General features: G+C 44.4%; 1 protein-coding gene across 2 annotated transcripts; it reads left to right on the top strand.

Moving 5' to 3' along the window:
- Positions 1-43,970: 43,970 nt before the first annotated feature.
- Positions 43,971-122,182, top strand: FHL1 (four and a half LIM domains 1). Of its 2 annotated transcripts, none has more exons than XM_073641293.1 (6): positions 43,971-44,119; positions 112,256-112,437; positions 117,166-117,340; positions 118,214-118,383; positions 119,665-119,851; positions 121,381-122,182. In XM_073641293.1, exons 1-6 carry the CDS (start codon positions 43,999-44,001, stop codon positions 121,533-121,535), a joined length of 990 nt encoding a protein of 329 aa, XP_073497394.1. In that variant the 5' UTR covers positions 43,971-43,998; the 3' UTR covers positions 121,536-122,182. The 2 variants fall into 2 exon arrangements, with proteins under 2 accessions (XP_073497394.1, XP_073497395.1); XM_073641294.1 differs by lacking the exon at positions 43,971-44,119 and adding an exon at positions 100,365-100,522.
- The last annotated feature ends 862 nt before the right edge of the window (positions 122,183-123,044 follow it).

Raw genomic sequence — 123,044 nt, 5'->3', positions numbered from 1 at the left:
GTGATGTATGTCGCAAATGTGGGCGTGGTTATGGCCGCAATGGTAGTGTCAATGGCAGATTGTGATGGAATAGGAGGATGCGGGGTATGGATTTGTAGTATTAGCATGCGCTGTCTACTACAGTGGACCAGCACTTATAGGCATTGGATATTTCCTCGCGGGCCAAGTGTAATTGCACTGCGGGACAGATTTGGCCCAAGGACCTGAGTTTGACATGTATGCTATAAACTATGTACATACAGAGCTGGGCAGGGGCGGGTGAAGCTTTCTCAGCTCTGCTGCATTTCTAAATCTAAGAACTCTGTGTCAGAACCGCTGCACCCAGTAAACTGATACATGGAATCAGGGTCTCTTTGCCTACATCATGCTCCTCTCCGATGAGGTAGCAAAAACCTGCTGACAGATTCCCTTTAAATTATTAAAACCCAGGTGTAGCTTAGCTGGGAAGGATGGGGTTATATCCCAGCTCTGCAGGGTCTTGATTAGATGCACCTGTAGGGTTTTGCTAAGGACCAGGAAGTGGCTTCATGGAGTGGCCGTCTCCTGAGGGAGTGTCAGTCTGCTGGATGCAGCAGAGTTGAGTGTGCTGCGGGTGATGAATGGAGTGACTGGGGAGTCAGTCTGCTGGGTGTAACAGAGGCAAGAATCCATCTCTGAGAAGAGTCTGCACAGGCCGTGTGCTGAGAACCGCGAATATCAGTGGCTGCGATGGACAATAGCTGTTTTGTGTGACCGAGCTGGGGCTAGCTCAGCCGTATAGGAGTAGCTATGGTTTGTTCAGTTTAGTTAGAGCCTGGACAAGGCTAGGGATTCATGTTTAGGAGTTTGTTTTGGTGCTGTGTAACCTGTGGAAAGCAATAAAACTGCATGTGTTTGGACCAAAACTGCATTTCCTGTGTGAACACTAACTAAGACCTAATGCCTATCTGAGTGAATGAATCCATACAATGGTTATACTGAATCTCTTCTCACAAAACTAGATATCAATCACCTCCGCTCCCCCCCCTCTGACATCATGCCTGCAGATTGGACGGCATTTTCCTGGTGACAGGTTCCTTTTAATCCAAATGTGAATCTTTGTGTACTATTTTTATGGAAACTCTAAAGAAAAAGAAATTGCATAAGTTTTGTAATTTGCAGGCTGTAAGCCTTCAAGAGGACCTGTCCGCTCTCATGACATGTGGATTTAGCAAAAACTTGATGAAATGATGACTCTGGAGCCTTCTTTTTTTAACTCTGTGTTTAGGCTGCAGTGGTGACGTCATATCCACAGCTCACATCACCACTGCAGCCAATCCCTGAACTCAGCGGCTCTGCCGATGTAGACAGTACGAGTCGCCAAGCTCAGCGATTGGCTGCAGTGGTGATGTGAGCCATCGACATCATAGGCGGATTATAATGAGGGCAATATGGGCTACCGCCCGGGGCCCTGAGGCTCCAGGGGGCCCATGAATTGCTCCCATTATAATGCGCATTTTTTTCGGTCACCGCTGCGCTGGCCGAAGGTTTAGATGATCACCGCTGCGGGACCGCAGCTGTAGGCGGTTTGAATCATACTGTGTCGCCACAGGGGCGGGCAGTTTGAATGATGCTGGGACCGCCCTGCCACATGACGTCAGGCAGGGCCCAGCATACACAGGGGCGCGGCAGACAGTGGCGGGAGGGCCCCCGGACCGCTCCCCCAGCAGCGGCGCACGGCTGCTACTTCTTCGGCTGGGCCAGCACTGCAGCAGTTAACTTCCCTGTGCTGGCCCGGCCGCGTCATAGCTAGGAGACACGGCCCTGCTGCAGCCTGCATCGGAGAGGAGCAGGAGGACTGGAGCGGAGAGGATCAGGAGGACTGGAGCCGAGCCGGGGGATGGTGAGTGTGTGTGTGTGAGCAGGCAGACATAATTGTGTAATGTCTGTTTATATGTATTTTTGTGTTTCAAATGTGTTCATGCGTGTATGTATATGTCTGTATATGTTTGTGTGTGTGCGTGACTGCGTGCAGCCTCCTGCTGAGTATAGATGGCGCTGTGCGGCCTCCTGCTGTCTCTGGGGGGGGGCGCTGTGCGGCCTCCCGCTGTGTATAGATGGCGCCGTGCTGCCTCCCGCTGTGTATAGATGGCGCCGTGCGTCCTCCCGCTGTGTTTAGATGGCGCCGTGCGGCCTCCTGCTGTGTATAGATGGCTACGTGTTCTCCATATTGAGTCATACAATTAATGTAAGGCTATGTGCCCACGATGCAGAAATGCTCCGGATTTTTTTTGAGTGTTTCTGCATCTCCCTGGCAGAAAAAACGCATGCGGATTGTACATGCTTTTTTCCTGCCAGGGACAAGCGGAAGTGAAGCGTTCTTCACATGCATTTCCGCATGCGGGTTGTCAAGCACTTTCCAAGCGATTTTAGCATCACTTTGAAAGTGCTTGATCACACTATATAAATCCATGCAAACAGCATGGATTTATATAGTGTGACCGTAAAAGAATGGTAAAAAATATATACTTACCTTCTGATGGCCTGCCGACGTCAGCGGTCGTGCGACCCGTCACATGACTAAATGACGTCACGGCAGGTCCTTTTTAGACCATCGCGAGCTGCTGGCAAGCCAGGACGCATTGGATAAAGGCATCGGGGGCCATCAGAAGGTAAGTATAATATTTATTTTTTATTTTATTCTGTTTTTACAGGTTCTATGGTACCCGGGTCCGGAGGAGAGTCTCCTGTCCTCCAGACCCGGGTACCATCCGCACATTGAAACGCATGTATTCCGCATGTACAGATCCAGTGATGCGGATGACATGCGTTCCAATGCACGTCAATGGCGGCGAAAATGGCGAGCTTCCGCAAAATAATTGGTAGTGCTGCAGATTTTTCCGCAATGATAATCCGCAGCGGAAATGTGCACAGCACATGCGGATTATCATTGGGGAATATTGCAGACCTTCTACCAAGCGTTTTTTAAGTGTTTCTGCTGCAGAATTGCTTAAAAAACGCATAGTGGGCACACAGCCTAAAAAAAATTATTATAATTAATATTGTGCCAAATTAATTTCACGTGAACTATCACATGATCTATCACAGGGGATCATGTGACATGTGATACATCAGGTGTGTGTGTGTGTGGGGGGGGGGCGCGCCTTCTAAACTGCCCGGGGCCCTTGCTACTCTAAATCCACCCCTGATCGACATGTTACTTATATTAGTATTTTGGGGTCCACTTTTCTTAAGTGGAAAACCCCCTTTTAAATGGCAAAACCTTTAGGGTACATCCATCCGGATTTTCTGCTGCTTATATCACAGTACCGGAGTTGTGGACTAATGTTTACGACGTTTCATTCACGGTCTGTGGGGAAAATTGGCAACGTTTTTATGTTTCCCTGTGGGATACAAAATAACAATTAAAGATACATAAATGGATAGAAAGTCTGGTATTTAGTGATGCAACACGGCCAAGGAAAATATTATTTGTACTAAGATATTTGTTGTTTAGTGTCAAGAATGTGTTATTCTACTTGTTAAATTATTCCAATGTCTGTGTCACAATCTGGAGCTCTCTCGTAATTCCAGGCCTTTTCCCCAATATATGGTGCGGGTATGGTTCTGGTTTTGGAGAATGTACATACATTAAGTAGCCACTGATGAATGGCCATCAACCGATAATGAACTACGGTGCTCAAAAAATTAAGGGAACACTTGTACTTCACAGTGTAATCTCGATTCAATTAAACTTTTGGGATCTCAGTCTGTCCAGTTAGGAAGCAGAATCGATTGTGAATCAATTTCTCCTGCTTTGGTGTCTAAGGAATAAGGTTTCTCCCTATGGAGAATGACATGCCAGGCCTGGCATGCCAGTAGGAGGAGGCTTAAACGCCTTGCATGCTCCTCTGGGAAATTAAATATGCAAATTGTCTCTTCAGAGAGGAAGAGGATGAAAGAGACAGCAGGTGCACTGGAGAGGAACAGCAAGACAAACCCCATAAGGCAATGGTTTTGTAGGTGGTGGCCACAGACAATTACCCTCCCCTTACCTTTTCTGACTGATTCTTCTCCAGTTTTTCTAGGGTCCTTACAGGCAGCATGGAGGTGGTACCTGCTGACTATCCAGGCAACGCAAGTAGTCCAGCTCCACCAAGATGGCACATCCAGGCGTACCTTTACATGAAAGTTTGCTTTGTTTCCCAGCACAGTCTCGAGAGCATGGAGCTGATACCAGGACATGGATTGCTAGACAAGGAGATCCACAACGTGCCATAGAACGGCATCAACCCAGCAACAGGACTAGTATCTGCACCGTTTTGCAAGGAAGAACATTAGGAGCACTCCCAGAACCCTACAAAATGACCTCCAGCGAGCTTCTGATGTGTACGTTTTTGACCAATCTGTCAGAAACATGTTCCATGAGGCTGACATGAGGGCCTGACCTCCTATGGTGGGACCTGTGGTCACAGACCAGCACCATGCAGTTCTATCGACATTGGTAGGTCCTCAATTGGCGTCTAGTTCTTCTCACAGGTTCACACTGAGCACATGATAAATGTGAATGAGCCTTGATATGACATGGTGAACACAGCAGCATCCTCCAACATGATCAGTTTGGCGCTGGGTCATTGATGGTTTTAGGAAACATATCTTTGGAGATTCGCACAAACCTCCGTGCAATACCCAACTATACACTGACTTTTATTAGGTAAAGGGATGAAATCTCAGGGACATTGTTACACCTCGCAGCTGGTGCTCTTGGCCCTGGGTTCCTACTGGTACATGATAATACCAGGCCTCGTGCTGAAGTGTATAAGCAGTTCATGGATGACGACATTGATGCCTTTGTCTGGCCCTCACCTTACCCAGTTGTGGATCCAATGGAAAACTTTTGGGACATTATGCATCATTACATCTGAAGCCACCAGTCACGAGATCACTGATGCCAGGTCTGGGAGAAGGTCTACCAGGACTCCATTTGGCATCTCATCAGGAGCATGCCAGATGTTGTGGATGCCATTCACACTGCCATGGTTGCTGTGATAAAATTCATGAAATTTGATCGCCCTATGATTTCATTTTTTTTCAATTTCAGCCCAGCCCTTAGTGTGTTGATGATTTTGATTCACATTGACCATTAATCCATCATAATGTTCTTAAGGAATTGCACAATTAAAGATTTTCATCTTGAATGATTCTTTCCTCCAGATCTGATGTGTGATTCACACATTGCCTTACATTTTTTGAGCATATGTGTAGGACAGGGTTGGAGTAACAGAGGTGGGACCACCCAATGATCTTGCGATTCTTCCAGCTGGTGCCAATAGAGATGTAAGAATGTAGAGCTCAGTTTGTCTTAGCCCGTTTTACTAATTTTAACAATTAATCAACTGTTACAATTTGCCCTTGGGATATAATTATAACAGGAGGTATGCGTCATCAAGCAGCAGAACTAGGTCTTATGTGAAAAGATAGATTTATGTGATTTTCAGTCTTTGGGTTGAGTCGTAGACAATAAAACACAACTGTACATTGTACAGCTTCTAATCCCATACAAGGCATCCTATCCAGTTCACTTTACCCTTCATGTAAAACGGATCTTTAACCAGATTTCATAAGACCTCCTGTTTACAAGATTAAATTGATTTTTAAGACCTCATGAGGCTGGTATACTTACTCTGAAAATCTATATCAAAATGTTTGTGAAATTGTGACACTGCGATGAGCATTTTATGATTGAGAAGTCCACGTATTCAGTCTCCACTCATTCAGCCTGACTGACGGCTACAGCTTGTAATGAGCAGTGTAAGCTCGCAGCAGGGAGGAAGGACACTGAGGAGCTGTCAGGCTAGGTGGGTGCAGATTGAGTTTACGATTTTAAAAAGGATTGAATTTGTTTTCTGATATTTGTTTTCACAGTAAGTACAGTGGCCTCTTCAGGTGTAAGATATCCATATAATAATGAATGCAGTTTGTAATGGGAAATCTACTGAAATAACGTTAAACTTCCTTTTTCCATTGTTTGTGAACACACGTGTGGTCAACATATTGGTTGCAGTTGGAGTCCTGTAGAAAAGAGTAGGATCAGCCACATACCTGAGAAAACTAAGACTGTCCAAACAGAACTTTTTGTCTCTACCTCCTCCACTTTTTACAATACCTCAGGAGCAGACGTTTTTTTTTCCATTTTATTACACTGAAATGCTGGATCCCAGTTTTGGACTGTTACTTCTCTCCTGGCAAGACCACAGATGCATTTTTTGGCCAGAGCTGTCTGTAAAATATTTTGTCCATTTTTATTCAAATGAGGTAACTGTAAACCAGTGGGAATGCTAATAAGAACGGTCTGTGAGTAATGGTATTATGCCTCCTGTGCATTGTGCTGATGCGTACTTATAGGTAAAGCTTATGTATCCTACACCCACTCCATATATCTCTGCAAATATAATGGCACCATTACTCTGTAGTAACTAAATAGCAAAAAAGTAGAAAAAAATGAAAAAAATCATATGCAAAAGTATTGAAAACTTTCCAAATTATTTGATTTTGTCAGGAAAAACAGCCATTTTTTATATACTGTATATATAATATGCTCGGTAGAAACAATAATGACCAGTTGGCTGAACCAGTATTCTACCATTGCCAAAAAAAGCAAGCACTGTGCGTAGCAAGCCCTATAAAAGTTGAATCCGTGTGCATTTAGAATACAAGGCGACCACCTCCTCCATAGATGGTCGATGTGTGTGAGTGGTCATTCATTAGTATTTTGCTCCTGTGCTACCTCCGCCTTTATCATGGGGTCTGCTGCATCCTTCAGTGCATTAGTATTGTGACCAGGTATTGGTAAGTGTGGCTGTTTTTTTTTTTAGTGATTTTTTGGGGGGGATTTATGTTCTTTTTTCAGTGATTTGCATCTAACAATCTAACGTGTATTTGGACTTTTAGCCCCATAAAGACAACCCAGTGATCAACTAAGACTAAGTCTGGCTTCACACATCTGTGAAACATGGACTGTGTTTGGACCAGGAGCACAAAACAACCACCAGGTTTCCAGACCTGAGCTATAGAGACGTTGTCACGGGTGTATCAAGTGTGACAGACAGTCATTCTGGATCCGGCTGTAGAAGGTCACTGCGTTTCACATTGCAGACGCCTTCTTGATCCTCTCATCTCTGTAGTGTAGTGATATCCTTCTCCCTTTAGGGCCCAGGAGTGACCTCCACCTTCTGCTGCTAATTGACATACCCTTGCTTGGTAGCTAAAAACTCTGTCTCCAGAGAGTCGCCAAACGAATGAGCGTTACTGCACACGTGTGTCCACTGCTGACAGATGGGGAAGGTGGACACCGATTCTCGAGGCAATAGAAATGATAAGGGTGCACTAACACTGATGCCAGTGAGGGGGATCTTTGCGCATAGTATAATCAGAAAATTACCTATTATTTAAATCATTATTAAAAAACAAAACAAAATTAGTAATCTTGCAATTGTCACACTGGCCACTCTGGGGCTATGTTAGACTCATACTTCCTGTCCTTTCCGGAAGAGTTTTCAGCAGGCTCGTTATTATCAGAGGTGGGATTACAATAACAGGTAACACAATCACAATAGGCAATGTCATAGCTGACCCTGCTACTGCCCTTCACAATGACCTTTGCAGACGCTTATTAGATACTCTTAACAGAAAAGATAGTGTCTCAGTCAGTCTATTGCTACTAATGACCAAGAGGACTTCCCAAAACATCCGGAAGTTAAAGGGAATCTATCAGATGATACATGCTGCCCAAACCAGGGGCAGCATGAATCAGGCATTGGCTGTGCGATCACAGACATATATATTTGTCTCTGAAACGCATAACTTTAATAGTTGCCGAGGACCGAGCCACACGGGTGACTTGTACAGGTGGGTCCTCGGTGGTTTCTCCCCGCCCGCTGACCGTGACTGGCAAGCCTCTTTCTATGTGCGTGTATAGCCAGAGACCTGTCAGTCAACGGGCGGCGGGGAGAAGCCGACAGGGACCTGCCTGTACCACTAGTCAATAGCGCAGCTCGGTATATATGATAGTCCAGGTAGACGGGGTAGGGATAACTTGCAATTGTGAGAATACCTCTTTTACATGAATATTTTTTCTGGGACAACCGCTTTAATTATAGTAGAAAGAGACCATATCTCAGTCCAGTTGTGTTGCAATCTCTTAACAGCAGAAGTTTCAAATCATCTGCTCAGGCTCCAAAATATGTTAATCCCATCTGTGCTCGGAGAACGGTTCACAAAGTCTTTCTTTCCACAAGTGTTTAGAGAATCTGACCACATGGATTTACGTTTTCATTCCACTGGATCCTCCCAAGTTCTGCATATTTTGCATTGAAGATGAATCTTGTGAGGACACGTTCCTATAGGGAGACACCTCTGTGACCAGCTTACATGGGCTCTGCCAGATGGCATCTGTGTAGGGCCACACCATTGTCTGACACGCACTGGTGAATCATCTGTGCAGGCTGTTTGCACTGCTTTATTACTGCATTTCTACAATTTTATAAGGTTTGGCAGGAAAACAATAAAATGAATTAATTGCCATGTTGGAAGGCCAGAAGCAGCTTGGTTGTACGCCACGGCAGCTCTTATTTCTGTGCACTGATAGTAATAAGAATGCTATCAGTCTGATCCAAATTTACTGCTGGATTGTTAAGCGCAGATGGGAAATCGCAAGCTGCCGCCACTAAGGGCAATGTCAGGCAAGTCAAAGTGCAGAAGACAAGGCTGACCACATTCCACCAAGTGAGATTCCTTCCAGCTATGGCTCTTATGGTCGACAGATTAACGTTTGTAAAATTGGTGCCGAGTCTGGTACTGATGGTACTGCCGCAATCTGCTTCAGTTGTAAAATTTGCAGTGAACTTTGCGGAAAACATCTAAACTTTTATGGTAAAGTGTAAACTGAAAATTATTTTTTTTATATACAGGCGCATGTAAAAGTTTGGGCACCCCTGGTCAAAATTACTGTTATTTTGAACAGTTAAGCAAGTTGAAGATTACATGATCTCTAAAAGGTCTAAAGTTAAAAATGACACGTTCCCTTTGTATTTTAGGCAAAAAAAAAATTAATCTTTTACATTTTAAAAATTACCAAAAAAGAAAATGGGCAGATGCAAAAGTTTGAGCACCCTCCATGGTTAGTACCTAGTATCACCCTCTTTTGTAAGTATCACAGCTTGTAAACGCTTTGTACCCAGACAAGAGTCTTTCAATTCTTGTTTGAGGGAGTTTCATCGATTCTTCCTTGGAAAATTCTTCCAGTCCTGTGAGATTCCTGGGTTCTGGTGCATGCTCTGCTATTTTGAGGTCTAGCCACAGATTTTCAATGATGTTCAGATCAGGAGACTGTGAGGGTCATTGTAAAACCTCCAGCTTGTGCCTTCTGAGGTCATCTATTGTGGATTTTGACATGTGTTTAGGATCATTATTAGTGTTGAGCGAGTATGTTCTATTAACCCTTTCGGCGAGTATGCTCGGGCCGAGCTCCGAGTATTTATAGCTGCTCAGTGATATGCTTGAATGTCTCCCGTGTGCATGATTTGCAACTGTTTGACAGCTTTATTACATGTGAGGAATGTGTAAGAAATAGACATTCCTCACATGTAATAAAACTGTCAAACAGTTGCAAATCATGCACACGGGAGCGATTCAACCATATCACCGATCAGCTATAAATACTCGGAGCTTGGCCCGAGCATACTCGCTCAACACTAATCATTATCCATTTGAAGAAGCCATCCTCTTTTCAACTTCAGCTTTTTTTACAGGTGGTGTTATATTTGCTTCAAGAATTTGTTGAAATGTCATTGAATCCATTCTTCCCTCTACCCGTGAAATGTTCCCTGTGCCATTGGCTGCAACACAACTCAACTCCGACTTGAGTTTGCCAAAGAACACCGCAAATGGAAAGAGACAGATTAGTCTAAGGTGTTGTGGTCGGAGGAATCCAAGTTCAATTTGTTTGGTAGTGATGGCAAGCACTATATATACAGCCCAATTGAAAAACGTAATGATGTAAGGTATCAAACACCTACAGTGAAACATGGTGGTGGCAATGTCATGGTTTGGGGCTGCTTTTCTGCATCTGCCCATGGCCCTTTGCATAGATTTGATGTTAATATGAATGCTACCATGTACAAGGATATACTGGAGAATGTAATGCTGCCACATGGTAAAACAAAAGTAGGCTGGGGATGGAAATTCCAGCAAGACAGTGATCTTAAGCACACATCCAATTTAGTCACAAATTGCTTAGCAAAGAAAAATGTTCGCCTGTTGCAATGGCAAAGCCAATCATCTGATCTAAACCCTTAATGAGTTAGGACTAGAGATGAGCGGTGTTCGACTAGAACTGTTCGCCAATCTCAAATTCGAGCTGTTTTGGGCGGTGTTCGAGTTGTTCGACGAACCCGAACGATTTGCAAAAAATTCGGCTGTTCGAGGTTATGTTCGATAACTGTTCGTGCACCAAAAGCGTGTCCTGCATGTCTGGCGCTATTTAGAGCACCAATCATGCAGGGATTGTCTGCCACTCACTGTAATGCCACAGCCATGGTGGTTGTGGCATTAGAGTGATTGCCCAAATCGATGGGAACAGTGCCAACAGTGAAACATGAAAAGCCGGCAATTCAGCAGCGGCATACACCTGTACCCGACAATTTAGAACAGACAGAATAGAGCTTCACACATAGATTAGATAGATATAAACATGTCAGCCACATATATACGAAGTACAGTGAAAGTGCTGCTTACTGTACTTGTCATTTAGCGTAAAGGATTTATCAAAAAAAATAATAGTGTTTTCATGCACCGTCTCTTTTAAAAAGCCGGCCGGCAATTCAGCATCTGTACCCGACAATTTAGAATAGAAAGAATAGAGAATCACACATAGATTAGATAGATAGAAACATGTCAGTCACATATATATGAAGTACAGTGACAGTGCTGCTTACTGTACTTGTCATTTAGCGTAAAGGATTTATCAAAAAAAATAATAGTGTTTTCATGCACCGTCTCTTTTAAAAAGCCGGCCGGCAATTCAGCATCTGTACCCGACAATTTAGAATAGAAAGAATAGAGAATCACACATAGATTAGATAGATAGAAACATGTCAGTCACATATATATGAAGTACAGTGACAGTGCTGCTTACTGTACTTGTCATTTAGCGTAAAGGATTTATCAAAAAAAATAATAGTGTTTTCATGCACCGTCTCTTTTAAAAAGCCGGCCGGCAATTCAGCATCTGTACCCGACAATTTAGAATAGAAAGAATAGAGAATCACACATAGATTAGATAGATAGAAACATGTCAGTCACATATATATGAAGTACAGTGACAGTGCTGCTTACTGTACTTGTCATTTAGCGTAAAGGATTTATCAAAAAAAATAATAGTGTTTTCATGCACCGTCTCTTTAAAAAAGCCGGCCGGCAATTCAGCAGCGGTACCCGACAATTTATAACAGACAGAATAGAGCTTCACACATAGATTAGATAGATCGAAACATGTCAGTCACATATATATGAAGTACAGTGATAGTGTTGGTTACTGTACTTGTCATTTAGTATTAAAATAAAGGATTTATTATTAAAAAAATTGGCGTGGGGTTCCCCTTAATTTTAGGCTCTAGCGGAGGTTAAGCAGACGGCTGGGGCAGATGTTTGAAGCCTGGGAAGGGGGTAATACCCACGGAGCTTCCCAGGCTACTAATATCAGCCCCCAGCTGAATACATAGCCTTTACTAGCTATTAAAATGGGGGACCCCCCAAAAAAAATGACGTGGGGTCCCCCCTAATTTAATAGCTAGCAAAGGCTAGGCAGACAGCTGGGGGCTGATATTAATAGCCCAGGAAGGGAGCCATGAATATTGGCCCCCTCCCAGGCTAGAAACACCAGCCGTCAGCCGCCCCAGAAATGGCGCATTCATAGGATGCGCCAATTCTGGCACTTAGCCTCGCTCTTCCACGCTGCCCTGGTGCGGTGGCAGGGGGTAATAGGGTTGGGGTTGATGTCAGCTTATAATGCCAGCTGACATCAAGCCCAGGTTAGTAATGGAGAGGCGTCTATAAGACACCCCCATTACTAACCCCATAGTCAAAGTTAAAAAAAACACAAACACCCAGAATAAAGTCCTTTAATTGAAATAAAGACGCAATCCTTTATTGTTCTAAATTAAACCATACTTACCGTCACGCCCATTCCAGCTGAAGCCAACGATCTCCTGCAATAAAAGAAAAATAATAAAGCAACCTCATCCTTACCTTTCCATGGTTCCCACGACAGCTTCAGCTCTGCTACATCGAGATGACAGGCTGGACCGCAGCAGAACGCTGCCATCCAGCCTCTCATCCCGCAGACACTGAGAAGCGCAGGCTTGCTTGCGCTGCTCAGCGTCTCTCTGTGACGACATCCAGATGAGCCGAGTTCATGTCCAATGAACTCGGCTCACCTCATGCACGTCACTGACAGCGTGGGAAAATTCTCGCGCTGAAGCGCTGATTGCAGGAGAATTTTCCCACGCTGTCAGTGACGTGCATAAGGTGAGCTCATGTCCAATGAACTCAGCTCACCTCCTGCACGTCACTGACAGCGTGGGAGAATTCTCCTGCACTCAGCGCTTCAGCGTGAGAATTCTCCCACGCTGAAGCGCTGAGTGCAGGAGAATTCTCCCACGCTGTCAGTGACGTGCATAAGGTGAGCTCATGTCCAATGAACTCAGCTCACCTCCTGCACGTCACTGACAGCGTGGGAGAATTCTCCTGCACTCAGCGCTTCAGCGTGAGAATTCTCCCACGCTGAAGCGCTGAGTGCAGGAGAATTTTCCCACGCTGTCAGTGACGTGCATAAGGTGAGCTCATGTCCAATGAACTCAGCTCACCTCCTGCACGTCACTGACAGCGTGGGAGAATTCTCCTGCACTCAGCGCTTCAGTGTGAGAATTCTCCCACGCTGAAGCGCTGAGTGCAGGAGAATTTTCCCACGCTGTCAGTGACGTGCATGAGGTGAGCCGAGTTCATTGGACATTAACTCGGCTCATCTGGATGCCCTCACAGAGAGACACTGTGGAGCGCAAGCAAGCCTGCGCTTCTCAGTGTCTGCGGGATAACAGGCTGGATGGCAGCGTTCTGCTGCGGTCCAGCCTGTCATCTCGATGTAGCAGAGCTGAAGCTGTCATGGGAACCATGGAAAGGTAAGGATGATGTTGCTTTATTATTTTTCTTTTATTTCAGGAGATCGTTGGCTTCAGCTGGAATGGGCGTGATGGTAAGTATGGTTTAATTTAGAACAATAAAGAATTGTGTGTTTATTTCAATTAAAGGACTTTTTTCTGGGTGTTGTGTTTTTTTTAAATACTTTACTAGAAATTCATGGTGGTCATGTCTAATATTGGCGTGACCCCATGAATTTCGGGCTTAGGGCCAGCTGATAATGCCAAGCTGGCCCTAACCCCTTTATTACCCAGTGAGCCACCGCACCAGGGCCCTGGATGAGTTGGGTACAGCGCCAGAAGATGGCGCTTCTATGAACGCGCCATTTTCCGGGGTGGCTGCTGACTGCAATTTGCAGCGGGGGTGGCCCAGAAAGCTTGGGCCTCCCTGCGCTGCGGATTCCAGCCCCCAGCTGCCTAGTTGTACCTGGCTGGACACAAAAACAGGGCGAAGCCCCACGTCAATTTTCTTTAAATTATTTCATGAAATAATTAAGAAAAAAAGGGCTTCCCTATATTGTTGTGTCCGGCCAGGTACAAATAGGCAGCTGGTGGTTGGGGGCAGCCCGTTCCTGCCTGCTGTACCTGGCTGGACACAAATATAGTGCGAAGCCCCACGTCAATTTTTTTAAAATTATTTCATGAATTTCATGAAATAATTTAAAAAAAAGTACGGGGGGCTTCGCCCTATTTTTGTGTCCAGCCAGGTACAACTAGGCAGCTGGGGGCTGGAATCTGCAGCGCAGGGAGGCCCAAGCTTTCTGGGCCCCCCCCCGCTACAAATTGCAGTCCGCAGCCACCCCGGAAAATGGCGCGTTCATAGAAGCGCCATCTTCTGGCGCTGTACCCAACTCATCCAGGGCCCTGGTGCGGTGGCTCACTGGGTAATAAAGGGGTTAGGGCCAGCTTGGTATTATCAGCTGGCCCCAAGCCCAAAATTCATGGGGTCACGCCAGTATTAGACATGACCGCCATGAATTTCTAGTAAAGTATTTAAAAAAAACACAACACCCAGAATAAAGTCCTTTAATTGAAATAAAGACACAATTCTTTATTGTTCTAAATTAAACCATACTTACCATCACGCCCATTCCAGCTGAAGCCAACGATCTCCTGCAATAAAAGAAAAATAATAAACCAACCTCATCCTTACCTTTCCATGGTTCCCACGACAGCTTCAGCTCTGCTACATCGAGATGACTGGCTGGACCGCAGCAGAACGCTGCCATCCAGTCTGTCATCCAGCAGACACTGAGAAGCGCAGGCATGCTTGCGCTCCTCACTGTCTCGCTGTGACGGCATCCAGATGAGCCGAGGTCATGTCCAATGAACTCGGCTCACCTCATGCACGTCACTGACAGCGTGGGAAAATTCTCACGCTGAAGTGCTGAGTGCAGGAGAATTCTCCCACGCTGTCAGTGATGTGCATGAGGTGAGCTCATGTCCAATGAACTCAGCTCACCTCCTGCACGTCACTGACAGCGTGGGAAAATTCTCCTGCAATCAGCGCTTCAGCGCGAGAATTTTCCCACGCTGTCAGTGACGTGCATGAGGTGAGCCGAGTTCATTGGACATGAACTCGGCTCATCTGGATGTCGTCACAGAGAGACGCTGAGCAGCGCAAGCAAGCCTGCGCTTCTCAGTGTCTGCGGGATGACAGGCTGGATGGCAGCGTTCTGCTGCGGTCCAGCCTGTCATCTCGATGTAGCAGAGTTGAAGCTGTCGTGGGAACCATGGAAAGGTAAGGATGAGGTTGCTTTATTATTTTTCTTTTATTGCAGGAGATCGTTGGCTTCAGCTGGAATGGGCGTGATGGTAAGTATGGTTTAATTTAGAACAATAAAGGATTGTGTCTTTATTTCAATTAAAGGACTTTATTCTGGGTGTTTGTGTTTTTTTTAACTTTGACTATGGGGTTAGTAATGGGGGTGTCTTATAGACGCCTCTCCATTACTAACCTGGGCTTGATGTCAGCTGGCATTATAAGCTGACATCAACCCCAACCCTATTACCCCCTGCCACCGCACCAGGGCAGCGTGGAAGAGCGAGGCTAAGTGCCAGAATTGGCGCATCCTATGAATGCGCCATTTCTGGGGCGGCTGACGGCTGGTGTTTCTAGCCTGGGAGGGGGCCAATATTCATGGCTCCCTTCCTGGGCTATTAATATCAGCCCCCAGCTGTCTGCCTAGCCTTTGCTAGCTATTAAATTAGGGGGGACCCCACGTCATTTTTTTTGGGGGGTCCCCCATTTTAATAGCTAGTAAAGGCTATGTATTCAGCTGGGGGCTGATATTAGTAGCCTGGGAAGCTCCATGGGTATTACCCCCTTCCCAGGCTTCAAACATCTGCCCCAGCCGTCTGCTTAACCTCCGCTAGAGCCTAAAATTAAGGGGAACCCCACGCCAATTTTTTTAATAATAAATCCTTTATTTTAATACTAAATGACAAGTACAGTAACCAACACTATCACTGTACTTCTTATATATGTGACTGACATGTTTCTATCTATCTAATCTATGTGTGATGCTCTATCTTTCTGTTCTAAATTGTCGGGTACCGCTGCTGAATTGCCGGCCGGCTTTTTTAAAGAGACAGTGCATGAAAACTCTATTATTTTTTTAAATAAATCCTTTACACTAAATGACAAGTATAGTAAGCAACACTATCACTGTACTTATTATATATGTGACTGACATGTTTCTATCTATCTAATCTATGTGTGAAGCTCTATTCTTTCTGTTCTAAATTGTCGGGTACAGATGCTGAATTGCCGGCCGGCTTTTTTAAAGAGACGGTGCATGAAAACACTAATATTTTTTTTAATAAATCCTTTACACTAAATGACAAGTGCAGTAACCAACACTGTCACTGTGCTTCTTATATGTGTGACTGACATGTTTCTATCTATCTAATCTATGTGTGATGCTCTATTCCTTCTTGTCTAAATTGTCGGGTACCGGTGTATGCCGCTGCTGAATTTGCCGGCCGGCTTTTTTAAAGAGAGTGTCTTCTGAGCAGTTTGTCAGCTTTTGGACACCTTTGCAGGTGTTTTCTATGTGTTTCTATGTGTTTTTGTTTGCCTGCCATTGGTTTTAACGGTGTTCTAAGGTGTTCGACGAACGGTTCGACGAACAGTTCCTCGAACATCCCGGTGTTCGACGAACCGAACCCGAACACTACGGGGGTGGCTCAACACTAGTTAGGACAACAAGTTGGGGCCCGGACCCATAGCAATAAAGATGAATTGTTTGCAGATTTGCAAATGGAATGGAGCAAGATCCCTCAAGATGTCTTGAATACCCTACTGGTTCAATGCCCCTTCGATGTAGTGTAGTAATTAAAGCAAGAGGTTATACTACAAAATACTAAGTTATGGCATTGTAAACAATGAATTACTCTCTATGCTGTGATCAATAAATAGTAGATGCAAAACTTTTGGCCTTCAGTTTTCTTTAATGAAATGGTAATACCTATATTCAAATGCATTTTGGTTAAAATGAAGGTCTTGCATGATGACAACTTCATGCACTTTCAATTCATCACTATGGAAATGGCATCACAACAACCAGTCAGAAGTCATCACACTTTAACCCCTTAAGCCCTGAGGGTGGTTTGCACGTTAATGACCAGGCCATTTTTTACAATTCTGACCACTGTCAATTTATAAGGTAATTACTCTGGAACGCTTCAACGGATCCCCCTGATTCTGAGATTGTTTTTTCGTGACATATTGTACTTCATGATTGTGGTAAAATTTCTTCGATATCACTTGCGTTTATTTGTGGAAAAAATGGAAATTTGGCAAAAATGTTGAAAATTTTGCAATTTTCAAAATTTGAATTTTTATGCCCTTAAATCAGAGAGATATGTCACACAAAAGAGTTAATAAACAACATTTCCCACATGTCTACTTTACATCAGCACAATTTTGGAACCAAAATTTTTTTTGTTAGGGAGCTATAAGGGTTAAAAGTTGACAAGCGATTTCTCATTTTTCCAACAAAATTTACAAAACCATTTTTTTAGGGACCACATCACATTTGAAGTTACTTTGAGAGGTCTTTATGACAGAAAATACCCAAAAGTGACACCATTCTAAAAACTGCACCCCTCAAGGTGCTCAAAACCACATTCAAGAACTTTATTAACCCTTCAGGTGCTTCACGGGAATTTTTTGAATGTGGAAGAAAAAAATGAACATTTAACTTTTTTCACAAAAATGTTACTTTAGACCCAATTTTTTTTATTTTCACAGGGGTAACAAGAAAAAATGGACCCCAAAATTTGTTGTGCAATTTCCCGTGGGCACGCAGATACCCAATATTTGGGGAAAAAACACTGTTTGGGCGCACGGCAGGGCTCGGAAGGGAAGGAGCGCCATTTGACTTTTTGATTGTAAAATTTGCTTGAATAATTAGCGGACGCCATGTTGTGTTTGGAGAGCCCCTGTGTGCCCAAACATTGGAGCTCCCCCACAAGTGACCCCATTTTGGAAACTAGACCCCCCAAGGCACCTATCTAGATGCATAGTGAGCACTTGGAACCCCCAGGTGCTTCACAAATTGATTCGTAAAAATGAAAAAGTGTTTTTTTTTTCACTTTTTCATTTTTACGAATCAATTTGTGAAGCACCTAGGGGTTCCAAGCGCTCACTATGCATCTAGATAGGTGCCTTGGGGGGTCTAGTTTCCAAAATGGGGTCACTTGTGGGGGAGCTCCAATGTTTGGGCACACAGGGACTCTCCAAATGCAACATGGTGTCCGCTAACAAATTGAATGGAAAATCGGCACAAATTGTTAGCGGACACCATGTTGTGTTTGGAGAGCCCCTGTGTGCCCAAACATTGGAGCTCACCCACAAGTGACCCCATTTTGGAAACTAGACCCCCCAAGGCACCTATCTAGTTGCATAGTGAGCACTTGGAACCCCCAGGTGCTTCACAAATTGATTCATAAAAATGAAAAAGTGAAAAAAAACAACACTTTTTCATTTTTATGAATCAATTTGTGAAGCACCTGGGGGTTCCAAGTGCTCACTATGCATCTAGATAGGTGCCTTGGGGGGTCTAGTTTCCAAAATCCCAACCCCATCACAACCCTAACCCCAACCCTAACCCCAACCCCAGCCCTAACCCTAGCACAACCCTAACCGTAGCACAACCCTAACCCTAGCACAACCCTAGCCCTAGCACAACCCTAACCCTAGCACAACCCTAGCCCCAACCCTAACCCGAGAGTTTATTTTTGACGCCGTTCCTTGTGCGGTATAAGTGATTAGACAACTTTATTCTTCGGGTCGGTGTGAATACAGCAATACCAGAATCATATGGGGTTTTATGACTGACAGCTGTCACACACTAAAAGACGCATTTTTTGTAAAATCTAGTTTTTGCATCGCCATATTTTGAGAGCTATAATTTTTCCAGATTTTGGCAGACAGTCATGTGACGGCTCGTTTTTTGCGAGATGACTTGACGTTGTTATTGGTGCCATTTTCAGGCACGTGACATTTTTTGATCGCTTTCTATTCCGATTTTTGGGAGGCAGAATAAACAATAACCAACAATTCAGGAATTGTTTTTTTTTTTTTTTTTTATTCTGTTCCGCGTGTGGTAAAATTGATAAGGCAGCTTTATTCTTCGGGTCAGTACGTTTACAGCGGTACCACATTTATATCGTTTTTCTATGTTTTGCACTTTTACATAATAAAAGCAATTTTATAGAAAAAAATATTTTTTAGCATCGCTTTATTCTGAGAGCTATAACTTTTTTATTTTTCGGATGATGGAGCTGTATGGCGGCTTGTTTTTTGCGGGACGAGATGACGTTTTCAGTGGTACCATTTTTATTTATATTTTTCTTTTTGATCGGGTGTTATTCCATTTTTTGTTTGGCAGTATGGTGATAAAGCATTGTTTTTTGCTTCGTTTTTTTTTTACCGTATTCACTGAAGGGGTTAACTAGTGGGACAGTTTTATAGGTCAGGTTGTTCCGGACGCGGCGATACCAAATATGTGTACTTTTATTGTTTTTTTTATATAATAATATTTATTGATGGGTACATTATATTTTTATTTTTGGTGGATTATTTTTTTTATTTTTTTTTTTATATTTTTGCAATTTTTTTTTTAATTTTTTTTTTCACTTTCTGGAAGCTTATATAGTTTATTACTTTGTCCCACTCTGGGACTTTCACTTTTTTTTCTCTGATCGCCTGCATGGTACAGGAATGCAGCACCATCCCTGTGCCATGCAGGCTGTCAGCGCCGGACAGGGAGAAGATTGTTTGGAGATGCACTGCGCATGTCCAAACAATCTTCCTGCTGTCTGGTGACCCGGATGTTGTCATGACGACATCGGGTCGTCATGGCAACACCCGGGAAGCCTTTGCAGACAGCGCTGGAAGCCAGAAGAGGAGGTGAGTATCTGCGATCACCTCCCCTTGCCCCCGCAATGCTGCGATCGACTTCGATGCAGCATCGCGGGGGTTAATGTGCTGGGAGCGGTGCAGGACCGCTCCCTGCACATAGTATCGGGTGTCAGCTGTGACAATCAGCTGACGCCTGGCGGCGATCACGCCCGCACAGCCTGTGTGCGGGCGCGATCGCCATGACGTACTAATATGGGTCTGGCTCTTAAGTCCCAGGGCACAAACGCGTATTAGTACGTCAGATGTTCTTAAGGGGTTAAAAAAAAATGCTAAACTTTTGGTCACTACTGTACCTTTTGATCATTGTGGCCAAAGAGTTCTATTTTAACCTCATCGCTCCACAGGACTTGTTTCCAAAATGTATCAGGCTTGTTTAGATGTTCTTTTACATAAAATTCTGACTCTGAATTTTATGTTGACTCTGTCAGCACAGAATGACTGTTCAAACCAAGTACAGGCGCTCAGTGCATCATGGCAGGGCCAAACATTTAGGCTGTGTGCCCACTATGCGTTTTTTAAGCGTTTCCGCAGCGGCAATTCCACTGCAGAAACGCTAAAAATTGCATGGTAGAAAGCCTGCCATGTTCCCCAATGATAATCCTCATGTGCTGTGCACATGCTGCGGAAATTTCCGCTGCGGGTTATCATTGCGGAAAAAAACGCAGCACTACCAATTATTTTGCGGAAGCGCTGTGTTTTCGCCGCCATTGACTTGCATTGAATCGCTTGGATTACACATCACTGCATCTGTACATGCGGAATCCAAATGTTTCAATGTGCGGATGGTACCCAGGTGTGGAGGACAGGAGACTCTCCTCCGGACCCGGGTACCATAGAACCTGTGAAAAAAAGAATAAAATAAAAAATAAATTATACTTACCTTCTGATGGCCCCCGGTGTCCTTGTCTTCGCTTGCCGGCAGATCGCGATGGACTGAAGGACCTACGCTGACGTCATTTAGTCATGTGACGGCAGGTCCTTCAGTGTAGTGTACCGCGAGCTGCCGGCAAGCCGAGACGCATCGAATCAAGACTGCGGGGGCCATCGGAAGGTAAATATAGATTTATTTTTTTATTTTTTACCATTTTTTACGGTCACACTATATAAATCCATGCCGGTTGCATGGATTTATATAGTATGACCAAGTTGTCAGGCACTTTCCAAGAACGCTTCACATCCGCATGTCCCTGGCAGGAAAAACGCATGTACAATCCGCATGTACAATCCGCATGCGTTTTTTCTGCCAGGGAGATGCAGAAACGCTCAGGAAAAATCCGGAGCATTTCTGCATCGTGGGCACATAGCCTTACCGTATTTTTCGGACTATAAGACGCACCGGACCATAAGACACACCTAGGTTTTAGAGGAGGAAAATACACTCCCTGACAGAAGTTATGTCGCTTATCCATGTTATGTAAATAAAAGCTTATAACCTGATGTTAAATTCATCCATTGGTTTTATAAATTACTCTTTTGAAAGCTGAAACCCTCCCAAATTTGGTTTAGGTTAAGAAAATAAATTGGCATCAATGCTGAAATATTGATCATTTAATGAACACAGAATGGTCAGATTTTGGCAAGACAAAAGTTTTGTCGCCCACAGAAAGTAATGTGATATTCAAACAAATAATTATCTTAAAATACAAATATATGTTGCATAACATTGGTGAATGAAGTTGTGGTGCTATTAGAGTCATATTTAATATTTTGTGTGACTTCCATGAGCTTGAAGGACTGCATCCATGCAGTTCAACAATGATTCATACAATTTATTAATGAAGTCATCAGGAATAGCAGAGAATGCAGTCTTACATGCCTCCCAGAGGTCATCTAGATTCTTTGATTTTGTCTTCCAAGCTTCCTCTTTCATCCTACCCCAAACATGCTCAATGATGTTCATGTCTGGTGACTGGGCTGGCAAGTCCTTGAGCACCTTGATCTTTTTTGCCTGGAGGAACTTTGTTGCAGAGATGGATGTATGAGATGGAGCACCATCCTGCTGCAGAATTTGACCCCTTTTATGATTTGGAATGTAAGAGGTAGCTAATACTTCTTGATATTTTAGGCTATTGATATTGCCTTCCACCTTGCAAATGTTTCGCACACCCCATACTGAATGTAACCCCAGACCATGATCTTTACACCACCAAATTTAACTGTTTTCTGGGTGTATTTTGGATCCATACGGGCTCCAGTAGGTCTCCTGCAGTATTTGTGGCGGCTGTGGTGTAATTCTACTGAAGATTCATCAGAGAAATCCACCTTCTGCCACTTTTCCAGCGTCCATCTGTTTAGCAGGCTGTGGGACTTTGCAAATGCCACACGGTTTTTTATTTGCCTTTTGTTTAGTGCTGGCTTCTGGGCACCGATTCGACCATGGAGGCCATTTCAAGACAGAATCCTACAAACTGTTCTAGTTGACACAGGGACTTGAGGTGACCAGGCCTGTTGGAGCTCTGCTGCAGTGGAAGAGGGGCTTGCTTTGGATTTTCTAACCAACAAACGTTCCTCCTGAGCAGTTGTCTTGCGGGGTCTGCCGGACCTGGACTTGTGAAACACATCTACAGTCTCTTCAAATCTTTTTTTTAATTCTTTGCACTTGACGCTGAGACACATTAAAGGTGCCAGCCACCTCTGCAGTGGATCTGGTCTTCAGCCTCTTGATAATCAAGGCTTTGGTCGCAGGGTGGATTTTTGACATGTTGTCAGAGCTCAAGTTGTAGTTCAAGTGAAGGTCTGGGGTGCTGGGTTTCTTTTTATACACACCCACTAATTAACCGATCATTTACTGAGCACTGGTGAGGATGTAAACTAGGATTGGGTGCATTATGTGACCAGGCGACAAAACTTTTGTTTTGCCAAAATCTGACCATTCTGCGTTCATTAAATGATCAATATTTCAGCATTGATGCCAATTTATTTTCTTAACCTAAACCAAATTTGGGAGGGTTTCAGCTTTCAAAAGAGTAATTTATAAAACCAATGGATGAATTTAACGTCAGGTTATGAGCTTTTATTTACATAGCATGGATAAGCGACATAACTTCTGTCAGGGATTGTAGAAAAAAAGATGTAAGCAAAAAATGTGGTCATGATGCCCTGTTAAGGGGGAGGGGGTCTGCTGCTGACACTGTTATAGGGGTAATGTCCCCCAATTCTGTTAATATCCCCCATCCTGGTATATATGGCCCCCTCCTTCCTGTTATACGTGGCCCTCATCCCCATCCTGATATGCATAGCACCCCAATCCACCATCCTGGTATGCATGGCACCCCAATCCCCCATCCTGGTATGCATGGCCCCCTCATCTGTCTTTCTGGTATGTATGGCATCCTTCATCCTGTTATGTATGGCCCCCCTCACACCCTTCCTGGTATGTATGGCACCTTCATCCCTGTATGTATGGCCCCTCTCATCTTGGTATGTATGGCCCCCTTCATCCTTGTATGTATGGCCCCCCTCATCCCTGTATGTATGGCCCCCTTCATCCCTGTATGTATGGCCCCCTTCATCCCTGTATGTATGTCCCCCCTCATCCCTGTATGCATGGCCCCCCTCATCCCTGTATGTAAGGCCCCTTTCATCCCTGTATGTATGGCCCCCCTCATCCCTGTATGTATGGCCCCCCTCATGCCTCATCCCTGTATGTATGGCCCCCCTCATCCTGGTATGTATGGCCCCCCTCATCCTGGTATGTATGGCCCTCTCATACTGGTATGTATGGCCCCCTTCATCCATGTATGATGGCCCCCTTCATCCATGTATGTATGCCCCCCCTCATCCCTGTATGTATGGCCCCCCTTATGCCTCATCCCTGTATGTATGGCCCCCCTCATGCCTCATCCCTGTATGTATGACCCTCCTCATGCCTCATCCCTGTATGTATGGCCCCCCTCATGCCTCATCCCTGTATGTATGGCCCCCTCATCCCTGTATGTATGGCCCCCCTCATGCCTCATCCCTGTATGTATGGCCCCCTCATCCCTGTATGTATGGCCCCCCTCATCCTGGTATGTATGGCCCCTCATACTGGTATGTATGGCCCCCTTCATCCCTGTATGGGTGACCCCCTTCATCCATGTATGGATGGCCCCTTTCATCCCTGTATGTATGGCCCCCCATCCCTGTATGTATGACCTCCCTCATGCCTCATCCCTGTATGTATGGCCCCCTTCTTCCCTGTATGTATGGCCCCCTTCATCCCTGTATGTATAGCCCCCTTCATCCCTGTATGCATGGCCCCTTTCATCCCTGTATGTATGGCCCCCCTCATCCCTGTATGTATGGCCCCCCTCATGCCTCATCCCTGTATGTATGCCCCCCTCATCCTGGTATGTATGGCCCCCCTCATCCCTGTATGTATGGCGCCCCTCATCCTCATATGTATGGCCCCCTCATCCTGGTGTGTATGGCCCCCTTCATCTCTGTATGGATGGCCCCCTTTATCCATGTATGGATGGCCCCCTTCATCCCTGTATGTATGGCCCCTTTCATCCCTGTATGTATGGCCCCCTCATGCCTCATCCCTGTGTATGTATGGCCCCCCTCATCCCTGTATGTATGGCCCCCTTCATCCCTGTATGTATGGCCCCCTTAATTCCTGTATGTATAGCCCCCCTCATCCCTGTATGTATGACCCCCTTCATCCCTGTATGTATGGCGCCCCTCATCCTGATATGTATGGCCCCCCTCATCCTGGTATGTATGGCCCCCTTCATCCCTGTATGGATGGCCCCCTTCATCCCTGTATGGATGGCCCCCCGTCATCCCTGTATGGATGGCCCCCTAATGCCTCATCCCTGTATGGATGGCCCCCCTCATCCCTGTATGTATGGCCCCCCTCATCCCTGTATGTATGGCCCCCTTCATCCCTGTATGTATGGCCCCCTTCATCCCTGTATGTATAGCCCCCTTCATCCCTGTATGTATGGCCCCCTTCATCCTTGTATGTATGGCCCCCTTAATCCCTGTATGTATGGCCCCCCTCATCCCTGTATGTATGGCCCCCCTCATGCTTCACTCCTGCATGTATGGCCCCCTCATGCCTCATCCCTGTATGTATGGCCCCCCTCATCCTGGTATGTATGGCCCCCTCATACTGGTATGTATGGCCCCCTTCATCCCTGTATGTATGGTCCCCTTCATCCCTGTATGTATGGCCCCCCCATCCCTATATGTATGGCTCCCATCATGCCTCATCCCTGTATGTATGGCCCCCCTCATCCTAGTATGCATGGCCCCCTTCATCCCTGTATGCATGGCCCCCTTCTTCCCTGCATGCATGGCCCCCCTCATCCTGGTATGCTTGGCACCCCCTGATCCCCGTCACGCTGCACAGAAAAAAAATGAAGTTTCATACTCACCTCCTCTCTCCTCCAGCGCTGTGTCCAGCTCTATGCCGGAATAGTCACTGCTCCCCACGCTGGGACTGCGTGCGTGGGGAGCAGTGATCATTCATTCTCCCTAATAGCGTGCACGCTGTAGCCGCATCGCGGCTCCTGCTGCGCTCGGCTGTCAGCGTACCCGCTATTAAAGGTCATGAATATTCACCACCCCCATGGAAGTGGTTAATATTCATGACCTTTAATAGCGGGCACACCTTCTGTCGAGCGCAGCAGGGGCCACACTGCAGCCACAGCGTGCGCGCTATTAGGGAGAATGAATGATCACTGCTCCCCACGCACGCAGTCCCGGCGTGGGGAGCAGTGACTATTCCAGTACATAGCTGGACACTGGAAGAGAGAGGAGGTGAGTATGAAACTTTATTTTCTGTGCAGCGTGACGGGGATCAGGGGGTGCCATACATACCAGGATGAGGGGGGCCATACATACAGGGATGAAGGGTGCCATACATACCGGGATGAGGGGGGCCATACATACAGGGATGAAGTTTGCCATACATACCAGGAGCTGCGCTGCGGGCACAGTGTGCCGGTTATTAAGGAAAATGAATATTCACTGCTCCCCACGCCCATGGGCATAGGGAGCAGTGAATATTCATTTTCTTTAGTAGTGGGCACAATGTAGGCTGCAGCAGGCGGCTGCTGCCTCCTGTGAACCGCTACTCCACCACTGTCACTTCCCCACATCCCCCACCACCCACAGCCACAGTATTTCAGTATATCGGACTATAAGACACCCCCCCACTTTCCTCCAAAATTTTGGAGGAAAAAAGTGCGTCTTATAGTCTGAAAAATATGGTATATACACCTTCTCATCTGCTTGTTTTCCATCTATCTCCTCCCTTCTCTGGTTCTATGTAGCCAAAGCTGTCAATCAAAGAAGAGGAGGGCAGTGGAGATAGATGGAAAACAAGCAGGTGGGGAGGTGTATATAAATGATTGGCTCAGTCATGATGCACTGAGCGGCGAGACTTGGTTTGAACAATCATCCCGCGCTGACAGAGTCCCTTTAACCGAAGACCTTGTTCCCACACGCAGAAATGTTGATTTTTCCCTTCCTTGTTTTTTCTGCTGGTGTCCACACCAAAATACACAATTGCAATCTGCTTCAATTATTGCATTTTAGCTGCTTTTTTTCCATGTTTTTAATGCAGCTTTGCCACAGCTTTTTTATGCATTTTTTTTTATGCAGAAACGCCGGGATTCTGCCCTTACAGAATGCAGTTGCGTTTTATCCATGTATTTTTTTCCAGGCTCCCTATGGCTATTGGGAAAAAAGCATAAAACATAAAGTTCAACAGTGGCTGTGAGTTTTCAAGAAATCACATCTAGTTTGCTTGAACTGTTAAATTCAGCAGATTTCCTTCCCCCAAAAAAATGCAAAGGAAAAAAATGCAGCTACATGGGAACATGGCCTAAGACGGCTACAGATGATCGGAGACACGTAGGCCGATTTTCTGCAGCAAATTGAGCCAGAATTCTAGCATAGGTATCATAGTAAGTCTCTGACTTCAGCACCGCACAGGAAGAATCTGGCAGATGCTTTTTCTCCTCTCGCTATGGCTTGTTGATCCAAAGATGGGGGAGTGGGAGGAATGAATGAGGTACAGTATATATTTACATTGCGAATGAATATTTATATACAGCTGTCTACACACAGTCCTAAATCTAACACTTGGAGCATAAAGAATTTCACTTCCATTTGTCCTGTGCATCCCTAGAATTTCCAGTTATGGTGAAACTACAACTCTCAGCATGCCCTGGCATCCACAGGTTGCCGATCACTGGTCTACACTGTCCCATAAAAGAGTTAACAGTCAGACGTGTTTGTCTCTGTTTCTGAGTTGCTCCATACCACAAGATGACAGATAAAATAAAATGTCCAAATCTTGGCTATAATAACCCATAAACATTTCGGTATTCTAGGAGCACATCTGTTTCGTGTTTGCTGCAGTCGTATTACAATGTGGATTCTCCAAGTGTGGAGCAGACGCATCCTCACAGTATGGCGGTATATTATCTCTGCACTACAGGGGATTCCTGCGCTATTTATGTAGCATATAGCAGCTATAGACAGACCTTCTACATTCAGCATTGTCTTTTTTTGTCTGCTTGTTAATGTTCCCCATAAAATCACAAGAATTGTCTGGAAAGAGACAATTTATAGTGACAGCTGCTCGGAGCTTAGTGGTTCAGAATGACGATGAGGACTGAGATCACACTAGGACCCCCAGGGTGGGATTAATGCGGTCATACCCCAAGGAAGCTGTTATCATTGTAACATAGAAACCTTATACACATGACATATGAACTATGGTAACGTAAAATATAGCATTTATTAGAGAATTGGATAAAATACATATACAAAATACATATCTGGACAAAGGAAAAAGAACATACATAAAAAGGTCAGACTCAGGGGAATACAAGCAGTATGTGGATCAATAACACATCCCTGCACTGCCCTATTGCAAAGGTGCTGTGGATAGCTTAATATTAGCAAATCTATACCTCAAAGTGCAGTTAGTTATATGGAATTACTGCTTAGCGCAGAGAGAGAAAATATCAGACCAATATCTATATAAAGTGCTACGTGCCAATGCTCCATACTGATTATACTCTCAAAGCAACAGTATACATGTTATCTTATGGGAGATTATTGGTAAATATCTCTAGCATCCCACCTATCAAAGTGAAAAAACCTTGCACAATATTGAGAAGTCCAATCAAGGCATGCAATAAGGATGTATAATGATAATTTGAGCTCACCTCTGTGTGCTGACCAGGTCCGACGCGCGTTTCGCCGCTGGCTTTGACGAGGATATGACATCAAGTCAAGAGGGTAAGTATTTAACTATGTCCAGGCCAATCGTATGTGTCCACCTCAAAAGATAATTAAGATCAGGGGGGGGGGGGGAGTGAACCCACCCCTTGCATGGCGCCATGCTCTTGTTCTGCCGACCAGCACGCCCCCGGGAGAGCCGCGTCTAGAGAAGACGCGGCAACTCACGGAGAAGCGATGTCGGCGTGCGTGTCACTGTGGACCGCAATAGGCGGAAGTGACGTAATGTCCGGTCTGATTCCCGGAAAGGCATCCCCCTGATCTTAATTATCTTTTGAGGTGGACACATACGATTGGCCTGGACATAGTTAAATACTTACCCTCTTGACTTGATGTCATATCCCCGTCAAAGCCAGCGGTGAAACGCGCGTCGGACCTGGTCAGCACACAGAGGTGAGCTCAAATTATCATTATACATCCTTATTGCATGCCTTGATTGGACTTCTCAATATTGTGCAAGGTTTTTTCACTTTGATAGGTGGGATGCTAGAGATATTTACCAATAATCTCCCATAAGATAACATGTATACTGTTGCTTTGAGAGTATAATCAGTATGGAGCATTGGCACGTAGCACTTTATATAGATATTGGTCTGATATTTTCTCTCTCTGCGCTAAGCAGTAATTCCATATAACTAACTGCACTTTGAGGTATAGATTTGCTAATATTAAGCTATCCACAGCACCTTTGCAATAGGGCAGTGCAGGGATGTTTTATTGATCCACATACTGCTTGTATTCCCCTGAGTCTGACCTTTTTATGTATGTTCTTTTTCCTTTGTCCAGATATGTATTTTGTATATGTATTTTATCCAATTCTCTAATAAATGCTATATTTTACGTTACCATAGTTCATATGTCATGTGTATAAGGTTTCTATTAATATGGTGGGCATATGAACATTATTATTGTGCGTGCACTAATAGTGTTGTCATCATTGTAACATAGCGAAAAGCCCTCTATACACATTAGGCTACATATCAGTTGTCCGCACCCGCTGATATCGTCAGGTTCAGCTGACGGCCTAACGTTACCAGGACACCCAACTGACTGATGTTCGGGGGGAGATGTTGATTGCACATGTCTGATTTTGGATTGCCGATCACATTGTTCTCCCGGCAATAAGTCACCAGCCGATGTGTCGTTTGCCAGCGTTCTCATAGAGGACATAGGAGCGTTTGGCCGAAGGAGCTTCTGTGTATTGGAGAGTCCCTTGAGATGGCTGTCAGACTCACGATTGGTCGGCAGCCATCTAATGTGTATGGCCAGCCTAAGAGGCTCAGATGACAACAGAAGCTTTCAGTGGAGCAGAAAGTAACCTATGAAGTTGACAGCTTCCTTTTAAAACAAAAATGTACAAAAATCTAAAAAAAAAAAAAGAAAAATATATATCAAATATCCCAGTTCTTCCTCCCTTAAAGTGGTTTCCCAGGTGTAATGCGCTCACTGTTAGGATCCTACTCTGTTCACACTCTTTACGTGACGATTTGTATGCGTTTTTCATACTTGCAAGCAAGAGCCATCCGCTTTCTCTTCCATGCCTTTCAATGATGTGAATGGAGAAAAGAGGACGAGAAAGCATTTGGCGGGTGTAAAGAAACCATATGAGCTGTCACATATTGGCTGTCAGGAGTGTGAACAGAGTAGAATCGTAACAGTGGGTATATTAGATTTATACATGGCCCAGGCAACCCCTTATTGATTTCGGCAAGGTTCAAAACCCTATAGAAGCAAATGCAGGGTATTGTGCATGTGCTGCCACCTCTCCATTACTAGATGTGCGACGGGCTCCGTTTTGAGGTAGGAGCAACTCCCAGAGGTGGGGGCCCATATCTATCAGACATTTATAGCCGCCTCTGTACATACACACATGTCCAAGATGGTCACACAATAATCACCTTATTTCCTTTACCATATTTTGTCTCTTATTACAATTAAAACTTAGAACATGTAAAGAAATCTTCTCTATGTGACCTGCGAGTGCAGTCATTTCCACCTTCTCCCTGCCTTGTGCCTGACTCTAGGCCTGCTCTACACATTATCTCTCCTGGCTTCACCCATATGGCTGAGCACAAGTTCCAACTAGGGAGAGAGGAGTAAGCCGCTGCCTCATGCACTATATCTGGCAGGAGTAGGACGGTCCCTCCGAGGTCTTGTATGTAATAGGACAAAAAAATCTCCACCCCTTTTGGTTAAGCCATAGCCTCCCAGTCAGCCACCAGCTGACGATGGAACTGATCAGCAGAACCGCTGAGCTCAGTGATTGGCTGCAGTGGTGATGTAAGCTCTACATGACTGTTTCAAGATCATGCAGGAAATGCTGCAGAGTAATAAATACTCATTGTTCATTTCTAGGTTTAGTGTTTCTTTAAAGGGAATCAGTTGATTCGTGCTGGTCAAACCATTTTAGCCAGATACATTTCGATCTGAAACACTCTGACATTGCAGAGAAAATTTATTTTAAAGATCCGGCCGGGGACCTGACTAGTCCAGCTTTGTCCCTGGCCCGCTTTGATCAGTGCCGCTCTAGATGATTGGCAGGTCTATGGCTATGGAAGAGATCTGTCAATCACCTGTAGCAGCCGGCCATGGGCTGTGCCGGACCACTCTAGTTTCTCCCTATAGTCCATGGCCTGATCTTCTAACTATATTTTCTTGGAAATGCTGGAGCATTTCAGATCCTAATATAACTGGCTGCAGTCATTCATCCAGGCAGCAATTCATCCTGCCCATAGTTTGGGCTGCAGGAATCAGGTGATCATTTCCACTGAAGGATCAAGTTGTGTTATTTCTTCTATTTTTTTCTATATATATTGCTATACATGTTTCTTTAAAACAGGAGGATATCTATATTTATCGGCACTCTTTTCCTATAAGTAATAAATCTGCAGCTACGTTTCCGGTGTATAGAAGTATTTTTTATACATCGCAGTAATTCATTTCTCCTCCAAGGAATTTTTCTAAAGCAACAATCTCTGAAGTTATGGAAATCTTTTCTGTTAGATGTTTCTATCGTCCTAAATTTCTGATGAACGGCAGCTACAAATAATGAAACCTTTGATCACGACACGTGTGCCGCATTGCTCGCTTGGAGCGTCTGAGTGCCAGGAATTAATCCCACAAAAAGTAAGTTCCGATGAGATCTCGGGAGGGATTTATGAAGAGACATGTTCTTATTAGGTAAAAACTGTTTACTCAATACTTTTACACTGATGTAATGTGAAATACAGGATGCGAATTACGGAAGTTGTGAGGTGGTGTGTATAATTAACCATCACGGAGAGGGTTTTATAGAAATACAGGAAGGTAACATTGTTTCTGACCACGGTATCCAATAAACATTCAGTCCTTATTTTCCTTAGCTAAAACGGGTTGGCCAGGATTAGGAAAATAACTGCCTTCTAATAAAAAAAACAGCGCCACGTCTGTCTGCAGGTTGTGCCTGGTATTTGCAGCTCAGTTCAATGGCACAAAGCCTTGTAGCCTCAGCACAACTAACAGCCAATAGTAAGACTGATCGATACAAAAGGATTGAGTAGCTGAGCCATGGAAATGTTGGAGATGTGAAGGCTGCTAGTGTGAAGAGTAGGGTGTTGTCAGGTATAGTGGGGGGGAGATTTTATTAAAACTGACATAGAGACCACTTGAGTACAATTTGCCTAATTTAGGTTCGCACCTCTTAATACATTAGGTGCATGTCTTGCTATGTGTGCACCAGAAAATCAAATCCAGAGCAAATTATAGTAAATTTAACATTGTACAAATCCCGTCATTTCAGCCACCTTTTAGAAAAGTGGAGCGAAAAAAAGGAACACGAAAACACAATCAGCTGTTGCCAGATCCAGCAAGTGGGTTTCCAGTGAAGATAAGTTGCCACCTATCCAATGGATAGGTTATAACTTATAGATAGGTGGGAGTACAACCATTGAGATCTGCTCCAGTCAGCACTTTATCCCAGACTTGTAGTGCACATCCACAACCACTGCTCCATTCATTCTCTATGAGGCTGCTGAAAAAAATGAGTGCAGCACTCGGTCGCCATTCCATCCATTTCTTATGGGGCTGCCGAGCGCTGCCCTCGTTTTTTTCAGCAGCGCGTGAACACTGCACCTCCATTCTAACAAAGACATGTGTCTTGTTTTGTGATGCTGTTTTGAAGGCAATGGAGGAAAGGGTTTGCAAGTAGCCAGCAGTGACCTCACTCATGCAATTAATGTTACTCATACCCACAGGGGTGTGATTGGTCTGGAGTAAACAATGCCAACGCAAATAATCACCAACTAATTAGCATATTGCCATGCAGTTATAAAAGTTTTTTTTTTTTACATATGCTGAAGTCAGTTAGACATTAAAATAGATTTGTTAGGGTAATACAGGCATTAAAAGATCAATAAATACATGGTGGGTGTTTGGGTAAACTTGGCAAACTGTTAAGTTCCCTTTAATTCATTTAGCAGATCTTTGGTCTGCCTGTATCTTTCAACTATTATTTATGCTAATATCTGGCATAAATTAAATGATCACTGTAATTTCAGCTAACATTGCATGAATCAATAGTATAAACAATTCTAAGAAACTTTGTAACATCTTATTAGATACTTGCTCCACATTTCTCCACTCGGCTTCTTTCTCCACTTATGAGCCACTTTTCCCTCTCAATCCTCCCTCCTGAACTCACTATTCACTCTGAAAAATAGCTGAAATTTGTCTTGGTCAAAGCAAGACCAGCTCACTGCAGTATTAGGTTGTAGCTTCAATTAAAGTTTGTGGATAGGGAAGGGGACAGGAGGAGTTTGGAGCAATCAGTCCAGTCAGAGACCAGGCAGATGCTTCTGCAACTTCTAGCAAATATATTTCCCTTCCGTGCTGGATTCACAGCCACACAGCTCAGTACTGCTGTACGATGTCCTCCATTCTGATGCTGCTTCTGTCTGTGTGCTATAGCGAAAGAAGAATAGGAAGCCCCCTTTGTGTGCTGTGTTTGGGAGACAACATAGAATGCTCATCTTCACGCACCAGCTAAGATACAACTGAAAATTACAGATGGAGCTTGCAAAGGGGAAAAGTGGGGAAAAATGCAGAAAACAAGTTAAAGAATTAAGAAATTATGTTATTCCTCTTGTACATACTCAACAGCTTATGCCTGAAATGACAGTGTTGGGTGTTGTTGGCCAAGGCCATTTGTGCAAATTTTGAAAGAGGTGCAACATTTTTTTTGTCAAAAATGTACTTTTTTTTTTTAACTAAAGAAAACTGTCATATAACAAATGATAAATTACCCCCATGGAAGCTGTGCTCTTCCGCAGCAAGAGCAGAGTCTTCCTGATATGGAAGAGGAATTCGGTAGGACTCTATAATGAATCATTACAATTTATGGCTCGAAAAAAGGTAATGATTGGGCTCCTTAAATCTCTAAGAGCGATCTGTGCAGGACTCAAGGTGATTAGTGGTGTGCAGCACGGCACACAGATGCATATGCTTGCTGTCCGATTTTTTTTTTCACTGACCCATTGACTTGCATTAATCCGTGACTTGGATCAGAATTGGACATGTGCAAAAATACACGGACGTGTGAACAGCCCCATAGACTATAATAAGTACTGGTTCTGTCCATGAAAAACGTATAGAATTCGTATATGAAAAACTGACTTCTGAATGAGCCCTAAATATATGGCAAGAATAGGTGTAATGGAAAAAGGATGGCGATATTGACAATTAATGAAAAGTGCTACATTTATGAGTTGTACCTATATAAAGCCACTTTTAGTAAAGTTAATACGAGTACAGTTCTAAAGAATAAAAAATGTAATAATGTAGATCATTATTCTTCATATTCATCATAACACGAGTCTTGTGTCAGGTGGTGAAACAATGTTTCTGTTTGGTATCGATGCATAACTATGGACACAGAAGGCGGCAGTAGTTTGCGTTATCCCGTCTCCTTATCTCCACTCCCTGATGATTTTGTTGCTAAATTAGGACATCACTGCACCCTATAAATATCTTTACAAGCGTTCGTTACATGTATTCATGCACAAAGCATCACTACGAGGTTTCTTGGAGCCACCTCCCTTCTCTCCAGAACAATGTATGAACTTGCCATTGTGACTTCACATATGGAACAAATTATCAATGAGATCTAACAGGTTCTTAGTGAATTAACACAGAAAAAATAGAACCTAGTAGTAAAATATGACTGCAAATGGTTTTCATTTGTTGAATCTCTGTTCTTCTACTTTAAGTTCTAAAACAGGCAGGGCCCCATAGCAAACCTTTGAATGGGCCCCCACATACCCATATTCTGCCAAGTCGCATTACATAAAAAAAAACTAAACAAAACCCCTCAAAACTGGCAAACAAAGCAACCCACAGTAATAGTGACCTTTCGTGTTTCACACTGGGAATACACCCCTTTAGTTACCACTCTCATTAATAATGTTCCCCTAGTGCCTTTACACAGTAGTGCCCCCCCCCCTTACTTACCTACACACAGTATAATGTCCATTTAGTTTCCTACAGTAGCCTACTTGGTGCCCCCCCCCCTCCAAGTACAATGCCACTAAGTGGCCCACAAAGTACAATGCCCTCATTCCCCAGCGTCCCAACTCAATACGGTCCCCTCAGTGCTACCACAAGAATGATGTTCCCCCAGTACCCCCACATAGCACAATGCCCCAGAGTTCCCCCACACAGTATGCCTCATTAGTGCTCCTACACGCTATGAAGCTTCCTCTGTGCCTTCCACACAGTATAATGTCCCTTTAGTGCCCTCCACACAATATCATACCCTGTTAGTGCCTTCAAACAATATAATGCTACCTTTATGACCCACACGTAGTATATTATCCCTTTACAACCCTGCACAATATAATGCCCACCTAGTGTCCACACATAGTTTAATGCCCACCTAGTGCCCACACATAGCATAATGCCCCTTAGTGTCCCTACACAGTATAATGCCCCCCATAGTGTCCCCACATAGTATAATGACCCCAGTAGTGCCCCAAGCAGTTTAATGCCCCATTAGTGCCCCCACATAGAAATTGTGCTCCTCAAAATAACAAAAATAATTCTGTACACACCTTGTCCCTTTCACACAACCACTACAGTAGCATACAGTGGGGCTCTGCTCTCTGTGCACCTATTGACTCAGTGCAGGCAGGTATGTTGACGTCACTGCATAGCACCAACCTGTACTGGGGAGACACATAAGCAGTCACAGAGTGAATGGTGGAGTAGGGAGCTAATGGCTCCCTGCTCCTCCATTGTATTTAATGCGTCTAGATGGCGTGGGCTCCTGACACCCAGGTCCTGTAGCAGTAGCAATGGCTGCTATGCAAGTAGTTAAGCAGCTAGGGTTATAGGATAAAATTCTGTTTACCTGCAACCGCCACTAGAGGCGCTTAAAAAATGATTGCATCATTTACTGTACAGTATATACAAAAAGCTAAACAATACAAGGGTATGCAATAAGCCATTTAAGCTCCCCCTAGTGGTGGCTGCAGACAACCTATGTTTTATCATTACACCTTATATGCACAGGGAATTTGGATCTAAAAACAAATTGTTTTTAAAAGGTAGAAGCTCAGCTGATGTGAACGTCCTACAGCGCAAGTATCAAATAAAGTAGCACTCTGTAGAGCTATAGCATGCAAACATGAAATATATGAAATTTGAACTGCTTTAGAAAATAGGAAAAATTGAGAATACTTAGTGCATAAATTGGCCAATTCATGTGTACTCAGCAGCCATGATAAGGCGATTCTCGTTGCTGGGAACCTATCTAATGTGAATCCTTTTTTAGGCTGAAGCCAACATTACACTGTGTTCCAAATTATTATGCAAATAATATTTTCTCAGATTTTCCCAAATTACCTATATGAATTGCAGTCATTGTAATTTTCCTGTCAAATAACTATTAGAGTACAATTGAAAGGTTTTTGTTCAAACGGCCTATGATAACAGTATATTTTTTAAAAAATAAAAAACTCAAACTGCACTCAAAATTCATGTTCCAAATTATTATGCACAGCAAAGTTTTCAACCTTTTCGTTTTAATAAAGAACAAAAAAATGGTCATTTTTGAAATTATAAGCATTAGCAGGTTATTACAAACTGAAATCAAACAGTTTTCAACTCAAAACTTTATTCTAGGTGATGTTACATTTGCACATAGGACCCCTTGTTCGAAAGGAGCTTCTGAACTCTCTCGTCCATTGAATTTGTCAGGTTTTGGATGGTTTCTGCTTTAATTGTTTTGCATGAGGACAGAATACCCTCCCAGAGCTGTTGCTTAGATGTGAACTGCCTCCCGCCATCATAGACACTCCTTTTGATGATGCTCCAGAGGTTCTCAATGGGGTTGAGGTCAGGGGAGCATGGGTGCCGCACCATAAGTTTGTCCCCTTTTATGCCCATAGCAGCCAGAGATGCAGATGTGTTATGTGCAGCATGAGACGGGGCATTATCATGCATGAAATGATCTCGATGGTCCAGATGGGTGGAGTGGAGGATGGCTGGTTGATGGACACCCCATGCAAACACGGCTACGGCGCTAACAAGGAGGAGGTGGAGTAATGTTTTGGGCTGGAATCATGGGGAGAGAGATTGTCGGCCCTTTTAGGATCCCTGAAGGGGTAAAGATGAACTCCATAATGTATGTTGAGTTTCTCAAACAGCACTTCCTTCCATGGTTCAAGAAGAACCGTGCATTCCGCAGCAAGATCATTTTTATGCATGATAATGCCCCCGTCTCATGTATTATGTATTATTAGTGTATTATGGGAAGGTAGGATCCTGCTATAATTAAACCCGCCTGAAGCTTAGTGGTGGAGTGCTCAGTTAGTAAACCTATGCATACAAATATCAAAAGACAGACTGTCACTTCCAAAAATGAAAATTGGTGTGTACAGGTGCTTACTAGTGATGAGCGAGCATGCTCGTTACTCGAGATTTACAAGCATACTCGGGTGCTTGCCGAGTATCTGCAGCATGCTCGGGTGTTATGTTTTAGTCACTCCATTCTCATAATTTGCGACTGTTTGACAGCTTTAATACATGTGAGGAATGCCTGTTTCTTAGGCATTCCTCACATGTATTAAAGCAGTCAAACAGTCGCAAATCATGAGCACGGAGTGACTAAAACATAATGACGCGCCCCCAGGGCCGTGGGGTACTCGGCAGCCGGGCCTCTGGACGGACGGTGGCTGGCCCGGTCCGTGACCCAGGGCGGTCAGTCAAAAGGGGGATTTCTAGGGGATTTGGAAAGTTTGTGACGCCACCTGTGGTGTCTGGTGAGGATCAACAGTCCTGCAACAGTCTTCTGAGGCAGATGTTAGGGCAGCTAGTGATGGGACGGCTTCCCACAGGTGGAGCAGGCCTCAGGGCAGTGTAAGTGAATGGTGGTTGCGCTGGGCGTTGTAGTGCAGGGAGGGAATGATGGCGCGGACGAAATAATTTGACAGAGGCGGTGCAGTGCAGTCATCCGTGTCTTTACTCGCAGTTCTTAAGGCAGTCCACAGGTGCTCTGTACAGGTTAAGGCCTCCCGCGTCGCGCTGCGTTCACCGGGCAGGGGTTCAATCCTTCCTCAGGCAGCTTGGGAATACCTGGCAGAACCCCACTTTCTCGTGTTCCTATTTTGACCGTTTTCACACTAGGTCCTTCTCCCTCCTGCTCTGCGCTGCCCACTCTCAGTCCTGTTCGGGTACTCTGAAGTCCCTCCTGTCCGTCGGAGTTAGACAGACTTGCTTGACCCTCAGGGGACTAGAATGCGGCTGCGATCCCTCTGTCTTCTGACAGATGCTGGGGCGTACGGGTGCCGTCCTGCACACGCCGTACCCCCTGGGATCCTCTCTAGAACGGAGCCTACTCCCTGCTCCCCTCCTGGGCCTTCTGACCTGGCCCTACTTGTGGAGCAGATCTCCTAATGAGACTCTGCTCCCGGACTGTTCTTCTGAACTGTCCCGAGCTGTTATTCTGAACTGCTCCCTAGAACTGAACCTGCCACCCTAAGATGGCTTCCCTATTTATACTCCTACTAAAGTGCTCCCTCTAACTACTTCCTCCTCCCACACCCACTACTGGTTCCCCCTACCTTTGGGTTCCCCCCACTCCAGCCAGGGTCAGGGCTCAGCAGCTGCGCTCTGCATGTTGCCCCTCCAGCTGGCCTGGAGCAGTGTAGTGTTGGATGCAGGTGTTTTAGGGTTCCGTGCAGCACTCCCTCCTTACCTGAGAGAAGGGAGACACCACACCTCTGGGTGAGGTGCAGTACCTCTGTGGCGACTGAACCCTCAGGGGCGCCACCTTCCCTCCCGGTAAAACACAACACGTCCGTGGGCTGGAACAAAGCAAAACAGGGATATTTGACATGCAAAATTTTAAGATGCATCTGCATATAAGATTATAAAAACATTTCTTCCCTTTATGGGAGGCACATCACTTTAACGTTGCAGGTTGAATTTTTAGAAACATTATAAAACTTTCTTAAATAACATCTTTTTTCTCCATAAGTGCAACAGGTAGCAGCATGAGGGACCCGTTCGCAAACCCTCAACGTAGGCCCTGGGCATGGCTGCAGGGCATAGGTGATCCTGGGGTTGGACCACGGCTTCAGCCACGCCAAACGGGTTTTTGTTCTGTGGTCATGGTTATTACTATAAAACCAATAGGGTGCACTTTAAGAAGTGCTGAACTATGTACAAATTCAACGTCCGACTGCTCACAGTCCTCAGCCTGTATACCCTGACGGGTAATGGTAGAAACACACACTCAACACATTATTTTCGACTTTAACTACTTTAACTATACCCTCACGGGCAACTACCTAAGCAGTGTTCAATCCCACTTGCTGGCTCAATAGTGGGGACCCCGCCTGGGGTACTCTTCATTTTTCCCTGACCCAGCCCGGTCACGAGGGACTTCCTGCAGGGGTGTGTCCTTGCTGACATGGTACACCTGCAGGGCGTACCAGCCACGTTCACCATGGTGCCGGGTGAACGTGACACGGTCTTCCGGATACAGGTTCTGGTCGGGATGGCCTTCCTCCAGCTCAGGCTCCACATCCCGCCGGTTGACAAATATGTCCCTGTTGAAGTCGGGACTGCGGATAAAGCCCCATCCAGCCTTCAAATTGAACTTAACTATGAGGCCTTCCTCGCGGGGGCTGGGGTGGGCTGACTCCGCCTGGCGGACCTGCGCCTTGGCGGCCTTATCTCAGGCCTCCAGGCGCTCACTACGCGTCGCTCCTTCTCAAGTTGCTGGAGCTCCCGCTTGCAGAACTCCTGCCTTTGCAATGCTTCGGCCTCGGTCTCCCGCGGGAACCCCATCAGGTCCCCCCCCCCCCGGTTGTCCCAGAAAAACTCCACTACGCTGGTATAGGCGACCGGGGGCCCTGGTGTCGGGAGTAGCAAGTACGGCTGCTGGTCCTCCATCCGGGCAGGCCAGTCGAAGGCCGGCGCGCCGCACACCCACTCGGGTGCCGGAGGTGGAGGTGGCGAGAGGGCATCCAGCAGTAGGGATTAGAGGTTCCGGGAGGGCACTATATGGGGGATCCTCTGGTTCGGCACCCGGGGGTGAAGGCTCCGGGCTGCACAGCTGCTTCAGCCAGGGTACGGCAGGATACGACAAGGGCTGGGGGAAGAGGCCCAGGAGTAGGTCAGCGCTGGCAGCGCCCGGGACTGGGGATTCTCTCCTACCTGCTCCTGTACTCCATACGGCCTCCTGGTCCTCCGCGGGCTCCGCCGGGGCTGGGGTGCGGCGGCTGGCATGCGGTGTCACCTTCCGCCGTGCCGCCAATTTTTCCTGAAGCTCGCTTCTCCACCTTGCGACCGATGCCTGCTGGGCTTGCTCCACCTGTTTGCCCAGCTCGAGGACCTCGCTCTGGAGGAACTCCACGTCCTCCGGGGACAATTTTTCCACTTCTCCCTCTATGGTGAGGGGGGTGACTTGATGCTGCGGCAGGCCAGAAGCAGAGGCTAGACTCTTGCTTCCTTCCATTCTGGCTGCCGGGTGCAGTCTGGCTAGACGGGTCGAGACCACACCCTGTCTCCATTCCTTTCCTCCGCCTTCTCTCTTCTTTTGGGGGCGGTCCCATGGCCATCTGCTGTTGGTCACTCCCTGTGACGGCCTCCCTCCCTTGACGGACACATCTATCCGGACAGTCACTGTTGCAAGAGGCAGGGTATGCTTTTGGCGCCATTCTGGGACCCGGCCCACGATGGGAGGTTCCATACTGTTGTCTTTGATCACGCACATAATGGCGCCCGTTCTTCTGGGACGGGTGCCACATCCAGTAACATCATACAATTCTTTAGGCACACTTCACCCGCCGGTACGGGCTGGTCACGCATCCTGTTCTTGACGCCAGATCTGACGCGCCCCCAGGGCCATGGGGTACTCGGCAGACGGGTCTCTGGACGCCGGTTGGCGGGGGATATCACAGTGGGTGGCCCGGTCCGTGACCCAGGGCGGTCAGTCAAAAGGGGGATTTCTAGGGGATTTGGAAAGTTCGTGACGCCACCTGTGGTTTCTGGTGAGGATCACCAGCGCTGCAACAGTCCTCTGAGGCAGATGTTAGGGCAGCTAGTGATGGGACGGCTCCCCACAGGTGGAGCAGGCCTCAGGGCAGTGAAAGTGAATGGTGGTTGCACTGGGCGTTGTACTGCAGGGAGGGAATGATGGCGCGGACGAAATAATTGGACAGAGGCGGTGCAGTACAGTCATCCGTGTCTTTACTCACAGTTGTTAAGGCAGTCCACAGGTGCACTGTACAGGTTAAGGCCTCCCGAGTCGCGCTGCGTTCACCGGGCAGGGGTTCAATCCTTCCTCAGGCAGCTTGGGAATACCTGGCAGAACCCCACTTTCTCGTGTTCCTATTTTGACCGTCTTCACACTAGGTCCTTCTCCCTCCTGCTCTGCGCTGCCCACTCTCAGTCCTGTTCGGGTACTCTGAAGTCCCTCCTGTCCGTCGGAGTTACACAGACTTGCTTGACCCTCAGGGGACTAGCATGCGGCTGCGATCCCTCTGTCTTTTGACAGATGCGGGGCGTACGGGTGCCGTCCTGCACGCGCCGTACCCCCTGGGATCCTCTCTAGAACGGAGCCTACTCCCTGCTCCCCTCCTGGGCCTTCTGACCTGGCCCTACTTGTGAAGCAGAGCTCCTAATGAGACTCTGCTCCCGGACTGTTCTTCTGAATTGTCCCGAGATGTTCTTCTGAACTGCTCCCTAGAACTGAGCCTGCCACCCTAGGATGGCTTCCCTATTTATACTCCTACTAAAGTGCTCCCTCTAACTACTTCCTCCATCCACACCCACTACTGGTTCCCCCTACCTTTGGGTTCCCCCCACTCCAGCCAGGGACAGGGCTCAGCAGCTGCGCTCTGCATGTTGCCCCTCCAGCCGGCCTGGAGCAGTGTAGTGTTGGATGCAGATGTTTTGGGGTTTCATGCAGCACTCCCTCCTTACCTGAGAGAAGGGAGACACCACACCTCTGGGTGAGGTGCAGTACCTCTGTGGCGACTGAACCCTCAGGGGCACCACAATAACACCCGAGCACGCTGAAGATGCTCAGCGAGCACCCGAGCATGCTTGCCGAAAGGGTTAACAGAACATACTCGCTCATCACTAGTGCTTACTAAGAGTAGCCATCTCCATATATAACTAACAAATAAAGTAGCACTCTGTAGCGCTATAGTATGCAAACATGAAATTTGAACTGCATTACTGCTCTAGAAAATAGGAACAATTGAGAATACTTAGCGCATAAACTGGTCAATTCATGTGTACACGACAGCTAGAGCAGTAATGCAGTTCACATTTCATATACGGTATTTCATGTTTGCATGCTATAGCGCTACAGAGTGCTACTTTATTTGTTGGTTATATACGGAGATGGCTACTCTTAGTAAGCACCTGTACACACCAGTTTTCTGTTTGGAAGTGATGGTCAGTCTTTTGATATTTGCCTCAGTGTAAGTGCAGCAGATTATCTGTGTTTAGAAATCTCATGCACATGTGTAAAGCGACTGCAGGCGGTAGCCATGACTGAGCTGCTGCTTCACATCGCCCCGTCTCTTTATAGGAAAATCGTGTCCCAGTCCCAGTGTTCTGCCCCGTGTGGAGTGGATCCCACTCACTTGTAGGCCAGAGACCTCAGCTGTTTCCAGGCCTCCATCTTCTGGAGCTGCCGCAAATAACTCAGGGGACACAAGTTTGTATTAACCAACAACAGTTTACTGAACAGTTCAAGCTCATCTTATTTTAACACGCAGTATCGGGCACAACACTTCTTGTTCCTTGTTTCCTTAACTCAGTCTGTTTCCAACATTACTATCCATTCCTCCTCGACTATCCCTACGTTGCCTATTCTTGTCTGTCTCTGGAACCTCCTGTCCAGTCCCGCAGTGCACCCGGGATCCGTTACATTCCCTTCTCACGGTTCCACGTTCATCGTCCCTTGTATGCCAGAGGATAAGGCACTCCTCCTAGTACCTGTACCGAGCCTTGAGCTTTGGAAGTTGCAGGAACATCCGCAAGGGATACTAGTAAGGCCTCCCACTGCCATGGCAGCCCACTACACTTGAACTTGACCTTGGCTACTGTACTTCCCTATCTGACTAACTATCAGGAAGTGCCTGCTTTTCACTAGCAACCACCCCTCCCACTTTGGGCTTGTCCCAAACATTAACTGTACCTTATCCTACACCTTTAACCGTATGTATTAAGCCTATTGTCCTTATGTCCTAGATCCTAATCTATATCTTTACCCTATGCTGTTTACTATCACTACCATATCACAGTCTATTCACAATGTACAGCAGTACCTAGTTCACATGTCACATAACACATTATATGTATAAAACACCTGACATTATCTACATGAGGCGATTGGTGTCTTCAGGGGTAGGAACGTGACAGTATAGTCCACCAGCCTTACACATGCTGCATAGAATATCTGCAGAGTAAATTGAGCAGATCTATGGAGGTAAATTCATGCTGCCAATGCCAATGGGTATTTCACCCTTTGAAATACAAGGGGAGAAATATACATATTTATTGCTGCAGATTTTGCTGAACCTTCCCCTTTGCAGGAGGGAAGCAGTGGAAATTCACATGATGGCAAAGTGCACCGCTACGAGTACTTAGTGTCTGAAATGTAAATTACACTAAGGACATTTTGTAGCCACTTGTATTGTAGGTGTAGTTGTAGTACTTCAGACTCCATTTCCACTGGGACGCGGGTCATCTCCTGTGTGTACACAGTCTTATTCTTTTGGTGGAATGTGCTTTTGTCAGACTGGGTCTCATTTATCAGATATTGTCCAATATGTGATGTAGTTCGCTTCCTCTTTGTATAAACAAGAGCAGGAAATAAATGGAAATTCTAGTTTTGTTGGGTATGTTAATCCAAAACAGCAGCGGCAGAATCTCATTAAATCCAGAGGAGCCGGACGTTATTCTGCAAGTTCTTGTAGAAAGTGAACCGAATGCAGACCTGGTGCTGACATTGTGTCCTCAGAGCAGCCTGTGCCTCTATACACGAACAAGCCGGGCACTTTAGTAGATAAAAGACGAGGAGCTGATCGCTACTTCTGTCTGTATATAGTGCACCTAGTATAATGTGCCAAACTTTGCACTGAGGAGGGGGTGACACCCCGAAACACATGTCTGCAAATTAAGATTTTGGTTTGGCTTTTATCCTAAGTCATGTGGCAAGGTTCGTTAAAGGGTCGTTATTAACTTTTAGGATTGCTACTTCCAATAGGTGGCGCTAGAGTTTTAGTCCTCTTCCTATCCGGAGAGGCAATTTGCATAAGCACTGCTCCTGCACAGGGGCCCACCAGGGATTTCACCTGCTCCTCCATGGGTCAGTCCCAGTCTGAGAGTGGTCCGGACACTTTAATTATGGGAACAGTGAATGTTTTTGTAACAGGACCCCTACAATCCATGAAGAATACAGGGGCCAGCTATATATTACATAATAAAGAGAACTTATATTTATCAGTGCATTTATTACATACATGCCCCTTTTCTCCAGATGTAATAAGGCATTGTACTCTGTAATGTCACTCCATTTTTACTACCACTGCTCCTTCCCATTGGGGCAGAGGAAGAATGCAGCAGTTGTTCCAGTACCCCCCATTCACCAGAAGGGGGCGGTGGTGTAGTTCCCTCTGTCACACAGGCAGCTGCCTGTCACTCACTCTCTCTCTCTCCTTGGAGCAGGCAGCACACAGTAAGTTTGTCTCTTTACACCATTAGGCATTTTGCAAATAGTTTTAACCCTTTAATGCATAGAGATCACCCTGCACTCTGGCACATCCTCTGCATCATTTTCTTTGTTGTAGTCTTTTTAAGAATTTTCTCTTCCTGAGGTTTCAGACTAAATCTAAGCTCCAAACTTTTTGAGCAGTTGTAAGAAACAACAGACTGTTGAGAGAATCTCCAGTAGGTACAACAACTGTGGAGGCATGACATTTTTGGTGAATTGTTGAATCGGAATTTGGGCGTAAAATGTATTTACCTCTAAGAGTATGTGCACACGACGTCTTTGAGATGCCGGCGGTTATTTTCCTGAAGAGTCTTCGTCAGCTTCTTTTTAGTCGTTTTTGCAGCCGCTCCGCCGCTGGCAACTTTGCTCTATACTGTCAAGTTTATAGAGTCTGCGGCATCCAAATGAAGTCGCCTGAAGATTGCTGTTTTGACATTACTGTGCGTGAGGTTCATGTTTTGTGGCACTTTTTCGGAAAATAACATGTGCACATAACCTGATGTCCTGTCTTTGGGTGGCTTTGTTTGGATGCCGAATGCTCTATACAGGTTAAAGTACAGAGTAAAGACACCAATACGACTGTAGAGGTTCGTGAAAACTCTTCAGAAAAATGACTGCGTTTTCCTGAAGCATTTTCATCTTGGAAAATTCAGTGGTTCCGCCGGCGTCTTAAAGATGCCGTGTGCACATACCCTTAAGGCTAGCGCAAGCCACTATATTTTTGGTCCAAGTGCAATCCGACAAAATCTTGGGTCGCACTCGGACCAATGCATGCGTTCAATTTTTTTATTTCTTTTCCTTGGACAGAGTCTGTCCTGGGAAAAAGTAGCAGCATGCACGATTTACATCCGATATTCAGATCGCACTCGGCCGTGCAAGTCATTGAGTGGAAATGTAAGACTGCACTCAGATGACATCTCAGAATTGGGAAGATGGAGACATTTTTTTTTTTTTTTCATTTCTCCACATCTGAGAAAATCAGATTACAGAGTGATACAACTCTGATAAGAGTGATTAGCACAATCAGCCCAAATCTCTCAGGTGAAAGAAAATACTCTTGTGTGGGTCCCAGCCTTAGGCTGCAACTAGACAGAAACCTCGACCGTGACACAGGTGGCGCTGCCACAGATCACACTGTGCAGCTGCTACATTACTGCTTAATGCAGGTGAGTGGGGTCAGCTTGTGATCCCTGGGGGCCGGCGACAAGCAAAAAACAAAACTTTGGAAACAGTTGGACTTTTTGCGACTTGCTTATTTCAGAAGTGGCGCCCTAGGGGGTCGCATTACGACCTCATTCACCTGTATTACGCTGCGATGAAGCAGCTGCACAGAGCGATGTTTGGTTGTGCAGCCTGACGCCATCTAGCCCCAGCGTTATTGTGTTTGCAACAACAGAGAAGAACCCGTCTCTCATTAAGCTGCTGCCACAATACACACCTGTGTCAGTGGCTTGTAAAATACTTGTACGCTTCATTATATTGCTGCAGTTATTAATATCCTCATCATCACTGCTGTATCTACCATTATCCGCTGCTACCCTCTGAAAAAATAACTTTAGACAACAGAACATCTACTCTGGGGCTGAGTAACATTATGAGCGCACATTGTGTTTCTGAAAGCAGTTGCCATATTGTTCGTTATTTAAAAGAAAAGTAACTTTTTTTATTAAAATGAATGGATGAGAGCGCTGAAGTGTGTGTCCTCCTGTCCCCTAATACTGCTGTCACACTGGCGCTGTGCATCAGTTACTGCATACAGACTACTGCCGACAGGTCTGAAGGACAGCCATTATCCTGCTGACTGATATTCAGGACTGTAGCGGAGTTTCATATCCCCCTCAGGCCAGCGGGAGCATTACACGAGTCAGCCAATTTTATATTAATAAAGTTTGATTTGTGCATAAATGCAAACTAATCAACTTTCCACTATATTTTGTGTTCCAATTTCTCATTATTAGGCCTCGTTCAGACGTCTGATTTTTGCGTACGAGAGCTATCAGTGTTTTTCACTCATACCTGTGATACATTATGGGGCCATTCACATGTCTGACTTTTTTCTAGGACTGCGTGGTCCTTGGAAAATATTGGACACCTGTCTGATTTTGATGCAAAGGTCACATCAAAATCAGTAATGCAAGTCAATGGGTCCGTGAAAAAAATCAGATTGCACTTGGATGACTTCCAAGTGTGGTCTGATTGTCACGGACTGTCAGAATGGGGAAGCTGGAGAAATTTTTTTTTTTAAATTTCTTGACGTACGAGAAAATTGGGTGACACTCGTTCCACACTCTGATCAGAGTCTGATCAGAATAATTGGTCCGATTTTCTTGTATGCAAAAAAAATGGGATGTCTGAAAGAAGCCTCAGGCCACGGCTCCACTATCAGTATTTGGTCCGTATTCGGTCAGTATTTTTTCTCAGGAGTGGGAGCCAAAACCAGAAGTGGGTGATAAATGCAGAATTGGTGACTTGTTTCTATTAGGCTGCGTGCACACGATGCGTTTTTCATGCGTTTCCGCCGTGGAATTTCCACAGCGAAAACGCATCAAAAACGCTTGGTAATCCGCACCCCATGGTCCCCAATGGCATTCCGCAATGTCAATGCACATGCTGCGGATTTTTCCACAGCGTTTCTGCAGCGCTCATAAATCCGCAGCATGTTCATTAATTTTTCGGAAGCGCCGCCATTGACTTGCATTGAGACGCATAGAATCCGTGTCTGTACATTTGTACACGCGGATTATATGCGGTTCAATGTGCGGATGGTACCCAGTTCTGGAGGAGAGAAGACTCTCATCCAGACCTGGGTACCAATGTACCTGTAAAAAAAAGAATAAAATAATAAATAAAGTTTATATTCACCTGTCCGGCGGCCCCTGCAGCGCTTACCTTCCAGGACCTGAGATGACGTCGCGGTCATGTGACCGCAGGCTGTCTCGATGGTCACACTATATAAATCCATGCCGTTTGCATGGATTTATACAGTGTGACCTAGTTGTCAAGCACTTTCCAAGTGATGCTATCGCCTGGAAAGCGCTTGTCAGTCCGCATGCCGAAACGCATGTGAATCCGCATGTATTCTGCAGGAAAAACGCATGCACAATACGCATGCGTTTTTTCTGGCAAGGGAGATGCAGAAACGCTGCAGAAATTTTCTGCTTCATTTCTGCATCGTGGGCACATAGCCTTATACCTTTTCTCTGATTGTTCCTCACCTGGTTTCGGCTCCCACTCCTGAGAAAAAATACTGACCAAATACTGATAGAGGGGCCGTGGCCTTAAAGTCTTTTCAATCTTGTGATCCTGTTGGGCTTTTCAACAGAAGACACTTCAGGAAACTCTGGCGTTTTTTTTTTAAAGCATCTTTTTTTATCATATATCTTTTTGGGCATTTTTCCAACATTTATAGGGTGTCTTTTTTTTTTTTTTACATGCATTTTTCACTATTAGTGGTTTTTAAAGCAAAAACATTGGCAACACCAAAATAACAAAAGCAACAACCAACTACATGGCCCAAGTTGAGAATTGCCGAGACTTTATTGAAGACATATAAAAGACACAAATGCACAAAAATGAATAAAAACAAGGCACTCCACAGATGATACAGAGGTGGAATAAAGACTACCCAATATAATCATTGAAAATAGCTATAATTACCAAGGAGCATAGGTCAAAGGTCCAGGCACCCACCACACACCCGACGCGCGTTTTTCACAGGAAATGCTTCGTCCAGGGGTGAAACGTGCATCGGGTGCGTGGTGGGTGCCTGGACCTTTGACCTACGCTCCTTGGTAATTATAGCTATTTTCAATGATTATATTGGGTAGTCTTTATAGGAATTATTTATTTATATATGCAGCTTTACTTGGACATTGTGTACAAAATAGTTACTTATCTATATTTATTCATGTTGAGATGGAACTACTCTATGCATTCATGTATTTATAGTTATTAACTCTTAATATGTGGTTTGCCATCTATGTATTTTATGCTGCCTAACTAATATAATATGTAAAGCTCTATCATACCTTATACTGGTTGTTATATATTTACCTGTTGGAGCTACATGAATGATATATTGGTTACTTTATACATTATCTAGGTCCAGGTGCTCCACCTCTTTATCATCTGTGGAGCGCCTTGTTTTTATTCATTTTTGTGCATTTGTGTCTTTTATATGTCTTCAATAAAGTCTTGGCAATTCTCAACTTGGGCCATGTAGTTGGTTGTTGCTTTTGTTATTTTGGTGTTGCTGATTGTGAATTAGGCCCAAATGATTTATTGATGTTTATTAAGCAAAAACATTGGCAAAACACTCAAAAAGAAGACCTGGCGTTTTCCGATGTCTTTTGAGCTTTATTTTATAAAATATAGAGCGTCTTCAGAGAAGAGAACTCCTGAAGAATGGTCAGGTCACTTCTTTTAACATCTTGGGGTCTTTCAAAACCTGAAGCAGTTACAAGACGCTCAAAAGAGTGAACATGGGAACAGCGAGTTGTTTTTATATACAAATGAATAAGTTCATTGTTTTGAGCATTTACTGCTTTTTAAAGTTGTTTTCAGAGTGGAATCGCCTTAAAAAGACCTTGTGTGCACTTATCCTTAAAGGAGACCTGTCAGGTCCCCCGCGCCCCCAGAACCACCAGCAGTTGGGTCTGCAGATATAAACACTCTGCCTAACAGTCCATGTATTTCATTACATACAAACAGATCTCTAGAAAAAGTATTTCTAAAGACCGTTTATGATATGTAAATGAGGCCTTTGACTAGTCGAGGTGGCGTTAGTGTCCCCAGACTTCCCGGCCCACTTAGCATGTTATAACACCCCTGTGGGCGTGATAACATGACTTACAAGTGCCGTCATCATCGCAGCGCTATACATACACCCGGCTTCAGAGGATCAATGCATGTGTTCACACGTTGTGTTTTTGCTGCGTTTTTTATGCAAATTTTAAGCTGCCTTTTACAGCACCACCAAAAGCTATGAGATTTCCGAAATCTCATGCACACACGTTGCTGTTGTTTTTTCCTGAATGATTTGGAAAACTGCTGCCTTTTTGCAAACTGCAGCATGTCACTTCTTTCAGAGTTTTTTTTACCCATGGAAAGCAATGAGTAAGTGCAAAAATGCAGCAAAAAAACCCCGCAGGTATCAGGTTTTGCTGTCGTTTTGGTGCCAAAACCTGCGGCAGTTGTATCTTTGTTTTTTTTGAGGACACTAAACTTTATCAGCATGCGACAGAGACAATAAAACGCAGCAAAAATGCAGCGAATACTCAGCAAAACGTGCTTTTTTGAAGTCGCTTCTTTACTGCAGAGAGAGCAGGTTTTCCCTGCAGAAAAAAATGCAGCAAAAACACAACGTGTGAAAATAGCCTTAGGCAGGGAATTTAGCTATGCAGACCCAACTGCTGGTGGTTCTGTGGGACGGGGGACCTGACAAGTTCCCTTTAAAGGTGATTTGTCACCATGTCAAGAGTGGCCACTTTTAGCTATTATTTTGTTCCTGCTGCTCCACTGATTTTGCAATTTTGTTCTTTAATTCTCTATACAGTTCCAGAGATATAGGTAATTTTATGTTGTGTTAATGTTTATGGTCTTTACCCAACCCTTGGGTAACTGTATGGCGGATTAAAAAAGAAAGAAACAAACAAAAACTGGAATACTTCGGGGAGTAAAATAAGAGCAAATATCGGCCGCTTTTGACCCGCTGACAGGTACTCTTTAAGTCTACATCTGTCTGGACTGAAGGTTTATGCTGGTGCTTAATCTTATATCTTTCTCCTCCATCCATCCATCCATCTTTCTCCATAGAATATCATAAGCTGCAACTATCATCTCATTCCTCAGTAATATGAAAATGTGTTCATTCAGTGAATACAGATTTTTTCCCACGTATTGAGAGTGAACAATCAGTCCAGGAGGAGAAAAAAAAAGCTCCTTTCTCTGAAAACATATATTCCAGAAATTCATATATTCACTTGAACAATTGATTTATGAAAAATAAAAGTTAAATCGAGGGTTACTTTATAACACATTCTGCTAAATTGTGCTATCGCATCATAAAACCATTTGTACTAAACAGTAAAACTAACAGGTAGAGGTAATAGCTTTTTTATGACAGGGCATTACGTTGCGTTTGACTGTAGAGGTATTGTATTGGAGCCAACTTTTCTAATGGCCATAGGGAATAGAGCTTTAAAGTCCTATAAACAAACCCACTTTTACACAACTTTGGCTGGCAGACAGGGAAGGCTCCGTCATGTACTGGTGAGCAGAAATTCCTTCTAAGTATCAGCATAGACTTCATACGCCAGCAATAATTGTGCATTTATGTGGGTAAAACCTGTGAACACACATCCCTACACATATTGACTTTCATGAACAACCAGATTTTCTGTCCCAGGTTCCTTTGTTATTTTTTTTGCACCTCTCCGTCTCATCCTTTCCTACCTATAATAAACTGTGATTGACAGTCAGGTTCTCCTTCATTGATGAAGTTGCAGCTGAGTATTTTTTCATAAACTGGATTTGCAGCAACTACGACTCTACTAATCCTGTTAATAAACACACTAACCCCTGGAGACCACTGAAAAAAGAAGATTGTTTTATGTCACAGTCATGCCGTGTGTATTATATATTGTAAGGGGTGATAAATTAAGTTACTGCTGCAGAAGCACATTAACAGTGGGAGAGAGATACAAATCTCTGCTGATCACCTCTGGAAGGGTTATTCCCCAAAAAAAGAAGTTATCCCCTCTGTAGAGTAGGGGATATCTTGCTGATCCGGGTTCTGGAACATCAAGAATATCGCTCTGCAGCCCTGTCTTGGACATCTGCTGAATTTACTGCCTATAGGACAGCTGGAGAGCCGAGCATGTGCAACTCTGCTATATTTGATTCAGGACAACTTGGGCTTTTTTTGAGAATCACCCTTTAAAGATATTTTATAGTAGTTCAGGTAGTATAGTACTTTGTATGCATTTTTTATTTTTTGGGGGAACAGCTGCCTCACTTGTAAAATTGAAGAATTGTTAATTGGAAATCCTAGAGACACATGAGAATCTTGGCCGTGACACAAACGCTATGTCTGGTTGTACCCTTAAGGGGACCTGTCACTTGCTTACATAAATTAAATACTGTAGGAGACCTGAGTTCCCCTGATGTTTTTTTTTCCCCATTTTGTACTGCATTGCTCCAGTGTAGAAATATTCCCATTTTTTTCCTTTTCGAGCGCAGTATGTGAAATCTCTGTTTGCAGACCATCTGGGAGTTTCCCCAGTCTTGTCTGGGGGTGTACACTTTCAGTCCTCCCTCCTACCCAGATACTTCCAATCACAGCTCGGCAGCTGATCTTACAGACTCAGACGCTGCCAGACCATAATTGGCAGCGTCTGGAAAAGAGAAGTGAAAACTTATGTCAACAGAGAAGACGCTTGATTTCAAGCAGAGATTTCACATACTGTGCTCCAAATGCAACAAATGTGAATATCTCTGCAATGGAGCAACACAGCGCAAAATAGAAAAGATCTGCATAATTATGGGAGCCTAGGGATTTTTACAAGGTATGCAGCTCATTTTTTGTGAGCATTGACAGATACTCTTTAAGCTCAAAATTCCATTTTTTAAAAAAGCTCTGCAGACGCATGATTGTGATTTCCTATCCACAGGATGGTGATGAGGGTACAAGATTTGAGACCCTACTGATCAGTAAAACATTTCTCTGAATAATGTAAGCTGCAATACCAACACACAGCCGCACTTATATTCAGGACTGGCCATTAATAATAAAAAATCCCTGACAACCCCTTAAGAATATTTAGACTCCTGCTGACTTGCGTGGAATTTTTGCAGAGTTATAAGTAATACTAAGTGTTGCGTTATCTAAATACATCTTTTATCACAAGTAAATCCCCTTTCTTTGTTTGTTTCTTTCTGACATCATCTCTCTGCAGCCTTGTAACGGGATGTTCACAGGAGTAGCCGCTCTGTTCGCTTTCTTACAGGGGTAGGGTACATAGCAGGTACTGTCCTTGGAACCCTGTGCTGACAAGATGCAAACATTAGTCTTTAAGTGTTGTGTCGTGGTGTTGACTTACAGAAATTAAGAGAAGCACAATATATGACTACCGAGGCGTCTCTAGTTCATAGACTGTTTATTACACAGGAACTGATACTGTCACATTTCTAAGATTGTTGCTGTCTGCTGGAAAAATAATATCAGTGTCTTTCCAGAAAATAGATGAGGGTGGAATAAAGAAGTTAATTTTGTGTGTTTAGAACTGGTATATTGACGACATCTCCTTAGCGAGGATCCCACATCATAGCTGCATTATAGATAAAAGAAGCATACTTGATAATAGAGGACACTTTCCAAATGTTTTGCTATAGAGTTATGGGGGTGTGCACAGCTGCACAATGAGCTAACAGGACACCATTATAGAAATCCCTTTATTTGGAATCTATTTGGGAACTAGTTAAGACATATTCCACTGAAGGTAGGTGCAGTAATGACTAAACTGTCTGGCATTGGTAAATGTAACCTTTTTAGATATTTTTATTAAGAAAGTATCCACTGTGCATAGTTTCATCAGATTGTTGTGCAGCTACTTTCTGCACAGATTGAAGTAGTAAGGGGGAATTGATCATCTCTTATATGCCATATTCTGGTGCCGAAAAAAGTCACAGGTGGTAAGTTTTTTTTTGTTTGTTTTTTTTTGTCCTTGCACTGGTTCTGAAAAGTAGACAGCTGCTAACTATAGACCAGTCTCGAATCTTCCCTTTATCTCTAAACTCTTGGAACGCCTGGTCTACTCCCGTCTAATACACTTTCTCTCAGATAACTCTCTTCTTGACCCTATACAATCCAGTTTCCGCTCTTTTCACTCCACTGAAACTGCCCTCACTAAAGTCTCTAATGATCTACTAACAGCCAAATCCAAAGGTCACTGCTCCCTGCTGATTCTCCTGGATCTCTCTGCAGCATTCGACACTGTGGATCACCAGCTCCTCCTCACTATGCTCCGCACTATTGGCCTCAAGGACACGGTTCTCTCCTGGTTCTCCTCCTATCTCTCTGACCACTCCTTCACTGTATCTTTTGCTGACTCTTCTTCCTCTGCTTTTCCCCTTACTATCGGGGTTCCTCAAGGATCAGTCCTAGGCCCCCTCCTCTTCTCTCTATACACTGCCCCTATTGGACAAACAATCAGCAGATTTGGTTTTCAGTACCATCTCTATGCTGATGACACACAATTATACACATCGTCTCCTGACCTCACTCCTGAATTATTACAAAACACCAGTGATTGTCTTTCTGCTGTCTCTAACATCATGTCCTCTCTTTATCTGAAACTGAACCTGTCCAAAACTGACCTCCTTGTGTTTCCTCCCCCCATTAACCTACCTGTGCCCGATATTGCCATTTCCGTCTGAAGCTCCACCATTACTCCCCAGCAACAAGCCCGCTGTCTTGAGGTCATACTTGATTCAGATCTTTCCTTCACTCCTCACATCCGATCACTCACTCGCTCATGTCATCTACACCTCAAAAACATTTCTAGAACTCGACCTTTCTTACCTTTTAACTCTGCAAAAACTCTTACTGTAGCTCTTATTCATTCTCGTCTTGAGTGTTGCAACTATCTACTAATCGGTCTCCCTCTTACTAAACTCTCCCCTCTCCAATCTGTCCTGAATGCAGCAGCCAGAATCATATTCCTCGCCAACCGCTACACCGATGCCTTCACCCTGTGCCAGTCATTGCACTGGTTGCCCATCCGCTACAGCGTTCAATATAAACTCATCACCCTCACCCACAAAGCACTCTATGCTTCAGCACCGCTCTGCATCTCCTCCCTCGTTGCAGTCTACCACCCTATCCGTGCCCTCCATTCCGCTAATGACCTAAGATTAACATTCTCAATCATCAGAACCTCCCATTCCCGTCTCCAAAACTTCTCACATGCTGCACCAATTCTTTGGAATGCACTACCCAGGACGCTTCAATTAATCCCCAATACCCACAGTTTTAAGCGTGGCCTAAAAACATATTTGTTTAGACTGGCGTATCGCCTCACCTCACTTATCTAACTTTCCCTGTTTTTCCCATACAAAATTCCCTTCCAAATCAGGACCCTTGTATCATCTGTTCACACCCTACATGCACTTTAATAGACTTCTGTGTCTGTACTGGTTCATTCAGCGTTATGTGAATACCCTATTTATTACACTGATGGTTGACCGTACAACACAAGCAATTGTTATCATCCACCTTTCGTGTCTCCCCTATTTCCTCATAGATTGTGGCTTGTGAGCAGGGCCTTCTCTCCTCCTGGTATCTGTTGATTTATGTGATTATTGTTATTCTGTAATGTCTTATTGTCTGTACAATTCCCCTATAAAATGTAAAGTGCTGCAGAATATGTTGGTGCTATAGAAATTAAAATTAATATTAATTTCCCGTAGAAGTTCGTTTAAACTCACTATATCCTTTGTGGCAGAAACGCTGTCTATAGATTAAAACCCGTGGTGTAATATTGCAAAATCAATTTATTGAGCAAAGAAAAGCACCTATACTCGCAAACAAACTTGACCATAAAAGCATGTAGAAAAAATTTCCTTGGTGGCAGCTTGAGTATTCATGGCCTGCTGAGTACTGAACAAGCTACTAGATATTTGCAGCTTTTCTAAATTCAAGGGGGTAAGAGGTCCACTATCCACTGTCCTCCCCTGGATGACGGTGCTTCCATAGTAAGGGCTTACTGTTGTTACAAGTTTATGGTCTTTTTATCCCAATATATTTCAGTCAAATCTTAACCTTGGAAATCAGGAAATTCTACAATGGAAAGTTTTCTTTTTTTTTTTACTTTTATCGTGCCAGTGATGAGGTGTGCATGGTAGCTGAAGAGCTGGGAAGGAGACGACTTGTCATTATAAAATCATTCTGGCCGAGAGTTGGAAACTGGTCAAGACCTTCAACGGCTTCACCCCATAAGAAGCTCATACTTCAGGTTGAACTATAACCAAATATGGATTCTAAGATTTTCAACTAATTCAGGCAAAAAAATTCCTTGCAATTCATGAAAGCATCCAGGCTGTTCTGACTCCTGTTGCTCCAGAGCTGCATTCCTGAGTGACCTCATCTGTGTATCTGTGTGTTTAGCGGAATGATCAGAGGAGCTGCACAGGAGAACATTTATCCTGGGCTTGTGCATCATTAACTGGTTCACAGCTTGTAAGAATAAAATCCATCAGGATTCCTAGAGGCACATGATACCGGTGTGCAAGTTCTGCTTTAAATAAATGCTAGAATATTATAGCGTAGTCCTGAAAAATAAACTTTACAAAGGCTGTGTTCACATTTGTCAGAAAAATACTACAGCATATAGCACTATTTTTTTTCCTGTAATGGAACCGCCAAAGCAGGTCTGACACGGCCATAGGTTCCACAAAACGTCTGGTGTCCTTGTGGCATCTGACACGGAGACATTAGCAACAAATCCAATAAAGCCGGTAAATTGGGAGCCGGACCGTCCATGGATCAGATTTAATATGCTTGATCAGATTGAGATCAGGAGAATTTAAAGACCTAGTCAATACCTTAGACGCTTTGTCTTGTTCCATCAAACCATTTTGGTCCAAATTAAATAAAAAAAATGGTCTATAGGGCGCTAAACGAATGAACACTAGAGGTGAAAAAAATTTTAGGGCTAAAAAATAAATTTAATGAGCCCTTTGCACTGGTGGAAAGGGCTCATTAAATTTATTTTTTAGCCCTAAAATTTTTTTCACCTCTAGTGTTCATTCGTTTAGCGCCCTATAGACCGCTTTTTTATTTAATTTGGACCACTTTCAATCCCCCTTTGGGGGTTAGAGGCAGGAGCAGCTTCTAGTTAATCATTCTTAAATCCCACCACTATAAAATTCCCCTTTGGCTGCTCAACTCAGGACCTGCGGCACTCTCCTAACTTTCAGGACCTGTGGTGATGCACATCTGATCCTGAGTCACGTGATCTGTGGGCGGACAAGTGGCCTGCAATTTTGGAACCTGGAAGCGGTGAGCACGAGCGGCGGTCTGCTGCACACGGCACGTGGTGTGTCAAGCCACCTGTACCCTGCGGTGAGACGTGCCTGCTCCTTCCATCCTCACACTAACACCGGAGTTGTGCAGGGGTGCACAACTCCAACAGGTGAGTGGCCTTTTGGCTGTTTCCGTCACATCTACCTATCAGGTCCTTCACATAGCGCGCTTTTTCTCCCTTTCTCTATCAAACCATTTTGGACCTGTTTCTGCAGCACATTATGCTGCTGAAAGAGGCCACTGCCACTAGGGATTAACGCCTTCATCCCTGCAACTAACAATGTTTCGGTAGGTGGTAAGTGTCACGTCCACATGATCGCCAGAACCCAAACAGAACATTGCACAGAGAATCAGACTGCCTCCTCCAGCCGGCCTACCCCTAGTGTATTCGCCACCATATCTTCCCCAGGTAAGTGTGGCACATAGCGGATGTCCACATGATGTGAAGGAAGACATTCATCAGCCTGGCCCACCACCTTCAATTGTTCCATTCTCTAATTCTGATGACCACATGCCTATAGTAGGCTCTTTCATTAATGGGCAGAGAGCATGGGCCTTCTGAATGCTTTTGAGCCCAATACACGGTGTGTTCAGACATTTTTCTATTATAGCTATTGTGACATGCACAAGTAGTGCTGTTGCTTCAAAAGAAATTATTAGAAATAACACAAGCACAGGGGACAGGAAGTGTTGTGCTTCAGAAGCATCCAGCAACTAGAGGGGTTAACACAGTCACAGGAGACACTTAGCAGACAGTTTACTGTCTGGCTAGAGCCAAAGAGAAAGGTGGCTTATGATCTGTAGCTCACAGAAGGCAAGGGAACAGAATTCAGGTCAGGAGGGAAGCTAAACAAAGGTCAGATAGACTTCCTGAGCTAACAGTGCAGAGTATTATCAGGCAGAAAGATAAGGACTGGAAGGAAGCCTGTCATAGACATCATCTCCCTCATCAAACCCCCCCCCCCTCCCCTCTGTCTCCACGCAGGATAAAGAATACTGTTTATTATTGAGTCCTTGTAAAGGAAAAGCCTGTGGTTGTGTATGCATTAACACTGTGCTGTACTGTGCTCTGTGCTACTGGATAATAGACTGTATACTGCTGTGCTGCAAAGGAGACTGTACTGTTACTGGAGCCTGTTGCTCAAAGAGACCTTTACATTGCACTGGCCGTGCCTCATTAAATGTTATTGTTCTACCGTTTATGAAGACTCTTGTCATATGTGTCTGGTCAGCAACTGATTCTATCGTGTACCTGAGAGAAGCTGCAGCCTATGGTCGCCTGGAATAACGGTTCGCCCATGATTCCAACGAATTAATGTAACCGGTCTCGCCCCTATCTGAACTTAGGCGGCATGCATGTAACACTAGCATTAAAGGAGTTTTCAGTTTTTAGAAAACCTCTGTCTTCCGGCTACAGTTTGTTTTAAAAAGACAAACTGCGCTTTACTCACCCTTCCCAAATTTAGTGCTGAGTCTCTGCCTCTGCTCCCGGTGCCTGGTATTGTCTGCAGTGCTAACATCAAGTCAACAGCGCTGCAGACAATCAGTGAGCTCAGCGAATCGGAGTGGCTTCTGCTGTCAACCTGGGCAGAGTCGCTGAACTCACTGATTGGCTGCAGTTGTATCTATGTGACATTAGCGCTGCAGACAATACCAGACATTGGGAGCAGCGAAGACTCAGCGCTGGACCCAGAGAGGATGAGTATGCGTGTCATAATAGAGATGTCCACATTTGCCAATGGTCCTGATTTTGGCAAGACAATCCCGCAAACTGAAACAAAATGGGCAGATTTTAGGCAAACCCTGCCTAAACTTGGTGGGCCCATCTGCTTTGGAGGCCTCCTGGAGGTGGAGTTTAAATGCCTCGATTTTGCCTGTTGAAAAATTGGGAGGCCTCTGACAACTTTGAGCTAATTTGCTTGATTGACAGTCCATGCACGAAATGGACTGCCAATCTTTTGTATTGCTATGTAATAATACATACAAAGACAACTTTTTTTCCCCAGGCGATAACAGCTGATTGCCTCAATGAGAGAAACCAGACCAGTGTTGAGGGACCGCCATGGGTCCTGTTATCTCCCTGCTGGAGGATTTAATAATTGTTTCATATAAATACAATAGAAAAAGAGCAGAAAAAATCTGCTCGTACCTTGAAACATATTTTTCTTTACCAAATTAGGTCTGACATGTTTGCTTGGGTGACGTTTAGTCAAGGTTTAACTACTTGTAAAAATTCTGACTTGGTGAAGGAGAGAGAAAACTGCTGAAAGCTGACAATTTTTTTGGCACCGACTCTGTGGCAGGAAAAGGCACCTCGTGTTCCATTTAGATTACATTCACTCGGGAAGGAATTTTAACCAGATGGCTGCACAAGCGCTCCTGAGGTTTCTCTGCTGTTCAGACAAAATGCCTGTTTTCATTTGCATACCCCAATAGATCTGCATGATATCAGCTGCTGAAAATGAGCCACGCATGTGATGTAATGTGTTTTCCAAAAACTCTTAGTGGTGCAGTAATACTTTGTGCATATAAGCGTCTCTCCGTGCCTAATCTGACATTGGGCATAGAGCAAAGCAACTGCATGCTGTTTTGGCTTTCTGTGTATAGTAATAAATCTGCTGCAAAATTTGCATGCTTAATATCGCAAAGGGTGAAAACACATGGTCAAAATTTGCAAAAAGAATTAATATGTTACAGATCAGCCTGTCAATTTACTTATGGATATTTTTTTGAAGTATAGGACATTCCAAGGGTTTAAATGTATTTTTATATTAATGTATGTTTCTGAAAGTAAAACCCTCTGGAGCTGCAGTTTAGCCTAGACAGGGTTAACTTTAACGGCCGGCCTAGATTGGGGAGGGGGAACTGAGAGTTAGTGCCAAGTTAAGGAAGTTTAGAGAAGTAGTGACAAGTGACAGCAGTGGTCACAGCCAATAGGCTGCTAGGGACAACGTGAGCCTGTTACTTGGGGCAGTGGATTGCCAAAGAACCCTTACGTGCGAATCCATCTGTTGGACTGAGAACCTGGAGATGGATGTCAAGGCCCTTGGGCGTACTCAGCCTGTGAAGCTGCAGGGAAAGATGGACTCAGACTCTTAGAAGCGAAAGGTGATGGAATCCGGGTGCACTGCTAGTGGTGGAGAAGAATTCCTAGTGCTAGAGGAGATAGCAAGAGGGATGCTCTACTCATACCGAGAACTAGGGCTGAAGTTGTGTCCGGGACCTGTGGGAAAGACCATAACCCGTTGGGTCCTATCCAATATGCCTGATTGTAAAGACTGCCAGCTGTCAAGTAAAAGTTTGATTGTTTTTACTAATTCCTTGTCTCCTGGTTTGTTTGCTGCAAAGACTCTAGAAGAGGAAAGCCTGGAGCCAGTGAAGGCCTATAGGTCAGATGTAGGTGTGATGCACCCACACACTGCAGCACACCGGAACTGGGACACATGTTGTCGGTAGGGTGCCAGAGTAAGCCGAAGCAGTAGCTTGCCCACAACTACCTCCCTCAGGCACCTTACAGCAGCATATTAATAAAATATGTTAAATTCTCATCCATGTCAGGCTTGTCATTCTCCACAAGGAGAACATTACTCCTTAGGTCATGGCCCCACTATCAGTATTTGGTCAGTATTTTTTTCTCAGGAGTGGGAGCCAAAACCAGGAGTGGTGATAAATGCAGAATTGGGGCAGTTGTTTCTATTATACATTTTCTCTGATTATTCCTCACCTGGTTTTGGCTCCCACTCCTGAGAAAAAATACTAACCGTATACTGACCAAATACTGATAGAGGGGCCGTGGTCTTAGTTCCCCAGTCAGAGGCCTCTCACCTAGTAAAATTAGATCTCTTGCTTTGCACTGATGAAGGGCAAACAGCCTAAAACACATCTGCAAATGGAGAATCTGGTTTGGCTTTTATCCTAAATCACGTGGAAAGACCCGTTAAAGGGTTAATAGTGACTTTTAGGATTGCTACTTCCAATAGCTGTCGCTAGAGGTTAAGTCCTCTTCCTCTCTGAAGAGGCAGTTCACATGATTAAAGTTAATGATTTGGTACATTAATAATGTGCTGAATTCACAGACCAAGTACAGACCATGACTTTAGGACTCCTGACATTTCTAGGAGGCTGATGAGTTCAGATCTGGAGGCACGCAGTCAGTCCAGAAAGTACGGTCTGTACTCTGACCGTGTTTCACGAATATCTGAATACGGCCCTACTCTGTTTTTCTTTTCCAGCGACCACATTGGCATCATGTATAACGCTCTCCTACAGAATAACAGAAGTTCAACCCACGTGATCTCACAATGTGATAGTCATGTTGTTACATCTTCGTCACTATGAACCCATCCATTGTATATCCTGAGGTATCACAGTACCGGTGGTTACATGTGCTGCCATATGTCTAGACACTTGTAAAGCCGACTGTAGTTTTCATATTAGCAACTTGAAATTTTCCCTTTATATCCAGCAGGGGGCGATGGTGAATAGCGTTACGGCAGCTGCTTTATTGCTTCTGTATGAGAATCCGTTCTCGCTTTTACTCCTGCCACCTCTGTGTCCTACCATTCTCATTGTAGACCGTGTAAAGGGTGTTCTGCAATATATTAGAAAATGGGTCTACTGTGATATTATTAGTCTTATGTTTTTGACATTCAAGGCTTTTGCATATTTTCCCAACATATATCCCATATTTCTTCAGGGCTCGTTTAGATAGCCATATTTTTGATCAGTATGTTGTTCTTGTGTGAACAGGTCACTGGATGCAACACGCAGACAAGGATACGGCGGAAGTAACCAACCTAATATTTATTCTCCAGGTGCAAATGTAGGAAGGGGGTGATATGAAGAGAAAGTAAATCATGGGGAGCAGGTTATTTACAGAGTACAATATTCAATATACAATAATAGCAAAGTTGTTATCAAAGCACTATAAGTCTTGCACCGCGACTTCACTACGTTATATATCTAGTTTCCAATGAGCACAATGTTGACAGTAATAAGGGTGTCGCTACAACGATCCCCTTTATGTTCTAGGCCCTAGCGGGGGTCTCCGGTTCTTCCCACTAGGCCGCAAGTCTTTTTCACAAAGTCAATCAATGCTCTCTGGGCCTCCCGCACTCTGGCCGGTCCCCGTCCCATTGGTTGCACCACACCAGACTGATGCCTGAATCGTACGTCAATGTCGGAAGTAATGGCCCGGTTCACTCGCGCCTCCAGGTCACTTCCGCAGATGTCCACTTCCGGATTAGGTCTGGTTCAGGGATCTTGCCTGGCGCAGTCTGGATCTCACTCGTGGGCACACAGCAGCCCGCTGGTCTGGTCTCGCAAATGCATCCCGGTATCTCGGCCACGGTGTCCTCCCGAGCACATGTCCTACTGCTCTCTCTCTCGGTGCCAAATCTTTTCCTGCCTTGTCCTGCCTTTTATATCGGGGAACTGCGTCATGGATGTCACCTGACCTGGTGCTCCATCTAGACTCGGCCTTCTCGAAACACTCCCCCCTCTTATTGGTTCCGCAGGGTCCCGTTTTTGGCAATAAGTGTCAGTGTCCGGTCACAAATACCGCACAGCTCTGAGGAATCTCATCTTCCATGGCTCACCCTCTTACACTTGAGCACGGCAGACTGCCCACTGACAACCTACATTTTTTTTACAGCATGCTGTGATAATACCCTACGTTCATTTTATGGCATGCTGCAATTTTTTTCCCCACTTGACTATCAGAGCATGCTGTAAAATGATCAAAATAGTATTTGAAATAGCAATGAGGTGTGCGATGCAGACGGGAAGCTGCACACTAAGTCAGCCATGTTCACGATTAACAGATGTGACTGGCCTTGTTCTAACAACGTCTGACCCCGGCCTAAAGGCAAATGATGTCAGTATGCATTATCAAATTACTAATTATAAGTAGTCCTTAAAATCTTTCCTTTTCTAAGTTGTTTTTTTTTGTATTGCTGAAGTGATCCCAACATTAGGGCTCGTTCACACAATCATATTTTCGGTTATTTAAATGCTATATGTAAAAAAAAAAGACAGACAACACTCAGACCAATGTTATACAATGGGGAAGTTCAGATGAACGATTTTTTTTTTCACTGACCTAATCTGCATGTGAAAAAATCCGCAGCATGCACTAGTTACTTCCATAATTCGGATGAGACTCAGCCATTCAAGTCTATGGGTGCGTGAAAAATGGATGCCATACGGAGACACAGTATAATATCTGATGGATACATTGCAATTCTGTAAGATGGGAAACTGTAAATGATGATTATCTGCTGCTGTTTAAAAAAAGAAACAGATTGCACACGGATGACAAGTCCTGGATGAAACGGAACGATTTTTTTATATGCTCATGTATGTGCCTTGGGGTGTGAGGCCGAGGAGCAATGGATGTGTGGCGCCCCTGTGGGTTCAGTCGCCACAGAGGTACTGCATTTCACTCAGAGGTGTGGTATCTCACTCTCAGGTAAGGATAGAGTACTGCCCGGGACCCTAACACCTGCATCCAACACTACACTACTCCAGGCCGGCAGGAGGGGCAAGATGCGCTGCTCCTCTGCTGAGCCCTGTCCCTGGCTGGAGTGGGGGGAACCATGTAGTGGGTGTGGGTGGAGGAAGGAGTTCAGGGGAGCTCAGTAAGAAGTGATATAAAAAGGGATGGAACCATCTAGAAGGAATTCAGTTCAGTTCCAGTCAGAGGAAGAGTTGGGAGCAGGAGCTCTGCAGGAGTTCTGCTCAGGGAAGCACAGGTCTGAGTGAGGAGGCCCAGGAGGAGAGGAAGAAGGAACGGGAGCAGAGAGAAGGCTCCAGGAGTGAAGAAAGGATCCCAGAGGTATGGGCAGTGCTGGAGGCCACCCGTACGCCCGAATCTACCAGGCGGTAGAGGGATCAGGTCGCAGAGGTGACCGGCCCCTAATTAGTGAGAATTGCAATATTCAACTAGGTAACCGAAGGGTGCAGCATTTCAGGTGCTGCAGCCAAAAGCCACATCTATCTCACCGAAAAGGTGGCCATAGAGGACCCAGGGGACAGAGAAGATGTCGCCCGACAAGGTCCGCGGTCACTGGATTGGGACACTGGGTGTGAGGTGCAGGGAGACGGCCAGAAGGAACACACAGAAGGGGATCCCGTTATGTACTCCGGAGGTACCTGAGGGTTGGCTGAACCCCTGCCCGGTGAACGCAGCACGACGTGGGAACTTATGATCTGCAGTTGTAACCAGGAGCAAAGTGAGAACTGTGAGTAAATCCGGAAGACTGCATCCCCACTGTCTCTGTGAATTATTACTGCTGCTCCATCATCTCCTGCACTACACTGCACTACAACCGCTACCTCAATATCTACAACATCTACACTGACCTGGAGCTAAGCTCTGCCTGTGGAGAGCTGAACCAACTCTGCTGCATTAACAACAGCTCCAGAGGACCTGCTCCGCAGTGGCGGCTCCCTTTAGCCGCATACCACAGGTGGCGTCACGAACTGTATATAAGAACTTTTAATTCCCCTGTAAATATCCCCTTTTATTGACCACCCTGGGTCACGGACCGGGTCACCGCCACTGTGACATCTCCCCTAGCAACGACCGGCCCGGCACCGAGTACCCCACTGCCCCGGGTGGCGTGTCATACTTGGTGTCACGAACAGGATGTGAACCCACCCGTTATCACCGGGTATTGTGCGCCTAGAGACTGTGTTGTATACTGAATGTGGCACCCGCCCCAGAAGAAAGGGCGCCATTATGTGCATTATCAAGGACAACAAAGAGCCTCCCATCGTGGGCTGGGTCCCAGAATGGCGCCAAAAGCGCAACCCGCCCCATTCGTCTGTGGCCATATACCTGGATCTGTCCATCAGTCTGGGGAAGCCGCCTCCGGGTGTGGCTGACAGCAAGCAGCCATAGGACCGCCCCAGAAAGGGGAAACGAGAGAAGAAACCTGGGAGACAGGGAGGAGTCTCCAGCAGTCTAGACAGACCGCACCCGGCAGGCAAGATGGAGAGAGGTCAGCCTGAAGCTCCGTCTTGTGGCCTGCAAAGGAGTGCATCATCCCTCACCTTGGAGGGAATGCTGTTGAAACTGTCCCTGGAGGATACTGGATTCCTCCGAGATGAGGTGCAGGAGCTGGGCAGGAGAATGGAGGAGGCCCAGCAAGCTGCAATTGCTGCCTGGATTGCGGAGCTCATGGAGAAGATGATGACCCGGCAGCAGTCGGCGCTGCAAGTGACCGGCTGCGCCCCAGCCCCGGCGGAACTGCTTCTGGACCAGGAGGTGTTGGGCCGAGCTGAAGCGATCGCGGGAGCAGGTAGGAGCGATATCCCTGTCCTGGACGCCGCTGGCGCTGATCCATTCCTGGTCCCCCTGCAGGAACCTCCTTCCCCAGGCGCTTTCAACACCAACCCTGGTGACAAGGTCGCCTGCACCAGGCACAGAGGGGAATGGGGCTGGTACGCTCTCCGTGTGCATCGGGTAGAGGAGGATATGCCTCTGCGGGTTGAGGCTGATGACCTGGCTGGGCCTGCCTGCAGCAACCAGGTGTTTCCCAGGAGGGAGCACCACTATTGAACTCCCTGTTTAAAAATGTGTGTATATAGTTACCCGGAAGGGTACAGCAGCAGTGCAGAGTTAAAAGTGTGTGTTTAAAAAGTTTATGCTTATTTGTTTAGTGTACCCGGTTAAGGTACATGGACTGATAGGCTGAAGACTGTAAGCAGCCAAAAACTTTACCTGTAAATAGTTTGCACTTATTAAAGTGGCTCTTATTGGTTTTATATACAAAGACCTCAGAACAAAAACCCGTTTGGAGTGGCCGAAGACGTGGTCCAACGACCGGATCACCTATGCCCTGCAGCTACGCCCAGGGCCTACGTTGAGGGTTTTTGGACGGGTCCCTCATGTTGCTCAAATTGCACCTTCTCCAGTGAGATGGACACCCGGTTACAGATCGCACTGTAACCTGCTAAAAATGTTTGATATGAGAAATGTTTTATATACCTGAAGAAAGTTTTATAATGTTTTAAAAAGTCTTAATACGAAATACAGTACAGACCAAAAGTTTGGACACACCTTCTCATTTAAAGATTTTTCTGTATTTTCATGACTATGAAAATTGTACATTCACACTGAAGGCATCAAAACTATGATTTAACACATGTGGAATTATATACTTATCAAAAAAGTGTGAAACAACTGAAAATATGTCTTATATTCTAGGTTCTTCAAAGTAGCCACCTTTTGCTTTGATGACTGCTTTGCACACTCTTGGCATTCTCTTGATGAGCTTCAAGAGGAAGTCACCGGAAATGGTTTTGACTTCACAGGTGTGCCCTGTCAGGTTTAATAAGTGGGATTACTTGCCTTATAAATGGGGTTGGGACCATCAGTTGTGTTGTACAGAAGTCTGGTGGATACACAGCTGATAGTCCTACTGAATAGACTGTTAGAATTTGTATTATGGCAAGAAAAAAGCAGCTAAGTAAAGAAAAACGAGTGGCCATCATTACTTTAAGAAGTGAAGGTCAGTCAGTGCAAAAAATTGGGAATACTTTGAAAGTGTCCCCAAGTGCAGTTGCAAAAACCATCAAGCGCTACAAAGAAACTGGCTCACATGAGGACCGCCCCAGGAAAGGAAGACCAAAAGTCACCTCTGCTTCTGAGGATAAGTTTATCCAAGTCACCATCCTCAGAAATCGCAGGTTAACATCAGCTCAGATTAGAGACCAAGTCAATGCCACACAGAGTTCTAGCAGCCGACACATCTCTTCAACAACTGTTAAGAGAAGACTTTGTGCAGCAGGCCTTCATGGTAAAATAGCTGCTAGGAAACCACTGCTAAGGGCAGGCAGACAGGCGACAAGCAAAAGAGACTTGTTTGGGCTAAAGAACACAAGGAATGGACATTAGACCAGTGGAAATCTGTGCTTTGGTCTGATGAGTCCAAATTTGAGATCTTTGGTTCCAACCACCGTGTCTTTGTGCGATGCAGAAAAGATGAACGGATGGACTCTACATGCCTGGTTCCCACCGTGAAGCATGGAGGAGGAGGTGTGATGGTGTGGGGGTGCTTTGCTTGTGACACTGTTGGGGATTTATTCAACATTGAAGGCATACTGAACCAGTATGGCTACCACAGCATCTTGCAGCGGCATGCTATTCCATCTGGTTTGCGTTTAGTTGGACCATCATTTATTTTTCAACAGGACAATGACCCCAAACACACCTCCAGGCTGTGTAAGGGCTATTTGACCAAGAAGGAGAGTGATGGGGTGCTACGCCAGATGACCTGGCCTCCACAGTCACCAGACCTAAACCCAATCGAGTTGGTTTGGGGTGAGCTGGACCGCAGAGTGAAGGCAAAAGGGCCAACAAGTGCTAAGCATCTCTGGGAACTCCTTCAAGATTGTTGGAAGACCATTTCCGGTGACTACCTCTGGAAGCTCATCAAGAGAATGCCAAGAGTGTGCAAAGCAGTCATCAAAGCAAAAGGTGGCTACTTTGAAGAACCTAGAATATAAGACATATTTTCAGTTGTTTCACACTTTTTTGATAAGTATATAATTCCACATGTGTTAATTCATAGGTTTGATGCCTTCAGTGTGAATGTGCAATTTTCATAGTCATGAAAATACAGAAAAATCTTTAAATGAGAAGGTGTGTCCAAACTTTTGGTCTGTACTGTATGTAACGTTCAAGTAGTGTGCCTCCCATAAAGGGAAGAAAGAGTTTGTTTATGATCTTATATGTGAATGCATTCTAAAAATTGTATGTCTAAAACCTTGTTTTACTCTGTTCCAGTCCGCGGACGTGCTGTGTTTTACCAGGGGGGTATGTGGCACCCCTGCGGGTTCAGTCACCACAGAGGTACTGCATCTCACCCAGATGTGTGGTATCTCACTCTCAGGTAAGGATGGAGTACTGCCCTGGACCCTAACACCTGCATCCAACACTACACTACTCAAGACCAGCTGGAGGGGCAAGATGCGCTGCTCCTCTGCTGAGCCCTGTTCCTGGCTGGAGTAGGGGGAACCAAAGTAGGGGGGACCATGTAGTGGGTGTGGGTGGAGGAAGGAGTTCAGGGGAGCTCAGTAAGAAGTGATATAAAAAGGGATGGAACCATCTAGAAGGAGTTCAGTTCAGTTCCAGTCAGAGGAAGAGTTGGGAGCAGGAGCTCTGCTCAGGGGAAGCGCGGGCCTGAGTGAGGAGGCCCAGGAAAAAGAGAGGAAGAATGAACGGGAGCTGAGAGAAGGCTCCAGGAGTGAAGAAAGGATCCCAGGGGTACGGGCAGTGCTGGAGGCCACCCGTACGCCCGAATCTACCAAGCGGTGGAGGGATCGGATCGCAGAGGGGACCGGCCCCTAACTAGTGAGAATTGCAATATTCAGCTAGGTAACCGGAGGGTGCAGCATTTCAGGTGCTGCAGCCCAAAAACCACATCTAACTCACCGAAAAGGCGGCCATAGAGGAAGCAGGGGACAGAGAAGACGTCGCCCGACAAGGTCCACGGTCACTGGCTTGGGACACTGGGTGTGAGGTGCAGGGAGACGGCCAGAAGGAACGCACAGAAGGGGGTCCCGTTATGTACTCCGGAGGTACCTGAGGGTTGGCTAAACCCCTGCCCGGTGAACGCAGCACGACGTGGGAAGTTATGATCTGCAGTTGTAACCAGGAGCAAAGTGAGAACTGTGAGTAAATCCGGAAGACTGCACCCCACTGTCTCTGTGAATTATTACTGCTGCGCCATCACCCCCCCTGCACTACACTGCACCACGAGTGCTACTTCCATAACAGCAACATCTACTCTGCCCTGGAGCTAAGCTCTGCCTATGGAGAGCTGAACCAACTCTGCTGCATCAAGAACAGCTCCATAGGACCTGCTCCCCAGCGGCGGCTCCCTTTAGCCGCATACCACAGGTGGCGTCACGAACTGTATATAAGAACTTTAATTCCCCTGTAATTATCCCCTTTTATTGACCGCCCTGGGTCACGGACCGGGTCACCGCCACTGTGACATCTCCCCTAGCAACGACCGGCCCGGCACCGAGTACCCCACGGCCCAGGGGGCGTGTCAGATGCATTTAATCCAGGTCAGTAATAAAGGTTTCTGTACTTCTCTGGTCCGCTGTTCAGTACCGCTTGGCCCTACTTATAGTTTGTGTCAGCTCTTTATCGGGCCGGTGGTGGAAGCCCTTTATGATTTGCTACATGATATTGAGATTTATGAGCCCCTGCTCCTCATTGCATGTTTCATTTTATTTATTGTCTATGTGTATTTATGTGGATTTTTACCATGATGGACACTCGGTTTATTCTTATTTATAAGATATATATTTGACCACTAGTTTTTAGTGTTTTGCATACATTTGGCCTCATTTAGTTCCAGCATTATATTTATTTTAGCAATTCTTTTATTATTTCCTTCCTTCGAGTATTTTACTTCATTGTATCGCCCAGAGTTTTGTTTAGTAACTTTGTGTAAATATAGTAATGTGATTTTTGAACATAATTTAAAAAGCCCAACCATTAAACAGGACGGAGCCCTATAAACGAGTGTTGTGTTTGCTTCCTTCCTGGTTACACTAATCCATTATAATACTTTGCAGCAAAGAGCACAGACTGTTCTTCTAGATCAGAGCTAACGGACCTTTGGACTCTATGTTGACAGCAGATCTGTCTTTCGATGGGTAGTTGGTATTATTTTCAATAAAGGCACACATAATAATGTCTGTACATAAGGGAAGTGACTGGTCTTTTTACCTTGGTGGTGAGGGAGGAAAAGAAAAATTAACCTAAGAATGTCTGATACATTCCATTCTTCTGGATTGCAGACCCTCCGCCTCCCCCTCGTCTGGCAGCCCACATACATTTCACATTTTCTGCTTTTGCTTTATCAATGAGCTTAAAGTGGTTGTCGAGGACTTGAATATTGATGGCCTATCTTTGGAATACTCAATCATCAATGTTTGATCGGTGGGTATGCAACACCCGGCACCCCACACCGATCAGATGTTCCCGAGCCGGAGATGGACGGAACTGCTCAATTGCGGAATTGAATAACACAGCTTTGTCAACTGTATTCTGCCCGCAGCCGGATACTGCACATTACGCCCCCTATTGATTCAGCCATCAATGTTAAAGTCCTGCATAACTAGTTTAAATCAACCCAGAAAGAAACAAAAAAAATAAATAAACACCCAGAACGCCTGTAGTGTATTATTGTAGGCATGAATAGATACAAACAATTGGGTTTCTGCTCACGTTAAGGCGTTGCACTAAGTGAAACACTTAGCTTCATTTAATGGAAAGTAGATCAACAGAAGGCGATGGAGAAAATAATCCACTGTATTGTGCTGAGAAGAAAGTAGCTGGCAAGTAGCAGATGTGAAAAACAAAGGCCCAAGATGACGCGTTTTGGGTCATCATCTCTTACAGATGGAGAAATGAGAAAGTACAGTCCCGAAACGCATGACTTCAGGACTTCCACAGTAGCTACTTTCCTCAGCACCGAGAGGCGTATCCCGGGGGGGGGGGGGCAGCCGGAGCACAGCCAGCAGGGGGGCACTGTTGGGCCGCCTAATGCGGCGTTCAAGGTGTCTCCCCCGGCGGCTGCATTCAGCTGCCCCCCGGACCGGGATTTGACCGTTCTCTGAGCAGGCGTCAAGCTGACAGCCCGCTAAGAGAAGGTGCAGTGTTCCAGCTCCCAGCGTTTGCGTCTTTCAGATACGAGCACAATTGAAGCTCTGACCATTGGCTTAGAGCGACTTCCGCAGCGTGATCAGGTCATGTGATCGGGCTGCTGACGTCACTCGCCTGCGCCCAGAAGACAGAAGACCATCGGTGGTAAGTGGACAGCACCTACCACACTTTTTGTGTAAAGGAAATCTGTCACCAGGCTCTTGCTACTTCATCTGAGAGCAGCATAATGTAGTAAAAGAGACCCTGATTCCAGTGATGTCACTTATATCCTCGTGATAAAACCTTCTTTGTAAGTAAACAGCATACAGCCTAATAAGTCACACATCTCTGTATTCAGTGTTTTAACCCCTACCTCATGCTGTCTTCAGATTACATAGCAAAAACCTGCTGACAGATTACCTTTAAATATTGCCAACAGTATGTCGAAAATAGTTTTAACTGGTCTCTTTGAGTCATGTCTCTTTAGATAGGTGGTAGGCGAAATTCAGTGGATGCTTACAGACAGTTGAGCCACTTTAGAAATCTTTTTTTGAACTTTTTATTGACTGACAAAAAAATATTTTTATAAAAACCAAAGCTTGGCTGTAGCAAGAAAATTGATGGCAACTCCTGCAGCTTGTTCTTGGCTTACCCAGGCTTATTGCTATACATAGTGTTGCTGTACCTGGTGCTGCAAGTACTTGAATGGCTGACCTGCAGCACCAAGCACGACTACACCCCATATTGGTGGGGGATCATCAACCACTCCTTAAGGCTAATGTTCCTCAGGAGCATCCATAAGTCACTGTAAAGTCATGAGAGTAACACAACCTGTGCACATCTCAGTGTTTCCTAAGAGGAAATTTGGGCAATAGTTGTAAGAATTCTGAAATAGTGTAATTGTTGACTTGCAACAGTCGTTTCCATCTTGTTTTATAGCAAAACATTAAGGTTGTTTACAGATCACAGTGAGCATGAGGCTGTTATTTCACTGCGATTTGTGGGGTTCCCTTATCACTGAGTCACCTTCGCTTAAATCATGAATACTCAATAAAAGTATTCATATGCAAATCACACACAGTATGGATGATGATCAGGTATTAAAGGGGTTTTGTGATTTAATCTGAGAGTAGGATGATGTAGGGGCAGAGAGCCTGATTCCAGTGAGCTGTCACTTACTGGGGTGCTCAATGTAGTTTCAATAAAATCAGTGTATTATCAGCAGGAGATTCTCACAAGAGGACTAGGTGTCCTACCATGTAGTCCTCCTGCTCTGTATAACCACGCCTCCACCACTGATTGGCAGAATTCTGCCTATGCACAGTGTACAAAGAAAGCAGCTAATCAGTGCTGTGGGCGAGGTTATACAGAGCTCAGCACTCAGAGATCTGCAACAGATAAAACAGGGATTTTATCAAAACTGCAGCCAGTAGCCCAGTAAGTGACACACCGTTTGAATCGGGGTCTCTTTTCCTACATTATTCTGCTCTCAGATAACATATCAAAAACCTGCTGACAGATTCCCTTTAACGGGCTAAATGGGAATGTGAATTCTATATTGACCCCGTACAATGCATATTGCTCCATACAGTCATCATATACTTATAGCAGGAATGAGGTAGATGAGTAAAGTAATTTTAAGGAGAGAGGTTTGACCTTGTACTTTCCAAAAAAGGTTTCCAAATATATATGTGTGATGTCCTCATCTTCTGCCGCTACATAGTGAGTCCTCAATATCAGCGCTCAGGACTTATTTCCAGAGCTTGCTGTGGAGAGAGAGTTTAGATAATGATTCAGGGCATGTGTGGAGGAAGATCACTCACTGCTATTAATGCAGCAGTAGAAATAAGCAATGATCTCACTTGTTCAACAATGCTGTGTTCTCCAGCTAATCCTCCCAGATAATGGAAAGGTCACAGTGATCTCCACCATCCCACACCGTGGTGTGTAGTGAGGAGTAGACTGGCTGATCAGAATGATCGAGTGCTAAACGAGCACAGATCGGCTTTCTATGCTTATTTTTGGCAGAATATTTGCCCCATGTAGGAGGAGCCTTCACCACTCCATAAATATGTAGACTGTCCAGCCATGATGTTTAGATCTGCATTTTATCGGTTTATCCTAAACATCTATTGCATCATATTTAGTCAGGATTTACAGATTACGGTTATCATATAATTATTATTATTACTATTTATTTATATAGCGCCATTGATTCCATGGTGCTGTACATAAGGAGGGGTTACATACCAAATACAGATATCACTTACAGTAAACAAACTAACAATGATAGACTGGTACAGAGGGGAGAGGACCCTGCCCTAGCGGGCTTACATTCTACAGGATGGTGGGGAAGGAGACAGTAGGTTGGGGAGGTTGCGGTAGCTCCGGTGTTGTTGAGGTGGCAGCAAGCAAGGTCATGGCAGACTGTAAGCTTGTTTGAAGAGATGGGTTTTCAGGTTCCATCTGAAGGATCCAAATGTGGAGGCTAATCGGACGTTTTGAGGCACAGAATTCCATAGGACGGGGGATATTCGGGAGAAATCTTTGGAGGCGATTGGGTGAGGAACGAATAAGTGTGGAGGAGAGAAGGAGGTCTTGGGAGGAACGGAGATAACGTAAGGGAATGTATCGGGAGATTAGTTCAGAGATTTACGGAGGAGAACGGTTATGGATCGCTTTGTAGGTCAGTGTTAGTAGTTTAAACATGATACTCTGGGCAATTGGGAGCCAGTGAAGGGATATGCAAAAGGGGTTAGCAGGGGAGTAGCTAGGTGAGAAATGAACTAGTCGCACAGCAGAGTTGAGGGATGTGTAGCGCCCCGAGGGCTCGGCTGCTACAGGGGTATTGCACCTCACCCAGAGGTGTGATATTCCACTCCCAGGTAAGGATGGAGTGTGGACCAGGGCTCAGTTAGCTGCATGCACACACATACACACACCCCATTTCCGGGGGACAGCTCGACGGTGCTCCCAGCTGTGGGCACAACTGACCATGTCCCTGGCTGGAGTGGGGAGGGGGGAAGAGAACCCAGTGGTGTAGGAGCAGAAAGGGGGTGGTTTCTGGAGCACAGGAAGGAGCTCATTGGGTGCAGGTCACCTGAGCTCAGACACAGAGAAGCAGATAAAAGGTGGGAGCCATCTTAAGTCGGAGAGTAGGAGGAGAACTTCAGTCAGAGCAGAAGGGAGAGAGAGCTGACAGGGAGCCGCGGCTCAGCCTGAGCTCAGCTCCACGAGGCAGGCCTAGAGAGAAGGCCGGGGCCAGAGAGGAGAAGAGAAGAAGGAGAAGGAAGGAAGGAGAAGAGACAGAGGAGTGGAAGGGCTCCAGAAACAAGAAGGCAGAAGGGACCCTAAGAGTGCAGAATGGTCAGCAACCGTTGCATACCCCATTATACCGGGTGAAAGGGTCAGGCTGTGGAAAGGTACCAGATCCCTAAGTTGGTGGAGGCGAATCTACCCTCTGCCAAGAACCGGAGGTTGTGACCATTTATTGGTGCGACCCCCCGCTAAACCTGCTAGGAAGGCACCATATAGGATAGCGGGAAGTGAAGGCCAACGCTTACCCGACACGGTCCGCGGTAGCCGGACAGAAGTCAGGACACTGGTGGGGCGCGAGAGGCCAGAGAAAGGACAGAAGGGGGTCCTGTGCCATTCTCCTGAATTGCCTGGGGGTTGACCGAGCTCCTCACCTGGTGGACGCAGCACGGCTCGGGCAGTCCTTGCTGACAGAAGTGACTTGGATAACAACTGTGAGTAAAAGACCCTGGACTGCATCATTGGACTCTGTGTGATTTCTGCTGCGCCGGCACCATCACCCCCAGCATCCACCTACACTGCCCTGAGGCTACACTCTTCCCGTGGGGAGTCATCCTACCCCTGTGCTGCACACCATCACCAGCCTCAGTGGTCTGCCTTGCAGCGGTGGTTATCCCTGACCGCAATCCACGGGTGGCGTAGTCGGACATTTAAAGCACTGATTGATAGACTGCCACAATCTGGTCTGACCACCCTGAGCCACGGGATCGGGTTGCCACTACTACCCCCAGCATCATACAGAAGCCCGGTTTCGGGTACCCCACGGCCCAGGGGGCGAGTCAGATGGACTGGAGGGTTGTGAGAGTGTTAGCAGATAGGCCACAGGGGAGGATGTTGCAGTAGTCGAGGCGGGAGATGATGAGGGCATGTACAAGCAGTTTAGTAGATTGAGGGTTGAGGAAAGTACGGATTCTGGAAATATTTTTGAGCTGGAGGCAACAGGAGGTGGCGAGAGCTTGAAGGACAGGGCAGAATCAGTTACTCCGAGGCAGCGGATTGCCAGTACAGGGGAAGGTGTATTGTAATTTATTGTGATAGAAAGATCAGGTGGGGAAGATATGTGAGATGGGGGAAAGATGAGTTCAGTTTTGTCCACATTGAGCTTGAGGAAGCGAGAGGAGAAGGAAGAGGATATGGCTCATAGACATGCTGGGATTCTGGACAGCAGAGAGGTGACGTCTGGGCCAGAGAGGTAGATCTGGTTGTCATCAGCGTATAGATGGTACTGGAAAGCCATGGAATTTTATGAGCTGTCCCAGGCCAAGGGTATAGATTGAGAAGAATAGGGGTCCTAGGACAGAGCCTTGTGGGACTCCAACAGAGAGCGGGCGGGATGAGGAGGTAGTGTGGGAGTGGGAGACGCTAAATGTGTGGTTAGAAAGGTATGAGGAGATCCAAGATAGATAGGATCTGTAGTAGGAGGCAGTGGTCAATTGTGTTGAAGGCCGAGGACAGATCAAGAAGAAGAGGTACAGAGAATTTTCTGTTACCTTTGGCTGTAAGTAATTAGTAATTTTGGTAAGGGCAGCTTCGGTGGAATGGTGGGGGCGGAAGCCAGATTGTTGGTTGTCGAAGAGAGAGTTAGATGAGAAGTGAAAGGAAAGTTCAGCGTGAACATGTTTCTCAAGGATTTTGGAGGCAAATGGGAGCAGCGATATGGGACGGTAGCTGGACAAGGCGATTGGGTCGATAGATTGCTTTTTGAGGATGGGCGTGATTGTGGCATGTTTGAAGTCAGCAGGAAAGGTACCAGAGGTTAGTGATAGGTTGAAGAGATGAGTTAGAGATCGGATGAGTGTGGGGGGTGAGGTTAGGGAGGAGGTGGGATGGGATGGGGGTCGAGTGCACAAGTGATGAGGTGTGATTTGGAGAGGAGACGAATGAGGTCTCCTTCCGTGATGTTGGAAAGGGAGGTTATGGGGGAAGGGCAATGGTCTGGGAAACGAAGGGGTTGTGGTGGTCGGACAGTAAAGACTTGCCGTGTTTGGTCAGTCTTGTTTTTGAAGCGTGTGTGAATATATGTATACATGAAAAAACAGACCATATATTTTCTATGTAAGGCAACGCAAGTGTATTGTGAGGTTGGGGTGAGGAAATTTGTATTTTTCTGCTGTTGTCTGTGTACGGTGTAGCAAAAATTGTATGATATATTAATGTTTTGTCTGTATGTATTGTACTGTTTTATATAATTATGTTTAATATTTTGTACAGAAACCTTTTGTTAGAAATTACAGAGGTCAGACGTTTCCTGTAGTTCTTAACCAACTCTGCACACACTGCAGCTGGGATTTTGTCCCTCTTCTCCAGATCTTTCAGGTTTCAGGGCTATCACTGGACAACATTGAGTTTCAGCTCCCTCCAAAGTTTTTCTATTGGGTTCAGGTGTGGAGACCGGCTAGGCCACTCCAGGACCTTGCAATGCTTCTTATGGAGCCACTCCTTACTTGCCCTGGTTATGTGTTTCGGGTCGTTGTCATACTGGAAGACACAGCCACGAGCCACGACCCATCTTCAATGCTCTTACTGAGGGAAGGAGGTTGTTGGCCAAAATCTTACAATATATGACCTCATCCGTCCTCCGTTCAATACAGTGGAGTCTTCCTTTCACCTTTGAAGAAAAGCACCCCCAAAGTATGATGTTTCCCCCACCATGCTTCACGGTTGGAACGGTGTTCTTGGGGTTGTACTCATCCTTCTTCTTCTTCTTCCTCCGAAGACTGCGAGTGGAGTTGATACCAAAACGTTCCATTTTGGTCTCATCTGATGACATGACCTTCTCCCATGCCTCCTCTCGATCATCCAAATGGTCATTGGCGAACTTCAAAGGGGCCTAGACAGGCCCGGTGTCAGCACCCGGGCAAGTGCCGGGGCCCTGAGCAGGCGGGGGGGCCCACTCACCATCAGGCACCCCGGGGTGCTATGGGACCCGTGAGCAGTGCCGGTGCGGTGCCGGTGCCAGCGCCCGCCACTCCCCCCTGCCTGCTCAGGGCCCCGGCAGCTGGCGGCAAAATACTTACCTCTCTACCTCCCCCCGTGCCTCCGCAGCAGCTCCGGTCTCTTCCGTGGCTGCTGCACTGTGACGTCTCAGGTCAGAGGGCGCTGTGATGTCTTTACACCGCGCTCTCTCCTGAGCAGTCACAGCGCAGAGCGGGAAGACGTCGGCACGGGTGAGGAGTCCGGAGCAGTGGCAGCAGGTGAGAAGTGAGATGAGTATTTGATTTTTTTTTTTTACATGTATGGAGTCATGGGGCATTATATGGGGGTGGAGAGGTGACATCCTGCATGGGGCATTGTATGGGGGGGAGAGGTGACATCCTGCATGGGGCATTATATGAGGGGGAGAGGTGACATCCTGCATGGGGCATTATATGGGGGGGAGAGGTGACATCCTGCATGGGGAATTATATGGGGGGGAGAGGTGACATCCTGCATGGGGAATTATATGGGGGGAGAGGTGACATCCTGCATTGGGCATTATATTGGGGGGGTGACATCCTGCATGGGGCATTATATGGGGGGGAAGTGACATCCAGCATGGGGCATTATGTGGGGGCCAGTATTCTGTATGTAGCATTCTTTGGGGGCCAGTATACTGCATGGAGCATTATATGGGGTCCATTATTCTGTATGGTGCAATATATGGGGCCCATTATACTGTATGGAGGTCTATGTGGGGCCATTATACTGTATGGAGGTCTATGTGGGGCCATTATACTGTATGGAAGTCTATGTGGGGCCATTATACTGTATGGAAGTCTATGTGGGGCCATTATACTGTATGGAGGTCTATGTGGGGCCATTATACTGTATGGAGGTCTATGTGGGGCCATTATACTGTATGGAGGTCTATGTGGGGCCATTATACTGTATGGAGGACTATGTGGGGCCATTATACTGTACGGAGGACTATGTGGGGCCATTATACTGTACGGAGGACTATGTGGGGCCATTATACTGTACGGAGGACTATGTGGGGCCATTATACTGTATGGAGGACTATGTGGGGCCATTATACTGTATGGAGGACTATACTGTCCGGTCTGACTGTGCGCTGCGAGGATTCGCCAGTTTCTGAGCTTTTGTAGAATTTACAATAGATATCACTCATGTAATGTAAGAAGTGAAATCTTCGACATTGACTATATATATTTCTCTGCGGTATCTGTGCATCATGAATCGTGGTATGTGTTAAAGGGACCCACTGAGACTTTTTTGCCCAGGGCCCACAAAAACCTGGAGCCGGCCCTGGCTGGGGTGAGCAGGGGTATCTTGCCTGCCCTGCAGGATTTTAATCCATGACGGCGTAGTGTGTTACTAACTGTAATGTTTGAGACTGTGGTCCCAGCTCTCTTCAGGTCATTGACCAGTTCCTACCGTGTAGTTCTGGGCTGATTCCTGACCTTTATCGGAATCATCCTTGCTCCACGAGGCAAGATCTTGCATGAAGCCCCAGACCGAGGAAGATTGACAGTCATCTTGTGTTTCTTCCATTTTCTAATAATTGTGCCAACAGTTGTTGCCTTCTCACCAAGCTTCTTGCCTATTGTCCTGTAGCCTATCCCAGCCTTGTGCAGGTCTACAATTTTGTCCCTGGTGTCCTTAGACAGATCATTGGTCTTGGCCATGCTGGAGAGGTTGGAGTGTGATTGATTGAGTGTGTGGACAGGTGTCTTTTATACAGGTAACGAGTTCAAACAAGTGCAATTAATACAGGTAATGAGTGAAGAGTAGTAGGGCTTCTTAACCACTTTCAGACCTTGTCAGTAATAGTACGTAGCTGTGCCCTGGGCCTATAAGGCCAGCTACGTACTATTATGCGCGCTGCGATCGCGCCCACACACAAGCGGTGCCGGGCGATAGCCACTGGGTGTCAGCATTGCTCGAAGTCGATCGCAGCATTGTGGTGGCAAGGGGGGAGGTGATCGTTATACTCACATCTCCTGCCGGTGTCCAGCAATGTCTGCGGCGGCTTCCGGATGTTGTCATGACAGCCCGATGTCATCATGACAACATCCGGGTCACCAGGAGGCAGGACGTTACTTTGGTCATGCACAGTGCATGACCAAAGTAATGTCTCCCCTGTGTGCAGCGCTGACAGGTTGCATGACAAAGGGAGCTGCTGCACTCTATGCCATGCAGCCAATCAGTGAAAGTGAAAGCCCCATAGTGGGACAATGTGTAAGAGTAAAAAAAAAGTAGAAAGGTAAAAAAAAAAAAAAAAAAATATTGTAAAAATATAAAAAAAAAAATGAAAAAAATAATCCCCAAAAAATACAAATATATTGAACCCATAATATTTATTTATTATGAAAAATAAAAATAAACCAATAAAAGTACACATATTTGGTATCGCCATGTCCGAAACGACCTGACCTATAAAACTATGTCACTAGTTAACCCCTTTAGTGAACACGGTAAAAAAAATAAAGAAAAAGCCAATAAAAAAAACAGTGCTTTATCATCATACCGCCAAACAAAAAATGAAATAACAAGCGATCAAAAAGACGAATGTAAATAAAAAGGGTACCGCTGAAAACGTCATATTGTCCCGCAAAAAGCAAGCCACCACACAGCTCCGTCTTCCAAAAAATAAAAAAGTTATAGCTCTCAGAATAAAGCAATACAAAAAATATTTTTTCTAGAAAATTGTTTTAATTGTGTAAAAGCGGCAAAACATAAAAAAAAACTATATAAATGCAGTACCACTGTAAATGTACTGACCCGAAGAATAACGCTGCATTATCAATTTTACCACATGCGGAACTGCATAAAGAAAAAAAAAAACATTTCCTGAATTGCTGTTTTTTGTATATTCTGCCTCTCAAAAAATGTCACATGCCCGAAAAATGGTACCAATAAAAACGTCAACTTGTCCTGCAAAAAACAAGCCATCACATGACTCTGTCGGCCAAAATACGGAGAAGTTATAGTTCTCAAAATATGGTGATGCAAAAACTAGTCTTTGCAAAAAAAGCGTCTTCTAGTGTGGGACAGCTGTCAGTCATAAAAACCCGATATGAATCTGGTACTGCTGTAATAGCACCGACCCAAAGAATAAAGTCGTCTAATCAATTATACCACACGAGAAACGGTTTAAAAAAAGAAACTCTAGGGTTATGCTAGGGTTAGGGTTAGGGTTGGGGCTAGGGTTGGGATTTTTTCAAAAGTAAAGAAAAAAAAATGATGACAATATGGCGACCAGTGTTGAGCGCAAATGCTTGCTACTTGAGTTTGCATTGGGTGCTCAGGTATGCACAGAGTATCGTGGGTGTTCGAGTGACATGTTCAAGTCTCTGCCCCATATGCCTCGCGGCCAAAAAAAACGTTGATGGGATTGCCTGCCATGCACAAGCGATCCCCGCATGTTTTTTTTTGGGTGTCTTACAACCGTGAAACGTGGGGCAGGGACTCGAGCATGTCACTCGAGCACCCGTGATACATGGTGCATACCCGAGTACCCGATGCAAAATAAAGTAGCGAGCACTTGCGCTCAAGACTAATGACACCTTATTCAATATGATGACCTAATGTTCTCAAATTCTGTCGAACCTCTGGGTTCAAAATGTACACTATACCCCTTGATAAAATCCTTGAAGGATCTAGTTTCCAAAATGGAGTAAATTGTGGGGGGTTTCCACTATTTAGGCACATCAGGGGCTCCCGAAATGCGACATGGCGTCCGCTCTTGATTCCAGCCAATTTTGTGTTCAAAAAGTCACACAGTGCTCTTTCCCTTCTGAACCCTGACGTGCGCCCAAACAGTGTATTTTCCCCACATATGGGGTATTGGCGTACTCAGGAGAAATTGCACAACAGTTTTTAGGTTCCATTTTCTCCTACCCTTGTGAAGCTAAAAAATTTGGGGCTAAAAGATCATTTTTGTGGAAAAAGTTAGATTTTTTTATTTTCACGGCTTCATGTTCTAAACTTCTGTGAAGCACTTGGGGGTTAAGGGTGCTCACCATACATCTAGATAAGTTCCCTCAGGGGTCTAGTTTCCAAAATGGTGTCACTTGGGGTTTTCCACTGTTTAGGCACATCAGGGGCACATCCGCTAATTATTCAAGCAAATTTTACATTAAAAAAGTCAAATGGCACTCCTTCCCTTCCGAACCCTGCCGTACACCCAATCAGTGTTTTTTCCCCACATATGGGGTATCGGCTTACTCAGGAGAGATTGCACAAGTTGCATGGTGCAATTTCTCCTGTTACCCTTATGAAAATGCAAAACTGGGGGCTGAAAAACATTTTTGTGGGAAAAATGTGAAATTTTTTTTTTCACGGCTCCATGTTATAAACTTCTGTGAAGCACCTGGGAGTTCAAAGTGCTCACCATACATCTAGATAAGTTCCCTGAGGGGTCTAGTTTCCAAAATGGTGTCACTTGTGGGGGAGCTCCAATGTTTAGGCACATCAGGGGCTCCCCAAACGCAACATGGCGTCCGCTAATTATTCAAGCAAGTTTTACATTCAAAAAGTCAAATGGCGCTCCTCCCCTTCTGAGCCCTGCCGTGCGCCCAGTGTTTTTTCCCCACGTATGGGGTATCTGCATGCTCAGGGAAAATTGCACAACAAATTTCATGGTCCATTTTTTCCTTTTACCGCTGCAAAAATAAAAAAAAATTGGGGTCTAAAGTAACATTTTTGTGAAAAAAGTTAAATATTCATTTTTTTCTTCCCCATTCCAAAAATTCCTGTGACGCACGTGAAGGGTTAATAAACTTCTTGAATGTGGTTTTGAGTACCTTGAGGGGGGGCAGATTTTAGATTGGTGTCACTTTTGGGTATTTTCTGTCATAAAGGCCCCTCAAAGTGACTTCAAATGTGATGTGGTCCCTAAAAAAATGGTTTTGTAAATTTTGTTGGAAAAATGAGAAATCGCTGGTCAAATTTTAACCCTTATAGCGCACTAATAAAAAAAAAATTGGTTCCAAAATTGTGGTGATGTAAAGTAGACATGTGGGAAATGTTATTTATTAACTATTTTGTGTGACATATCTCTCTGATTTAACGGAATAAAAATAAAATTTTGAAAATTGTGAAATTTTCACAATTTTTGCCAAATTTCCATTTTTTTCACAAATAAATACAAGTGATATCGAAGAAATTTTACCACTATCATGAAGTACAATATGTCATGAAAAAAACAATCTCAGAATTAGCGGGATCCATTTGAAGCGTTCCAGAGTAATTACCTCATAAAGTGACAGTGGTCAGAATTGTAAAAATTGGCCTGGTCATTAACGTGCAAACCACCCCCAGTGGTAAAGGGGTTAAAAGAAAACTAACAGGTCTGTGAGAGAGTTTTTGCTGGTTGGTAGGTGATCAAATACTTATTTCATGCAATAAAATGCAATTTAATTATGTAAAAATCATAGAATGTCATTTTCTGTTTTTTTTTATTTTTTAGATTCTATCTCTCACAGGTGAAGTGTACCTACGATAAAATATAATATACTGCACAGCCTATAGTCCTCCATATTAGTATAATACTCAGCCCATATTATTCATATCATATAACGAACAGCCCATAGTCCTTCATATAGTATAATGCACTGCCCATAGTTACCCATGTAGTATAATGCACAGCCCATAGTTACCCATGTAGTATAATGCACAGCCCATAGTCACCCATGTAGTATAATGCACAGCCCATAGTCACCCATGTAGTATAATGCACAGGCCATAGTTATCCATGTAGTATAATGCACAGCCCATAGTCATCCATGTAGTATAATGCACAGCCCATAGTCATCCATGTAGTATAATGCACAGCCCATAGTCATCCATGTAGTATAATGCACAGCCCATAGTTACCCATGTAGTATAATGCACAGCCCATAGTCATCCATGTAGTATAATGCACAGCCCATAGTTACCCATGTAGTATAATGCACAGCCCATAGTCATCCATGTAGTATAATGCACAGCCCATAGTTACCCATGTAGTATAATGCACAGGCCATAGTTATCCATGTAGTATAATGCACAGCCCATAGTCATCCATGTAGTATAATGCACAGCCCATAGTCATCCATGTAGTATAATGCACAGCCCATAGTCATCCATGTAGTATAATGCACAGCCCATAGTCATCCATGTAGTATAATGCACAGCCCATAGTCATCCATGTAGTATAATGCACAGCCTACAGTCATACATGTAGTATAATGCACAGCCCATAGTCATCCATACAGTATAATGTACAGCCCATAGTCATCCATGTAGTATAATGCACAGCCCATAGTCATCCATGTAGTATAATGCACAGCCCATAGTCATTCATGTAGTATAATGCACAGCTCATAGTCATCCATGTAGTATAATGCACAGCCCATAGTCATCCATGTAGTATAATGCACAGCCCATAGTCATCCATGTAGTATAATGCACAGCCTATAGTCATCCATGTAGTATAATGCACAGCCTATAGTCATCCATGTAGTATAATGCACAGCCCATAGTCATCCATACAGTATAATGTACAGCCCATAGTCATCCATGTAGCATAATGCACAGCCCATAGTCATCCATGTAGTATAATGCACAGCCCATAGTCATTCATGTAGTATAATGCACAGCTCATAGTCACCCATGTAGTATAATGCACAGCCCATAGTTACCCATGTAGTATAATGCACAGCCCATAGTCATCCATGTAGTATAATGCACAGCCCATAGTCACCCATGTAGTATAATGCACAGGCCATAGTCATCCATATAGTATAATGCACAGCCCATAGTTACCCATGTAGTATAATGCACAGCCCATAGTCACCCATGTAGTATAATGCACAGCCCATAGTCACCCATGTAGTATAATGCACAGCCCATAGTCACCCATGTAGTATAATGCACAGCCCATAGTCATCCATGTAGTATAATGCACAGCCCATAGTCACCCATGTAGTATAATGCACAGGCCATAGTCATCCATATAGTATAATGCACAGCCCATAGTTACCCATGTAGTATAATGCACAGCCCATAGTCATCCATGTAGTATAATGCACACCCCATAGTCATCCATGTAATATAATACACAGCCCATAGTCATCCATGTAGTATAATGCACAGCCCATAGTCACCCATGTAGTATAATGCACAGGCCATAGTCATCCATATAGTATAATGCACAGCCCATAGTTACCCATGTAGTATAATGCACAGCCCATAGTCACCCATGTAGTATAATGCACAGCCCATAGTCACCCATGTAGTATAATGCACAGCCCATAGTCACCCATGTAGTATAATGCACAGCCCATAGTCACCCATGTAGTATAATGCACAGGCCATAGTCATCCATATAGTATAATGCACAGCCCATAGTTACCCATGTAGTATAATGCACAGCCCATAGTCATCCATGTAGTATAATGCACACCCCATAGTCATCCATGTAATATAATACACAGCCCATAGTCACCCATGTAGTATAATGCACAGGCCATAGTCATCCATGTAGTATAATGCACAGCCCATAGTTACCCATGTAGTATAATGCACAGCCCATAGTCACCCATGTAGTATAATGCACAGCCCATAGTCACCCATGTAGTATAATGCACAGCCCATAGTCACCCATGTAGTATAATGCACAGCCCATAGTCATCCATGTAGTATAATGCACAGCCCATAGTCATCCATATAGTATAATGCACACCCCATAGTCATCCATGTAATATAATACACAGCCCATAGTCATCCATGTAGTATAATGCACAGCCCATAGTCATCCATGTAGTATAATGCACAGCCCATAGTCATCCATGTAGTATAATGCACACCCCATAGTCATCCATGTAATATAATACACAGCCCATAGTTACCCATGTAGTATAATGCACAGCCCATAGTCACCCATGTAGTATAATGCACAGCCCATAGTTACCCATGTAGTATAATGCACAGCCCATAGTCACCCATGTAGTATAATGCGCAGGCCATAGTCATCCATACGGAGTGGCAGTAGGCATGATTGACCACCGCTCCATTCACACGGGGAGCTTCAAAGCCCCAGTTCTTAGGATTGGTGGGGGTGCCAGCAGTCTGACCCCTGTAAATCGGAAATGCACTTACATATATTACAATACATTCAGAAATAGTTGTCAGTCACTGATTAGGACAGCCACTGAACTCATAAGTCACGAATAAGCAGATGTTTGAAATGACAAAGTTCAAGTTATACTCATTTTGTTTCACTAACCTATATATTACTCTTTTGCTCCCGTCAGTTCTCTGTCCTTTTGTGAGCTCGATGATTGTTCTTATTTGCAGTTTAATTTCATGTATATTTGAAATAATTACTAATACACAGATTGATTGAAATCAGCACAAATAGGAAGTGCATCTGACAAATTGCGCAAATATTTTCTGAGATTAAGATGCCGGGAGCTATGGGGGGTATATTACCTGGAAATATGGAAATGTGACTGAATGGATCTCTCTACACCCGTTGTGCTTCATAGGAAGACAGCGCCAAGCTGCCACCAACCGGAACAAATGATTGGGAATGTCGATATTCTGACATCCGGGACTGATGGGCATTCTACCGTCATTTTGCCTATATATATAAAGCCAGATTTAAGTGTTATTTTGTCATACACTGCTCCGGTCTCTTTCTGTAATTCGAGCAGGCAGACAAGAGGTTGTGACTTTTCCAGATGATCTTTTAGGACTGTATTTTCTTCTCTGTGACTAGTCATTGACCTCTACTACTGTGGTCCTGTCCTTGTCTGTATGTAAGTCGTAGTATATTTCTGTAATTGTATAGACTATAAGAAGGATCTATCTAAAATGGATCATCAACATATCCACAGCTATGCTGTTAGCGTAACTCCCGAGCTGTGGAACGGTATAACTCACCTTGCTATGCTGAATCTATAACTCCCATTCATTTGTAGGGGAGCTACACAAATGCTGTACTGCAGCTGGAAACATCAAAAAACAGAGATGGCAATAACCCTTTAATTACCAAAGAATTATATAGACTGGATATAAAGCCATAGCTGTAACGTATCAGAACTATATATACTGAGGAACAATGTTCACTTTCACGAACGGTAAAATCTGATCACGTCATTAATTTTTTATCCAGTTAGAGCAATGTTAAAAAATACATTTTTATCCATCCATCTGGAAAACCCAAAAAGCAAAGCCACACTAAGAAGAATTAAAATTCCCCCAAGATTCAAGAAAAACACAGCAAAAAAGGGCAGCAGTGTTTACGTGCCCAGATCTCAGAACTAATGCACTGCCAGGGTGCAGCAAACCCACATAAAGATGGCGGCTACACAAGTGCAAAATACTGATGAGACAATCACTCACAACCCACCATTTCATGGAGAGGGTGACTGCCTAGGATTAGAATTGCACAAAGCTAGGCTTGTATATGTATGTGTATATGTATGTGTAGCACCCTGAGGATTCGGCTGCTACAGGGGTATTGCACCTCAACCCAGAGGTGTGGTATTCCACTCCCGGGTAAGGATGGAGTGTGGAACTGAGCTCAGAAAGCTGCATACACTACACACATCCCATTTCCGAGGAACAGACCAACGGTACTCCCACTTAGAAATGTGCAGGTACGACCGAGTCTGTTCCTGGCTGGAGTGGGAGGGGGGTGGTACATCCCAGTAGTGTAGGGGCAGATAGGGGGAGCAGCCTGGGTAAAGATAGGAGCTCATTGGGTGCTGGTCACCTGAGCTCACACATAGAGGGAGTATTTAAGGTGGGCACCATCTAAGAACAGGGTCAGTCTGCCACAGTCGGTCAGTCTGTGAGAAGTCAGAGGAAGAGAGCAGAGCAGCCCCAGAGCAAGAGTGAGAGTGGAGCAGAGAAGGAAAGACCCAGAGAGGGAAAAAGAAAGGACTCTGAGAACCCAAATTCAATCCCCGGGTGAAGAGTCGGCAATAGGGTACCGGATCCCAAACTGGTGGGGGCAAAAGCACACCCTAGCCAGAGACCGGAGGCCGTGGGCAGCGTCTGCCACGGCCACCCACCACATCCACCCCGAAGGCAAACCACGTGGAGGGTCAGGGAACCCAAGGCCAAGGGTCTCCCAACAGAAGGCCCGAGGGAGCTGGACCTAGGTGGATCCCTGGTGGGGACGGCCAGAAGAAAGGACAAGAAGGAGGGCTCAGGGACACGCTCCGGACTTGCTTGGGGGTTGGCTGAATCCAGGACCTGGTGGACGCAGCACGGCTCGGGTGGTCACTCAAGGCCGGAGTGACCGGAATATCTGCAGTAAGTAAACACCCTGAACTGCACAACCCGACTCTGTCTTTAATCATCTACGCTGCACCACCACAACCCCCATCCTCTGCACCTGACCCCCTGAGGCCATACCCCTCCCGTTGGGGGTTATACTATCTAAAGCTGCACCAACACCATCAGCCTCAGCGGACCCTGCTGCAGCGGCGGCCGTAGTGACCGCAATCCAACGGGTGGCGTAGTCGACATAACGAACTTTGTAACATCTGTAGGACTGCCACATACTCTGAGCTTGACACCCTGGGCACGGACCGGGTCACAGCCACTCGGAGACTACAACCCCCATCTGATCCGGCTCCGGGTATTCCCCTAAAGAATATGGCCCAGGGGGCGCGTCATATGTATGTATGTGTGTGTATATACAGTGCCTACAAAGTAGTATTCAACCCCCTGCAGATTTAGCTGGTTGACACATGCGGAATTAACTTGGCATTGTGACATTTGTACTGTAGATCAGCCTGGAAGTGGGAAATGCACTGCAGCAAATTTTTTGTTTGTTTTTTTAAAAACGTTAAAAGTTAATTCAGAGTGTCATTTATTATTCAACCCCTCAAACCACAAGAATTCTGTTTGGTCCCCCTAAAGTATTAAGAAGTAGTTCAGGCACCAAGAATAATGAGCTTCACATGTGTGGATTAAAGATCTCTTTTGCCAGCCTTTTCTGACTATTTAAGACCCTCCCCAAACTTGTGAACAGCACTCAGACATGGTCAACATGGGAAAGACAAAGGAGCATTCCAAGGCCATCAGAGACCAGATCGTGGAGGGTCACAAGGCTGGCAAGGGGTACAAAACCCTTTCCAAGGAGTTGGGCCTACCTGTCTCCACTGTTGGGAGCATCATCCGTAAGTGGAAGGCTTATGGAACTACTGTTAGCCTTCCACGGCCTGGACAGCCTTTGAAAGTGTCCTCCCGTGCCAAGGCCAGGCTTGTCCGAAGAGTCAAGGCTAACCCAAGGACAACAAAGAAGGAGCTCCGGGAAGATCTCATGGCAGTGGGGACATTGGTTTCAGTCAATACCATAAGTAACGTACTCCACCGCAATGGTCTCCGTTCCAGACGAGCCTGTATGGTACCTTTACTTTCAAAGCGTCATATCAAGGCTCGTCTACAGTTTGCTCATGATCACTTGGAGGACTCTGAGACAGACTGGTTCAAGGTTCTATGGTCTGATGAGACCAAGATCGAGATCTTTGGTGCCAACCACACACGTGACGTTTGGAGACTGGATGGCACTGCATACGACCCCAAGAATACCATCCCTACAGTCAAGCATGGTGGTGGCAGCATCATGCTGTGGGGCTGTTTCTCAGCCAAGGGGCCTGGCCATCTGGTCCGCATCCATGGGAAGATGGATAGCACGGCCTACCTGGAGATTTTGGCCATGAACCTCTGCTCCTCCATCAAGGATCTTAAGATGGGTCGTAATTTCATCTTCCAACAAGACAACGACCCAAAGCACACAGCCAAGAAAACCAAGGTCCGGTTCAAGAGGGAAAAAGTCAAGGTGTTGGAGTGGCCTAGTCAGTCTCCTGACCTTAACCCAATTGAAAACTTGTGGAAGGAGCTCAAGAATAAAGTCCACATGAGACACCCAAAGAACCTAGATAACTTGGTGAAGATCTGCATGGAGGAGTGGGCCAAGATAACTCCACAGACCTGTGCCGGCCTGATCAGGTCTTATAAAAGACGATTATTAGCTGTAATTGCAAACAATGGTTATTCCACAAAATATTAAACATAGGGGTTGTATAATAATTGACCCACACTTTTATGATTAAAATTTAATAAAATTCAACTGAGCAACATAACTTTTTGGTTTGTAAGATTTATGCTTCTGTTCATAAAACCTACTCTCGTTTGCAGTTTGAAGGCTCTAACTTATTTGCATCTTATCAAACCAGCTAAATCTGCAGGGGGTTGAATACTACTTGTAGGCACTGTATATATATATATATATATATATATATATATATATATATATATATATATATATATATATATGTACACTGCTCAAAAAAATAAAGGGAACACTTAAACAACAGAATATAACTCCAAGTAAATCCAACTTCTGTGAAATCAAACTGTCCACTTAGGAAGCAACACTGATTGACAATCAATTTCACATGCTGTTGTGCAAATGGAATAGACAATAGATGGAAATTATTGGCAATTATCAAGACACCCTCAATAAAGGAGTGGTTCTGCAGGTGGGGACCACAGACCACATCTCAGTACCAATGCTTTCTGGCTGATGTTTTGGTCACTTTTGAATGTCGGTTGTGCTTTCACACTCGTGGTAGCATGAGACGGACTCTACAACCCACAGAAGTTGCTCAGGTAGTGCAGCTCATCCAGGATGGCACATCAATGCGAGCTGTGGCAAGAAGGTTTGCTGTGTCTTTCAGTGTAGTGTCCAGAGGCTGGAGGCACTACCAGGAGACAGGCCAGTACGCCAGGAGATGTGGAGGGGGCAGTAGGAGAATAACAACCCAGCAGCAGGACCGCTACCTCCGCCTTTGTGCAAGGAGGAATAGGAAGAGCACTGCCAGAGCCCTGCAAAATGACCTCCAGCAGGCCACAAATGTGCATGTGTCTGCAAAAACAGTTAGAAACCGACTCCATGATGGTGGTATGAGGGCCCGAAGTCCACAGATGGGGGTTGTGCTCACAGCCCAACACCGTGCAGGACGCTTGGCATTTGCCACAGAACACCAGGATTGGCAAAGTCGCCACTGGCGCCCTGTGCTCTTCACAGATGAAAGCAGGTTCACACTGAGCACATGTGACAGACGTGACAGAGTCTGGAGACGCCGTGGAGAGCGATCTGCTGCCTGCAACATCCTTCAGCATGACCGGTTTGGCAGTGGGTCAGTAATGGTGTGGGGTGGCATTTCTTTGGAGGGCCACACAGCCCTCCATGTGCTAGCCAGAGGTAGCCTGACTGCCATTAGGTACCGAGATGAGATCCCCAGACCCCTTGTGAGACCATATGCTGGTGCGGTTGGCCCTGGGTTCCTCCTAATGCAGGACAATGCCAGACCTTATGTGGCTGGAGTGTGTCAGCAGTTCCTGCAAGATGAAGGCATTGAAGCTATGGACTGGCCAGCCCGTTCCCTAGACCTGAATCCGATTGAGCACATCTGGGACATCATGTCTCGCTCCATCCATCAACGTCACGTTGCACCACGGACTGTCCAGGAGTTGGCGGATGCTTTAGTCCAGGTCTGGGAGAAGATCCCACAGGAGACCATCCGCAACCTCATCTGGAGCATGCCAAGGCATTGTAGGGAGGTCATACAGGCACGTGGAGGCCACACACAATACTGAGCCTCATTTTGACTTGTTTTAAGGACATTACATCAAAGTTGGATCAGCCTGTAGTGTGTTTTTCCACTTTAATTTTTGGGGGTGACTCCAAATCCAGGCCTCCATTGGTTAATAAATTTGATTTCCATTGATGATTTTTGTGTGATTTTGTTGTCAGCACATTCAACTTTGTACAGAACAAAGTATTCAATGAGAATATTTCATTCACTCAGATCTAGGATGTTATGTGAGTGTTCCCTTTATTTTTTTGAGCAGTGTATATAAAATATATGATTTTTGCACTTTTTTTCCAGGGTGCAGCCAGGCCCATTAGTTCTGGCATTGTAAACTGGGGTGTCTGTTCCCATGGGGTGCACTTGGACAGTACTGGACGGCCCACCTAATCTAATAGTATGGGCGTAACTAATAGGCTGTAAGCCGGATACTGTGCACTACCCAGGTGTCAACAGCACCATATACAAGCCACTTTGTGTGCAATTCTAATACTAAGCAATCACCCCCTCCATGAAATGATAGGTTGTGAGTGATTATCTCATCTTTATTTTGCACCTGTGTAGCCGCCATCTTTATGTGGATTTGCTGAACCCTGGTAGTGCATTTAGTTCTGAGATCTGGGCAGGAAACACTGCTGCCCTTTTTTGCTGTGTTTATTCATCTGGAAAACCCCTTTAAAGGGAAACTATCAGATGATTCACTCTGCCCAAACCGAAGGCAGCATGAATCGGAGCCATGGTGCATGACCTGGAGACTATAACCAGGTGCAAGACTAGTTGGGCACCGCCAAGAGTCGGCTTCTCCCTAGTTGGCTGCTGCAGGTGATTGACAAGTCTCTTGCTATATACATACATGGGAGAGACCTATCAATCACCTGCAGCATCGCCAAGAAGAGCCGGCCAAGAGCGGTGCCGGGCTAGTCTTGTCTCCGGCTATGGTCCCTGGACGGATCTTCAAACTAGATTTTCTCTGACACACCAGGGCGTTTCATAAAAAAATATACCTGGCTGCAATTTGCAGCCGGGCTCTCATTCATCGACTCACAGGTTCCCTTTGAGGCAAATGAAGTTCCTTCTGTAAATATCTGCAGTGAAAGGCTCTAGAAGCATGAGACACTTTTCTCGAGAAACTTGGCAACAGAAGAAAAAATTTAAAGGAAGAAAATAAAAGTAAACAAAGTTGATTCCTTGTTGGACGGCAGTGCAGACGATCTGCACAAAATCCCATATTTGGTTATAAATAGTGAGCTTTTAATGTGTCTTACAAGTGAAGTAAAAAAACTTTCCTAAATTGATCATAAATTCTTTTATTGGGGCACTTAATAAACCAGAGCGTCTGGACTAATGTAATGTCACTTTGTTCCAGATTGCTATGACAGATGCATTTCCGATACGATGTTTTCACGTGCAGAATCTCTGTGGTTTTTTTTCTACATGTTTTCCGCACCATAAGTGATAGCAATCTGCTGTTTATTGCTTTTTTTTACTTTTTAGAGTGAATTTGATGAAACATCCATTAGACTTTCTTACAGTATTTTTGGATTTATAACACAGTGATGGTTACATCTGAGAAGTGACAAACTCTGAACAGTAAGCAGTACATTACATATGATTGTGTGGAGACTTCAAACTTTCAGATTTTAAAGTTTCCGATTTAAGTTTAGGATCCAGATGAAGAACCAGGCACACTAGAATTTGGGTTAAAAAACATTTGATCATCATTAATAGTGTGACTACATGCACTCCTCAACAATGAAATTGCAACACCAAGAAGGAAAAGTGGAATTATGAAAATCACAGCATGGATAGACATGTTAATGATATGCAAATTCTGAAAAGATGTTCAAAAGAATTTTGATTTTATTCATTATCAAAAATGAGCACCAATCTCAGAAATCTCCTTGGCTGTTAAAATGAGTTTATTAATGGTTGTCTGATGAATGTTATGCCCCGCTGAATGCACTTGGGCAAATCATCAAGATCCGCCGCTGGCAGCTCTCTTTGCAATTGCCGACCAATGATGTCCCAGATGTGCTTGATGGAAGACAAGTCTGGAGACGCTGCAGGCCATGGTAGCACGCTTAGACCCCTCAGACAGCTCACAGTAGTACAAGCAAGATGCAGCTGCCTGGTGTCGTGTAGGAAACGGATACCACCTAAGTGATAAATCATTTTGATGTTGTTATGGCCATTTGGGCCCAGACAGAAGTTTCCAGGGGTTTCCCTGATATTTTAACATTTAGGCCACGGCTCCACTATCAGTATTTGGTCAGTATTTTTTCTCAGGAGCCAAAACCAGGAGTGGGTGATAAATGCAGAATTGGTGACTTGTTTCTATTATACCTTTACTCTGTTTGTTCCTCATCTGGTTTTGGCTCCCACTCCTGAGAAAAAATACTGACCAAATACTGATATTGGGGCCGTGGCCTTAGGGTAACAATCATGTGGATGGGGACAAGTCACAGAGGAAATGGCTCCTTTGCTATATCTAGATCTGAGGCAAATAAATTCCAATTTAGTTCTCGTTGCGATATCACTATTATTTGCTGCGGATTTTGTTGCAGAAGGTTCTGCAACTGTTCGATTCATTTGAAACAACACCATAAAGATGAATGAAGCCTCTAAAATTTCTGCCTAAGAAATCTGCAGAGTGGGAAAGGCAATTGTGATTTACAGGAGTTGTCCGGTCTAAAGTGAAAAGTCAGCAATCTCTCTGTGTGACTGCAGACTTATGAATCCCCCCAGCGCAGGCACTGTGTGCTGCGAGGATTCTCCGGTTTCTGAGCCGGGAACGGAGGTGATGTATGTGATATGCATACTCTCAAACAGAAGCCTTCTAGTGGCCATGGCCTCATTCCATACAAGTGTATGGAGTGAGGCCATGCCCACTGGTTGGCTGGGCCCACTGGATGGCCACTGGCTGGGGGTCGCTGGGGGAGTGGGGACCCTGGGCAATTGTCCATTTTCTACTCCCAAACGTCGGCCCTGTGTGGGAGAGATTTCACCTTTGATAGCCGTTGCATTTTCCCAATCCAAATTTCATCACCACCAAAGCCACCTTCATGGGGGTGATAGATTGTCAAGTCTTGTCATTCAATGAGCAGCATTCAGAATCATATTGCTAAGATCAGTAATGAAGATGCAAAGATGTGGCTTACACACGACTTCTAACCATTCTTGTCAATCAGATGTGTCACAATATAATGTGACCTTGTCGGTACTGATTGCACAGAGTATATATGGTAACACTCAGTTGACAATTTAGTTGTCAGTTTCCAGGTGGAATAGCAGAGCAATAGAAATAAAATATACCCAAAATAGTTATTTAATTCAAATATTTACTAAAACATATGCACAAGTAGCAGTTAATCATAAAATGGCACTTGGGGCTTATCCTAATTGCGCAATCTGGGCGGAATTTTTCACTTAAAAATGACAATAAAAGTGGACAAATCCTTCCAATCTTCAGATTCCATTTTGATTATTTTCTCTGGGAGATGTTCTTGCTTGACAACAGCTGGGTAATTTAGGGTGACGGTCACTAAGTAGGATCTCTATTTACCATAGAGCGTTAGTGCTACTGGAATTACAAGTAGTTGCTCCCTATGTTATTCAGAGGGTGATGAAGCTGCTGGTTCCTGGAGCTAAAGTGTTCATTATTTTTATCCTATAGTTTTGCAAAATGGTGAATTGGAGCTTGGAAAAATAGGACTTTTAGTCCCGTTTATGACCCAGAAATTCACCGATCCTTAATGGTCTACTCCCCCCGTACATTTGGGTTTAGTTGCCATCAACTTTCCAAAGCTGCTGCTTACTTGACCCTTTATCCCCTAAGTTACCGGGTCCACATCTATAGAACAAACATTGTTCTTTGTGCATTGGCTGTTTGACAGCACAAGTCAGATCGCTGCCAAATGTAACCTGTCATGTCACAATCCCCTCTAATATGTTTATGTTGTAAGCAGACCTTACAGTATCCAAATATTGTTTTATGGATTTGGGGTTTTTGAAATGAGCGCTGAGTGGTGGTAATGCCGACATATTTCTGAGCTGGTAAATTGAGTCATTCTAATAATTTTCAGTAAAATGCTGCCAACGTGTGGATATCATTACTGCAATTGATCTCAGGTTTCTTTGATGGAACGCCAGCTTCGGAATAAAGAGCAGAAGAGTGAGAAGCGTGGTCCAGCAAGGGGAGCAAAGATTTTATACTGAATTTACTTGTAAAATGAAGCGCAAAACACATTTGAAATTGCCTGAGCCTGTCGTTTCTACTGCAGATTATCACTGACCTTACTATACAGTAAAAGAAAAGCTCATTCATCAGCCAATCGAACATTTATACAACATTTATCCCCCAGACACATGAGACACATGTTTACAGCAAGGAGAAATAAAGAGGGGCTAAGATGAAGGGATAGTGACAGTTTTCCTGGTAGTGAGTCAGGTACAGCCTGAAGTGCATAGAGAAAAGACCTAAGGTTCATTGTGAGCAGTGCCACATTCTGGAGTGTCCCTAAAGTGAGAGGAGACCAAAGGAAAGAGATAGTGTGATCCGTAGCAGAAGTGACTGAGAGGCAGAGTGATTTACTGGAGATGGGTCCGGGGAAGACTAGGGCTAGCAGAAAGGCCCAGAGTTTGAGTACGTGTTTCCAGTAGAAAGTCCTGGGCAGAAGTTCCAGAGCGCCAGCATTAGGGAAGATATGTACCGGCCATAATTGCACCCCAAGGGTAAAGAATACACGGAACTGCAGGCAGGGCCGGCTCCAGGTTTTTCTGGGCCCCGGGCGAAAGAGTCTCAGTGGGCCCCTTTAACACATACCATGATTCATGATGCAGAGATACGGCGGAGAAATATATATATATATATATATATATATATATATATAGTACAATGCAAAGATTTCACTTCTTACATTACATGAGTGATATCTATTGTAAATTCCACAATAGCTCAGAAACCGGTGAATCGCTCCATACAGAATACTGGCCCCCATATAAGGCCCCATACGGAATACTGGCCCCCATATAAGGCCCCATACGGAATACTGGCCCCCATATAAGGCCCCATACGGAATACTGGCCCCCATATAAGGCCCCATAAGGAATACTGGCCCCCATATAAGGCCCCATACGGAATACTGGCCCCCATATAAGGCTCCATGCGGAATACTGGCCCCCATATAAGGCTCCATGCGGAATACTGGCCCCCATATAAGGCTCCATGCAGAATACTGGCCCCCATATAAGGCTCCATGCGGAATACTGGCCCCCATATAAGGCTCCATACGGAATACTGGCCCCCATATAAGGCTCCGTACAGAATACTGGCCCCCATATAACGCTCCATACAGGATACTGGTCCCCTTATAAAGCTCCATACAGGATACTGGCCCCCATATAACGCTCCATACAGGATACTGGTCCCCTTATAAAACTCCATACAGGATACTGGCCCCCATATAACGCTCCATACAGGATACCGGTCCCCATATAACGCTCCATACAGGATACTGGTCCCCTTATAAAACTCCATACAGGATACTGGCCCCCATATAACGCTCCATACAGGATACCGGTCCCCTTATAACGCTCCATACAGGATACCGGTCCCCTTTTAACGCTCCATACAGGATACTGGCCCCCATATAATGCTGCATGCAGGCTGTTACCCCCCACATAATGCCCCATACAGGCTGTCCCCCCCCTTATAATGCTCCATGCAGGCTGTTACCCCCCCCCCTTATAATGCACTATGCAGGCTGTTCCTCACCTTATAATGCCCCATACAGGCTGTCGTCCCCCCCCTCTTTATAATGCCCCATGCAGGATGTCACCCCCCCCTCTTTATAATGCCTCATGCAGGATGCCCCCCCCTCTCTTTATAATGCTCCATGGAGGATGCCACCCCCTCCCCCCCCCTTCTCTTTATACTGCCCCATGCCTCCATACATTAAAAAAAAAAAAAATCAAATACTCACCTCCCTTCTCCTCACCTGCTACCTGCTGCCCGCTGCTCGGGTCCGAACTCCAGCGTTGTCAGCGTCTTCCCGCTCAGCGCTCCCTGTGACGGCTCAGGGGAGGGCGCGGTGTAAAGACGTCACCGCGCCCTCTGACCTGAGATGTCACAGGGAGCGCAGAGCAGGAAGACAGCTGATCTGCGGAGGCACGGGGAGAGGTAAGTATCCAGCTGCCGGGGCCCTGAGCAAGCGGCGGAGAAGGGTGGGCGCTGACACCGCTCTCCTCCGCCCATAGCCCAGCGGGGTGCGCGACCGCCAGTGGGCCCCTCTGCCTGCTCAGGGCCCCGGCATTTGCCCGGGTGCGCCGGGTGCTGACGCCGGCCCTGACTGCAGGTCACGTAAAGGACACTTGCTAAATAGAACTGCAGTGTCGAGCTGGGTTGTAGTGAAGTAGTAAGAAACAGTGAATGTAGAGGACAAGTAGAGAGGAAGGAATTGAAACTGTGTGGAAAATGCTCTGAGTTGTGAAGGAAACGTTCGTAAGACTGTGTACCCCCTACATCTTGCATATATTCCCTACCAAGTTTCTGTTCAGTAAAAACTTTATTTTTAACTGGTGGTCACCCTAATTGAACTGTTTAACACCTGGTCCTGGCAAACCAGCAACATTGATTACATGCGGCCGACACTGGCATAGTGCTCTCACAGCACAAGTCCACACACCCAGCCAGGATCTCCACCTACGTGTAACGTGCCGGGGGTTCAAGAGGCGAGTACCCCGCCCATGGCTACCACCCCACGCCACGTTACACTATATAGATTTTTTTTTTTTTTTTTTTTTTTTACAACGGGGGCCTATGAGGGATGGTTGCCAAGGCATCCATTAATACAATGGTCACTGTTGGACCTACAGGTTCATCTCACTAAATTATTTTGCTAAATGTTTATTTCTGTTAATGTTGATGATTATGGCTTACAGCCAATGGAAACACAAAAGTCATTATCTCAGTAAATTAGAATACTTTATAACAACAGCTTGAAAAATGTTTTTAAAATCCGAAATGTTTGCCTATTAAAATGCCTTCTTTACATTAAAATGCTGCCCCCATACATATAGTATAATGCCCCCCAGTGTCCACATCCTCCCAGCATGGTGCCCCTCCTCTGTAACCCACTGACAAAAAAATCTAGCCCTGTTCCCATGATGGACAGATGTCCGCTCTGCGCTGTATGTGGCTGGGGGCAGCAGGGGTAATATAGTAATATTATCACACCTCCTTATGTGAATGGTGGAGCGGGGAGCTGACTGCTCTCTACTCCACCATTATATTTAACTGTATCTATGTCTTAAAGATGCAGATACAGTTGAAGGCAGAACAGCTTCCCAAATCCCCGGAATGGCTCCCTGGACTGGCTCGGGAGTGTTGGGAAACATTCTGACCTCTTAGCCAAAGTGACTTTCTAACTAGTGAATAAGCACTAACTACTATAAGGTTCATTAGCTCCTCATTCCACCTCTAACGATGGTGCAGTCAGATACTATCTGCCCACTAAGAGCCCAAGATTTCCAGGTGATCTTAAACCATGGAGGTGTCCTGACCTTTGTACTGAGTATGTAGCAGTTGTGCTATTACAGCCGGGAATATTATACTCTGCGATACTGTGGCATTTCATAAACGCATAGTTTGTAAATCTGCCAGTGAGTATCTCAGATGACTAGTCTGCGGCAAGGCTCCGGCGTCTTCTTTCTGCCCTGCTCTCCTAGACTGACAGTCTCATTACACACACACATAGGAAGAGACCTGTCAGTCTAGGGGAGAATGGTGGGGAGAAGCCACCAGGGACCGGCCTCGGACCACTCATCTGAGATATATTAGTCTAATGTCAGCTGCCCCCATCGATATCCATGCTTTCAGCTCTAATGGGAATGGGGGCGCCAGTTAACTGATTGTCGAGCGAGATGTCGATCTGACATGTCTGATTTTGGACTGCCGAGCGCTTGGTTCTGCTGGAGATAAGCCGCTGGCAGAAATGTCTATCTGAGTCTTTCTCCTAGAGATCACAGGAGTACTTGACCGAATGAGCGCTCTCCTGTGTATGAGAGAAAAAGCCAAGATGGCCGTCAACCGAATTATCTTTTAAATCATCGTTCGGCTGACAGCCATTTAATGTGGATGCGCAGCCTTGACTTCTGTTGTCTTTGGAGCAAGATGGTTTAATGTCAGATGCTGACTCACTTCTCTGCAATAGAACTGGCATTTGTTCCTGACAGACCCAACCCGAATGTCCGTCTTTCCACACGTTGCATGCATATCATACTGTACGTTGGCTGTGGATTACACAATGCTATTTATACTGCTGTGCATCCTGCCAAGTGGAGGGGACTATGAAGTCCAGGTGTTCATCTGGTGGTCAGAAAAAAATTGGTTTTAACAATTACATGTAACAAGTATGATCTGAAGTCCAGAATATAAAGATGGTGATATACTATGGCTTAGCACCGCTCATCTGACATATGTATCTTCCATATCTTCCATCTCCAACTCTGCTTGTGCTAGCCTGTAAGCATTAGGCTAGCCTCCAGTCCAAGCTTGAGAGCCAGGATGAGCTTTGCTATGGGATCCACATTCTAGAGCCTGGGATTGTGAGAAATATTTAAAAATCGAGGATCTTTTGCTGTGTAGAAATATGCCAACGAGAGCTAATCCCGATATTATTAGACAAGGTCTCTCTTGGAGATTACCCAGGGCTTGACCTAATCTATTCTCCATATCTTGACTCATCACATGAAAAAGAACCCTAAAAGAAAAATTGACCCTAAATGAGATTAAGTTGTAGTGAGCCGAAATACCAGCCTTAGCCACTACTTAATGTATGGAGTTGTGCCTGGTGGACAACAAAGGTGTTGTCACGGGTGTGTCAGAGGTGACAGACAGTCGCCCTGCAGTTGGTTGCAGGAGATCTCTACGTTTGGCATTACAGACATCTTTTTAGATAAGAGGCTGTCTCTAGGACCCAGCGGCTACCTCCCTCTTGCTAATTACCTCCTGGCTTGGGTCTATATATACCTGGTGTGTCTGAGATGGAGGTGCCGGCTATATTCATTTCTACTTAAGAAGGCTTAGCAAGAGCAGTACTTCGTCCTCTCTGGAGCTTGAGGCAGAGTTCGCATTTGTCTGGAGTCGTCTAAAGCTCAGCAGTCTTCCCCTGTTTATCTACCCTTGTTGTCTATAGAGTTTAGTGGAGATCGACTAGTGCTCATCTCCTTCCATCCCTAGCCTTAGCCATACGCCCGGGAAAGACGGGGCGAGGCATGCGTGCAGCGATTGCTGAGGAGGCAATATAGGGACGTTAGTTGAGACAGGGTGACACTAGACCAGACTAGGAGGTCTCCACTCCCCTCTTTCCCTAGAGTCTGGGCTCCCTTTCCCTCTGTGTTGCACTATGTCTTTCTCACACCTGGCGTGACAGATGTGCCTTTGTCCTCTTGGGCAGGGATGATGAGAGTCAGACCTCCACCTATCTGATATTTGGTAGTCCCAGATGATCCCTTCAACATCCTTTATCTTTAAAGGGGTTGTCCTATCTTAATGGGTACATTATCATGTACCTCACGTGTCAAAGGGCACACTCAGCCTTACTTAAGTAAGCTGTAATACCAGATCGAGCCCATGGACAAAAGTACAGTATGTTTGAGAACAGAGGTAACCGTTTTTATAATTTCATATATCCAAACATGCATGTTTGACGACAGCTGATGTTAATCTCTATGGAGAAGGTAAAGATGAAAGTATATCTGCATTCTCGTGTAAAGGGAACCGGTCACCAGGTTTTCCCAATATAATTGAAAACCACCACCTTTAATTGCCCTATTAGTAAGGTCCATCAAGCTGTATTTAAGCCACTAATTCTAGTCTGTATACACCAAAAAGTACCTTTTATAAGTCAAATCAACACAATCTGGTTTGATGGGCGTCACTGGTCATTGCTTCTTCGGCAGAATCGCCATTACCCTGCTTTGATTGATGTGGATGATGCGTCCAGTCCAACGTCATCCACAGATCAGTGCACATTTGTGCCTGAGCAAGAACACATTGCTCTGCCCTACATCAATCGAAGATATAAGCTGTCGCCAGAGTTGCCCACAGCGGGCTACGTCCCTCTCCAGGGGTACATTTGTATGGGGGACATTGGGAGGAACAAAAGGTGTATGGGCACTTTAAGATCTACTAGTGTGAGTGATCTGTGTACAGCACTGTGGAATACGTTGGTGCTATTTAAAAAATAAGTAAATCCCATGTTCATCTTTCTGGTATATGATGACAGCTATAGGGGAAGGAGGCCCTAGGAGTCGTCTGACTTATACTTCCATTGATGACCCATGCGGCACGTCTTTTCTTTGATCTGTGAGTGGGATATTGGGTTTCATTAAGGGGAAGGGTTTCTATGCAACTGCAAAGTCTTGTATGCTAATTTAGAAATTGGAGTAGTTGTGTGGGCATTTTATATGTACTTTTTTTTTTTTTGGGACCCTATTCTTCTCCCAAAAGATAACCAAAAATGGTCTTGCTTTTCAGGCAGGATTAAACAAGAAATCCCTTGAGAGGGGTGTGAACATGTGCCTCTGGCTCCTTATTAATAGCTGCTGTAATGTATGTTATCAAACAGTAGGGTTGTATCTGCTCCGGAAGGGACAAACCTCTAAGTGACCACTTGTTACAATGGCTTTTGAACAACACTCAGGTAAATGAATGTTAAGTGGGGACCACAGAATAAGCTAAAGATGTTTTTGATTATTGCATGTTTTTTTTAAGCTTTGTTTTACATGACTTGTGTCTGGCTTATATCATATCTTGTGTTATTTTACTGTTTGCTTTAGTGGAATACATCTTATAGCCATCATATATGGTGTGTAGATGCAAATCTTAACATTAACTTCCTTCAAATAGTTTGCTTAAAGGAGTCGAAGAAAGTTCAGTCATTTATCTGTGCTGGTGTCAAATAGATAATCCTTACTATACGGAGGTTTTTTTTTTTTTTAGTAATTGTGGACTTTAGTTGCTGTTTTTACAGTTATTTTGAAGTTTAGATTTCTTTTTTTTTTTTGCTTTTTACAACTATTTCCTACACTTGTTTATTGTACATGTCTTTGATAAGTGAACCAAATAGTGTATTCCTACATCTAGTAAAGTGTGATGAGAGCAGCCTGTGGATACATAAGAGCATGTTTTCATGATGGAGATAAATTGGAGGAAACAAGCTTAGTTTGTAGTCGGTAAGGAAAGATCTGGAGATTATTATGTTTGTGCTAATGTTGGAGATAAATGCATAACAAATTAACATAAAGTATTTGCCTACATCTGTTGTCTGCAAATTACAGAATTGAAAATATCATCGGTCTACAATTCTTTGGTCTGCAAGTAACTTGTAAAATCTATAAAACATGATGGAAAGTTCTACAACTTTCTGATCTACTCGTTTCTGAACACTTCCTATAAGATAAAGTGTCCTTGCCTCTCATACCACGGCTTTCATTTTTATAAACCAGTTTGCACTGTGATTGTCTGCTATGGGGGATGAAGATAGTTTTTCTTTAAGTGACCTTTGATTAATTTTCCCCCTTTTGTTTCAGCGATTCACAATCTTTAACATACTTGTTCGCTGTCACAGAATGAGAACACTTTTTTTGTTTCCATTCGGAGATAGTTAACCTGGTCCTACTGTTAGCTGGGTAGAGATTACAGTATACGGCTGTACGCAGAATATACAATACATTTATACTATACAGGGGTTGCCTGATCTCATTCCTGGTCTCCCAATAGGGGGGAGACCCAGAGGTGGGGTCCGCATGTGTCAGATATTGGAAAAAATCTGACTTGCTCTTACTTTTAGCAACTTGCTTGTTGCAGGTGGCAGTGCAACCACATTCATTTACATTGTGCTCTGATGTAGCAGTGACATTGTTCAGCTGATAGCCATCTCACGTGTATGGCAGGCTTAAAGCGATATTCCCATTTCCAAGACCCTATCCCAATATGTAGTAGTTGTAGTAGTAATAATAATAATAATAATATTAGCAAATATCTCTAATTAGTAATGTGATACAGTTTTTCTGATTAGCTATGTCGCCTATCCCATATGCAGGGCATTGCAGTAGCTTAGGTATCCATAGTTGGGACCATTCATATAGTGACAGTTAGTTGTTAGTGGTCGTAACCATGGATACCTAAGCTACTGCAATGCCTGCACACGGGGCAAGTGACATAGCAAATCAGAAGAACTATACTACATTTCTAATTGGAGGTATTTTCTAAAGTTAATTGTATTACATATTGAGATAGGATCTTTGAGATGGGAATACCCCTTTAAGTCTTTACTATTGAAAGCACTTCTAGATCTGAATCTGAGCACAAATGAAACACTCTTGAATGTCACGTCCATTCCCTGCCTGATAATGTACAGCGTCCGCCAGCTGTTCCAGAAGATAAATGAGTGTATAAACTTCATGACCGTGACTATACTATGTAAGAATGTTAGATGACTGGCAATTGTTGTCAGGGCTGTAAACAGCTGAAAGCCACAACCATAGTGACAGAAAGTCTGCTGTGGAACTCATCACCCAGATCAGTCACTTCCCAGTATATGGATATTAAGGGACCTCTGTCAGCCTAGTCTGACAATATACACTATGTATATAGCCTTGTAAAGGATATAGCCCCCTATAAAAATTGCACCTTTAAGTATCTAATCACTGCCTCTATTCTGCATAAACTGAAATTTAATGAAATATGCTTATTAGGATACGATCTGGGTGCACCCTTGGTGTGGCCAAGAGGCTCAGTGCACAGTTCTGCCCACAAGTTTTGCATAATCCACCTTCTTCACTAGTGACTGACAGCAATGGCTTACTTCCCTTGAGAAAAAGCTCAGGAATGCCTGTGCTGTCAATCACCAGGGATGGAGGAGAGGGCATGTAAAATCAGTGGGAGTGAATGGTGCATTGAGCTGTTTAGCCACACTAAGGGTGCACTGAGCTGTTTAGCCATACTGAGGGTACGCGGAACTGTTTAGCCACACTGAGGGTGCACTGAGCTGTTTAGCCACACTGAGGGTACACTGAGCTGTTTAGCCACACTGATGGGGAAAAAAGCCATTTAGGTGCACTGAGCTGTTTAGCCACACTGAAGGTACATTGAGCTGTTTAGCCACACTGAAGGTACATTGAGCTATTTAGCCACACTGATGGGGAAAAAAGCCATTTAGCCACACTGAGGGTGCACTGAGCATACTAATTAGCATATTTGATTAAACTTCAGTTTCTGCAAAACTGAGGCAGCGTTTAGAAGAATAAAGGTATGATTTGTATAAGGGTTATGCCCTTTACAAGGCTATGTACTTAGTATATACTGTAAGTTTTGGCTGACCGACCCTCTTTCATAGTGTTATACCTCTCACATTTTTCTATATCTACTGTATATTGTCTGAACAGTATAAAAACTCCCTGGAAACTAAAAGAAATTACTATTTAGAAGTGTTTGATACATATATAGATATACAGATATATATAGACAAAACTTTCAGAGTTACCACAAATAATAACAATAATCCAAAATCTCATTTGTCTTGACAGCTATTCCCTCCACTCACACATGGATGCCAGGGTTATCTGAGCAGACATGTATTCTTGCTAGCAGATAAACTGCTGCCAGACATTTTTTGCTGGGAACTTATTCCTCTTAAGAACAAAAGGATTGGGCATGTTGAAATTCAACATGTTTGACCATTCCTTACCCCTCATAGATACTATTGGTCATCTGGTCTGGCCAAAATAGATGAATGGCAGCTAATCCCAGCTAATGTGTATGGCCACATTAGTAATGAGTAGAACGCATGACAAGAAGTGCCATCTGCTGTGCAATGAACTGCACCTCTATCCTACACAGGCTTGTTTTAGGTCTTCCCTATTTAGACATCAGCCTGGGCTCATTGCACTTTTACTTTGACTCTTTAAATATGACAAAACAAATAAGGTAAGGGGGAAATAGTCAGACATCATAATGTTGCAGGGCATGCTAATCAGAAGAAGTGGCGGGGATACTGACAGTATGAAGTTAGCAGCGTGCTGGTCCAGCCGCCTTGAAGTACCAACATGGCCACTGGACCTAGGTCCTGGGAATCATTTTGCTCAACTCTAGTGCCGACCACTGAACCACTGGAGAAAAATGTGAAGTTGAAGTAACATTGCAGAACCACCATTTTCACAATCAGCACATTATCATTGTGATTTCTATTAGGTTTAGTGTGTATGATATGAATACCTGACCACAGGGAGTTCATCAGGATCACGCAGTAATCTCAGTGGATGATTATTTCATTATGCTTTTCACAGCCATTTTTATGTAGTTAACATTTTAATTGCTGTCATCATAGAATTATCCAATTATCATGGAGCACTTCTGGTGCGGAGATCCCAACTCATGGTGTAGGTAGTAGATCTCTATGGTGGACAGAGTCAGGCAAAAGTCCTATACAGCTCCACTTACCTATATGTTTTCTGACAGGGAGATTGTTCATGTACAAAAGAGGTATTTCAGATCAAACTTTGACCTCTTAAAAAAAAAACTCTTCCAATTACGATATTTATAATTGACGTACATTTAAAATGAATGTTTTGAAGACTTTATTTTTAGCTGGACTTGTTCTCAATTTCAAGTTGTGGATGCGAGGTTGGAGCATAGCGCCATGCTCCGGGCCTCATTCCACACGCAGCACTGGTGAGCTGGTTACTCTACCCTTGGTCCGGCTCCTGGCACCTCCATTCATCAATTGATTGATAATTTTAGTAATGGATATGCCTGGTACTGCAGTTTAGTCCCAATCACTTGAATGACTTAGCCAAAATCTCTAAAAAATATCCAGCGCTGCGCTTGGTAACGAAGAGGTTACAGCACTTTCGGCCTCTTAAATTAGCTGATTGGTAGAGGTGATGGAAATTAGACCTTCATTGATCGGTTACAGATGACTTATCCTATGGGTAGGTCATGAATATTAAAGTTTTGGAAAAAAGAGCAGCACTATGCATATACTGATTTGCAGACTCAGTCTTAAATTGTCACCGTCCCTTCAACAAATATCGCATAATAATTAGTGCAAGCAATATAAGAAACTTGAAGGAAATCTGCTTCTTTCTCCACTGTAAAACACTTTTCCCCACTGCCTCCTGAACTTCTTTCTTAAAATCTGCTAAAGTACAAAACAAACCTATAGAGAGGGGTTGGGAGAGGAGGAGCAGAGGGAGAGGGCATAGACACACATTGTGCTGCTGTTATCTAGTAAGTGCTGGATTCACAGCTACACTGCTTAGCATTTCTGTGTAATCTTCTTCATGCTGCTGCTGCTTCTAAACATGTCCGACATAGCCACAGGAGAGCAGGAATCCCTCATGTCTGTGTGTGCAATGTACGGGAGACATTCAGCTGTTAGTTTCCAGCCACTAGCTCAGACACAACTAAATACTAGAACCTGCAGAGGAGAAATCTGGTAGAAAAATACAGGATACAGGTCATATAGTGGCCAGAAAATAGTGTCATTGCTCTAGTGCACGCACTTGGCAACTTTTTCTGAAAAGTTGTCTGAAATGACAGATACACTTTAGGTATTGAGGAACTGAAACACAAAGGTCCACATTTATACGTCTTTTACCCATACGTGGCATATTTTACTCCAAATCAGTATCCAATCTGCTCTGCAATACATGTATCAGCCAGATGGGGCGTGCACGTCACTTATTCATTGCATGCAATGAATAAGGACATCAGTCAGAAACGTGTCTGCAATTATTAATATTTGTGTATTTTAATGGACTTTAAATAAAGAATATTTTATTGGACCCTTTGCTGGTTTTACACGTTTTCTTCATGGTGGAACCTTGCAATACTACAAGATCATCCGTGCAATAAGGATCCATTTATCCATGGGGTGAGCTGATTTTCTGTGGACCCTGACGGGTCTCACACTACTTTCCCCAAAAACAAAAGTGTTGCGTTTCTATTTTTGTTCAGTATAGATTCAGATTTTTTTTAAGATTGTCGATTTTGTTTTTCCTAGATTTCGCTCCAATAGAAGGTGGCGTACAATCCAACAAGTTTATCGACCCATTTTGATAACTTAGCAAAACTTACTTGAAAAATGTCACACGTGATGTACGATACATTCCCCTCCTAGAATACAAAAAAACGTATGTTCTCTACTGTTTTGTTTTATAATATAGAACTCCATTTTCTTTGTGGTGCCAAAGTTTCTTTCTAGTTAAAGTAGCAACAAGTCTCTACTAATTGTTTGCTACAATGTACCGTTCACACATCTAGGCTGCTGATCCGATGGCCTGGATCTCATCCAAATATTGAAAACCTTTAGCTGTAAGAAGTAGAAGTTCTGCATCTGCCATCAGTCTCTTGATGTGAAGAAGAATACGGCCATTCACTGACAGCAGACCGAAATGTTGAATATGGCAAGAATTAGAAAGTTGTAGAAGTGGTTACAGTTGATTTATAGAAGACTGGACAACCCCTTTTATTTGTATGGGGCCTGGTTCGGATGACCATATTTTCGGACAATGTGCTCTCCCCCGTGTGGTCATCGGACAGCACACTGATCCAATAATAACCAGTGTCCTATGCATCCCAAAAATCGCAATATACACTAGTCTCGTTTGTTGTATAGCACGCATCCGCACAGAGAGCTGGGCACAGAGCCAGTTACATCTGCAATATGCGGACGTGACTGGCACGTGTTTGTCATACAGCCGTCACAACCCACCAGTAGCCGAAGTAATGGAAGAACTTCACATTTCTGGAGACTAAATCCTAATGGCGCATTGGGAGCGCACAGGTCAGACACATCCTGTTCCTAGGAAAAGCCTCTTTGCTGTATAAATAGAAGATGACTATCTGTGTGCCCGGCATGCTTCTGAATTCCTCCAGATTACATCTGAAATGAGAAGGTTGCTAGGACGCTCATCTTTAGTTTGTAGGCTGCTGACATTAGGAAAGGTCATAGATCCACTCTGTTTCCAGCCCTTTATCTTTTAACCCCTTTTTCAGCAATGTTGCCAGCGATTTGTGATGCTGCAGCCCACTTTATTTAGCCCCCGATGACAGCAGTTATTTTGACAGCTACAAGAACAGGGCGGTATTTCCCTTTACTATGGTTTCAAGTTACATTGTCATATTTGTTATTAAAGGGGGATTAGAGCTAGGCATGAGCGGACCTGTGGAAGTTCGGGTTCTTGTACCCTATGCAAACTTTTTTCCAAAGTTCGGTTCGGGGACCAAAACTTTACCCAATCTTGAACCAGAACTCGAACCTCATTGAAAACAATGAGGACTCAAACTTTTCAGCTGGAAAATTCTCTTTCCTCCCAGACTACCCTGGAGCTCCGAACATTGCAACGGACTTCGGAAGAAGTCAGTGATCGCGTTTACCACCGGACACTAACGGTCCGGGATGAACCCCTAACTTTTAAGTTAAATTTTGCTTATCTCTAAATCAGAGTATCCACTGGAAATGAAGTACTATTGTCCAGGATTTGTCCCCAGCTGAGACATATTTAACACTAAATGCATTGTATTTGTTATAGAGTGGAAGGTTACATAATATCATGTAATATTGGTGGTTGAGGTCACCTTTATTTCCAGAATCTTATATTTTCTGACAATGAATGGAAACATTCTAACTTGTATTAAGAATCATAAAACTCCTCCTCACCGAGTCCTGCTCACACAGCTTATGGGTTTATTAAAATGTGTCCGAATCGAAGTGAAGTCGCAATGTGACACTGCAACCTCAATGTTGCACGATGTCCGAGTGTAGAAGCAAGCTAAAGTTTAAGCTCTCCATACACAATAGATAACCATAGTTCTGCTGGTCGTTTGGCCGACAGCAGTCTTTCCCGAATCCTCCGTTCTGCCGATTGCTGTGTTCTCTATGAGAGCCGCTGCCAGGTTCCTCTGGCTAAAGCTAAACAAAAGGATTGGCAGTCCGAAATCGGACATGTCACATTCTTATTTCCTCCAACGTCTGTCAAGAGGCCACCATATACATTAGACCATCGTTGGGTTTGGCCGTCGTAACTTATCTACTTTCTTGCATTGTAACAACTGCTGATGTGTGAACAGTATTAGGCCAACTCCATATCTGACCAATGCGTTATATGTTAAATGAAAGTTTAGCACTGCTTTTATATTCTTCTGTTATCTTGTGACCTCATGGATGAGTTGTCACTGAGCCTTACAGTGTGATTGCCTGTAGCACCCCGATAAAGCCAGCCACTGATGGTTTACTTGCATGTATGTATTAGTGAATGTTTTTGTACCATGGTTCATAAGGTTGCTCGTTTCCCGCTAGTTTCTATTACAAGTGTACCATGATTAATCATGGAGATATGCTGATGGCATGTGTGTCTTACAAATTTAGTAATAATATCCTATAATAATCTGCGTTCAGTTCAGTAAAACTACATTGTGGGGGTCTGGTTGTTGTGATTGTAATATAGATAATAAAATATAGCCTTACTATAAGTCAGTGTGAAACTTTTTTTTCTTTTTATACAAAACTTCTCTATGGGTTATATCTGCAATAGCTAAAATTCTCGTTTTTCCTGCCCCAGACTTGCATGGTGGTTTCAAGCGTACCTGTTATTTCAGGTGACTCTTCACAATAAACTGTCCTGTGAGTGCACATGAGGAATAACACTATTTCTGGTCATTATAGGACTTGTATTCCGCATTGTTAGCAGTCATTCCTCTGAACTGGAAGCCTCAGCAGTTTCTCCTTGTGTCTCCAGCTTCGCCCTCCTCTCTCCATAGACCTTTACAGGGAGGTGATGTAATTTGCTCCCTTACAGAAGACAAATTTGTAGACAGATTTTGAGCAGTTTTTTTCTAGAGTAAATAATCAGTGCAGGAAAAATAAATTAACTAGAACGTGGTGGGGAAGAAGCATTTTTCTCTAAAAAGATATTCTACAAGGCTTATCTTTCTTTACCTGTACTGGTGACTTATCAAAAATAATTGAAGCGTAGTTAAAATTAAAGTGTATATCAGAACTGCTAAGGGTCTGGCTGTTTCACCCCTAGTGTGGATGCTAAAATGCAGTTGCATTATAAGTATTTATGAAACGTGAAGTTTGTCCAGAAAACTTCCCAGTAAGTCTCAATTATATCAGTTCTGCAGAATTTTGTTGTATGCAGTTAGAGCGCAGTCAGACCTGGCACCAAGCTTGTGTCTGTTCTATAGCCCTCTGTAGACTTCTATTATAAGTCATGCAACATTTAACCAAGTACATCAACAAAGAGGCCTAAACCTACGCCAGTTATAGATACCACCATAATGCATCCCAGTGACAGCCTCATTATATTCACTTAAAAGGTCTTTTAAGGTGTTGTATGAAGTATGGGTCTGTTTTCCCAATAGAAGTGATCTAGACCTTAAGAAAGTGCCAGTGTTTATCAAGGCTGGCTTCTCTGATTAGAATATTTTAATAAAAATATTAGTTTTGGGATGTAGGGTAAATCTCTGACACATGGGAGGTGATCATTGCATGCTTCTCTATAAAAGGAATAAGTTAGTCATGGTCAGTAAAAAAGATTGTGAGCATTAGATACAATGTGGCAGATATAAACTGGCAGATGGGGAGACTTGTCTTGGAGGATGAGAACGCTCTGTTAATTCCAGTGCTTGCTGTGGATGAACAAATCATAGCAGACCAAGCGATACAAATATTAACCCGTCTCACTGACCCGGTGCACATCCCGCCGCTGAGCTGTTTAGTTATAGTGAAGGATGAAGTCCATTGTAGTAACGCCGTCAGATGCTGGAGAGGCACAAACACCAATTCCTGATATATGCTCATTGCCTCTGCAGAGAGGAAGAGGACCTGAACTCTAGAGCGCCACCTTTTGAAAGCAGCAATTCTGCAAGTCACAATCAACCCTTTAACAAGTCGTGCAATATGACTTAGGATAAAAGCCAAATCAGAATTTACAGGCATGTTGTTTCGGGCTGTTGGCCCTCATCAGGGCAAAGTATGAGATCTGATTTGGATAGGTGAGAGGCTCTGGACTGATGTCTAAGGGGTAATGTTTCTCTGTGTGAAGAGTGACAAGTATGAGCTATATGCTCATCATCTAGCTGGCCCCTCCACATGAGCAGTGTTTAGCACAGTACACTTAATGCAGCATCTATTTAAAAGATTTATCTGAGATTTTTTTTTGCTATAGGGCTAAGAACTTATCAGCAGGTAGTTGCTACCTTTCTGGCTCAGGTGGAGATTCTCCTGCTTCTTTTGACTTCACATCGACACAGCAGCTCTTTCTCCTCCACTCTGCTCTGTCCACAGGGCATGATGATGTCAATCACTCTGACATAGGCAGTGACACCCCGTCAACAGAGCAGAGTGGAAGAGAAGAAGCTGCTCAGTCACCAAAAGCGGGAGAATCGCCTGCAGGAGCGGGTAGTGACCGCTCTGGGCCAGAACAGATCATTGCAGGACGGAAAAGGCATGGAGTTAGCAACTATTGGTGGGTAAGTTCTTCGCCCCATAGCAAAAAAAAAAAAAAATAGACCTCAAAGTCTCAGATTCCTCACCTTAACCAGTTACTCAGTTGATTATTATTATATAAAGCAGAGGTGAAGTTGTGAGCGACCAGGTAATATTGCTTGTAGCTGAACAGTGGGATTCTCAACTATCTAAAAATACTAATGGTTTCTTACCACATCTAAGCAGAGGTGAAAGGATAAAGTAATTTGAAATAATAGCTGTGCATAAAATAGATGCAATAAATGATCTATATATAATGTGACAAATAATCTGGGCTTACAGTTAGAATGTGAGAAGAGCCATATATTCTAACTGGCATGAAGTTGCACTGTAGCACTGGCTGCCTGTTCTTGCCACATTTGGGTTGTCGGCTCCAGTAGCCTCCATTATCACATTCACACACAGAGGTTACTGTGATTATGATGTGTTTGTGGTAGAGTCATGGAGTGTATTAATACATTTTCCTTCTATCCTTTAAAGCAGATTTGTCACCAGATTTTACAATATGAACTGTATACCTTATTAAATACATCTAGACCTGATGAGGCTGGTGGATTTTCTTTGAAAATTTGTGTCCCAATGGCTGGATAATTCTAACATAAAGAGGAGTCCAGCTAAAGAGTGAGAAAGCTCATGAGACCAAGTGTATTCAGTCTCCATTCACCCAGCCTGACTGACAGCTGCAGCTTGTACTGAGCAGTATCAGATCTCCGCATCAGCAGAGAGGAGGGACACTGAGGAGCTGTCAATCAGGCTAGTCAGAGGGTTGGGAGATTAAGTTAAAGAAGTTGTCCACTTCTTTCACATTGATGCCCTATCCGCCGGCCGGGAGTCCTTACCTACGGAGCTTGGCCGTCCATTTGTAGTGGCCGCTGCGGGGTACTGCACATCCGCCTCCCAAAATGGTAGGTGGATGTGCAGTAACCCGCGGCCGCCACTACAACATGACGGCCAAGCACTGCAGGTAAGGACTCTCGGTTGGCGACCGCAGGCACCGATAACCGATTGGCGGGGGTGCCGCGTGCGGGACTCCGGCCGATCATACATTGATGCCCTTTCCTACGGATAGTGCATCAATGTGAAAATAGTGGACAACCCCTTTAAAACTTTCAAAAAGGATTATACAGCTCAGACTCATCAGGTCTAAAAGATTTATTTATTAATTTAATTTGTATTGTGAAATTCAGTTTTGGATCGGCATTAAAGGACAGCAGGAAATGTAATTTATAAAAGTATCAAACAACTCTAATCGCACAGTTTATACTTACAGGCTACAGCCTGTTGCAAATCACTCTCTTGAACTGCAGTTTTTCTATTTTACCTTTAAACTTCTTAATATAGTAGCAATGCTAATAAATGGAACTATATAGAAGCAGGCTAAGGCTCTGTGGACACAGCGTTTTTGTTAAGTGGATTCCACGCAGAATCCGCCTGAAAAAGCTCCGCAAAAGAGCCCCATAAAATGAACACAATTCACGGCAAGGTCAAGATGGTTCAGAGAACCCTGGAGCAGTTAAAGGAAGGGACATGCTGTACTTTACAGTACAGAGTAAGAGACGCCGGCAGTGGAGTCGCCACAACAACGACGGCAACACCGACATACAGGGTCTTGTATACCTACTAATCAGATACTTATTAATTACTTGTGTGATGTGAGTAGATGACTTCTTTTGAGCAAGGTTGTGTAATATGTAATTGCAGATAGTTGTTTTTGGAGCCATCTGGCAAGATAAGCATATAATGTGCATAGGGGGGTAGATGTATAGGGGTGCAAGTGTGAGTTCTAGGTTTATAGAGCATATCCCAATACACAAGATTTATACTGTAATATGATCCGTTCTTACAACTTCTCTATATTAATTGCCTCCATTTTCCTAGGTCCCCGCCAATATACTGTGGGCACAATGTCTGAACGCTTTGATTGCCACTACTGCAGAGCTCCCCTTCAGGGGAAGAAGTATGTGGAGAAGGATGGACACAAGTGCTGTGTAAAGTGCTTCGACAAGATCTGCGCCAACACTTGTGCGGAGTGCAGGAAACCCATTGGAGTGGATTCCAAGGTTAGCGGGGGAAGGGAAGAACTAGGGTCATGTCAGTGTGAACCGAACCCTAACGGGCAGCATACACATTGCTGTCAATCAAAAGCTGCAATTTTGGGCAGCCGTCTAATATGTATGGGGATGTACTTATCCTCTCCTGAAGACAGATGTTTGGGGATGGGGGGAGGGAGGAAGGTGGGGCATGTTAGATTTCAACATATATAATAATTTTGTTCTCAAAGCCTCATCTGACAATACATGTGTACTCGGCTCAGTAAAAGTGTTGGCACAATGAGTGTCTGTTCGATAGCTAGCTAAGGTGGATGCTACTTTTTTTGTCTTTTACATGTAATTCCTATAGTGATGCCTCTATATCAACTATGGGTCATATTCTCACCTGAGACAGCCTGAATTTGTTTGCATTTTTTACATTTCCACTCGGTTTACAAGGTCTGAGTGACTGCAGTTTTTCTGCATGTTTTTTGTTCACCATAGTGAGGAGTAAGTCATAAAAAGAGGGAAAGTATAAAAGGAAAGTCTCCCATTTTTTATCTCTGTTGTGAATATAAAATAAATGCTGCAGTCGGTGAAGAAGGCAGAGGATAGATTTTTCTTCTTAATTTCTGTTCTGTACGTACAGGGTGCATAATGTCACCTTAAGATGTTTTCACCACAAAAGTCTAGACAGTTCCAATGATGGGACACAGGCTGCAATCCTTGTTTAGTTTTTGTGTTTTTTCTTTAAATGTTGTGTCTGTCCAGTGACTACATACTGCCACCTAGTGGAGTAATTACTGCTTGTTATTACCATAAATGGAATTTAATGACAGGCGTACTAAACTTCCAGTATGAGTTATATTTCCACATCTTGATGCCTCTTTCACATGTCGGTGTGTCCGGTACGTGTGGTGACAGTTTCCCAACGCACCGGAGACACTGACACACGTAGACACATTCAAATGAATGGGTCTGTGCACATAGTGTGTTTCCATGGACCATGTGTCCATGGGCAAGACACGTTGATATGTCCGTTTGTTCAAGCTGCATGGGCCGCAAAACGTACCACACTGATGACATCTGTGTGTCATCAGTGTGACATGTACCGGCAACTGTGAATCAGCGCTACAGTTAGCGCTGTTCCCAAGCGCTGGGTGCTGAACGTTGCCCTCATCATTGTCCTTTGCTAGCAGGGGACAATGATGAGGGCAGCATTCAGCACCCGGTGCTTGGGAACAGTGTTAACTATACGCCGATTCCCAGGCGCCGGTACGTGTGATCCTGATGTGCCACACAGGTGCACACGGACATCTCCAGTACTGTTTTTTTTCTGGTACGTGTGAAACTGGCCTAAACTGTAGGTTGTATATCAAGCAAAAAGCAAACTCGTGTTTATAAAAAAAAACAAAAAAAACACACATCCAAAAAATCCACAGAACCCTAATTTGCTACATAAAAAAGACAATTTACACATAAACCAGCCAAAACCTACAGATAAGCACAAAATGAGCAAATACCCTGCAGTAAGTAAATAAATAGCAATAATGCATGAAAATATAGGGTGCTTAGTTAACGTGATTTTGATAATAAAGAAAGTAAAAGCCATCCCACCACGTCATGGTGACCCTATTTGGGACGGTCCTAACCTCTAGTATTAAAACCTTACCATACAGTGGGGAAAATAAGTATTTGATATACCTACAAAGAATGGAGAGGTCTGTAATTTTTATAGTAGGTACACTTCAACTGTGAGAGACAGAATCTAAAAAGAAAAATGAGAAAATCACATTGTATAATTTTTACATAATAAATTTGCATTTTATTGCATGAAATGAGTATTTTATCATCTACCAACCAGCAAAAATTCTGCCTCTCACAGACCTGTTAGTTTTTCTTTAAGAAGCCCTCCCACTCTGCACTCATTAACTGTATTAATTGCACCTATTTGAGTGTGTGGACAGGTGTCTTTTATACAGGTAACAAGTTCAGTCAGTCACACTCCAACCTCTCCACCTTGTACAAGACCAAAGAGCTGGCTAAGGACACCAGGGACAAAATTGTAGACCTGGACAAGGCTGGGATGGGCTACAGGACAATAGGCAAGCAGCTTGGGGAGAAGGAAACAACAGTTGGCGCAATTAATAGAAAATGGAAGAAACATAAGATGACTGTGTTAATCTTCCTCGGTCTGGGGCCTCATACAGGACCTCACCTCGTGGGGTAAGGATGATTCTGAGAAAGGTCAGGAATCAGCCCAGAACTACACAGGAGGACCTGGTTAATGACCTGAAGAGAGCCGGGACCACAGTATCAAACATTACCGTTAGTAACACGCTATGCAGTCATGGATTAAAATCCTGCAAGGCACGCAAGGTCCCCCTGCTCACACCAGCACATGTCCAGGCCCGTTTGAAGTTAGTGAATGACCATCTGGATGATCCAGAGGAGGCATGAGAGAAGGTCATGCGATCAGATGATAACAAAATAGAACTTTTTGGTATCAACTCCACTTGCTGTGTTTGTAGGAAGAAGAAGAATGAGTACAACCCCAAGAACACCGTCCCAACCGTGAAGCATGGTGGGGGAAATATCATACTTTGGGTGTGCTTTTCTGCAAAGTGGACAGAACGACTGCACCGTATTTAAGGGAGGATGGATGGGGTCATGTATCGCAAGGTTTTCGCCAACAACCTCCTTACTGAGGTTCCCTCAGTAAGAGCATTGAAGATGGGTCGTGGCTGGGTCTTCCAGCAAGACAATGACCGGAGACACATAGCCAGGGCAACTAAGGAATGGCTCCGTAAGAAACATTTCAAGGGCCTGGAGTGGCCTAGCCAGTCTCAAGACCTGAACCCAATAGAAAATCTTTGGAGGGAGCTGAAACTCAATGTTGCCCAGCAACAGCTCCGAAACCTAAAAGATCTGTATGGAGGAGTGTGCCAAAATCCCTGCTGCAGTGTGTGCAAACTTGATCAAAAACTACAGGAAACGTCTGACCTCTGTAATTGCAAACAAAGGTTTCTGTACCAAATATTAAGTTCTGCTTTTCTATTGTATCAAATACTTATGTCATGCTATAAAATGCAAATTAATTATGTAAAAATCATACAATGTGATTTTCTGGATTTTATTTTAGATTTGGTCTCTCACAGTTGAAGTGTATCTACGATAAAAATTACAGACCATTCTTTGTAGGTGAGAAAACTTGCGAAATCGGCAGAATATCAAATACCATACTTATTTTCCCTACTGTATGTAAAATGATGTGACAGATTATGACCATCCCGAATAGGGTCGCCTTGACGCGGTGGGATGGCTTTTACGCTTTTTTGATATAGACTCCACAATTTCCCTGACTTCCGACTCCACAGCACGGCCTCACTACTGAGCGTGTCCATAAAGTGTAGCACTGCCTCACTACTGAGCGTGTCCATAAAGTGTAGCACTGCCTCACTACTGAGCGTGTACATAAAGTGCAGCACTGCCTCACTACTGAGCGTGTACATAAAGTGTAGCACTGCCTCACTACTGAGCGTGTACATAAAGTGCAACCCTGCCTCACTACTGAGCGTGTACATAAAGCGCAGCCCTGCCTCACTACTGAGCGTGTACATAAAGTGCAGCCCTGCCTCACTACTGAGCGTGTACATAAAGTGCAGCCCTGCCTCACTACTGAGCGTGTACATAAAGTGTAGCACTGCCTCACTACTGAGCGTGTCCATAAAGTGCAGCCCTGCCTCACTACTGAGCGTGTACATAAAGTGCAGCACTGCCTCACTACTGAGCGTGTACATAAAGCGAAAGTGCAGCACAACTAAATGCAAAGAGCCTTAGATCAGGAACAGAACAGATGTTTATAGGACATTTCATAACTTTCCCAAATTACTATGAAAACATTTACAAGCACATACTGCACTGTACCCAATTTATTATATATTTTAGGAGTCGGAGTCAGCCCATTTTATACAGACTCCAAGACCAAAATAAATATACAAATATATATATATATTTTTTGGGGGGTGGGGGGCATATATTTTTTTCTTCATATATAGTAGGTCAGTAGTCTGTAATGGAAAAAAAAGGTGTGCTGTGTGTGTTATATATATATTCATTTTATAATGTTCTCCTACTGTCCCTTTTCTTAGTGCAGGCAGAGTTCCCCAACAGTCTCCGTGCTTCCTCTTCTGGTGGGGACGGGCATGTGACCGCTACAGCCAATCTATGGCCTCAGAGGTGATGCGCTGATTAACATTGTGGCCAGCTATTGTATTGGCATATGGCCGCTGCAGCAATCACATACCTGTCCTTACTAGAAGACATCCATAGAGATACGTAGGAACTCCGGCAACACTAGAAGAGAAATGAAGGGGGATTGGTACTTTAAAAAAAATGTGTTAATTTAATTCTGGAAATTTTTTTTTTAATGGTTTAACTGGTAGACAACCCCTTAAATTTCCTTATCTTCCTAATTTCTTTATAGTTGAGCTGATTTTTTATAACCAGGGATTATACACAAATAATAGGTTATGTGCTTATTGCAGTGTTTTATTAATGTGAGAACAGTATGCAGTCAGCGCCCTCTAGTGGGTTCAAGAGTATTACCACTTTAAAGGGCTTGTTCCTTTAGGAAATCTCACAATTCTGTTATTAAAGAAGCATTTTTTTATTTTTATTTTTTTTATAATAATTTAGTAGTTTTTCATTTAAGGTGCTGTTACACAGGTGCCTCTGCATGTATCTGCTTACTTACAGGAGCTGCATTATAAGAGCCGTTACTGGCACGACACCTGCTTCCGCTGTGCCAAGTGCTACCATCCTTTGGCCAATGAACAGTTTATCTTCAAAGATAATAAAATTATGTGTTCTCGATGTGCCACCCGGGAGGACGCCGTGCGCTGCACCGGATGCCACAAGCTGATCCAGTCCGGTAAATGCACAACACACAGTACTGTCTATTAGAGCTGGAAATCCTATGCAGCGTAATCTAGATCAGCTTTCAATATTTATGTGCAAAGTATTGAAGGTTGTGATCATACACTGTTCTGCTCCCTAAAGGCAGCACCTGAGAACAAGCCACGTAACCTCAAGGGACCATGGATTTGTAACACTGTGAACTGCATCGGTTTGCAAATGTGCGGCACAATCCTACCCTGGGAGAACCTGGCTACTATTTATTATGTTTTACATCAGTTTAATTTTTTGACTATTGAGCCTGTACTTTGTGCGGGCACCCCACCAATATATTTACTAGTCTACTCCATGGAGTGCAGCTACGTAGCATTATGGATGATTCGATTTAAGAAAATAAACATACATCCTATTATTTCACTTAACGTTGCACTATAGCTTTCCCTTAACTTAGAGCTTTACTGAGCAATTCATCCAGATCCTTCTGATTCATGAAAATAATGCTAGAACAGTAGAGCTACTGCATGAGCAGTGGGGCAAAGATAAACCTGATACAACAGATTTAGAGGATGGATGACTGTAATGGCTGCCATTGTGGATTGTCACCTTTAGAAAGTCCTTCGATCCTTCTCCCTGCTGGAGTCCTTGCCCCCGGCATGATGCCAAGTGTGCGTCACACAAACAATGGCATTGCGCTTCCCTACAAATCGGAAAAGGCACCTTTGATTTAGATAGGAGGCAGCTTACAGGACTCTTGTCCACCGAATACAGACGAAGCCACTGCACCAGGGTCCTGTGAATCAATTCCCTCGTAATGTTAATCAGCAAATCATCGATACAGGGTCATGATATCAGGATTTTTAAGTTGTGATATTGACCTCCTTTGTTACAGGTGATCAGAATGTGGAGTATAAGGGAAGTGCCTGGCATGAGGAATGCTTTACATGCAGCAACTGCAAGCAATCCATAGGGGCAGGAAGCTTCTTCCCCAAAGGAGCCGATATCTTTTGTGTTAACTGCCATGAGCAAAAGTTTGCCAAGCACTGTGTGAAGTGCAAAAATGTGAGTATTCATGTGTGCAAGTCAACGAGGAACAGCGCCACACGTGTCCATGGGTTGTCTGGTGCTGCAGCTAAGCCCATTTACCAAACACAAAGGCTCCCCGATTCAGCAAAGCTTTTATGCCAGATTTCCAAAGCTTTTTTTTTTTAAATTTGCTAAACTTTTGTGCAATGTGAAATTGCATAAAAAAGCAGCTTTTTGCATTTTTACGCCAGTTTTGCCCAGCTCCACCAAAATGGACAGAGCTGGGATGAGGATGGGATACAGAAAGCTCGTCTAATTCATGAGGAGCGGTGGCATACCTCACTGTAAGATTTATGACAATGTGCACAGAGGCGTACACCACTCCCGGTTCAGTAAAAGGCGTCTCTTAGGCTATGTTCACATGTACAGTAAAGATCAGTTAGAACAGATCCAGCAGTAATCCGCTGGCAAAAAAAGTTGTACAGACAACGTTTTAGTGCGTTTTTAAATAATGGATCTCTACTGGATGAGTTAATTAGCCATCCGTTTTTGTTTCATTTGTAAGGGATCGGTTACTGGATCCAGTAAGCAAAAAAAAGGATCAGTTACAAATGAAAGGAAAACAGATGGCTGATTAACTCATCCAGTGGAGAGCCATTATTTAAAAACGCACTAAAAAGTTGTCTGTACAACTTTTTTGCTAACAGATTACTGCTGGATATATTCTAACTGATGATTACTGGACATGTGAACAGAGCCTTAATGAATCAGAAGTATCCGACTCCTACACGCCCTCTCATGAATTGGGCCAAAACTTGCACTTTATGGTAATATTGCTAAATTACTTCTTGCAATGAAATTTGTTAGCATTAAGTGCAGATTCATCCATTCCTCAGAGTCTTAAGGCTGTGTGCCCACGTAGCATTTTTCAAGCGTATATGCTGCGGAATTTCCGCAGCGTAAACGCTTGAAAAACGCATGTATATCCGCACCCCATGGTCCCCAATGGGATTCCGCAACTTCTATGCACATGCTGCGGATTTTTCCGCAGCGTTTATGCCGCGTTCAAAAATCCGCAGCATGTCATTTAATTTTGCGTTTCCGCAAGCGGAATTGCCTTTGTCCAATGCATAAAAAACGCAAGGCAATTCCGCATGTGGAAAACGCGTGATAAACGCGCGAAAAATGCGCGATAAACGCGTGCGGAATTCCGCATGCGTTTTTCCGGGAGAGGACTTGCATTTATGCAGCAGAAATTTTCTGCTTCATAAATGCAACGTGGGCACATAGCCTAACAGTACGGGCATTGTTTTCCAGCTGATCACATCTGGAGGGATAACCTATCAAGATCAGCCCTGGCACGGTGATTGTTTTGTGTGTGAAACTTGCAACAAAAAGCTATCGGGCCAGCGTTTCACTGCTGTTGAGGATCACTACTATTGTGTGGATTGCTACAAGACTTTCGTGGCCAAGAAGTGTTCTGGCTGTAACAACCCAATAACAGGTACACATTATTAATGCACCATGGATTTTGCTTTTGACTTAAAAGTATTATTACCAGTGATCCTGAAGATGATGGGTGCTGTGGCCCAATCAAGTCTTTCCCTGCACAGCAGCGTCCCGGCCTGGCTGCAGCTCCCGATGCACCTGGGGGAAGTAGTAACCTTAATCACAAACTGTCTGCATAAGGTAGTGATAGGAATATTCTTTTAATGAATTTAAAAGTTAGAATGCTGGACATAAAAACAACACCTATGTGGATATATCTGTAAGGCTATGTTCACACATCATGGCTATTTCAGCATTTTTTGATGCTTTTTTAATGCAAATTTTCAGCTGCGTTTTACAGAACCAGCAAAGTCTATGAGATTCCAGATATCTCATGCACTCATGTTTTTTTTTTAATCAGGATTTTGTGCTTTGCATGTTTTTTTGAAAAATAAAGCATGTCACTTCTTTCAGTGTTTTTTTTACCCATTGGAAGTAATGGATGGTGAAAAAAAACGCAGGTGTCAAGTTTTCAGCAGTTTTTGTGCCTAAACAAAAATGAGATTTTTTTTGTCCACTGAACTTTATGTACATGCATAACAGAAGCAAAATGACAGTGAAAAAAAAGCTGAAAAAACCATGATGTGTGAACATAGCCTTAGAGAGACGCATTTCTACTGAGCTCCAGAGTGAGGAAAAGGCCAGCTCCGGGGTTTGGATTGCAGCGGAGAACCATATAGGAACAGGACTTGAACTTTAGTGTCACCTATTGGAAGCAGCAATCCTATCAGTCAATATCGACCCTTTGGCTTAGTGCCCACGATGCAGAAATTTTCCTGAGCATTTCGGCATCTCCTTGGCAGAAAAACACATGCAGTTTTTACATGCGTATTTGCCATGCGTTTTTCCAATGCATTGTATAGGCAAATCTGCATGCAGAAACGCACAAAAATTGGTCGTGTCCGGATTTTTCTGAGAGTAAAATCCGAGCAGAAAAAATCCTGACCATGTGCACAGAACTTGCAGAATGTCATAGGAAGTAATGGGATAAGGTATGTAATGCAATTTCTGGAGCGTTTCCACGCTGCAAATCCGCACCAAAAATGCATTGTGGGCACACAAGCCTTTACCAACTCTTGCCATATGACTTAAGATAAATGCAAACCCAAAATCTCAATTTGCTGATAGCCTAAAACATTGTATGTGTGCACGTTCAGGAATTGCTGCAGTTTTTCTGCACCTCTTGGCAGCAGAAACGCACAGAGAATGGACATGCTGCGTTTTTTTTTCCGCACATGAAATCCGCTCAGGAAAATTCCTGATCATGTGCACAGAACTTGCAAAATGTCACAGGAAGTCATGGGATATGGTATACAATGCGTTTTTGACCCATTTCAGCAGTGAAAAAAACGCACTGTGTGCACATAGCCTAAGGGTGTTGCCCCAGAAACAAACAAGCTGAAACAGACACTAAAATTGTGTTAAATTAGCGTTGGATAACCTACCGTGACAGTGAAGTGTTAATAGAACCTTTTTATTTTGCAGGATTTGGAAAAGGATCCAATGTGGTGAATTATGAAGGGCATTGTTGGCACGAGTACTGCTTCAATTGTAAGAAGTGCTCTCTGGCCCTGGCTAACAAGCGTTTTGTACGTCAGGATGAGCAGATCTACTGTCCTGACTGTGCCAAGAAGCTTTAAGAGGGTGCAGCGGACACACACAGTCGCATTGATATCAATTAGTAAATTACTATTAAGAATCTGCATGACAGTTAACGTTGTTAAATGAGCTCGCTATGAAATAAGTGAACAGAATGTATATTCTAATCATTATATATATGCACGCTGAAATCTTATACTTACAATTAAAAAATATAATCATGTTTAAAAGAAAAAAAAAAGCTTTGCATTAGTAGTGTGTAACTTGTGGCTTCTCCCGCTATTGAGATACTTGGGGGGCTAAACAATTCCCCTTTTATCCGTAGGCCATGTCTTGTATTGCATCTCATCCTTGTTCAACTGAAAGGGGCTGGGCTGCAATATCAGACATGGCCATTGAACAAGAGCGGCGCTATTTCAGCAGGGAAAAAGTAAAAAGCAGCCACATTTTTACAATCCTGGACAAGAGCCGGAGAGACCCAGGCGGCAGCTTACTGTTCTGTTCAGCAAATGTATGAACATTTTATACTGATAGCAACAAAACTCATTACAGCAGTGGTAGGATTGGTGAGAAACCTGTAGAATACATGTGTAACCTGAGATGTATGGCCAGAGCTGCGATCATCATATAGCGCATACGAGCATGCCTGCTACTGACATACCTATGAATAAACACATTAAAGCCTCAACTTTTGTCTGTTGCCTGTATTCAAGAAATCATTGTGTGCACAGTCTCCTATTATAGGATGACGTGGACACCATGTAAACTGCACTGGGGAAATGCTAAAGGGAACCGGTCACCAGGTCAAAAGTAGTCTGTTATTGATCCTATTATAATCCCCCCCCCCCCGCCTCACGAATTTTCCATTTTTTGCTTTATTTAAATCTGCTATACGGTATCAGAGATATAAGCCTTTTTTATTTAGTGCTGATTTTTTAGGGCATTGCTCAAAGGGTAATGAGGAAAACAAAATCTGGCACTCTTGTATTCAGAAATGAGGAGTATTTATTCAGTAAGGCAATCTAAAACAGTAGTAATGTTTAGGTCATTTATTTTGACCTTCAGACTAATATACAATGGAAAAAAATAAAGAAAAATGAAAATATAGTTAATATCGACGAAATGACAATATATTCATCAATAAGGAGGTTTTAAGATTTTAGAAAATAATCATATGTAACGAGTATATCATGAACAGTGTAGCGATCAGGCCACTCCAAAAATTGTTATATGGAGGTTTGGGGGTTTATAAATGGGAACTACAGCTACACACGTGGTCAAAATAGTTGGTACCCCTCGTTTAATGAAAGAAAAACCCACAATGGTCACAGAAATAACTTGAATCTGACAAAAGTAATAAATTAAAAATCTTTGAAAATGAACAAATGAAAGTCAGACATTGCTTTTCCGCTTCCACAGAATTAAAAAAAAAAATTAAACTCATGAAATCGGCCTGGACAGAAATGATAGTTCTCTTCTTAATTTAATATTTTGTTGAACAACCTTTTGAGGCAATCACTGCAAACAAACGATTCCTGTAACTGTCAATG

Source organism: Phyllobates terribilis, unplaced genomic scaffold (genome assembly GCF_046119375.1).
Source record: "Phyllobates terribilis strain yellow unplaced genomic scaffold, ASM4611937v1 Scaffold_7__3_contigs__length_470593459, whole genome shotgun sequence".
Lineage (NCBI taxonomy): Eukaryota > Metazoa > Chordata > Amphibia > Anura > Dendrobatidae > Phyllobates > Phyllobates terribilis.
The sequence above is the reverse complement of the archived record's forward strand: the minus strand, read 5'-3'. Positions and strand labels throughout refer to the sequence as shown.

Coding starts and splice junctions, on each gene's coding strand:
- FHL1 (XM_073641293.1), top strand. CDS start 43,999: ATGCAGCAGTTGTTCCAGTACCCCCCATTCACCAGAAGGGGGCGGTGG. Junction 44,120..112,255: donor CTTGGAGCAGGCAGCACACA/GTAAGTTTGTCT, acceptor CCATTTTCCTAG/GTCCCCGCCAATATACTGTG. Junction 117,341..118,213: donor CCACAAGCTGATCCAGTCCG/GTAAATGCACAA, acceptor CCTTTGTTACAG/GTGATCAGAATGTGGAGTAT.